The sequence below is a fragment of the Populus trichocarpa genome, chromosome 1 (assembly GCF_000002775.5).
Source record: "Populus trichocarpa isolate Nisqually-1 chromosome 1, P.trichocarpa_v4.1, whole genome shotgun sequence".
In the NCBI taxonomy this organism is placed as follows: domain Eukaryota; kingdom Viridiplantae; phylum Streptophyta; class Magnoliopsida; order Malpighiales; family Salicaceae; genus Populus; species Populus trichocarpa.
The window spans coordinates 40,892,184-41,027,004 of record NC_037285.2 but is presented as its reverse complement, the minus strand read 5'-3'; the positions used below and the strand labels follow the sequence as shown (position 1 = coordinate 41,027,004).

At 34.3% G+C, this 134,821-nt stretch overlaps 3 protein-coding genes, 1 long non-coding RNA gene and 1 pseudogene across 4 annotated transcripts; 3 read left to right on the top strand and 2 right to left on the bottom strand.

The window, feature by feature from the left end:
• Nucleotides 1-37,033: 37,033 nt before the first annotated feature.
• On the bottom strand, nt 37,034-38,990 carry LOC18095465 (polyphenol oxidase, chloroplastic). The gene has a single exon (XM_006370063.3). The coding sequence runs from the start codon at nt 38,954-38,956 to the stop codon at nt 37,211-37,213; it is 1,746 nt and encodes a 581-aa protein (XP_006370125.3). The 5' UTR covers nt 38,957-38,990; the 3' UTR covers nt 37,034-37,210.
• Nucleotides 38,991-57,223: 18,233 nt separating this feature from the next.
• On the top strand, nt 57,224-59,286 carry LOC112325659 (uncharacterized). The gene is made up of 2 exons (XR_008059704.1): nt 57,224-57,434; nt 58,981-59,286. It is a non-coding gene; the product is annotated as an uncharacterized LOC112325659 (long non-coding RNA).
• A 5,968-nt stretch (nt 59,287-65,254) lies between these two features.
• Nucleotides 65,255-69,325, top strand: LOC127904340 (uncharacterized). The gene is made up of 3 exons (XM_052447366.1): nt 65,255-67,569; nt 67,661-67,846; nt 69,304-69,325. The coding sequence occupies exons 1-3, from the start codon at nt 66,134-66,136 to the stop codon at nt 69,323-69,325; spliced, it is 1,644 nt and encodes a 547-aa protein (XP_052303326.1). The 5' UTR covers nt 65,255-66,133.
• Nucleotides 69,326-70,392: 1,067 nt separating this feature from the next.
• Nucleotides 70,393-71,237, top strand: LOC127905555 (uncharacterized). Its single transcript, XM_052454521.1, has 2 exons — nt 70,393-71,011; nt 71,081-71,237. Exons 1-2 carry the CDS (start codon nt 70,779-70,781, stop codon nt 71,235-71,237), a joined length of 390 nt encoding a protein of 129 aa, XP_052310481.1. The 5' UTR covers nt 70,393-70,778.
• Nucleotides 71,238-100,712: 29,475 nt separating this feature from the next.
• Nucleotides 100,713-102,253, bottom strand: LOC18095463 (polyphenol oxidase, chloroplastic-like; annotated as a pseudogene).
• Between the last annotated feature and the right edge of the window lie 32,568 nt (nt 102,254-134,821).

Genomic DNA, 134,821 nt, shown 5'->3' with positions numbered 1-134,821 from the left:
CGATGAAATTTTTATTGAATTTTTATTATGTTAGAAATTACCAATGAAATATATTTCATCACTATTTTTGTAAAATGAATTATAATTAAATTATATTTTTAGACATGGGTTGACACATGTCATCATATATATAATTGGATAAACGTTATTATTTATAGGATTGGATCAATCTAACATAACTGGCAAACAGAGAGGCGAAACAGAATTAATAAAATTAGGAATGACAGAACAATGTTAATTGCTACAATAAATAATTAAGCATTAGTTAAACTTAAACATCACGGGATAGTATTATTTATTAAAAGAAGCTACCACATGGAGTCAGCTTTTTGATATTTCCAATATGAAGAATCATATAGAGGCAGATATATGCATGCATGCACACACACACGCACACACTCTGCATGATTGCCCAAAGACTGCTCTTTTAATGTTCTTGATCGGGTAGACCAATTAGAATTGTTGAAGGTCACACCAGCATCACCTGGTGAGTCCGAACCCTAGCTAGCTACACCATGATCAGAAGATCATAACCATTGGCGGGCAAGAATTAAATGTGGAAGAACACAGCGAACTGGTATGTGTATATATATATATAATTGTCTTTCACAAAAGCAATGTTTATTGTTCTTTTTATAAGAGATTTAAATGACAGTAATGATTTTTTGCTATTTTTGACAAACTGACATAGGGCTGCGTCCACCTGTTTTGCTCCTCTTAACATCTTCTCTACAGGACAATACCTTTTAGCTCCGACCAAGCCTGATGCAATCGGCTAAGTTTTCTCAGATCTTGATACGTGTTCGTGGGACCATGTGTATGATTCGGAGAGCTCTTTTCTCTGCCTTTTCAACTCCACGCATCTCCTTCTGTGTTTACACAGTGATGAAAGAGTGAGATTTTTTATAATATAAGTTAATAATTGAAATAAATACATGACATAAAAGTTTAAAAATTAAGAGTTAATCACACTTAAGTAGTTTGAAAGAAACTCACAACTTAAAAAAACTTTTATTTAAAGAAAAGTTTTTAAATTGCTACTACTTACTAAAAGAATTAGCTTAAAAAAACTATTATCAATACCATTATGAGAGATTAGTTTTGCACCGTTAAATAATGATGAAAATTAATTTATTTGTTAATTTTTTCAACTATTTCTTACCATTTGCCGACAAATTAATTTTCCTTGGTAATTATATAAAAAATAATTAAAAAAAATCTTTATTTTTTTTCAAAAATAATTATCCCATTGGTAAATGCAAAATTTGTCCACCCCTAACCATTCTAATGTTTCTCCCCTTTATCTTCTACTCTTTGTCCATTATGTGTTCCTTCCATCTCTCTCCTTCCAATCTATTATTTTGTTAGGATTTTTTTTATTGTTGTTGTGATATTAAAATTATTTTCTCATGTTAGATTTTCATGTCCCCCTTTTCTTCATAACTGAAGAGGTTATTGTTAAGGAAGAAGGTATGCTTGAAGCAACTATAAAAATCTTAGGATTAGGGTTAAGATTTAGAAATTGAGAGTGATGGCCCAATACAAATTCCTTCTTGGACACTCCCAGTACAAATTTGCTTTGATAAATGGATATTAATGGCCTATATATTGTTGCGACAAATAAGATTATTTTAATTATTTTTACACATAAGGTTATAATTCTTGGGTTTTGTTGGTAAGAGTTTGTGTTTTGTAATCTTAAATTCTTAATTAATTGTTTATTCTTTGAATTTAATATTTATAAGATTTTGTTTGGAGTCTTGGTTATTTTGATTGCCTTTTTAAGATTGTAAAATAAGGGAATGGATTTTTCCCTTTATTATTTTTATGAGACTTGTAAATTTGTAGTGGTTTGATGTGAATGGTGGTCAGGATGTGTTTTTTTGATACATTGATGGATGTCTGAAGGAAATACCTTTTTATCTTAATAAGAAGAGCTAAAAGCTCCATTATCTCTTACAATAAAGGTTGAACTAAGAGTGTTCAAGTGTGTGAGTGGTTTATCTTCTATTGATGGTGACAATAAAAATCAACTACTACTGTTTTGCATAATAAAATCAATTACATGTTGTCATCGTAATTTTATAGAGGTTCGATAAAAGTCATGGATGATTGTTCATGGATGTATCAGGATTCACCCCAGGATTGTGGATGATGGATTATTGTAACGGGGTTCAGGGTTTTATTAATTTTGCAACATCTATTCCCAGAAATTTTACTGGAGGCGGTATTAGGTGTCCATGCAGGAAGTGTGAAAATAAAAAGTATCTGCATCCAAATGTTGTAATGATGCATCTTCTACACAAAGGGTTCATGGAAAATTACCTATGTTGGTATGCACACAGAGAAGTATTTGTTCGTAATAAGAGAATAGGAGAAAGGGTGGTTGGGTCAACTTCTAGTGCTAGCAACGTGTATGGAGTTGTAAATGACACAGTAATCCTTACAGGAATATGGTTATGGATGCAATGAGAATGAATCAAGGTAATGTCAGTCAATGTCCAATTGTAAAAGAAAAACCTAATGCAGATGCAGCTAGATTTTATTACACATACACCCCTTCCTTTAGAAAGGATCGATTAAGAGTTGATTGGTTATCCGTTTTAAAAACGAAACCCAGGGGTCGTGTCGAGGTTGTTCAGGATGAGAACAAAGACACAAGTGTGCGAGATGAAGTCTTTCAGTTAGTGATTTGGTTGAACCATATCGAGTTGCTCCTTCGTTTGACTTGGAAGAAAATTCAAATTTTCGTGTTTTCGATGATAGTTTTGTTGATGTTGACACAGAGGAGTTGAATGTTGTTTTGAGCTCTAGCGGACAAGCAAATGTCAATGAAGATGATGATGATGATATCATATTGAAGATTGCAATGGAGCTGATGACTATTCGATTGACAACGTCCAAATTTCTGACTAACTATCAGAATTAAAGAAAGTGTAAAGTATTTTTTTATAATATAAATATGTTATGGATGATATATGGAATTCGAGATATTTATTTTATAAGTGTTAACTGTTGTTATTGTTTTGTGCGACGGACAGTTTTGTAATTTAAGTGTTTGCAGGAAGGTAAATAGGCAATACAAATATAATCTTTCATGCACAGTGCACGATCACCGACGTCCATACCGATGGATTACAGTTCGTCGGCATTTCACAGTAGCTTCACTGGAAATGCCACCATCATCACCGACGACTTTGCAGACGGATTACCGTCCGTCGGCATTTCACAATAGCTTCACTGGAAATGCCACCATCATCGCCGATGCCTTTGCAAACGAATTATAGGCCATCGACATTTCACAGTAGCTTCACTGGAAATGCCACCATCATCACCATGACTTTGCGGACGGATTATAGTCCGTCGGCATTGCAAAGTAGCAAATGCCACAATCACTGATGACTTTGTAGATGGATTACAGTCCGTCAGCCTTTGTCGGTAGTTAACCATTACCGATAAATTCACTGACGGACGGAGCGAATTTCAAAGGACGGGTATTAAATGCATCTCTGACTGCGTGCCGTTGCTGACGAAATTACCGACGGACTGCGAAAAATCCTGGTGCGAAATTCAAAATTTACCACGGATTTCAAACATCACCGACGAAATAAAAAATAATATTATTTAAATTGGCCGTCGTTAAAGCTGTGGTATAAATCCCAGCGACTGCCTCTTTAGTTCATTTCATCTCCGTCATCTCATTTTTGCTTTTTTCCCTCTCATTTCTTCAAATCTCCTCTTCTTGATTCTAATATCTAGCTATATCTTCAACAAATTAAAAGGTATGTATATCCTCTACTTCATTTCTTCAAGATTTTTTTTTGTTATTTGTTTTAGCTATTGCTATTTTTGTTATGTTTTTTGTTTTGGTGTATTTTATAACGTAGATAAAGTATTGAAATAAACACATTATTAAGGTAAGCATTTTCATTCCTAAAGTCTATAGTTTTTTTTTGTTCAATATATTTTGTTGTTTGTATTGCCATAATAATTGAACACTTTGTTGAATTTTATTTGTTGTTGTTGAATTTACCTTGTAATTAGTATTGAATATATAGGAATAAATGTAATTATTTTATCTCAATTTTACTCTATTATTGTATGATATGTGTTTAGGTATTTCCATTAATTTAATTTTATTGTTGAACTTACCTTGTAATTAGTAATTGAATATATAGGAATAAATGTAATTATTTTATCTCAATTTTAATCTATTATTGCATGATATGTGTTTAGGTATTTCCATTAATTTTAATTTTTATTGTTGAATTTACCTTGTAATTAGTAATTGAATATATAGGATTAAATTTAATTATTTTATCTCAATGTTACTCTATTATTTCATGATATGTGTTTAATTATTTTCATTAATTTTAATTGTTATTTGTATAGATGTTAGGTTATATACAGATTTTGAATGGGGTCAATTGGTTGTGGCTATTGTCAATATTTGCAGGTTTGAAAACTTTGGGTAGTCTCTCCAGTGTAGGGGAGGTGCTGTCGAATTTTTTTTTTAACAATCGAATTTAATTATGTAATTATTCGTATAAAATTGTGTAGATGCGTAGAACAAAATCAACAGCTCGTCGCTCACATAGGGTTGCAACTAGTTCTTCTAGCAGTGAGGATGACATGTCTTTAGGTGCCGATCAAGAAGAGGCACCTGCAGCGACTCGCGATGCTACCTCTTCAAGCACGGTTTCACAGTGTAGAGGCGGTGTGCCTTCACAGCGAAATGAATTCACCCGCAAGTACGAGGCACATTGGAAGGAAGACCTTTCTATGTAAGTTTGTTTCGGTTTTAGTTTTTTTTTTTAAATTATAACATAATTTTTGAACAACTAATCAATATTTCATTAATTAATTTATTTTCAGGTTCACAACATTGAGGCCGCCCGAGTAATATCATCAATGTTTAAATCATCGATGGAGATTCCATTATTTCAATGGAGTCAGGTATCTAGACATCCTGAATGGATACCGAATATCGATGCATGGTTTGACAAATTTGAGGTTGATGTTAATTTCTACTTCCCAGCTTATTTTTAATAAATTATTAATATAATTGTATATAAATTATTATATCATTTTAAATAAATTACTTATACACAACACAAATTTGAGTGGGACAGCACGCATGACAATGTTGTGAGGAGGGTGTGGGAAATCACGCGACAACTAGGTAACATAGAAAACAATAAGATATTTTTTTTTAAAAAATTATGTTTTTAAATCTATTTGTCACTATGGAAGTAGGTTGCGTGATTTTTGGTATGAAGCACAAAAAAAGGCCAAAACAAATGTGAGAGATAGAGGTCTCCAAAGCTGGAACGACATGGCGGTTTGGAGGGATTTCAAACCGCTACACATCTCGAAATATATTTGGCCGCAATATATTGAGCACGTGACGTCTGAGCGGTTCACACGACGCTCATGGTTTGTTGTTGGTAACCGGAACCGGCAAATTCATGGTTCGCTGACAACGCACACTGGCACACTGCGAAACGGATGGTAAGATTAATTTAAATGAAATATATCATTAAATAATTTGTTGTTACTTAATTAATTTTTTTTCTTAGCAGGCTACGTCTCTTGGACGTGAGCCGAGCCCAATGGAGTTGTTTGTAGAGACGCACGTGTGGAGTGAAGACCGCCAAAAGGGGGTGCAACAGTTCGTTGACAACCGCGCTCAACACTTTTGTGGTATGTTCGTTCAACCATTTTATTCGTAAGTATTATTTTTATTGAATTGAATATGATGATTTATTTTTTCATTTTTAGGAGACCTATAATAGCCGATTGAGGGAGAGATATGGGGACGATCCTTTCGACCCATCCGGATTTCGATCCGGATTTGTGGATGGAGGTAGGACGTCTGATGGACCCGATAAAAATCAGGTGTACGAGCTCTCCAACACTAAGGTCGAGAACTTGGCGGGCGGCCGGTAGTGTCTCATACCGTTGGGAGCTCCCAATCAGTATCGAGCCCCAATCTAAGGAGATTCGCGGCCTTGCAGCAATACACGGCTCATCTCCACCGAGAATACAAGCAACTATCGACGAATATGAACAACACATGGCACATCTCACCGAGAAATATGAGCAACTCTCGATGAATTATTAACAACTTTGCCAACTGGTCATGAACTGCACATCACAGAGTGGTGATACATGTGCGCCCCTTTTTGGCCGTATGGTCTTGGGAACAACTAGCCTCCTCCTCCTCCAGCTCCGCCATTGTGCTAATTTAATATTTTTTTGGAAACACATTCAATTTGTAATGAATATTATTGAACTTTATTTTTTGTTTTTGATGTTTAATAAAGTTTATTTGCATAATTGGTTTTTTATACTATTAATTTATATAATTTTATATTATTTAGTCTAGATAATATTTTTTAAAACAAATTTTAAAATACCCACTGAGGGATTTATAGATGGAATGTATCCGTCGGCATTTGACAGAGAGCGGGAAATGCCACCATCACTGACGCATTTATAGACGGATAACGTCCGTCGGCATTTCACAGTAGCTTGGTGCAAATGCCACAATCACTGACGACTTTACAAACGGATAAAGTCTGTCGGCATTTCACAGAGAGTGGTTGAAATGCCACACTCATCGACGACTTTACAGACATATATATTCCGTCGACATTTCACCAGGAGCTGAAAAATATTTACTAGATATGCCACTATCACCGACGGAATAAATCCGTCGGTATATTTCCAATGGGAATTGTTTTTTTTATGCGCGCATTTTTCGTCTGTGAAACCATTGATAATCTTTTTTTTTACCGACATCGTTAGCGATGAAATGTGGTATTACCAATGGAAGGGATGCCGACGGGTGCTATTTGTCGGAGAGTTAGTCGGTAAAACATTTGCTGATAGAGTGTGAATCTCACACCGACGAAAAGTTTCCGTCGGTAAAATTGTAAAATCTTGTAGTGATAGTTGGTGTAGTTGTGCTTGTTTAGAAGGATGTCAGGTGGGCAGTGCTATGCTACATTGAAAACAAGTCTTGAAATGGAGGAGACAAGGGAGATGATCGGTGTAAAGTGGTTGTGATGGCTAGAAGAAAAGGAAAGAAGAGGTGGCAGCTAGAGTAAGATTTTTAGTAGTGATTAGTACTTAAAAGTGCATTTTTATCAAGGTTTCATATCATCATTTTGCACTTGAAGTATTAATAACTCCTTAACTAGAGCATGTTTTATAATAATAGATCTGATAATATAAGATAGCTTTAATTTATGGTAAATGTTCATTTTAAATGCAGGCATATCTCACAATTCAAAGGATTGATTGATGTGATTAACTATTGAAAGTGAAAGGACAAAGAAACGGCTAAGATTAGAAAGGAGATACCGATTCAATTCAAATTGGAACACTGTTCAGTTATTGGGTCATATCTGGAGCTGTAGATCTTGGATTTCAGCTTAATTTATATGGATGGAAAGCTAAGAAATAGGCCTACAATGTTCATGAATAGTGTAAGACCCAAATCTGCCGTTTTCAAATTCAAAGTTTGGCCACAAAAGAGAAGTCAGAATCTGTCCTGTAATCCAGCCCAAACACTGCTTAGCATTTTACCCATATCTGGAGTTCTAGAAGGCCAAATGACGTGAAATTTGGTGGGTGGAAGGAAAAGACCATTTCCAACAACTTTCATGAAGAATGTTTTCTCAAATTCGGATGGTAACAATGACATTGCGTCCAGACAAGAGCTTGAGGTCTATCCACCACGTCCACCAACAGCACTACTCAGTATTTTAGCCATATCTCGAGCTCTATTGATCCAAATGATCTGAAATTTTATGGGTAAAACGATAAGATGATTGCCAACAACTTTCATGAGGAACACTTGCCAAATTCTGAATGGATCAATGTCATTTCATCCAGCCAAAGTGCTTGAGTGCTGCTGTCCACCAAGTCCACTAAATCAATAGTTGGCCACTACATCAATAATCAATTACCAAATGAATAGTTCTGAATTTTAGCCTATAAAAGGAGGCATTTGCCATTCATTTAAAAAGCTTGGTTCTAAGATCAAGATCATGTTCTTGCTCTCTCTTTATTGTTGTAATGCTTAAGTTTTATTTTCATTAATCTCTTGTTCATGCTTTTCATTTCCTTTACTATACTTAGTTAACTTATATCATGTTTATGTTCTTATATTGTTTATTTATGTTTTTCTTCTTCATAATGTCTAGCTAAGTTAATTATGTCAAGGTGACAAGGTTTCACTAATGGTGTTAGAATAAGTATAATATGAACTCAACATGGACTTCAATGCTTAAATCCTAAACAAGTTTGCTATTAACATGTCTTATCATTTTTATCTTATTAATCCTTAATACCTTGCTTGTTAAATGGTTAATCTAGATTTGTGTTGTATAACACTTGGTACATCAAATACTTGATCCTTCATAGTCTTCGGCCGACATCGTTATTATGAGAGGAACTTGATTTGTTGTCAACATAAGTTAGCATCATGAATACCTGATAAAATTTATAAGTATGGTGTTACGTAAATAAGATGATTAATATGATTATGTTGATAATTTATAAAGAGTTTATACTTTACTTATATCTAATACTATTAGTGGATCCTCTAACCTTGACATTTGTTTTTATCATTGTTTAATCTTTACATTAATCTTCCATCTCAAAGTTCTCATTAATTTCTTCCTCTTCTTCTTTATTATTATTAGTACTACTACTACTACTACTACTACTAATATTGCTATTATTATTATTATTATTATTATTATTATTATTATTATTGTTGTTGTTGTTGTTGTTTGTATTATTCGTGTTATATTTTATGTACTTTAAGTATGCTCTGTGTTTGATCAAGGATCCTGACATTGTTGGTCTTGCCTTGTTCATTCGCATCAGAAATCTGTTTATATTATATAATATATCTCTTTGATCTTTTCATAAACTCAGTATATAGGCTGGAAACCTGTGACCCGATCTTTGAGATCATTCTCAGGTATAACAACGCCACGTACTGAGTATTGTTATTATTACTATTACTATTAATTTTATTATTACTATTACTATTATTGTTGTTATTATTGTTGTTGTTTTATTAATTATAATTTATACAATTAACCTCTCTGTGGTTCGACCCCGGTCTTGCTGGGTTATTTATTACTGTGACACTCCTGCACTTGGGATAAGACATCAACTCTTTGATCGTGTCAAGTTTTTGGCGCCGTTGCCGGGGAGAGAGTTTGGTCACGTACATTAAGTGGTAGACTTTGTAGGGTATCCTCATTATTTCCAGAAAATATGGCTGAAGAAGATAACCAATCACTTCATAATGAGAATAATGAGAATAATCGAGTGAGAACACTAAGAGACCACATGAATCCAACAAGAACAAGTGCACCCTCATGTATAGTTTTTCCTCCTGATGCATCTCACTTTAATTTTAAGCCAGGCATTATTCAACTTTTACCTTCTTTTCATGGCTTAGATCTAGAAAATCCATACTTGCATTTGCGAGAATTTGAAGAAGTTTGTAATACCTATAATGACTTAAATTGTAGCATGAACACCATCAGATTAAAGCTTTTTTCCTTTTTCATTAAAAGATAAAGCTAAAACATGGCTACAGAATCTTAGGTCAGGATCCATTCGTGCTTGGGATGAAATGCAACAACAATTTTTAAAGAAGTTTTTTCCATCTCACAGAACAAACTCTTTCAAAAGACAAATTACCACTTTCACTCAAAACCAGGAGAAACATTTTATCAATGTTGGGATAGGTATCGAGATTTGCTTAATACTTGCCCTCATCATGGTTTTGAAACATGGAGATTGGTTTCACATTTTTATGAAGGATTAACACCTAAAGATAGGCAAATGGTGGAATTGATGTGTAATGGAACTTTTGAAAATAAAGACCCTGATGAAGCAATGGGAGTACCTAGACTTGCTAGCCGAAAATGCTCAAAATTGGGACACTACAGGCACTTATGAGGCACCAGGTAAAACTCAACCTCATACATCTAGTGGAGGTATGTACAACCTTAGGGAAGATCATGACCTCCAAGCTAAATTTGCATCTTTAGCTAGAAAGTTGAGGCACTTGAATTTAAAAAGAATGGTCAATTAAAATCTGTTCAAGACATTGTGTGTCAAATCTGTGAAACCAATGACCATGCAACCAATGACTGTCCAACTTTGCCTTCTTTCAAGGAATGCCTCCATGAACAAGCCCATGTTTTAAACAGTTTCCAAAGGCCCAGTCATAACCCATATTCGCAAACATACAACCCTGGTTGGAGAAATCACCCAAATTTCAGTTGGAAGAGTGGTAACAATAATGCACAAACTTCACAACCACCGTTTCAAGCACCCCATAATTTCCAAAATTCTCATGGATATGCACCTCCTTATGCTCCACCTCCTAGAAGAAATCTTGAGGAAACATTGCATGCATTCATTGAAAAGCAGGAGACAATCAACACTCAAAATGCTCAAACCATGGCAGATTTAAAAGATGCTCTTGCAAAATTCACATCTGCTCTGAGTTTTCAAGAAAAAGGTAAGTTTCCATCTCAACCACAGCAAAATCCCAAGGGGCAATACAATGCAAACGCAAGTAGTTCTGGAAGCCAACACATAGATCAAGTCAAATCAGTCATCACTCTTCGCAGTGGTAAGGTTATTGAAAAACCCACTCTTGAACCTTGTGAGAAAGATGAGTTAATCTCCAAGGGTAAGGAAGGGGTTGAATCTGAACATTGCAAAGAAAAGACTGATTTCCCGCCAGCACTTCCATTTCCTCATGCCATGACCAAACAAAGGAAAGTCAATCACAACTCTGAAATCTTTGAAACTTTCAAACAGGTAAGGATCAATATTCCTTTGTTAGATGCTATTAAACAGGTACCTTCTTATGCTAAATTTTTAAAAGATCTGTGCACTGTGAAGAGAAAACTGAATGTGAAAAAGAAAGCCTTTTTAGCTGAACAAGTAAGTGCCATTCTTCATAACAATAATGCTTTGAAGTATAAAGACCCTGGTTGTCCTACAATTTCTTGCTTTATTGGAGAACATAAAATTGAAAGAGCTTTACTTGATCTTGGAGCTAGTGTGAATTTACTTCCATATTCAGTCTTTCAGAGTCTCAATCTAGGTGAGTTAAAACCAACTTCTGTAACTCTTTTACTTGCCGATAGATCTGTAAAAGTACCTAGAGGAATAGTTGAAGATGTGTTAGTTCAAGTTGATAAATTCATTTATCCTGTGGATTTTATTGTCTTGGATACACAACCTGTTGAAACATGTAATTCAATTCCTGTTATTTTAGGACGTCCGTTTCTTGCAACTTCTAATGCATTGATTAATTGTAGGAATGGACTAATGAAGTTATCATTTGGAAACATGACATTGGAGATGAATATTTTCAACATTTGCAAGCTACCTGGAGATAATACTGATTTACAGGAAGTGGACTTTATTGAAAAATTAGTTCATGATCAATTTGAAACTATTTCCAATGAAATTGAGTTTAATGAATCTGAGAATTTGCAAATGATTTATTTTCAGGAAGAATCAAAGGCAAGTAATTGGAGACCACAAATTGAGGAATTGCCATCACAATCGATTGAGTCCATACCTTCCAGTGTTCAACCTCCAAAACCTGATTTGAAGCCGTTACCATTCAATCTCAAATACTCATTTTTGGGAGAAAATGAAACTTTTCCGGTAATAATTTCTTCCAAACTTAATGCACATCAAGAAGGTAAGTTATTACAAACTCTGAAAATGCACAAAAATGCATTAGGATGGACCATAGCTGACATAAAAGGAATTAGTCCTTTGATTTGCACACACAGGATTTATTTAGAGGAAAATGCTAAACCCTCTAGAGAAATGCAACGAAGGCTTAATCCTAATATGAAAGAAGTAGTGAGAAATGAAGTCATTAAGCTTCTTGATAATGGAATCATTTATCCTATTTCTGACAGCAAATGGGTAAGTCCTACCCAAGTTGTACCCAAGAAGTCTGGAGTCACTGTGATGACAAATGAGAAAAATGAGTTAATTCCAACTAGAACCATTACTGGTTGGCGGATGTGCATTGACTATAGAAAACTTAATTCAATGACTAGTAAAGATCATTTCCCTTTACCTTTCATGGATCAAATCCTAGAAAGAGTTGCAGGTCATGAATTTTATTGTTTCCTAGATGGCTATTCAGGTTATAATCAAATTGAAATTGCATTGGAAGATCAAGAGAAGACTACTTTCACATGTCCATTTGGTACTTTTGCATATAGAAGGATGCCTTTTGGTTTATGTAATGCACCAGCCACGTTTCAAAGATGCATGCTTAGCATATTCAGTGATATGGTTGAACGTTTTCTTGAAATTTTTATGGATGATTTTTCTGTTTTTGGCTATTCATTTGATGATTGTTTGACTAACCTAGAAAAGGTTTTGAGCAGGTGTGAAGAGAAGAATCTTGTGCTCAATTGGGAAAAATGTCATTTTATGGTAACAAACGGCATTGTACTTGGTCACATTGTTTCATCAAAAGGAATTGAGGTTGACAAATCTAAAATTGAGTTAATTGCCAACTTACCAACACCAAAATCTGTTAAAGATGTTAGATCATTCTTAGGACATGCTGGTTTTTATAGAAGGTTCATCAAAGATTTTAGTGTCATATCTAAGCCATTGTGTAACCTTCTAACAAAGGAGAATGTTTTTGAATGGACTGAACAATGCGAAAAAGCCTTTGTTAAACTTAAAAACTTGCTTACTTCTGCTCCTGTCATTCAACCTCCTGATTGGTCATTACCTTTTGAAATAATGTGTGATGCTAGTGATTATGTCGTAGGTGCTGTCTTAGGACAAAGAAAAGATAAGAAACCCTATGTGATTTACTATGCAAGTAAAACTTTAAATAGTGCTCAAATGAATTACACTACCACTGAAAAGGAATTACTTGCAGTAGTATTTGCATGTGACAAGTTCAGATCTTATCTTGTTGGCTCACCTGTTGTTGTTTTTAGTGATCATGCAGCTTTGAAATATCTTCTTTCAAAAAAGGATTCTAAGGCTAGATTAGTACGATGGATTTTGTTACTTCAAGAATTTGATATCACAATCAAAGACAAGAAAGGCACCGAAAATGTTGTCGCGGATCATTTGTCAAGATTAACAACAGATTCGAGATCCGACATCACACCAATCGATGACTACTTTCCTGACGAATCTTTATTTTCTGTCTCTACATTGCCTTGGTTTGCTAATATTGTTAATTTTCTTGTTTCAGGATATTTGCCAGCTCATTGGAGCACCCAAGACAAAAGAAAGTTCTTGAACGAAGTGAAGAACTTTTATTGGGATGACCCTTATTTATTCAAATATTGCCCTGATCAAATATTTCGAAGATGCATTCCTGACAATGAGGTAAGTAGTGTCATTAAGTTTTGTCATTCTGAGGCATGTGGGGGTCATTTCTCATCGAAGAAGACAACTGCAAAAATCTTACAAAGTGGATTTTACTGGCCCACCATGTTCAAAGACACGCATGCATTCTGCAAAACTTGTGAAAATTGTCAAAAGTTGGGGTCTATTTCAAAACGTCACATGATGCCTTTAAATCCTATCCTTGTCATTGAAATATTTGACTGATGGGGTATAGATTTCATGGGTCCATTTCCTCCTTCATTTGGTTTTATGTACATATTGGTCGCAGTAGATTATGTTTCAAAATGGATAGAGGCAATTCCAAGTCGAAATAATGATCACAAAACAGTGATCAAGTTTTTGAAAGAAAATATCTTGAGTCGATTTGGAATTCCTCGAGCCATGATAAGTGATGGTGGAACACATTTCTGCAACAAGTCATTTGAGTCTTTAATGAAGAAATATGGAATCACACACAAAGTTGCCACCCCTTATCACCCTCAGACAAGTGGACAAGTAGAACTTGCTAATAGGGAGATCAAACAGATCTTGGAGAAAACAGTGAACCCTAATAGGAAAGATTGGTCTTTAAGACTTAATGATGCACTTTGGGCTTATCGAACTGCTTATAAAACATCATTAGGTATGTCACCTTATAGACTAGTCTATGGAAAACCTTGTCACTTGCCTGTGGAACTTGAACATAAAGCTTATTGGGCTATTAAAGCTTTCAATTCAAATCTTGATGATGCTAGTCAGCTGCGAAAATTACAAATAAATGAGCTTGAGGAAATAAGAAATGATGCATATGAAAATTCAAGAATTCATAAAGCAAGAATCAAAGAGTTTCATGACAAGAAAATACTTAGAAAAACATTCAATGTTGGTCAAAAAGTCTTGCTTTATAATTCTCGACTCCATTTATTTCCTAGAAAACTAAGATCAAGATGGAGTGGTCCTTTTATTGTGAAACATGTGTATCCATATGGGGCCTGTGATATCGAGAATCCAAAAAATGGTAATGTTTTCAAGGTAAATGGACATCGTTTGAAAGTTTACTTTGACAATTTTTCAGTTGAAAATGACTCTATTGAATTGGGTGATCCTGTATATAAAGATTGATTCTTTTTCTCACATTGTTTTTGTGTTTCTTTTTGTGTGACTTTTGTTTTGCTAGTTTCTCTCACCCCGGTCAAATGGCGGATAACGGTACTCCGTGACTCTTAAAGTCGGTTCTTTCAGTTTCCCATGATAACTGATATCTGTGTATATATTTGTGCAATTCTTTGTTGTTTCTCCTTTCTTTGCATCTCTTTTCCACTTCTCATCTAGAAAAAAATGGACACCACTCTTGAAAAATTGAAAAAGTATTTTCCTGCTCTACCTCAGAATGCGATTACAAAAATTTACCATGCTAGATGTGCAAGATTGCGATTGTTAATGAACCATGGAATTCCTGAAGATATTCGTTGGCTAATTGAAGCAAAGGTCCGATTATCAGGTGAGTCCTCCAATTCTTTCATTTCATACATGCCTGGAACAGGTAAAAGCACTTTTGCAAAGAAACGTCGTGCAAAACGATTGCAAGTCTGTCACAGATGTGCCAGATGGACTTGTAATGCAAAATGTCGTTCTTTAGGAATGGTATCTGTAAATCGTGAAGATAAAATCCAGTTCATTAAGGATGGCCTGAGTAAGGAGTCTTTAGATAATCTTCTATTGACTCTTGAGACGTACCCTAGTGGAGATGTGCATCGTGCAATTCATGATTTATGGCCACAATTCCATAAAGAACATGCTCGACATAATCTTGGGAATCTGACTAAAAAAGACCCTGTTTGTCAGTTTTTAAGAAAATTGGATGGGAAGCATATCCCCGACCCATAGAGGGCGTTTAAGCCGTTCTTGGACGTAAAACCAAGGGAAGATGTGAGCCACAATCACAACTGCTTGTACATACATATTTTTAAAATATAAAAATCAAAAAATAAAAAAAAATAATAAAGAGAGAGAGGCTCCAGCTGGCCTACATATAGGTGGTATGATTGCATTTTCAATTTCTCATCTATAAATTCTTCTCTTCCTTCCCTTTATTTCTACTCAACCCACACATTCAACAGATATCGAAGTGTGTAGAAATGGCAGGTTCCTCGAGTCATCAAATAAGAAATATTTGTGTTTTCGGTGGATCTAGTCCTGGGAAAGAAATAGAGTTTTTAGAATCAGCAAATCATCTTGGTCAGGTATTAGCTGAGAGAAAGATTCATTTAGTGTATGGCGGAGGCAGCCTTGGGTTAATGGGAGGTGTGTCAATAGCTGCATTTTTAGGAGGCAGTCAAGTTTTGGGGGTCGTCCCCAAAGTTTTAGCAAAAAAGGACCTCCTTGGAAAAACAATTGGAGAGGAACTACATGTCTCCACAATGTCTGAACGATTGAATACAATGTTTAAACATGCTGATGCCTTCATTGCCTTACCAGGTGGTCTGGGCACATTGGAAGAGATCTTTCATATTTCTTCTTGGGCCCAACTGCACATTCACCATAAACCTATAGGTTTGTTAAATGTTAATGGTTTTTACGATAAATTGTTGTCTTTTCTTGATCAAGCTGTGGAACAGGAATTTCTAACATCTTCGGCACGACGAATCATAATCTTTGCTGCTACTGCTGAACAATTGATTGACCAACTACAATCTTTCATCCCTATCATTGATCCCTCTATGAGTCGCATACATTGGTCAACTGAGAAAAGCCGTAAAAAGCTTAGATTGGATTTGAGCCTTCGTTTGTGAAACCTTGTGTCTTTTGGTTTTATTAATATCTTATTATTTTGTTTTGTTATTTCTTATATTTGTTTAAGTGTGTTTCAGGTTTGTCAGTTTCGTTGTTTCAGGTGATGTCTTCTATACTCTATCTTTCTACCTTAGGACATTAAGGACAATGTCTCATTTTGGTTGGGGGGAAAGGGTAGTAGTTGATATTAAAAAAAAAAAAAAAACTTAATGTGTTTTCTTTTTCATAAACTATTTGCAAAACTGTTATTAAGATGGCAGAGTAATGAGTATTGACTCTTGAGACGCATCTTAGTAAATATTCATAACAAGGTCTATTATTACACTCCTTGAAATATTCAGGTTTACAAACTCTCGCATTGTTATCACTTGACTCTGCTTATGTACTTATTTAACAAGTATTCGTAAACCTTCATTTTCACACACACACTTTAACATATGATTGTGGGTTGCATATTGGATTATTACATTATTTATGTTCTTTTGTTAAAGGTAACAACTAAGGAAAAGGGATAGTATATAAAAAAAAACAAAAAAAAAGTATATATAATAAAAAAAAAAAACGTAGATAAGTTTGGTTTCGTAGCCTCCATAATCTAAGCAATTAAGCCCGAAGGGGTGTTTTAATACCTAATACCCTAAAGTCAACTGACTTGGGAGCTATTGGCCCAAAGCTTGTTACATGGGTTAAGGAGAAAAGCTTAAGGGAATCAAACATTGCACTATCTACGTATCAGTATCTACAACCCGAGTTATTAAGCTCGAAGGGGTGTCTCAACACCTAATGCCCTAAGACCAACTGGTCTGGGAGTCATTAGCCGAAAGCTCGTTACATGGGTTAAAGCAGCATTCTGTTTTAAGTCATATGTGTATAAATATAAAAAAATAATAATCTCAACCCAAGGAAGTTAACCTGAAACATTAGAACAAAAATCTTGTTTTCTTCCAATAAAAGCCCCATCATCTATGTTTTCATATATTGAGCACATAAAAAGGAAGGTTTATTAATATTTTGTTTAAAAGGTATTGAGCAGATATATAAATTTAATGAGAGTTTGTTTACTTGGATAGATTAATGGAAGTTAAATGATGAATGCCTTGCTTTGTGGAACTTGCAAATTGTTTTTCTATTTTAACGCTTTGATTACTAGGGACTAGTAATAAGCTGGTTGGGGGGTGTGATTAGTACTTAAAAGTGCATTTTTATCAAGGTTTCATATCATCATTTTGCACTTGAAGTATTAATAACTCCTTAACTAGAGCATGTTTTATAATAATAGATCTGATAATATAAGATAGCTTTAATTTATGGTAAATGTTCATTTTAAATGCAGGCATATCTCACAATTCAAAGGATTGATTGATGTGATTAACTATTGAAAGTGAAAGGACAAAGAAACGGCTAAGATTAGAAAGGAGATACCGATTCAATTCAAATTGGAACACTGTTCAGTTATTGGGTCATATCTGGAGCTGTAGATCTTGGATTTCAGCTTAATTTATATGGATGGAAAGCTAAGAAATAGGCCTACAATGTTCATGAATAGTGTAAGACCCAAATCTGCCGTTTTCAAATTCAAAGTTTGGCCACAAAAGAGAAGTCAGAATCTGTCCTGTAATCCAGCCCAAACACTGCTTAGCATTTTACCCATATCTGGAGTTCTAGAAGGCCAAATGACGTGAAATTTGGTGGGTGGAAGGAAAAGACCATTTCCAACAACTTTCATGAAGAATGTTTTCTCAAATTCGGATGGTAACAATGACATTGCGTCCAGACAAGAGCTTGAGGTCTATCCACCACGTCCACCAACAGCACTACTCAGTATTTTAGCCATATCTCGAGCTCTATTGATCCAAATGATCTGAAATTTTATGGGTAAAACGATAAGATGATTGCCAACAACTTTCATGAGGAACACTTTGCCAAATTCTGAATGGATCAATGTCATTTCATCCAGCCAAAGTGCTTGAGTGCTGCTGTCCACCAAGTCCACTAAATCAATAGTTGGCCACTACATCAATAATCAATTACCAAATGAATAGTTCTGAATTTTAGCCTATAAAAGGAGGCATTTGCCATTCATTTAAAAAGCTTGGTTCTAAGATCAAGATCATGTTCTTGCTCTCTCTTTATTGTTGTAATGCTTAAGTTTTATTTTCATTAATCTCTTGTTCATGCTTTTCATTTCCTTTACTATACTTAGTTAACTTATATCATGTTTATGTTCTTATATTGTTTATTTATGTTTTTCTTCTTCATAATGTCTAGCTAAGTTAATTATGTCAAGGTGACAAGGTTTCACTAATGGTGTTAGAATAAGTATAATATGAACTCAACATGGACTTCAATGCTTAAATCCTAAACAAGTTTGCTATTAACATGTCTTATCATTTTTATCTTATTAATCCTTAATACCTTGCTTGTTAAATGGTTAATCTAGATTTGTGTTGTATAACACTTGGTACATCAAATACTTGATCCTTCATAGTCTTCGGCCGACATCGTTATTATGAGAGGAACTTGATTTGTTGTCAACATAAGTTAGCATCATGAATACCTGATAAAATTTATAAGTATGGTGTTACGTAAATAAGATGATTAATATGATTATGTTGATAATTTATAAAGAGTTTATACTTTACTTATATCTAATACTATTAGTGGATCCTCTAACCTTGACATTTGTTTTTATCATTGTTTAATCTTTACATTAATCTTCCATCTCAAAGTTCTCATTAATTTCTTCCTCTTCTTCTTTATTATTATTAGTACTACTACTACTACTACTACTACTAATATTGCTATTATTATTATTATTATTATTATTATTATTATTATTATTATTATTATTATTGTTGTTGTTGTTGTTTGTATTATTCGTGTTATATTTTATGTACTTTAAGTATGCTCTGTGTTTGATCAAGGATCCTGACATTGTTGGTCTTGCCTTGTTCATTCGCATCAGAAATCTGTTTATATTATATAATATATCTCTTTGATCTTTTCATAAACTCAGTATATAGGCTGGAAACCTGTGACCCGATCTTTGAGATCATTCTCAGGTATAACAACGCCACGTACTGAGTATTGTTATTATTACTATTACTATTAATTTTATTATTACTATTACTATTATTGTTGTTATTATTGTTGTTGTTTTATTAATTATAATTTATACAATTAACCTCTCTGTGGTTCGACCCCGGTCTTGCTGGGTTATTTATTACTGTGACACTCCTGCACTTGGGATAAGACATCAACTCTTTGATCGTGTCAAGTAGCTATTTTTTTTTAGAAAAAACATTATGGCAACTTATTAATTTTAACACTACAAGAGTTTTTTTTGTCCTTAAATGAAATATAGTGATAATCTCGTAAATATTTTATAATTTTTGTTGATTTTTTAGCGTGCTATAAAGTGTTATGAACTCATAAATTTAAAATGTAAATTATAATTTCCAAAAGAATGAAGGTAAACAAAAAAATAACTATTAGTTTTCCCAAAAATTTTTGACCAATTAATATTTTCAATAACCGTTTGGTTGCTAGAAAATTATGATACTATAGTTTTGGTTATACAGATCCAAATCTTTCATTTTCCCCTCTACACACCAAAACATTATGCTAACAACCTCTATAAACTCATTTTCAATCTCAAAATACATCTTAATTGGCAAAAAAACTTTTAAAATCCAACCAAATAAAAAAAAACCTCAATATATTATTGAAGTCTTGATCTTTTTTCTTCAGTCATGTTAAGGATTGTCAATTGAACACATGAAAACAAAGTTTAACAATTTCATGATTGGAAAATACCTTAATTGGAGTATTTTCCTCTCCTTTCGTTTCTCTTACAGCTATTTAGAGATAAAAACAAGAATATAATGAAATATTGTTACTTAAATGCAAAGATTATTAAAACTAGGAACTCAATCGCAAATATTAACCAGAGATACATAGAAAACTTAAAAAAAATGCGTAGTGAATGGATAGTATTTTAATTATGGATGAGAAAAAAAAACAAAAAAACTTATTAAACTAAAAAAACAAAAAATAAAACCAAAAAAACCAAACAAAAATACACCTATTAGAAAACAAAAAAAAATCAATTCTGTTTAGTTTTGGTTTAAAAAACCTAAAACTGATTAAACTAGACCAAACCAGAATTGTTGAACCCAAAACTTAAAAATATTATTAACTTAACAGAAGTATAAATAGAAAAGTGTCTAAAAACTCAAATCCAAAAATTCACTCTCACAACCTACACCCCCTTCCTCCTCTCAACCCTTTCTCTCTCGATGTCCCCCAAAGCCCTTTTCATAGTCAACCCCGCTTCTGCCTCTCTGGCTGTCTCCCATTTTTCTTCTCTCGCAAGTCTCTATTTTGAAAGCACGATTCTTCAAGTTTTTGGTTCTAGGATAATATAGAGTTATGGAAGGCATGTGTAGTTCCACTTGTGGATGTTCCCAAGCATGGAGAAAGAGTGTTTTATCTACCTGAGGGTCATAATGGACAAGTAAAGATTGGAATTTGAATATTTTTCTGTTTAGTGAGTGATGAAGTAAATGGGTATGGTTTAATTGGAATCTTTGAGTCTTGGATTGGTTTTTTATCTTTTATTTTTTCAATGACCGAAGTGTAAAAAAAGGGAGAAACTTTCTAATTTCTTGTACTATGTTACCTTCTCTTTTCTTATTGGTTTTTTATCTTTAAACCAAAGTGCATGAATAAAAAATAAACTGTAACCCTCACACCATGACTCTTGAGCCATGTGTTTTGAATATATGCATAGTGGTATGTAGTGGACTCGTTGTTCATAGTCTCATGAAATGCATCCCTTTGCAAAGATCAAATCATCACACTACACGAGGTCAAAGTTTATTGATCTTAACTGCTTGAGCTTGAAATGAGAATAGATCATCTTTGTTATTCATTTTACGTTCTAAAATAAATATATCCCTTGTGGTTCCTTTTTAGCCTGAATAAATTTTTGTTTCATGAAAATCTTGACTATGATCACACCTCATACTAGGAGCAAGCGAAAATTTCAATGATAAAAAAGAGGAAAAAGCTGTGAGAAAGCCGAAAAGGCAAAAGAGCCTAAGAAACTCAAATGCTAGGGGGCATGCCCAAATCACAAGAAAAACTAATAGCCTAAACAAAGTGAGTATGCCTGACCATAACAATGAAAAGGGGCATATCAAAGAAGAGTAGAAAAAAAGAGAGAGATAAAAGACACAAAAAGTCAAACTGTTGATATTGATCCTTAGTTTTTGAAACCTTGAAACACTCTTTGAGTCTTATGAATTATTTTCTTTCATAGTAAAAAATCACAGCTTACGTTACGTACCTGTAGAAGTCTTTTCTAATCAAGCAAGCAAGCAACTTAGAACAATACATAATGCTCTCAAAATGTAACGAGTACTTTTTCATAAGAGTTATGGCATCGAGAACAAGCTACTCATTATTATTCATGCTGATAAAATAAGTGTTCAAAAAGAGACAAATTTTTCTCAAACAAAACTTTGAGCTTTTTCTTGAGCCCTTCACTTTGAAAACCCATAAAAAAAGGTCACCTCATCACGTACTTTCACCAATGACAATATCGCCAACACAAGAGCAAGTCATCTCTTTTCCAGGAAATATAACCAAGGAGTTACAAGATTTCAAAAGCAAATTGTTTTAACTCACATCGAAACAATTTTTGTTTTCAAAATGCAAGATCAAGATTTCAAGATTCATTCTAGACAAATATTCCTTCACCAAACTGAAAATAAGAGAAATGAGAGAATTGTTACTCAAAACTATTATTTGTTTAAGTCGTTGATAGAGCACACTTAGAGGCAATGACTAGTACAATGGGGAAACATTTTGTTTAGAAGAAAACCGATCCCTTCAAGAAAAAAAGAAGAAGAGAGGAAAATTTCCTACAACAAGACTAGTGGACATTTTGGTTTACAAAAGGCAGCTTGATCCTTTCAACAACTGACACCGAATGTTTTTAACAGTTAGACAGGGAGTAATGAATGATCCTCTCAAATTATTCGACGAGACAATAAATCTCTAGCATGCAAGTGGGTCACGATGGGCACCATGAAGGCTGAGTTGTGTGATAAGAAGAGAATTTGGGACAAGAGATAAGGAAGGAACAGAGGAGAGAAAGGAAAGATTGTTTTATTAATTCAATGGTATCCTTCCATACAGAGTTTGTGAGCCTAAATAGGCCACCCAAAATAACAATAATTCGAAATAACAGGGATTCCCGAAGTGGAGCTGAAGACCAGGATTGCGATTAGCATTCCTACTTCCACCACTTTGATTATTTGACTAATTCAACTTGGCGATAAAAACAATGATAAAACCCAAAACAATAGCAGTCCACGAACTCAGCTGCTTCCACGTATTCAGCTCCTTGAGCCATGCAACACTTCCTCCACGTACTCTGCTACTTCTTATCATTGTGTAAACAAATCTGGAAATAGACTTACATGGGCCAACTCGAGTGGGCTAGAAGCCAAACAACGAAGATGATCATAATCAGAGATAGCAAGTCCTCACTAATCAAGCAACAAGAAGATTGAGAAGAAATGTGGACCTATATTTCAAATCAGGTAAGGATACATGCATGTTATCTAAACTTTGAGACATTAAACAATGTGTTTTGCAAAGATTCATAAGAGAAATCCTTGATGGGATCCCTCAAAAGGAAGGCCACCTTAAAATGGCAAAAAACAGAAAATGCTTGTGAAAATTGCTCACTTTATGAGAATTGTTTTTGACTTGGGCAGGCCGCCCATGAGAATTAGGCCACATAAAAAATCTTCGTATTTTTTAGGAAAGTCACCCATCACAATGAGACTTTTTGAGTTTTGATCTGGAAAGGCTGCCCATGAGAATTAGGCCACCCAAAAAATCTATATATTATTTCACCAAGGTAGGTGATTAGTACTTAAAAGTGCATTTTTATCAAGGTTTTATATCATCATTTTGCACTTGAAGTATCAATATCTCTTTAACATTTTATATCATCATTTTATATCATCATGTCTAATAATATAAGATACCTTTAATTTATGGTAAATGTTCATCTTAAATGCAAGCCTATCACATAAATCAAAGGATTGATTGATGAGTTTAACTACTAAAATTGAGAAGACAAAGAGAGGGCTAAGCTTAGAAAATAGATGCTGGTTTAGTCCAAACTGGAACATCATTCGGTTATTGGATCATAACTGTAGCTGTAGAACTTGGATTTAGGTCTGGTTTATATGTATGGAAAGCTAAGACATAGGCCTAAAACTTTCATGAAGAGTCCAAGATTCAAAATGAGCGTTTTCAATTTCAAATTGTAGCAACAACAGAGAAGTCAGAATCTGTCCTGCAGCCCAGACACTATTCAGTGTTCAGCCCATATCTCGAGTTCTAGAAGTCCAAATGCATCGATTCTTGTTTTGTTGGAAAGCTGAGACAATTTCCAAGAACTTTCATGAGACTATCTACTCAAATTCTGATGTTAGCAATGACATTTTCTACAGATAAGAAGATAAGGATTGTTACCAAGTCAAGAGGTGGCCACCCACTCAACAATTAGTCATCAAATCAATAGTTCCGAATTTTTATCTATAAAAGGAGGCATTTGCCATGCATTTAGGCATCTTGGTTTTCAGATCAAGATCAAGATCAAGATCATGTTCTTGCTCTTTTTCTTTATATTTTTGTAATACTTAAGTTTTGCTTTCATTAATCTCTTGTTTATGCTTTTCATTTCCTTCGCTATACTTATATAATTATGTTTTTATCTTGTTTATCTATGTTTCTCTTATTCATAATGTTCAGCTAAGTTTATTATGTCAAGGTGAAAATGTTACACTAATGATGTAAGAATAAGTATAGTATAAACTCAACATGGACTTTAATGTTTGATACTAACATGTTTTGTATTTATTATCTTACTCACTCTTAATACCTTGCTTGTTAAATGGTAATCTAGATTTGTGTTGAACAACCCTTGGTACAACAAATACTTGGCACTTTCATAGCCCAACTGTATGGTATAACCGACACCTGTGCTATGAAAGGAACTTGATTTGTTGTTAACATAAGTTATCACCATGAATACCTGATAATATTTACAAGTATTGGTATTGCTCGAATAAGATAATTAATGTAATCATGTTAACAATTTATAATCCGATTGGAACCTCCTTTGTGTGTGGTTTCTAGTCAAGTAATAAAAAGGGTTTATACTATACTTGTTTAAAATACCATTAGTGGATCCTCTAACCTTGACAATTATTTTATCATTGTTTAATCTTTACATCAATATCACATCTTAAAAGTTCTCTTCAACTCCTTTTCATTTATTGTTTATAATTTTATATAGTTCACCTCCCTGTTGTTCGACCCCGGTCTTGCCGGGTTATTTATTACTTCAACACTCCTACACTTGGGAGAAGAAATCAATCTTTTGATCGTGTCAGTAGGTCACCCATTAAAATGAGACCCCTTCTGAAAAATCCTCGTTTTTTTTCCATCCGGGTAGATTACCCATTACAATGAGATCATTTCTGAAAAATCTTTGTATTTTTTAAAAAAAACAATCTCTCTCTACATTCTTCGCCATTAGGCAGATCGGCTGGAACAAGTAGACCACTTGCGAGATTCCTTGCATTTAATCATCGGGTAGGTCACTTGGAATAATTATACCACATGCAAAATTCTTCGCATTCTTCACCATCAAGCAGGTCGCCTGGAACAATTAGACCACTTACGAGATCCCTCGCATTTTATCATCTGGAAGGTCACATGGAACAATTAAACCTCTTTCTTTTATTTTTTCTCTCCTGGGTAGTTTCCTAGGCTCTTGCCTTGGATGTTTTCTAGGATCAGAGGGAACCGCTATAATGAGCACTCAAAAGTGGATGTTGTTTTTCTTTGTTCTTTTTGTCGGTTTCTCTTTAATTTATCGAATTCTGCTTTCAAAAAAAAGAAAGGGAAGTAGAATTCTTTTTTTCTTCATTTTGCTTTTTCTGACTAGTTTATGTTCCCTCTTTCGCTTCTTCATCTTGGACTAGATTGTCGCCGGTCTGACAACAGCCGTATCCACTTTTATCTGGAATGTATCTTCTGAAAGTACTCACAAAATTCTTCGCATTTCTTCTTTACCATCAGGCAGATCGCCTGGAATAATTAGACCACTTGCGAGATCCCTCACATTTTAGCATCGGGCAGGTCGCCTGGAACAATTAGACAACTTGCGAAATTCTTCGCGTTTCTTCTTCACCATCGAGTAGGTCTCCTAGAACAATTAGACCATTCACGAGATCCCTCGCATTTTATCATCGGGTAGGTCACTTAGAACAATTAGACCACTTGTGAAATTCTTCGTGTTTTTTCTTCACCATCGGGCAAGTCACTTAGAACAATTAGACCACTTGCGAGATCCCTCACATTTTATCATCGGGCATGTTGTTACTTATTTTTAGGCCCCACGTGCTGGAGACAGTGTATACCTCTTTTGAACCAAATGCAGGAGTTTAGTTCATGATTGGTGAGGAATTGACAAAAGTAGAGAAGAAAGAAATGTTTTTTCAAACAATGTTTGAGCTGTTTTCTACCCTCTTTATCCTCCCCCTTTGCTGCCAAAATCATCAGTTTTCTTAGACTGATTAGGAGTCTTCATAATTCTAAATTCATTCCTTTTTTATCTGGTCTTTAAAGTTGGATAAATCCTTTAGAATTTGCACTAAAAAAATTGATTTTGTTATTGCCACAATTTGTTATTCCAACTTAGGCTTTGATTCTGACTTGGTTTCGTACGATATCTGACCATCCTAGCAATATTCTGTCACTCATGACATGTTGAAGAATTGACCTACACCTTTATTGGGTCCTAGGGCTCACTGTTCTTATGGCAGACTCTCAGTCAGATTGGGATGCGCGGCATTATCAGTTTCCTGAATCAGATCAAGAAATCCTTTTGACCAACCAGGTTGCGGCCAGATTCTGTTCTTCAAAACAAATTTATCTCACTTTGAACCCTTCATAAAAGTTGTAGACTTGTACGCGTAGATGAATTTAGGTTTTTGAATCTCCTAATTTCGATATCAGACGCTCAAGATATTCATATGAGAATATCTAATGAGAAAGTAGAGAATTCTGCCGCGAGAAGGATTCTGACCCGAGTTTTGCACTAAAGACTCTGCTTTCATCATAATTTTATTGGTTGTTATTGTTAGCTCATACTCTCAGTCATATCGGGATGCTCGGCATTGTCAGTTTCTGAATTAGATTAGGAGACCCTTGTTGACCAACTAGATTGCTGCCAGATTCTGTTCTTTAAAATGATTTTATCTCACTTTGAATCCTTCATCAAAGTTGTAGTCCTGGACGCGTAGATGAATTTGGGCTTTTGAATCACTTGATTTCAACATCAGAAGCTCAAGATATTCCCGTTTGAATATCTAGTGTGAAAGCAAAGAATCCTGCCGCGAGAAGGGTTCCAACCCGAGTTTGTTTGCAATTCTGTTCTTCAAAACAATTTTATCTCACTTTGGATCTTTCATGAAAGTTGTAGTCCTATATGTGTAGATGAATTTGGGTTTTTCAATCACTTGATTTTGATATCATAAGCTCAAGATATTCCTGTTTGAACATTTAGTAGAAAAGCAGAGAATCCTGCCGCAAGAAGGATTCCAGCCCGAGTTTTTTTTTCAGGTCTTGATTCGAGGGACCCGATTTAATGTTTTAAGGATTTATCAGATTAATTAAAGACAAATTTCAAACCTTGGAAAGTAAATAGGTTTCGTTCGAGGAATAAACAAAACAGGGACTAGATCAAGAAACATCAATAATGTCTGTTACTTGGCATCGTAAAACAGCCCCATGGGATTTAATTAGCAGGTTCATGGTCATTTTGAACATAACTATCCCATCTAATTTCTTTCCTTTTCTCCGCAACATGCTGCTATTTGCCATTTTGGAGCTGCAAATCACGTTTGTGCAGTTTTAATTCATAGGAGACAACAACTTTTGACATCTGCAAAATGCCATGAAGAGAAGAACCTCACTATCATCTAATGGCTGGGATTTTATCCCTAACATAGATGGCTGGGATGATGTGTTAATGTTGGAAAGAAATCACTAGAATCAGCACATAATCAATGAGAATATTGTAGTTTCCTCATATGTATTATTTGGCTGCAAATCAGCTGGGATTTGCATCCTAGATTAATGCATTGAATCTTTCCTAAATAGAGATATATTAGGCTATATATAAGCCCCCTCTACTGACCTAGCGAGGAGGGAGAAAAAAAAGAAACGGAGGAAAGACAAGAAAAAAAACGAGAGAGAGGCAGGCAATAGGAGAGAAAAATCGCAGAGAACAGAGGGAGTTTCTTTCCTTCATCTTATTTTTGGGGGAATTCATCTATTATTCACTGTTAATGTTTGGATAAAGAAATCCCAAAGGGATGAATATCCAAAATATTATTGGGAATAACTTGTTATTATTCGCTGTTAATGTTTGGATAAAGAAACCCCAAGTGGTTAATATCCAAAATATCTTTTTAGGAATAATAAGTCATCATACATCGTTGAAAGAAGCCTCGATTATAATTGGGGACATTTTAATATTTGACTCCACGGTTTACGAGCCGTGAAAGTATGAAATACTAAGGAAAAAATGGGCTTCTAAAGCACCTTGAATTTCCTTAGATTTCTATCTTAGTTTTTTTTGTTTCTCTTCCCTGCGATTTACGAGTCACAAACACTTGAAGTACTAAGGGAAAAATGAGCTTTTAAGCACATTGAATCTCCTTAGATTTCTATTTTACCTATCTCACAAATCATAGGTTATAAATTTAGTCTGAATCAAACACAGATTTCAAGAGATCTGCATTGGTTCTCCTTGGTACTTTGTAGACATATCTAAGGGTGTGATCCACATTGACCAATGGTTCTTTCTTTTTAGACTATGAGTCCAAGTTTGTTCATCATAGCAAACTTATCCTAGGAAAACTGATGGGATTAGAAAACACCAACACCATAGCAATTATAAGGCAAACCAAACACCAAGCAGCTTACCTTAGGTAGGGTGTACTAGAGGTGCTAATACCTTCCCTTTACGCAACCAGTCCCTTGCCTTAGAATCTCTGAAAGATCAGTTAGGTTTCCTAGTGACCATAATACTAGGTGGCGACTCCCTTATTCACAAAAACAAAAACCACAAAATCAATTCCCTGCTCCTGGGGAGGGTCGCAGCTCCGCCGCGCTTCATCACGAGGAGGCGACAGTGCAAGTCGACTGGAACAATTAGATCACTTGCGAAATGCCTCACATTTTATTATCGGGTAGGTCGACTGTAACAATTAGACCATTTAAAAAAAATAATCAAAAGAAAAGAAGAGGAAGGGTTTTCACGCTTATTTTTCTTTACAAAACTTACTATACAAAGTAAAAAAAAGAAGAAGAATTTTCCAATGCCTTTGCACCGTAAGCATTGTAAAAAGGGGTAACTATTATAACTCAATTTTGGCCCATAAGCTTTTAATTTAGTTTTACGGGGTTAAAATGTAAAATTGAAAGATAAAATATTTATTTTGATGAAAAGTGTGATTTGTTAACTTGCGCGAAAACTAGGGACTACAATGTACTTTTGGCATTCTATCCTTATCATTAAGAGAATGATAGTTATTCACATTCGAATTTGATTCTTAATCAAATTCAAATTTCAAAAAAGAAAATGAGTTTGTTTGAGATTTTGTTTTTATATGCGATGAGACTCTTACACTATAAATACAGATCCGAACAAGCACATAGGAGCGAGACATTACAAGAAAAAAGAAACATAAAAAAAGGGGCGGCGAACCCTAAAGAATCACCTTATATAAGACCAACCACGACCCACTGCCTTTTTTTCTCTCTCCAAGAAGCAACCAATACCAATACTAGCCAGCACCCTCTCTCTGTCCATATCTCCGCCACCAACACCAAGAAAAGAGAAATCAGCTCCATCTTTTTGTCCCGGTAACCCCTTCTTCGGTTGAACTCTGCTGCATGCTGTTAACTTATCATGCCTGGTCCTCGTCAAGGTAGGATATCACTAAACCACCAGGCCAGAAAGGTTGCATCGTGGACAACTCTTCTTACCAGCAGCAATAACAGCAAAGTCGCCAAGACAGCAGTGGGGTCGCTCCTCCTTTCCTCCTCACCGAAAAAACCAGCTCTCCTCATCTAGATTGCTGCCATGATTTCCTCTCCTCTGATATAGCAGCAACACTGGTTCCAGCCATTTGATTTCCAGTCACACCATCAGCAACAAACGCCAGCCGCTCCTCAAAACAAGCTGCCACTGTGAGCAGGAGAAATCCTCTTCTCAGCAAGATGCCATCGTGAGCAGCAGAAGGTTTCCTCTCAGACATGCAATCTTTGGTTTTACAATGAACAAACATTAGAATTCTCTTCTTTAAGTTGTGCAACAGCAGCATCAACCATCCTATCTTCGACTGAGAGCAGAATCCATCAGAGGTTCTCATTGCCAGCTGAAGGTAAGTTTCAGTCCAACCCCAAGCAACATCCAGTAACTCTTCACAACACCGACTCTCCTGCTCTAGATTGCTGCCGCGATCTCCTCTCCTCTGCACCAGCTATGAATAGCAGCACACTACAAGCTCCAACAGGCGCTCCTCTCCCTACCGTGCTCCTCCGACCAACAGCTACATTCCCTTTCCATAATAGCGAGGAGCAACAGAAACCAAAAAGGAAAAGGGAGAGAAATTAAAAAAAAAAAAGGAGACCAGGGAGAAAGGAGAAACACAGAAGAATGAAGAGAAAGTCAAGATGTTTGCCCAGCCACCGGTCTCCAGCGTCATTCGGCTGTCTCCCTCAACTTCGCCTTCAGTAGAAGCACGTACAGGTTGTTGGAAAAAATAATGACAGAACAAAGGAGGGATCACCACTCACACAATTTGGTGGAATACAGTACAATAAATAATGATATTCTCACACTTTTCATTATCAAATCCAGACAATATATATAGACATTATAAAATATCTTTTACAATCTCCAAAGAACTTAATTAATATTAGACTCTTCAATACTTACTCTAGATTCATAGTACTACTAGATTCATACTACTACTAAATTCATAGTATTTATAATGTAAATGATTATTCATTGAACTAACTTCAATACACTTAATCTTGATAAACATGTTTAATAACTAACATTCTCCCCTCTTAAACTTGTCCCGTCTATCTTCATGATTCCAAGCTTCTTTTGCAAATAACAGAACACATCAGTCTTCAATGGCTTTGTAAAAATGTCTGCAATTTGTTCATGAGTTTTGACATGAACTAACCCCACATCGCCTTCTTTTATGTGCTCTCTGATTAAGTGAAATCGAGTATCAATATGTTTTGAACGTTCATGATGAACTGGATTCTTTGCAAGTGCTATGCAGACTTGTTATCAACAAAGATTCGTGTAGCCTTGCTATGTTTCTGCTGCAAATCTTCCTTCAGTTTCCTTAGCCATATTGCATGACACACACACGATACAGCAGCAATGTATTCTGCTTCACATGTGGATAATGCGACAATAGATTGTTTCTTTGATGTCCACGTGAAAGTTGTTTCTCCCATAAAGAATACAAATCCAGTTGTGCTTTTTATGTCTTCCAAGCTTCCTGCCCAGTCACTATCACTGTAACCTGTAATTTCAAGATTCTGCGAAAATAAATAAAACAATCCATAGCTTGAAGTTCCTTTAACAAAACGAAGGATCCTCTTTGTTGTCTTCAAATGTGAACTTCTTGGCTTCTCTATATATATGTTAATCAAGCTAACTCTAAACATAATGTCTGTTCTGGTACATGTTAAATAACGCAAGCAACCCACAATACTTTTGTAGTATGTAGGATTAACTAAATATCTTTCTCCTTCTTTAGTTATTTTGGTTCCATATTCAATTGGATTGTCTGCTAGACAACAATCTTCCATGGCAAATTTCTACAAAACTTATGTTGTATACTTGGTTTGTGAAATGAAGATTCCATCACTGCACTGCTTCACCTATAATCCCAGAAAATAGGCCATGAGACCTAAGTCTGTCATTTCAAATTCATTCACCATGGATTGCTTGAAGTCTTGAATCATAGTTGGATCATCCTCTGTGAAAAGTATATCATCAACATATAAACAAACAAACATTACTCTGCCTTGTAAACTTTTCTTCACATATAATGCATGCTCATAAGGGCATCTTGTGAATCCTTTCTGGGAAAGATAGCCATCAATCCTGGAGTTCCATGCTCTTGGTGCTTGTTTAAGCCTATAAAGAGCTTTCTTCAATCTGCAAACCTTCTCTTCTTCTCCTTTTACCACAAAGCCAGCTGGTTGTTCTACATACACTACCTGTTCAAGGTTGTCGATGCTGACTTTACATCCATCTGAAATATCTTCCATCATGTTGGAGATTTCTGCCTTAAAACATTTTGACAGATATATACTCAGATCTAGAGGGAACATCCTATTTCTAGTCATTTTAACTGAAGCAATTGCAGCTCCAGACTCATAAAAAATCTTCAGATTCTTATCTTTCATCTGCACTTCAAAGCCTTTCTCCAGAAACTGCCACAAACTCAGAATGTTGTTCTTCATGTCTGGAATATAAGAAACTTCTGATATGAACTTTTGCTCACCATTCTTAAGTTCAATAAGAATTCTGCCTCTTCCTTTAACTGGTATTTGAGAAAGATCTCCAAAGGTAATGTTACCTTTATAACTTTCATCGATATCAACAAATGCTTCCTTCATACCACACATATGATTTGATGCTCCTGTATCTAGATACCAGGTGCTGGAGTTGCTACCATCAAATTTTCCACAGGCCAACAATAATGCAGGCTCTTCATAGTCAATTTCTTTCTCGGCAAAGTTGACATTCTTGTCTTCAAATTTGTGTTGTGAACTGAAGCAAAATGACAATACTCTTTACAATTATAACATTATACGTTTGCATTATTATTCCTCCAATTTAAATATCCTCCATGACTTCTTCCTCTGCTTCTGCCATGGCCTCTGAAATTAAAATTTTGATTTCGTGCTCCATGAGATTCTTGATTTCTGAATGATCTTCCTCCTCTTCCTCATCTATGAATAAACTTCCTCTATGAAATGCTCCTCTGCCAGATTCATTAACATTCTTCACAATTAACTTTGTCTGCAATGCTTGTTCAAGAGATCTTCATTTTCCTCTTCTATCAATTTTCTGCTCATGGGCTTGCAGAGATCCCATTAATTCTTCTACTGTCAGATCTTTCAAATTCTTTGATTCTTCAATTGCTACAACCACATGATCAAACTTTGAATCCAGAGACCTCAGAATTTTCTCCATCACACGAACATCATCAATATTTTCACCATTCCTTCTCATCTGGTGAACCACAGAGATTACTTTTGTGAAGTAATTTGAAACTGTCTCATTACTTTCTTTACTCAACTTCTCAAAGTCTCCTCTCAATGATTGCAACCGTACCCTTTTTGTCTTTTCAACTCTATTATAAGTCTTGTTAAGCATTTCCCATGCCTCCTTTGACATCTTTGCTGGTGCCACCATCTTAAGAGTTGCTTCATCAAGTCCTTGATAAATGGTGAATAACGCCTTATTATCCTTCTTCCTTGATTCTCTCAATGTTTGTCTTTCTGCATTACTCATTGATGTCTCTTCTCTTATTGATTCTGGTTCAGTGTAACCATCTTCAACTAACTCCCATAACTCTTGTGATCTTAGTAGTGCCTTGTATTGAATACACCACATATCATAGTTTTGTTTGGTAATACGGGGAATATGAAATTGAGAATTGTTGTTGCTGGAAGCCATATCTGCTCTCAAGCTCTGATACCACTTTGTTGGAAAAAACAATGACAGAATAGAGGAGGGCTCACCACTCACACAATATGATGGAATACAATACACTAAATAATGGTACTCTCACACTTTTCATTATCAAATCTAGACAATATATATAGACATTATAAAATGTCTTTTACAATCTCCAAAGAACTTAATTAATATTGACTCTTCAATACTTACTCTAGATTCATAGTACTACTAGATTCATAGTACTACTAAATTCATAGTATTTATAATGTAGATGATTATTCATTGAACTAACTTCAATACACTTAACTTGATAAACAAGTTTAATAACTAACACAGGTAAGTTTCCTTCCTTCCTTTCTAAAATAATTAACCATTTATTGTTGCATGCATGCGTGAACCATTCACGCATGTGTGCAATAGTGGTCAGCCGGGTCACTGGCTTGGGCCAGTGACTAGGTCGGGCCATTGGGTCTAGCCCAATCCATATAGCAGGGCTAGATCTAGCCATAAAAAAAACAAATAAAAATAGCTTCCTTTTTTTAAAACTCAAATTTTACGGGTTTATTCACTAGTGCCAAAGTCATGAGTTCTATATTTTTAGGTTGTGCAATATTTACCAACACCAAAGTTGATAATATTTGTAAATAATTGTTCACTGACGCTAGAGTCAGGAACATCGTAGAAACAAAAAAAAAAGGAAAACAAATTCTTAGCAATTTTAGACAAAACAAGCAATGCAGTCTGCCTTATATAAGACGCTTAAGAGATAATAACATCTTTTCTTTCGTGTAACCAGTCTCATACCATAGAATCTCTTTTGACTAGTTAGGGTTCATAGTGATCATAATATTAGGTGGCGACTCTTTAAACTAGACATTTTCCTGCAAAAAACAAGATGTTAGATATCTGTTCTTTTATCAAATATTTTTAATTAGTCGCCGCCATGTCCTGATGTGATAGTTGTAATTATTTTTACACATAAGGTTGTAATTCTCGGGTTTTGTTGGTAAGGGCTTGTGTTTTGCCATCTTAAATTTTTAATTACTTATTTCTTCTTTGAATTTACCATCTATTAGAATTGATTTGGAGTCTTAAAGAATTGGTGTTTTTTATTTCCTTTTTTAAGATTGTAAACTAAGGGAATGAATTTTTCCCTTTTATCACTTGTCCGAGACATGTAAATTTGTAGTGTTTTCATGTGAATTGGTGATGTGCTTTTTTGATAGATTGAATATTTGAAAAAAGTATTTTTCCCTTCTTAATGAGAAGAGCCAAAAGCTCTACTATGTTTTACAACAGATATTGAAATGAGAGTGATCAAATGTGGAAGTGGTTTATCTTCTAGTGAGGGTGACAACACAAGTTCCACTGCTACTTGCTCTGCATAGTAGAAGGATGTGAGATGGTTGGTATAGTTATGCGTATTGTTACAGAAGGATGTATATAAGGTGGCTTCTGTATTGGGCTACGTTGAAATCTATGAAGGTGTAGATAATAGAGATGATAGATGTAAGGTGATTGTGGTGGCTAGAAGAAAACAAGAGAAGAGATGGAGCTAGGGTAAGATTTTCAGCACCTAGTTTTTTTATAAAAAAAAAATTGTGGTGATTTTTTAATTTTAACATTCCAAGAGCTTTTTAATCATTAAATAAAATATAATGACAATCTTGTAAACAATTCAATGTTTTTTGTTGGTTTGTTTTGGCGCGCGGTGAAGTGTTATAAACTCATGAACTTCAAAATATAAATCATAATTTTTTAAAGAATAGAGACAAAGAGAAAAGATGACTAAACTACAAAAGGGTCAGGTTAATTTTTCCAAAATGTTTTGACCAATTAATATTTTCAACAATCATTTGGTTGCTAGAAAATTACAAGACTGATAATTTGGTACGTAGTTTTGTTCGTGCAAATCTAAATCTTTCATTTTCCCCTCCAAACACCAAAACATCATGCTAACAACCTCTATAAACTCATTTTCAATCTCAAAATACATCTAAATTAACCAAAAACAACCTTCAAAACCCAACTAAATAAAAAAAATCTTTATATTATTGAATTCTTGATCTTCTTGCTTCTGCTATGTTAAGGCTTTTTATCACCATCAAATAAATATCCTTGTCAATCGAATACATAAAAACCAAGTTTAACAATTTCGAGGTTGGAAAATACCTTAATTGGAGTATTTTCCTCTTCTTCCTTTTCTCTTACAACTGCTTAGAGTTAAAAACAGAATTAGAATGAAATATTGTTACTTAATTGCAAATATTATTAAAATTCAGAACTTAATTGCAAATATAAACTAGAGCTACATAGAAAACTTAAAGAATATCAATGCATAGTGAATGGATAATGTTTTAATTAGGAATGAGGAAAAAAAACAAAAAAACTAGGGAAACAAAAAAAAAGCAACAAAAAAAAACAAAATCAAGAACAACCCTGAAAAAAATGATTAGAAGAATTAAAAATACTATTAACATAACATGGGTGACATAACCCAATTTTTTAATTTTCAAAAAAAATAATAATAAATAATAAATAAATAACAAAAAATGAATGAAAAAAATAATTTGAAAATTGGGTTAAGACAACACAAATTGAAAGTTTGAGGACTAATAAGGATGAAATTATAAATTTGGGAGTCAATTTGGTAAAAAATTAAAAGAATTGATAAGTATGGGGACTTAATTAAACTTTGATTTAATTAATTAATGCAATCAAAGGCTTAATTGAAGAAATATCAAAGTTTGGGGTTGATTTGGGTTAAAATTGCAAGAAATTAAAGTTCAAGGACTAAAATAAATAGGTGGTGATACTATAAAGGGTTAATTGATATTTCATAGAGGTAATTTTGAAAGAATTTAAAGTTGAAGGGTTAATTAAAGGTTAAATTGAATAATTCAGAAATCAATAACTGTTTTGTAAATGATGCTGAAATTCAAGGATACAATTCTAATTGATCGAGGAGCAAAATTAAAAATAGTCATTTTAATCAAGAAAACGACTCGCCTTCTTCCTCAGGAATCGTTTCAGCAGTAAATGCACCAAAACAGTTTCAATTATGGACCACGTCTCCCAGCTGCTATCCCTCGCCCTCACGATGCACGAATGCTTGGCATTCTCTGGCTTTATAAAAGCCAGAGAAAGGCCACGAATGAGGGGGGAGGGGAGAGGATAGGAAAAAAAACCAGTAGAGAGAGAAGGGGATGAACGAGCAAATACAGGAAGGAAACGAACGTAAGAACAGAAAAACCAAGGGAGGAGAGGACAGGGAAAAACCAGTAGAGAGAGAAGGTGACGAAGGAGCAAATACAGGAAGGACGAACCAGAGAAAAAAAAACAGAGGCAGAGTGAAACAGAGGAAAGGAACTGTAGAATCTCCTTCAAAACTCCAGCAACCGGGAGCAAGCTCAAGCCAACATAGAACAACACAGGAACAAAAAAACACAGAGGAACAGACGACACCTACACTGAAGAGAAAGGAAGAAAACCTGAGAACACGATGAGCACCACAAGAATACCAGGCAGACACTAAGGGAGACAGGGAGAACAAGATAAGAAAAAAGAAGCCAAGCAAAGAAAAGCAAGACCATAGGAGAAGCGCACAAAGAACAGAGGCAGAGGAGAAGAAAGTAGCTTTGGCCAGTCCTCCATCACGTCTTTTTTTTTTTTTTTTTACCGACTAAGTCTAGTTATTTTTGTCAATCCAGACCTAGTTATATAAGATCTAGGGTCAACTTGGTAATTCATTAATTTGAGATCTGATAGGGGTTTGTTTATGATAAAATTTAGTTTTTTTCTTTCAAAACCATATTGTTTTTGGTTTATGTATCATTTAAAAAAAGTCTAAAATGACAATGATTTTTTACCATATGGGTCTAGTTGTTTTTGTTCATCTACTTCTGGCAACAAATCTAAGAAACCATTGTAGTATTCAAATTGAAATACGGTCCATTAGTTGAGCATCTTGAAAGAAAAAAGAGAAAACTCACTGAATACTGACATTGAAAGAGAAAAAACAAGAAAAGGCAAAAGGAAAAAAAGAAAAGAAAAGAAAAGAAAATGGTAGCATATGTCCTCTCATCACCATGATCAGTCAGCGACAAACTCAATCTTGACATTAGCAACGGTAACAGAATCACCACCAGTCCGAGGCACGAAAGTCACCACAAGGGTATCATCTCCTTCAGCTTCCAGATCTTCCAACAATCCTGTAATCCCCAATACCATAGTTGTCTTTGATTTTTTTGCATGCTTGTGAGGCACATTGACGAAACTTCCTGCAAACTCGGACATGTCTGGTCCACCAGGTGAATCAGGTTCATCGTTGACGAGGACATCGAACTTAATTAATTGATTTTCTTCATACTCAATCCCTTCAATAACTAAAACTTCATCTTCATCTTCTTTCTCCGTCGCGCTTCTTGATTTCTTTGGCCTGGAAACCTCCACACTTATGACTTTATCCAAGACAACAGGGAATGCACTAATTGGTGTTAATACAACGCTTTTTTCAGCTGCACGACGTGATTTTTCCTGCCTTGTTAATTTTGGTGTTGCTCTAGTTGTCAGCCAAGGAATAGGAACATCTTGAAAGCCATATCCTAGCTTCTTGGTGTCAAGAGTATCTTTAACCTTTACTCGAACCAGCTCTTTATTCTCATCCCAGAAAAGAAACTCTGAATTAAGCCAATCAGGATCCTCGATATCCTTTCGCTTCCCTCCAGGTATTTTCTTCCACAAGTCCCACATTCGGTCGACGTTCGAGTGATGACAATAAAATATGGGATCTCTCCCTGCTGAGTAGAAATTGCCCATATTTTCCCCTTTAGTTTGATTGGGGTCGCCGGTCCAGATGTGAATCTGAGTGTGTGGGGTGGTCTCAATTGTACCCATTCCAGGACTTGGATCATCACCAGCACGATATGGTTTTCCAAAAAAGAGAGTAGGCTTCGTGGCACCGGACACCATTTGCCTGTACATTACGTTAAGATTGCTTGCATACAATTCCTCTGCTTTTGCAGGGTCTGGATTCGCATCTCCTGTGGCGTAATTAAGATCAAACAATGTCGGAGGTTGGTGATTCGCATCGCGAAGGGGGTCATAAAGTGGTGATTTGGGGTCAGTAAAAATGGCTGGTATTTGCATGCCGGCAGGGGCATCCCAATTCCAGAAAGGCAAAGCGAAAGTTGGATCATCAATCAGTTTACCCAAGATTCTTTCGAAGTAGTATAAATAGGCTCTATGCCAGGGAAAGAAGAGCCACGAGAAGTGAATTTGAAGTTGTAAATCAGGAAAGCCTGCTTGGTGATAAGCACCATCACAATAAGCACAATGAACGTTGGCTTGGCTCTTGAAGCTACGTGGATCATCGTCAGGAAGACTTTTCATCAGTGCAATGGCTTTGGCGTATTTAGCTAAGGAGGCTTTATCAACTAAATGAGCAGCAGGCCTAATGCGCATTGGGGAGGACGCAGAAGGGAATTCGAAGTTTTTGATCTTTGTGGATGTTTGAGGGCAACAGTTCGTGGGATTACTTTCGGATGGCAGGGTAACTAGCTCACATTGGGTTATGTCTGGGGGTGCAATGGGGTTAGCATAGGCAAATGGATCACTAAGACTAGTTGCTCCATAGAGTCCACCGAGACCAATGAGCAGATCTCTTCTGGTGGCAGGGTTTTGTTCATGATCATTCTTGCCTGATTTGCAAGAAACAATCGGGATATTGGGACGGTTTGGCTTTTTAACTCTGGAAACTTGGTGTGTTTTCGGGAAGGAAGGCAAGAAAGAGGAGGCAGCTAAAGGGATGCTACTGGAAAGAGAGATACAGGACGCCATAGTTTGGTTTGGTGTGGGGGTGAAGGATTCTTGGATACCTTATATAAGAAATGTCTATGGTGAAGCGAATACTGTGGCTTCCATTAAAATAATCTCAATCCGAGTGAATGTGATCGGTAAATCTTTTTTTTGAAATTTTTTTTTTATCCTAATAATTACGTGTTAGAGTTTTTTCAAGTTCATTGAAGATTTACATGATCATTGACTTCAGGATCATGTGATTAAGCAAGATGCGTGCAAGTTGACACAAAACCCTTGTTAATAAAAAAATTTATACTTTGACGCGAAAACTTTTATTAATAAAAAATATATATATTTGAATTGAAAGAAGCTAATAGATGCAACCAGTTAATACAAATTTGAGATTATAATAGTTTTTATTTTAAAAAAAATGTATTTATATAAAAAAATTAATATTTTATAGTTTTCTATAATTTTAATATCAAAAATTTTATTTAATATATTTTCAAATAAAATCCCTTTTACAAAGTACATGACACAGCCTCAGAGGAACGGACGTGAAATTATGCATGCTCTATATTCTGTCCCCGTTGTCCTTTTACAGCCAACTTATTGCATTTATGTGGTGAGATTCAAAAATCTATTGAGCCTTCTGAGCATGTGGACAATGTGCATTAATCTTCGAAGGCTTTTCCACAGCTATAGCCGTCTGAGCATGTGGGACAGGAGAAAAGGCACTCGAATCTCAAGTGATGACCCCTGAGTGTACACTAGTATCAGATAAACCTTGTTTATCAAAAGTTGCCGCATGTCTATTTCATTTTAATAATGGAGCTAACCTCTATAATCATTAAACCAATGTCTTAACATTAATAATTATAAAACATGATTAGAAAGAGGTCGACACTATGATAAAGGCCATAAGAGTAAAAAATGAAAAGAAAAACAAATAGATAAACATGTTAAATCGAATCTTGCTATATAATGGATGAAGCAATATATATATTTTTTTTGAACAAGTTGGTATACATTTTGTCGGCACTAAGCATGTCACGAATCGAATCTTCTCCAAAGTTCAAAAAAGATGCTGTAACTTGAACACCGTGTAATAGGGTTGAATAGTTGGAACTATAATACAAAAGTTACATTTTAGCTCTAAGATTTTAAAATTTTGTAATTGAACCCTCCAACTCAAAGTTTATTTTATAAAAAATACATGTTTTCACCTAAAAATCATAGATTATCCAATTGGAACCCCAAATACTATTTTTCTGGTTTGTCTCTAAGTGTAAATTAACAAGATCAATTGCAAAAGCATGCTTAGATTGGAAGTTGTATATCCGATAACTTTCTCCATAATAAGATTCATGTTTTTTATATGAAACTCAAATTCACATATTAAACTTAATATGATAATGGAGTTATTAAAACTTGAAAAACAATAAAGATCCTGGAGCCATATATTGTTGCGACAAACATAAGATTTAGAAATTGAGAGTAATGGCCCAAATACAAGATTTAGAAAAAAAATTTATTTGGTTACTAGAAAATTAGGAGACTATAGTTTTGGTCATACAAATCCAAATCTTTCATTTTCCACTCTACACATCAAAACATTATGTTAACAACCTTTATAAATTTATTTTCAGTCTCAAAATACATTTTAATTGGCAAAAAAACCCTTTAAACTTTTTTTAGAATAATTTTAAAAACACATCCTTTATGGTAGCATGCTAATAATGGAGCTAACCTCTATAATCATTAAACCAATGTCTTAACATTAATAATTATAAAACATGATTAGAAAGAGGTCGACACTATGATAATGGCCATAAGAGTACAAAATGAAAAGAAAAACAAATAGATAAACATGTTAAATCGAATCTTGCTATATAATGGATGAAGCAATATATATATATATTTTTTTTGAACAAGTTGGTATACATTTTGTCGGCACTAAGCATGTCACGAATCGAATCTTCTCCAAAATTTGACTAATTAATATTTTCAATAACCATTTGGTTACTAGAAAATTAGGAGACTAAGCATGTCACGAATCGAATCTTCTCCAAAGTTCAAAAAAGATGTTGTAACTTGAACACCGTGTAATAGGGTGTAATAGGGTTGAATATAAATTGTTAACTCTAAACACTAAAGTTGGTATACTTTATAATTTTTGTTAACTCTTTTTAAGCGTGCTAATAAATTTTAAAATATAAATTGTACTTTCTAAAAAAATTAAGGAAAAAAATAAACTATCACTACCAGAAAACTACAGAAAAACAACGGAATTACCGACGGAATTTTTCCGTCGGTAATATATACCGACGGAAATAATTCCGTCTCCAAATCTGTCGGTATATACCGACGGATTTATTCCGTCGGTATTTCCGTCGGTATATACCGATGGAAATATTCCGTCGGTATATACCAACGGTTTTGCCGACGGAGTATACAGTTCGTCTGGAAATACGCAACGGCATGGTGACGTCAGGCGATTTTACCGACGGAAATTACCGAGGGATTCAAACTGAGATGGCCGTACAGTGACGTGGCGCTGTCACCGACAGCATCACCGACGGAATCACCGACGGGAATATTCCGTCGGAAAAAACCATTATATGCCCCCATCTGCCGACACTCTCTTCCTCTGTTTCTCCTTCTTCTTCTTTCTCATCCCACCTCTCCCCTCCCAAACTGCAGCCAAACACCCATCCCAAACTCTCCACTATTCTCAACACGAGCACTCAAGTTTCTTATATCTTGTACGTGGTCACAATATCCGTTTCTTGTAGATTTTATCATTTTTTTGTAAGTAAATCTATCCTTTTTAGTTTTAATATTTAATTGTGAATTTTATTGTTTTAGTATATGTATTTTGTTAACGTTTGTACTTGTTTAATTGTTATTTGTCAAAGAAGCTTGTAGTATGAATGTATAATTTTGTAGTTGTTATAGTTTGTTTTAGATTTTGTCAAATTATATTTGTTTGTAAATTGTTGAAATTTTGTTTGAATTACACCGAATTAAATGTGTCGTTGTGATGAAATAAATAATTAATAGCTTGTTTAAGTGTCTTGTTTAATTGTTATCAATTATATTTCGAAGTTGTGATTAATTCTGTAAATTTATATATGTATAAATTTGTATGTATGAACGTTGATAGTTGATAGTTGATAATTGATAATTGATAATGAATATTTAACATAAGTGTTGTTTTAGTTTGTTGGATAATGTCGGGGAAAACCAATATTTTTATTATGTTTTATAGAGGTTCAATAGAAGTCATGGATGATCGTTCATGGATGTATCGAGACTCACCTCAAGGATTGCGGAGGATGGATTATTGTAACGGTGTCCAGGGTTTTATTAATTTCGCAACATCTATTCCGAGGAATTTTACTGATGGCGGTATTAGGTGTCCATGCAGGAAGTGTAAAAATTTAAAGTTTCTGCATCAAGATGTTGTAACGATGCATCTTCTAACCAAATGGTTCATGGAAGATTACATGTGTTGGTATGCTCACGGAGAACTATTTGTTCCTGATGAGAGCATGGAAGAACAGGTGGTTGGGTCAACTTCTAGTGCTAGTAACATGCATGAAGTTGGAAATGAGAACAATAATCCTTACAGGAATATGGTTATGGATGCAATGAGAATGAGTGAAGCTAATGTCAGGGAATGTCCAATCGTAGAAGAAGAACCTAATGCAGATGCAGCAAGGTTTTTTGATCTGTTGAGAGATTCTGACGAACCATTATGAGATGGCTGCACGAACCACAGTAAATTATCAGCCGTAGCACAGGTGTTCACCATCAAGTCAGATCACGGGTTGAGTGAGGCCGGTTATGACAAGATTATTGAATGGGCGAGAAGCATTTTACCTGAAGGGAACAGGCTGAAAGAGAACTTCTATGCTGCCAAGTCCATGATGAAACCCCTCGGTTTAGGATACCAGAAAATTGATATATGCCCTAACTTCTGCATGTTATACTACCTTGAAAATGCTGAGATGACCGAGTGCATGACATGCGGGCATTCCCGTTACAAACCCAGAACTGGTAGAGGGAAGACTCTCGTGGCATATAAAAAACTTAGATACTTCCCAATCACACCTAGACTGCAGAGGTTATTCATGTCACCAAGGACTGCTGAGCACATGATATGGCACCAATCACACCATGCGGTTGATGGAGTGATGGTTCATCCTTCTGACGGTGAAGCCTGGAAACACTTTAACAGTATGCATCCTCCCTTTTCAGCTGAATCAAGGAACGTGCGTCTTGGGTTGTGTACAGACGGATTCAACCCAATGCTGCTCCTTATTCTTGTTGGCCGGTCATACTGACGGTTTATAACTTGCCACCGGGGATGTGTATGAGGCCGGAGTTCATGTTTTTATCTATGGTCATACCAGGTCCGAGCAGTCCGGGGCGGAATATAGATGTTTGTCTTCGTCCGTTGATTGATGAGTTGACGCAGTTGTGGTCCTCTGGAGCTTTGACTTATGACATCTCGAGGAAACACAATTTTGTTATGAGAGCGGCTTTGATGTGGACTATCAATGATTTCCCAGCTTATGGAATGGTTTCTAGTTGGAGCACGCATGAAAAGCTAGCATGTCCATATTGTATGGAGAACAACAAGGCATTCACGCTAACAAACGGGGGTAAAGCTTCTTTTTTTAACTGTCACCGTCGTTTCTTGCCACATAACCACAGGTACAGAAAGAACAGAAAGGATTTCTTTGTTGGCAGAGTTGAAAATGATGTTGCACCCCCGCGTCTTTCCGGTGAAGAATTGTTTGATGTTGTGTCAGAGTACGGTGAAATTGTGTTTGGTCTCCAATCAGGTAAGCAGAAGTTTCCTGGTTTTGGTTTGACCCATAATTGGGTGAAGCGAAGTATATTTTGGGAGCTTCCTTATTGGAAGACCAATCTTCTCCGCCATAACCTTGACGTCATGCACATTGAAAAGAACGTGTTTGAGAACATTTTCAACACCATCATGGATGTGAAGGGGAAGACAAAGGACAACATCAAGGCTAGATTGGATGTAGCGCTGTTCTGTAACCGTAAAAATTTGGAGTTGGTTTGTGATGGGTCACGGGTCGCAAAACCAAGAGCAAGCTTCGTGCTAGAGAAAAACGCACAACTACTAGTCTACAAATGGCTTAAGAGTCTGCGTTTCCCCGATGGACATGCCTCGAACATATCAAGGTTGGTTAATACGGAGGAATGTAGATTATATGGAATGAAGAGTCATGACTGCCATGTGTTTATGCAAACACTCATCCCATTAGCTTTTCGTGATTTGTTGCCAAAGGGGATATGGGATGCACTAACGGAGATTAGTCATTTCTTCAGAGACATATGCTCCAGCAAGTTGAATGTTGATCACATTGAAAGGCTTGAAAAGAATATCGTCAAGATAATATGCAAACTTGAGATGATATTCCCTCCATCATTTTTTGACTCAATGGAGCATCTACCCGTACATTTACCGTTTGAGGTAAAAGTTGGAGGACCGGTCCAGTACAGATGGATGTATCCATTCGAGAGGTTAGATATTACAGTTGCTATGACATTTATAATTAAATGTTTTTATTTTTATTTTAATGTTTTTAATTGATAATTTTTTATTAATATATATATATATATATATATATGCAGGTACTTGTTCAATCTTAAAAAAAAGGTTAAGAACAAGGCGCATGTTGAGGCGTCAATATGTGAGGCGTATATTGTTGAGGAGATCTCAACATTTATCTCATACTATTTCGAACCTCATTTGAGAACGAGGATAAACCGTGTTCCACGGCATGATGATGGTGGTGAAGTGCATTCAAGTGGGAACTTGTCAATATTCTCCAATCCTGGACGACCCACACCTAAAAATGCCGTGAAGGGAAGATATTTGTCTGAAATAGAGTTCAGACAAGCACACAATTATGTCCTATTTAACTGTGATGAGCTGAGACCTTTTATTAAGTAAGTAGATGTTCGACTTAAACTTTGTCAAGAGTGTACTATTTATGTTTTGTGATACCATACACTCATATACTTTGGAACAACCTTGCAGGCAACATCGACGATACTTACTGTCCAATAACTCACAGCTGACCGAATCCCAGATATTTCAATTACAAGATGAACAATTTGCCACATGGTTTAGAACACATGTAAGTCCTAGCACAAACTCATTATCTCTTGCAATGTAATTAATTGTAGTCAATGTTACATAATATCCGTTTATTGATTATTGTTGTATTTAATTTACAAGCTAGGTTTATCAAATGGGAGGTAGTGCTGCTATTTCACTGTCTTTACTATGTTTGGGCCCTGAAAGAAAAGTCAAGTGCTATAATGAATATTTTGTCAATGGATATGTCTTTCATACTGAAGAATACGGGCATGGAAGAAAGACATACAACAGCGGTGTTTGTATTAAGGGATCGACTTCTAGTGAGTTTGAAGTTGACTACTACGGTAGATTGGAAGAGGTCATCGAACTGCAATATCATAGCGAGCAAAATAGAGTGTTTTTATTCAAATGCTATTGGTATGACACAACTGACAGAGGAATCAGAGTAGATCCTCACTATGGTCTCGTTGAAATCAATTCAAAAGCTAGACACCGCAACGTAAACGACGTCTTTGTTTTCGTAAAGCAATGCCAACAAGTTTATTACACATACACCCCTTCCTTTAGAAAGGACCGATCAAGAGTTGATTGGTTATTCGTTTTAAAAACAAAACCCAAGGGTCGTGTCGAGGTTGTTCAGGATGAGAACGAAGACACAAGTGTGATAGATGAAGTCTTTCAAGCTAGTGAGTTGGTTGAACCATACCGAGTTGCTCCGTCGATTGACTTAGAAGAAAATTCGAATTTTCGTGTTTTCAACGATAGTCTTGTTGATGTTGACGCAGAGGAGTTGAATGTTGTTCTGAGCTCTACTAATGGAAAAAAGAATGTTGTTGAAGAAGATGATAACGAAATTGAAGAGTGCGATGAAGCTGATGATAACAATTCAATAGAGGACGAAGATGAAAATTCCGACTAACTAAACATGTTATAAAGCCTTATTTTTATAATGTAATAATTTGAAACATGAAATATTTATTCTTCTTTAAGGGTCAGCCTTTGTTATTGTGTTGTGTGTGTTTTTTAATTTGCAATTCAAGATTTTTTGAGAGGGTTACATACAAAACATAAGAAAAATTTACCTTTTCACCGACGGATATACCGACGGACTATAACCCGTCGGTATTTCACAGAGAGTTGCAAAAAAATTACGGGATTTTGCCACATTCACTGACGGCTTTTCGACGGCTTTTCCGACGCTAAAACCGACGGCATCACCGACGGGTTGTCCGCACGCATGTCTGACACGTGTCCGTGTGCACGATTACCGACGTCAGATACCGACGGCCTACGCATGTCTGACATGTGTCCGTCTGCACGCGTACCGACCGACGTCACATACCGACGGCATTACCGACGGACCACGCATGGCTGACACGTGTCCGTCTGCACGCGTACCGACGGAATGGCCGACAGAACAAAAAGTTTGGCGGGATTTTTGAACTTTTTTGGTGCGCATTTCAATTAATTTCCGACGGAATTACCGACGGAAATTAATTGCACCGACAGCAATTAATTTCCGTCGGTAATTCCGTCGGAAATTATGCTATATATACCGCCCCTCCCCCCCTCCCCGCACCTTCTCCTCTTCTCCCTTTCACTTTCACTTCTCCTCTCCTCTTCTCCCTTTCTCTTCTCCCTTTCACTTCTCTTCTCCTCTTCTCCCTTTCTCTTCTCCCTTTCTCTTCTCCTCTCATTTATATTTAGCTTTTAGAAGGATTTTATTGTTTTGGTGGTAGTTTTAAAAGGTATGTATTTATTTTTCTTTATCTTTGTATTTTTTTTATTTTAATTATGATTATTTTTTTTGGTGTTCTTTGTGTTGTATATTGTTTGTAGATAAAATCTTAAATTCAACACATTATTAAGGTAAGCATTTTTTATTCCCAAATTTATTTTGAATTGATATAATGTTTTTTAGTTTTGTGTATTGTTTGTTAATTTTGTGTTTATGTTGTGTGTTGTGTAGTGTTTTTTAGTTTTTTAATTTTATTTATTAATTTTAGTTTTTTAGTTTTTTAATTTTATTTATTAATTTTAGTTTTTTAGTTTTTATATTATTGTTTGTATTGCTATAATTGTTATTGTTGAATTTATGTTAAAAATGTTAGGTTATAAATATAATTGTTATTGTTGATTTATTTTAAAAATGTTAATTTATATATATAGAATTGCATTTAATTAGTTTATCTTAATTTAGGATATTATTGTTTGTATTGCTATAATTGTTATTGTTGAATTTATGTTAAAAATGTTAGGTTATAAATATAATTGTTATTGTTGATTTATTTTAAAAATGTTAATTTATATATATAGAATTGCATTTAATTAGTTTATCTTAATTTAGGATATTATTGTTTGTATTGCTATAATTGTTATTGTTGAATTTATGTTAAAAATGTTAGGTTATAAATATAATTGTTATTGTTGATTTATTTTAAAAATGTTAATTTATATATATAGAATTGCATTTAATTAGTTTATCTTAATTTAGGATATTATTGTTTGTATTGCTATAATTGTTATTGTTGAATTTATGTTAAAAATGTTAGGTTATAAATATAATTGTTATTGTTGATTTATTTTAAAAATGTTAATTTATATATATAGAATTGCATTTAATTAGTTTATCTTAATTTAGGATATTATTGTTTGTATTGCTATAATTGTTATTGTTGAATTTATGTTAAAAATGTTAGGTTATAAATATAATTGTTATTGTTGATTTATTTTAAAAATGTTAATTTATATATATAGAATTGCATTTAATTAGTTTATCTTAATTTAGGATATTATTGTTTGTATTGCTATAATTGTTATTGTTGAATTTATGTTAAAAATGTTAGGTTATAAATATAATTGTTATTGTTGATTTATTTTAAAAATGTTAATTTATATATATAGAATTGCATTTAATTAGTTTATCTTAATTTAGGATATTATTGTTTGTATTGCTATAATTGTTATTGTTGAATTTATGTTAAAAATGTTAGTTTATATCCGTAAATTTGAATGTATGACTTTAATCTAATGTTTGTAACTCTAAGTACCAATTTAACAATGAATGTTCATAGTTGTAATTATATATGATGTTATTGAATAAAATATTGTGTTGATGATGATGAGTTGGGTTGAGATCCAGGATGATTGGATCGGGATGTGAAATAAAATTGGAAGTGTAATATGATTTTGTCGACAACTTGGGACCCCCCAGTACAGGGGAGACTCTGTCGAATTTTTTTTTAAATAATCGAAGTTAATTATGTAATTATTCGTATACTTTTTTGTAGATGCGTAGAATGAAATCTACAGCACGTCGTCAGAAGACGGTTGCAGCTAGTTCTTCTAGCAGCGAGGAGGACGTATCCTTAGGTGCTGATCACGGCGAGGAATCTACGCCAACTTGTGATGCTGCCTCTTCTAGCGCGGTTTCACAGCGCAGAAGCGGTGTGCCTTCACAGCGGGGTCAATTCACCCGCAAGTACCAGGCACAATGGAAGGATGACCTCTCAATGTAAGTTTGTTTAGATTTTAGTTTTTTTATATATATACTTATAACATAATTTATGAACAACTAATTAATATTAATTACTATTATTTAATTTCAGGTTCACAAACATTGAGGCTGCAAGGACTATAACATTGGCGTTTAAATCGTCGATGGAGATTCCATTGTTTCAATGGAGCCAGGTTTCCAAACATCCTGAGTGGAAACCTAATATCGATGCATGGTTTAAGCGATTTCACGTCGGTGTTAATTTTTAATTTACAGCTTATTTTTAATAAATGATTTTTATAATTTTATATCTTGTACTATTTTTATTTTATATGAATTATTTATATACACAGAACAAATTTGAGTGGGATAGGGCGGACAACAATGTTGTGAGGAGGGTATGGGAGAATCACGCGGCAACTAGGTAACATCGAAAATAATATTTATTTTTGTTTTATAATTTTATGTTTTAAATTCTAATTTGTTACTATGGAAGTAGGTTGCGTGATTTTTGGTATGACACCCAAAAAAAATCAAAAAGACATGCGAGGGATAACAGTCTTGAAGGATGGAATGAGGTGGCGGTTTGGCAGGAATTCAAACCGCCATTCATCTCGGGGGAAATATGGACGGCATATATTGAGCACGTGACCTCAGAGCGGTTCTCACGGCGCTCACAGTCTGGCGCCGACAACCGGAACCGGCAAATTTATGGTTCGGTGACCACGCACACTGGCGGATCCGTCCCATTCAGCGCACATGCAAAGCGGATGGTAAGATTAATTTTATTGAAATATATCGTTAATTAATTTGTCGTTCCTTATAATATATTTAACTTTCAACCTATTTTTTCCTTACAGGCTGCGTCTCTTGGACGAGAACCGAGTCCAATGGAGCTGTTTCTAGAGACGCATGTGCGGAGTCAAGACCGCCAAAAGGGGGTGCAGCAGTTCGTGGACAACCGTGCTCAGCACTTCGTGGTATGTTCGTTCATTCATTTTATTTTGTAAGTTATTATTTTCTTGAATTGCATCTTGAATTGCATTTGATGATTTTTTTACCGATGGAATTTTCAGGAGACCTATAATAGCCGGTTGAGGGAGAGATATGGGGACAATCCGTCGACCCATCCAGATTTCGATCCAGATTTGTGGATGGAGGCGGGATCGTCTGGTGGACCCGATAAAAACAGGGTCTACGGGCTCTCCAACACTACGGCTGACAACTTGCGTTCGACTCGTAGTGTCTCAACTGTTGGAAGCTCTCCATCAGTATCGAACACCCAGTCTGAGGAGTTCATTGCGTTGAAACGACAATATCAACAACTCTCGACGAATTATGATGAGCTCCGTCAAATAGTCATGGAGATGAGATCAAAGATGGGTGACGATACTTGTGCAGCTTCTTTTTGGCCGTATGGTCCCGGGAACAACCAGCCTCCTCCTCCTCCGCCTCCTCCTCCAGCTCCGCCGCTATTCTAGTTTAATTTTGTTTTTTAAACACATTAAATTTGTAATGAATATTATTACTTTTACATTTTTAATGTTTAATGCATTTTATTTGTTTATTAAGGTTTTTTACAATTAATAAATTATTTATATATATATATATATTTTAAATAAGTACCGACGGATATACCGACGGATAATATCCGTCGGTATTTAACAGAGAGTTGCCGAACAATTACCATCCATGCCATATTTACCGACGGCATCACCGACGGATATTATCCGTCGGTGATTATATACCGACGGACTTACCGACGGATAATATCTGTCGGTATTACACAGAGAGTTGCAACAAAATTACAAGCCATGCCATAATTACCGACGGATTGTCCGTCGGTAATGCCGTCGGTAATTACCCTTGACATTACCGACGGATTTATTCCGTCGGTAATGTTCCCGCGGGAAACTTTTTTTTGGCGCGCGCGTATCCGTCTGTAATTCTGTCGGTGTTTCCGTCGGTGGGTGGTTTTTTTTATTTGCGACAGAATTAGCGACGAAAATGGGATTTACCGACGACTGTTATACCGACGGACGTTATCCGTCGGTATTATTTTTACCGACGGATTTCATTGCTGTTACCGACGGAATTAGTCCGTCGGTAAAACTGGATAATGTTGTAGTGTATTAGTTTTCATAAAAAAATTTGACTAATTAATATTTTCAATAACCATTTGGTTACTAGAACATTACGAGACTATAGTTTTGGTCATACAAATCCAAATCTTTCATTTTCCACTCTACACACCAAAACATTATACTAACAACCTCTATAAATTTATTTTCAGTCTTAAAAAACATTTTAATTGGCAAAAAAACCTTCAAAACCCAACTAAATAAAAAATAACTCAATATATTATTGAAGTCTTGATCTTTTTTCTTCAGCCATGTTAAGGATTGTCAATTGAACACATAAAAACCTTAATTGGAGTATTTTCCTCTCCTTTCGTTTCTCTTGCAGCTATATAGAGATAAAAACAAGAATATAATGAAATATTGTTACTTAAATGCAAAGATTATTAAAACTAGGAACTCAATTGCAAATATTAACTAGAGCTACGTAGAAAACTTAAAAAAATGCGTAGTGAATGGATAGTATTTTAATTAGGGATGAGAAAACTAAAACCAAAAAACTTATTAAACTAAAAAAACAAAAAAAAAAACAACCAAAAAAACCTAAAAAAAAAATATAACCTACTAAAAAACAAAAAAAAAATCAATTCTATTTAGTTTTGATTTCAAAAACATGAAACCGATTCCAATTGAACTAGATCGGGCCAGAATTGTTGAATAAAAAATTAAAAATATTATTAACTTAACAGAAGTATAAATAGAAAAGTGTCTTAAAAAAATCAAATTCAAAAATTAACTCTCACACCCTACACCCCCTTCCTCCTCTAAACACTTTCTCTCTCGATGTCCACCAAAGCCCTTTTCATAGCCAACCCCGCTTCTGCCTCTCTTGCTGTCTCGCATTTTTCTTCCCTCGCAAGTCTCTATTTTAAAAGCACGATTCTTCAAGTTTTTGTTGACTTTGGATGCTGCTTTTGTTGCTTGGTGGGTTTTAAAAAGTGATGGCCACGAATCGAGGAAAAGGAAGAGGAGGATGGTAAATTCCACTGGGGAACAATGAATGTGAAGTGTGAAATTACTTTATTTATTTATTTATTTATTTTGTTTGTTTTCTAAGAAAACTGACTTTTTGGTTCTAGGATAATATAGAGTTATGGAAGGCATGTGTAGTTCCACTTGTGATGTTCCCAAGCATGGAGAAAGAGTGTTTTGTTTACCTGAGGGTCATAATGGACAAGTAAAGATTGGATTTTTAATACTTTTCTGTTTAGTGAGTGATGAAGTAAATGGGTATGGTTTAATTGGGATCTTTGAGTCTGCATTGGTTTTTTATCTTTTATTTTTTCAATGTCCGAAGTGTAAAAAAGGGGAGAAACTTTCTAATTTCTCGTATCATGATACCTTCTCTCTTTTTTTTTTTTTTTAACACGGGTGTCTGGAGCAGCTTGTGCGCATCTCGACTAATCTCATAGGTCATGAAGTTAACGACCATCTAAGCCTCCAATAACTCTAAAATTTATAAGACTTGAATTAATAATTTTTAAAGAACAAACCTAAAATCTGATTCATTTCAAAACATGGTAACGTGTGAACCTTGTTTCAAAATCTTTGCAATTATATGATATTGCTGCCCCACTGAATAATAAAAAAATCTTGCATTCTTGTTTCTCTTTTCTTGCTTTTATTTATTGTTTTTCTCTCTCTCTCACACATGGCTTTGATGGGTTTTTAATTAAAGTAATGGATCAATGAAATGTAATGTATTATTTTTGCTTTCTAAAGGTTACCGGTTCGAGTCCCACAAATCTCAGAGCTACTGGAAACTTACATAGTCATTAACTTCAGGGCTCGTGGAATTAGTCGAGTTGCGCGTAAGCTGATCCCAGACACCCATATTAATCTAAAAAAAATAAAAAAAAATTAATAACATCATATTGTATATTTGAATCCATTAATTTCTTAAAAATATTTGATGTGCAACGTTTTATTTTTGTTCTATAACATTTCCTTAGTGTCAATATTAGCATTTGAAAAGGTTAATACTTCCTCTCTTTGTTTTCCTTTTACTATTCTTTTTTATTCCTATAGAATATTAAAAAAAGTTAAAATGGATAATATATATATATATATATATATATATATATATATATATATATATATATATATATATATATATGATATTCTTCTCTGTTCTCCTTTTCTTTTGCACCCCACATCTTTTGTCCTCTTCCTTTCCTTCGTCGGATAAGATTAAAAGGAGAGGTACTTTTAATTATTATTTTATTGAATAGAGAAAGCATGTAAAAAAAACAAACAAACATTGATGGTATGTCTACTAATGTCTTTAAAGAAAACAGTGGGATACGGTCCAATAATTGAACATTTTCAAGTAGAAAAGCCGCCTCTAGGACACTGAAAATAAAAAAGAGAGAAAAAAAAAGTAGCATAGGCCCATCAGCCAGCAACAAAGTTATGCCTGCTACTTCTTTTTTTTTTTTTTTTTTTTAGCATCAACGGTAACAAGTTCATCTCTGGATCAATTATTTTTAAATTTATGATTATAAATATTCAATAAATATAAGATTTCTACTTTGTAATTCTTTATTATAAATTAATAAAAAAATTAGATTAATCTTTTTCTTATTTTTTTTTGAGATATAATTTTCAAATTTTTTTTTTGTTAAAACTCTCTTTCAAGATTGTGATTAGTTTTGTTTTAATTTAAGAAACAATACTTATAACAAAATAATTTATTTTTCTTAAATAAAATTCAATAATAAATAAATATAGTTTAGATTTAATAAATATAGTTTTTCCTGCTTATTTTAAATCATTCAAACTCTTACAAGAACTTATTTTAATTACCTTTATTTTTAATTAAAAAAACATCTTACTAATAAAAAATATTTTGTTTAAAAACATGAGTAAAAAAATGATAATTATAAATTTAATGGAGAAGATATGCTATGATATATTTTCCTTTCCTTTTCTTTTTCATCCCACAACTTTTGTTATAATAACTTGGGTTGAATTGGACTGATTTTTTTGATTTGTTTTTTACCTAATTTTGTCCATTGGTATTTAATAAGTTGAGAATTAAGTTATATTATTTGTTTTATTTTTTTAAAATATTTTTTTAGGTTATTGTGATCATGTTTTTTGTTTTTGTTAATTTGATGCATTATTGTTGTTTATTTTTTCTATTTTCTAATTAAAATAAAATTAACTTATTTGATCTAATCAAGTCCATGACTTGAGTCGTGAAATTTTTATCATGCTTTAAAACATGTTTTCACCACCTAGACATTATTTATTACACAAAATAAACTTTAAGCATGCAGTGTTGCATTAAACCTTCATATTTTTTCAATACAAGAAATGTTATTTTGAATGCTTCAAGAAATGATTATAAAAAATAAAAAATTCACAAACTTAAAAAGACTAATAACATTTTGATCAAACCACCACCATATTAACACGATATCTTTATTACGATAACATTTTGGTCTTGGTCTTGAGTTGCTTAGTTCTTGCCGTTGTTTTATCAATATTGTTTTTTAATTTTTAATTCTTTTGTAAACTTTAATGCATAGTTTCGACTCGTGATAAGTTTCAGGATATAGAAAAGATACGTTAATCAAATAATTCTAGTTAACCCAATTTTTTATTTATTATAAAAAAATATATATATATATATTATTTTAAAAAAAAAATTTAACTAAGTTTACTTGAGTTTTTTACCACATCAATGTTTTTTTTTTTTTTTAAATACTGGATATGATCTAGAATCTGAATCACTCAAATTATTGAATCAACTCAGGATCCTGTTTAAAACAGTGATGTAATGAGTTTTTTTTTTAAAAAAATAAAAATTATTAGCAATCATCCTATTAACTAATATAAGGAAACATTTCTGTCAGATTCTGAAAATTTTGGACTCGGTACAAGAAAGGTCTTTTGAGCATTCAAAATACAGAGAGACAGCAAAGAAATTGGGATATCCAAGCTACGAGTACACGTGTTGCTCATGCAAGCCAGTTTTAAAGATCCATCCAAAAACAGAGGAGACAAAACTTTTACGAAGATTTTCTTTATCTATCTCTAACTTTATATGACCTCTGCTTGCACGTGCGCACATTAATCATGTAATTTTCAAACTTGTTTTAAATTTATCAAAAATCACTCAAGTCTCTAAAGTTTAGGCATATGTTCGTCGTAAACTCTTGAAACTAATTACTACGGCCTTCCAAATTTATAAAATATTTCATGATGTTTTTTCAAGTCTTGTGATATTCTTGACTTTGTCCCCAAATAAGTTAATCCATCCTCTATCCTTGCATAAAAAATATTAATTACACATATTAATAGATATGAACACAAGTTAACTAAAATTATAGATAAAGTGTATCTAACAAGAACTTTAAATAATTATAGATATCAGCACAAGTTAAATAAGATTTCAAATCAAGCATGCGGTTGATGGTTAGATTATCATAGCTAACTTTTTATCATACCTAACAAAGTTGGAAAAACTTCTATTGAATCTGGTCTTTTCTTTGATTGATTTTGAAGGATATTTTTTTAAAGTTGTGATAGGGACAACTTAGGACTTTTACAAAACAAGTTCTACTTGGAATAAGAAACCAGCACCAGCATGTGCTTAACTTAGTAAATTGTATGACAAAAATAATTATAATAAAAAATAACAATGTAGAAAAGTATATAATGTTATTGATTTTGAAGGATATTTTTTTAAAGTTGTGATAGGGACAACTTAGGACTTTTACAAAACAAGTTCTACTTGGAATAAAAAACCAGCACCAGCATGTGCTTAACTTAGTAAATTGTACGACAAAAATAATTATAATAAAAAATAACAATGTAGAAAAGTATATAATGTGATTGTTGTGTGTGGTTATGTATCATGACTTTGCGTGTTGTTCCCTATTAAATTAAGATATTTATATATCTTAATCACATAAGATTATTTTATAGATAATAAGGTTGTAGATACATTCACACATGAGTAATTATAAAAAATAATTATTTTTATTGAACGGGTAACTTGTAAAATGAGTTGTTATGAGTTGTCGGTTGTTATGTTATGTTAATTGGTGAGACATGGTAGCATTGTACTAGCCATTGATGAGACATGTAAATGCTCATGCACTCGCACAAATAGCTCTACAACAAAGAAGTGGGTGTCAATCGGGTAATACTAGTAGGTGGTTGCATGATGTCATATTAATAAAGAAAATGTGCCCATAAATTCTACAATAAGGAATTAGGTGTGAGCAGTGTAATATTAGTAAATGGTTGTGTAGTGTCATACTAATAAGGAATTAGGTGTGAGCAGTGTAATACTAGTAAATGGTTGTGTAGTGTCATACTAATAAGGTGTGCGCCAATAAATTCTGTAAATTAGGTATGCAAGGTGTTACTGATTCTCAACCGAGGTTTATATCAATATTTTTTCATACCATTCTTTTTTTTTTCTAACCTATTGACCATATATTTAAACTCATTTTTATTTTTATTTATTTGCTATTTATTTTATTTTTAAATTTTTATGGATTTAATGTTTGGACTAATTTTTAGTTCGGTCTGATTATGAAATCTAAAAAATAAAATTCAGTAGTAAATAGCAGGTAATCTACCAAATTTTCAAGTTCTTTATGATAATAGATCTTAACAAATGAGCATACATTTTATTTTTTTATCAAATTGTCGACATTCTTGGACAACTTTTTTATACTCTGATTACTCTAAAATTTTAACATAATATAGAAAACTATGTTAGGAGACTTCTTGTAAGATTTCAACATAATCCGATGGTCGTATTGAGAATTATACTCGATAGTGTAAAACTGGTCGGTCGGTGATTTTACATTAAAATCTGAATTTTCTTGTGCCATCTTTACATGGATCGTATCGGTTATTGCAATAAATTCTTGGGACCATTTTCTTATTTCAAAATATATTTATTTTATCTTTTTATCATAGTTCATATATAGATTTAATATCGTTTCATGGTAATATTATTGATTTCAACCAAGGTTTACAAGAACATTTTTCATGCCATTATTTCCTTTTCTTACTTATTGATCACATATTTAACATCATTTTAATTTTTATTTATTTTATTTTTAAAATTGTAGAGGTTTATCATTTAGACTGATTTTCACTTGGGTCGATTATGAAATCTAAAATATAAAATGGTTTGACTGTTCTTTTACCCAAAATTCGAACGAAATAAAAATAATCACACCTAGTTTTAATGATTTATGTTATGTATCTAGGTATCTATTTGATTTTCATAAACACACGTGATTGAATTTTAACCTTTTTTTTTGGTAATATTTGCTCTATGGAAATAGCAGTAAAACTAAATAGAAGTAAAACTACGTTGCCTTTTCAAAAACGATTTTACGAAAAGAAAAAAGCAGATTTTTTTGGGAATAAGACATATAGTTCACTTTTGAAAGAAAAAGAAAAAAAAACAAAAAAACCTCTAATATAGTACTGCCTTGCGTTTTTGTACTAATTATACTGTATATCATGTTGTAGTACAGGCAAGAGGTGTAGAAAATTGGCTATTTATCTGTCCATTGCAATGAGAATTTTATAAAATTTGCCTTTTTTTTCTCTCTATTAAAAATAGAAGGAAAAACCTCCTCTTTTTCAATCGAAACACTCCTCGTCCACCGCCGCATTAGTAAACCCACCTGCGATGATCAAGCGCGGTGTCAGTGTAAAAAAGGGAGAGATCTTCCAATTTCTCATAAGATCATTCACGAGGTAGGAAGTACCTTTCGGGGTCTTGCTTCTTCTTGCTTTTATTATTATTTTTTCTTCACGGTGTTGCTGGGTTTTTAAATATTAAAGTAACGATGGAACCATGAAATGTAATGTATTATGTATGCTCAAAGGCAAAGTATAAATTAATAACATCATATTTTTATATTTGCATTTGAAAATATAAAAATATAAATTTGAAAATGATATATATATATATATATATATATATATATATATATATTTATTTATTTATTTATTTATTGTTCTCTTTTCTCCTTTTCTTTTCCACCCCATATCTTTTGTCCTTTTCCTTCGTGGATAAGAATGAGAGATGTTTTATTTTATTTTATTGAATAGAAAAGGCATGTTATTTCTTCCGACCTTTAACTAGGCGTCACAAATCTACTAAAGTCTTTAAAGAAAACAATGGGATAGGGCCCATTAATTGAACTTATGATAGAAGAGAAAAATTGAAACTCACCAAAGAGAAGAAAAACAAGAAAAAGCATGAACATGGATTTCAAGCCGCCTCTAGGATACTGAAAAGAAAAAAGAGAGAGAGAAAAATTATTTTAATTACCTATAGTTTTAATTAAACAAACACGCTACTAATAAATATTATTTTGGTAAAAAACATGAGTTAAAAAAAATAACTAACTTACTTAATATATATATATATATATATATATATATATATACAAATATATATTTTTTTTTTAAAGAAAGAAAGAAGATAGTATTAAGGAAGATGCATGAAATCTGCAAGTAATTGCAGCAATAGCTTGAAAGAAATCTGCTAATGATTTGCAGCAGTAACTAAGCCTACAATCATGCTTGTAAATTAATATAAATATTCTGTCTGTAAATATTTTGATTGTTGTAATCTTTTCTTAGAAGAATGTGTAATTCAGTACAAAACTATAGACTAAGCCTCAATGAAATTATGTTGAAAATTACATTGTAAGCTTCTGAATACTTGACCTTCTATAGATGGATGTTCAATTGAGTTCTTATATTTCTATAGAGGCTCGCCTACAGAAAAGTTTAGAGAAAGATGGATTTTTATTTTTTTATAAAGAAAAGAAACCACAACTGATTTCTTCTGAACAATTTTTTTTTTCTGGGGGGAACAAATCTAAGAAATCATTATCGTGTCTAAATTGAAAGAAGAGCGAGAAAACTCACTGAATACTAACATAGAAATAAAAAAGGATTAAGAAAAAAAAAGAAAAGAAAATGGGAGCATAGCCCCCCTCATCAGCAGCATGATCAATCAGCAACAAACTCAATCTTGACACTATCAATGGTAACAAGATCACCACCGGACTTGTCTGGTCCACCAGGTGAATCAGGTTCATCGTTGCCGAGGACATCGAACTTAATTGATTTTCTTCATACTCAATCCCTTCAATAACTAAAACTTCATCTTCATCTTCTTTCTCCGTCGCGCTTCTTGATTTCCTTGGCCTGGAAACCTCCACACTTATGACTTTATCCAAGACAACAGGGAATGCACTAATTGGTGTTAATACAACGCTTTTTTCAGCTGCACGACGTGATTTTTCCTGCCTTGTTAATTTTGGTGGTGGTCTAATTTTCAGCCAAGGAACAGGAGCATCTTGAAAGCCATATCCTAGCTTCTTGCTGTCAAGAGTATCTTTAACCTTTACTCGAACCAGCTCTTTATTCTCATTCCAGAATATTAATTTTGATTTATCTTTAACCTTTCGCGTAATTAAGATCAAGCGATGTTGATTTATCTTTTTCTTTCTTTCTTTTCACACTACAACTTCTGGATCATGTTGTTAGGATTTTCTTTATTGTTGTTATGATATTAATTTTTTTTTTCTTATGTTGCTATATTTTCTTTTAAAATTTTCATGTACCTCTTCTCTTCTAAAATTAATTGATGATTGTTATTATTTATTTCCTCCATAATACGGTGTTTATGATATAATCGGTGATTTAATATATTTTTTGGATAGTGAGAGATGATTTTTTTAATGCAAAAAATAATGTTTAGCTATTGCTAGATTTAAAAAAAAAATATGTGATTTAATTCATAAACTTAACTAGGTAAAATAAACTGATTTTAATTTAATTAATAAAAAAGAAAAAAACAATAAATGGATCCACAACTCATATAAAAGAACAAAACAAGTTAAAAAATAACATATAAAAAATTATTTTCGTCAATTCAAGTTAGTATGTCAAATCTATAACCCCGATAATTAGGGTCGAACTAATTCGGGATATCCTACCAAACCTGCGGATCAGATAATGAGACTTGAATAACCCAATAAAAAATATAAAGAGGATTATAAAGCTTTTTTTTTTAAAAAAAAACTATGTTAACTTTTAAAACTCGTGACTTAGGTTATTAAATTTAAAACATCCAATTTAAAAAAATCATGAAGTTTAATTATCAATTAATTAAATATTAAAGGATAAAATTAAAAAAAATAATAATTTAATTATACAAAATAATTTAAAAAAATTAATTAAGATAATAAAGATCAAAATTAAAAAACAAAATAAATTTTTTTATTGGATTGAAGGGTGAAATTGAAAGGAAAAATCAATTTAGTAAAAGAAAAAAAATACAACGAAAATCAAAATTGACATCAAAAAAATAATATTTCAATTAAAAAGTGAAACTGAAAAGAATAATAATTTTCACAAAAAGTTCATATTAAAAAACATAATATCATCAATTTGAATTGAAGGATAGAGTCATTGCACCACACATGTTGACAACTCTTATATATATATCAAAATACCATATTTTCCCTAGGATCAAATAATTATTATGAAAAATTATGAATGAGCCCTTGAAGTCAAGATTTGAGAATTTTGATTTTAAAGATAATAGAGTCATTATACTATTCTTAAAAAAAATGAAATATAAAAAAAGTTCCTAAACCATAGTTAAGTATTGTTTTGCTTTTAAGGCTAATCAAATAAATTAATTGTGCAAAACAATTGTGAAAAGACAATGTTGTTTCCTTAAAAAAACTTAAGAATGACAAATAAATCATGTGAAAAGATCCATTTACCCTTCAAGGTCAGTTTATTTATTTTTTTGTGAAGGGAAAAGGTATAATTTCACTATTTTAAACCATAATAAATCATGGTATATGGAGAGTACTTTTTCCACATGACTTATGTTATGTTAATATATCAAAATTGAACCAAATAATATTATGATCATGTTAAATATATTATTATTAAACTTGATTTAATAGATTAACCTTTAAATTTCTTGACCTACTCCTTGCTCTGATACGAACTTGTAACACCACCCTCTAATTTCTTGGGTATACAGCATTAATACTTAAAACTAAACCACACAATATTAATACCATTGAGTCAACATTTACATATCATGTACAATTAACACTTCATACTAAGTTATATTTTTAAGGCAACCAAACATTTTTATAATTAACCTACAATGATTACAACATTAATTTTGTTTTTGTATCATTTTATTCTTCTTCAGGATATAAACATTACATTTAAAATTTCGTTCAATTCTCCTAACCATTTCTCTTTAATAGCTCCGGCTATTTCTTATGGATACCTAAAATATTTGACTACCTTACAAATAATCAATTTAATCCAACAATTCTAAAGAATGCTAATAATTGCGGTAATCTCATCTGATTACCAATTAATTCTAGCAACCCTAACGGAGTGCCCATGAATCCAACATTCTTATATGGAAGTCCATAATTTTGGTATTAATTCTCACTAAATACTAATTACTATCAACATGTTTATTTTATTCTCCTATGCCAAAAATTCAATTTAAAATAGTAATGATTTCTTGTTCAATTCTTCATTTATTTTGAATCTTTTTAAATTCACCCCCTCATATTTTCCTTCCTTTCATGTTAAATTTATCTAATTTAATCCATATGCTTAATAGAATTCATCCTCCTTTTTATTATTTCTCTGGTCAACAATAAAGATTAAGGAAAATGGATTTTTTTTTCAAATTCCCAAACTTTTTATGTCTTTTGACCATTTTTCATCTGAGTTAGTTTAATTCTACATAATTCATACAACAATTCAAACAAATGTCCTCAAACCCAAAATCTCTACTTTGGCCGAGTAGTTTAGTAGTAATCAAGGCAACGCTTTCTAAATTTCTCCTCAATTCTCCCTTCATTCTATCAATTTACATTCCAACTAACATAATTCTATTCATGAATGACTAAAATTCAATCAAACAATTCCATTAGGGTGTGTTTGGTATTGCGGTTGCTGTTGTGGATGTGGTTTGAAAAAAGTTATTTTATAAAAAGTACTTTTAGTTGAGGTTGGTTTGGAAAAATATATGTTTAGTTAAAAATGTGGTTGAAATTGAGGTTGAACAAAAAGTAGTTTAACGTGTTTGGTTAAAAAAATACTTTTCAAATTGAGGTTATAAAATAATTAAAAAATATTTTTAATTTAAATATTGAAGATTTAACTACTATTATTACATCATGAAATAAATAATATTGATATCAAATATTTTTTATTATTCCATTAAACTATATGCAATGTCATCACATACAAAATCTATCCAACAATGACTATATTTTTCATGGTTTCTTAAGCATGCAACAACAAAAACTGAATTTTTTGTTACGTCATTAAGCGATATCCTTCTAATTTTTTGAATAAAACACAATTAAAATAAAAATAAAAACTGAATTTTTTTTACTGGGTCGGACACGGCAAGAACATAATTGAAATTGCGATCAAATTGAGATTACAGTACGAGTAAATTTAATTCACCTTAAACTATTTTTTTAACAAACAAAAAAAAATATTGTTCACGTTCACGTGAATAGTGCGAGTGAAATCAATTAATTGTACTGGTTTTTTAGAAAAATAAATAAATAAATAAACTTTTCATGTGAACAGTACTGCGAGTGAATTAATTCACTAGCACTGTTTTTCGAAATTAAAAAAAAACTACTATTCACGTTAGTGAACAGTGCTACAGTGGAGCCATGCTCTTAGCCGACCATCAAATGGCTTCTAGAGGAAGCCATTCATGTATTTATATTCGTGATTTTGGCTTATTTGCAACTTTTTCTAGAATTTCTTTTTATTCTCATGTGGTCCTATTTTCTCTTTTATCTTTCTTATTTATCAAAATGCTCTTTTTAATTTCAGTTTTAGGTCCTCGTTAGCTAATCAAAATATTACTTTTGATTCAATTTCTTCTTATTCTTATTATTCCTAAAATATATTTTCTCTTATTTATTATTTTATCTTATCTTATTTGATTTTATTTTATTTTCCACCAACTCAAAACTTCTAATTGGTAGTTTACAAACCCAATCCATTTAACTAGATAAAAACAACCTGGATCACCTGTACAATTTAGCTATACAAATAAATGCAAGATAACAATTTTTCAAATATTAAGATGGTGATACGTTGAATTGATTCGGGTTTCATAACTTAACTCATTAAACCTACAACTCAGGTTATAGACCCTACTAAATTTAATAACTTTATGTTTTTGTAGGTCAAACATTGATGAGCCAGAAGTAAAAGGCCAGAAGTAAAAGGCTAGGTGAGTCTGGGCTTAGAAGCCCAAGCCCATGCCTTTTTTATTTTTTCATTAGGCGCAGGTAACACATTGCGTTTTCAGCTCATAAGGTTTTTTTAAGTAGGCAACATCTCAAAATCCAGTCATCATTACTGAAAAATGAAGAGGAGGGGTTTTTTGTCCTCAATATTTATTTTCTAGCTATTTTCACATAAAAAACCTCAAAATACAATAAAAATATCAATAAACCACTTGCGAACCTACAACATCCTAAAATCACTCAAATAAAAAAAATCAATTGAATAAAAAAAATCCAAACCAAGCTTAATCTATTTTTTCAGGCATGTTTAGGAAAAATCCACCATCATTGAACTTGCCTTATTGAATGGAACAATTGTCACCAAGAAAGACAAGTTTCATTACTAAAAAGTGATTATTTACCAACTTTGTCCTTCCTTCATTATTTTCAGGAAACTTTCTCTCTCACTTTTCTAACTGAGGAACTAATATGTTAAGAAAATAAATTTTTAGACCAAAATTAAAATGAAAAAAAACTAAAGGGGTTGTAAAGTAAGAAAAAGAGAAGTAGGTGGACTAAAAAGAACTTTTTTTTATTGAATTTAAGATTGGCCATCAAGTTTCTCTTTATTTTCCATTTTGGTCCTCTATTGCTGGATTTTTTTTCTTAATGAAAATTGACAAATTTGTCATGAAATTGAGTATAAAAGACTGCATTCAAAAAGAAAGTGAGGATGAAAATAAAAATAAAAATTTGGATACTATGAATTGCTACAATGATTTACCTAAACCTTTTATTATACTATATAGAAAGCATAATTAGCCATATTTCAATTATATGATCGTCAATTTAAATTTTACATTACAATTTTTGTTTTTGTAAATGATCATGTTAAGCACATGAAAACAATTGTTGGTCTGTGCACTTTTTCTCAATGACAAAGCATATAAAAATTTTGGGAAATTTTTTTCTAATTTCTCGCTAAATAAGGTAACAAGCACCTTCCAGGGTGAAGGAGTGTTATGTGTAGTTTTGTTTTAAGAAGTTATACTTATTGAAAAAGTTTTGGAAAAATTACCTTAACTATCCTATAGTTTAGTTCTTTTTGTTTTACTTTGTTTATGCTTTTTTAAAAATCATAATTTACATCATAGGTCAAACAATTTCTCAAATAAAATAAAAAAACTAAATTACCCTTATATGTTACATATCAAAAACATATAAAAAATTCTTTCTTTTCAAACACAATCTCTCTCTCTCTCTCTCTTTTCCGTAATTCAAACCGACTGAATTACGGACGGAAAAGTTTCCGAATTTTAAAAAAGGCGGGTCGCTGACGTGGAGGTTTTGACGGGTTTTTTTTCCGACGGAATCACCGACGGATTCAAAAACGACTGCCCGTACAGTGCCCGTAAAGTGATGTGACCGGTTCGCCGTTTAAATTGCCGACGGACTCACCGAGGGATTTGAAATGGCAGATCAGTACGGTGACATGTCTATGTTTCCGTCAGAATCACCAGCGTAATTACCGACGGATTTTCCGTCGGTAAAACCGTCGGAAAAAGTTAATATATGACAGCTCTGCCGACCCTCTCATCCCCTATTTCTCCTTCTTCTTCCTCATCCCAACTCTCCCCATCTGCAAACAACCAGCCCCTCCCCCCCAAAAAAACAAATCTTCCTCATAGCAGCACAACAAGTTATATTTCATGAAGTTTTGTGGTCACAGCATCCGCGCGTGTTCTGATTTACCGACATCGGATTTTATCAATTTTTGTAAGTAATTATATCTTTTTAAATGTTAACATTTAATTAAATGTGAATTTTATTGTGTTTTTAGTATATGTATTTTGTTAGTAGATGTACATGTTTTATTGTTATTTCTCAAACAAACTTGTAGTATATGAATGTATAATTTTGTACCTGTTATGGTTTGTTTTAGATTTTGTAAGATTGTATTTGTTTGTAAATTGTTATTTCTTTATGGAATTACCGAATTACATGTGCTATTTTGAAATAATTAATAGCTTGCTTAATGGACCCGTTTAAAGTTTTATCAATGGTATTGCGGAGTGGTAATTTCTGTAAATTTATATTTTTTAATTCTTATGGACGTTGATAAATGATAATGAATATTTAATATTTATGAGAAGTTGTGATTGGTTTGTTGGATAATCTCGAGTTAAAGTAATATTTGTACAAGTTTATTTACCTAACTTAGTTAATTAATACATGATGTCATCATAATTTTATAGAGGTTCGATATAAGTCATGGATGATCGTTCATGGATGTATCGAGATTCACCCCAAGGATTGCGGAGGATGGATTATTGTAATGGGGTTCAGGGTTTTATTAATTTCGTAACATCTATTCCCAGAAATTTTACTGGAGGCGGTATTAGGTGTCCATGCAGGAAGTGTGAAAATAAAAAGTATCTGCATCCAGATGTTGTAATGATGCATCTTCTACACAAAGGGTTTATGAAGAATTACCAGTGTTGGTATGCACATGGAGAAGTATTTGTTAGCGAGAGTGAGAGGAGAATGGAAGAAACGGTGGTTGGGTCTACTTCTAGTGCTAGTAACGTGCATGAAACGGCAAATGACAACACTAATCCTTACAGAAATGTGGTTATGGATGCAATGAGAATGAATCAAGGTAATGGCAGTCAATGTCCAATCGTAGAAGAAGAACCTAATGTAGATGCAGCTAGGTTTTTTGATTTGTTGAAAGATTCTGACGAACCATTATGGGATGGCTGCACGAACCACAGTAAATTATCGGTCGTAGCACAGGTGTTCACCATTAAGTCAGATCACGGGTTGAGTGAGGCCGGGTATGACAAGATTATTGAATGGGCAAGAAGCATTTTACCTGAAGGGAACAGGCTGAAAGAGAACTTCTATGCTGCGAAGTCCATGATGAAACCCCTCGGTTTAGGATACCAGAAATTTGACATGTGCCCTAACTTCTGCATGTTATACTACCTTGAAAATGCTGAGATGACCGAGTGCATGACATGCGGGCATTCCCGTTACAAACCTAGAACTGGCAGGGGAAAGACTCTAGTGGCATATAAAAAACTTAGATACTTCCCAATCACACCTAGACTGTAGAGGTTATTCATGTCACCAAGGACTGCTGAGCACATGACATGGCACCAAGCACACCATGTGGTTGATGGAGTGATGGTTCATCCTTCTGACGGCGAAGCGTGGAAACGCTTTAACAGTGTTCATCCTCACTTTTCAGCTGAATCAAGGAATGTGCGTCTTGGGTTGTGTACAGACGGATTCAACCCATTTGGGTCATTTGCTGCTCCTTATTCTTGTTGGCCGGTTATACTCACAGTTTATAACTTGCCACCGGGAATGTGTATGAGGCCAGAGTTCATGTTTTTATCTACTGTCATACCCGGTCCAAGAAGCCCGGGGCGGAATATAGATGTTTGTCTTCGACCGTTGATTGATGAGTTGGCGCAGTTGTGGTCCTCCGGAGCTCTGACTTATGATATATCGAGGAAACAAAATTTCCTTATGAGGGCGGCATTGATGTGGACTATCAATGATTTTCCAGCTTATGGAATGCTTTTTGGTTGGAGCACGCATGGGAAACTCGCATGTCCATACTGCATGGAAAACAACAAGGCATTCACGCTAGCAAATGGAGGTAAAGCTTCTTTTTTTTACTGTCACCGTCGCTTCTTGCCACTTCATCACAGGTACAGAAAGAACAGAAAAGATTTCTTTGTTGGCAGAGTTGAAAAAGATGTTGCATCCCCGCGTCTTTCTGGTGAAGAATTGCATGATGTTGTCTCAGAGTACGGTGACATTGTGTTTGGCCTTCAATCAGGAAAGCAAAAGTTTCCTGGTTTTGGTTTGACCCATAATTGGGTAAAGCGAAGTATCTTTTTTGAGCTTCCTTATTGGAAGACCAATCTGCTTCGCCATAACCTTGACGTCATGCACATCGAAAAGAACATGTTTGAGAATATTTTCAACACCGTCATGGATGTGAAGGGGAAGACAAAGGACAACATCAAGGCTAGATTGGATATAGCTTTATACTGTAACCGAAAAAATATGGAGTTGGTTTATGATGTGTCACGGGTCGCAAAACCAAGAGCAAGCTTCGTGTTAGAGAAAAACGCACAACTGCTAGTCTACAAATGGCTTAAGAGTCTGCGTTTTCCGGATGGACATGCATCGAACATATCAAGGCTGGTTAATATAGAGGACTGCAGATTGTATGGAATGAAGAGTCATGACTGCCATGTGTTTATGCAAACACTCATCCCATTAGCTTTTCGTGATTTGTTGCCAAAGGGAATATGGGATGCACTCACGGAGATCAGTCATTTCTTCAGAGATATATGCTCCAGTAAGTTGAATGTTGATCACATTGAGAGGTTTCAAACGAATATCGTCGAGACACTATGCAAACTTGAGATGATATTCCCTCCATCATTTTTTGACTCAATGGAGCATCTCCCTATACATCTACCGTTCGAGGCAAAAGCTGGAGGACCGGTCCAATATAGATGGATGTACCCATTCGAACGGTTAGATATTACAGTTGCAATGTAATTCATATATAAAAGTATTTTATATGTTTTTCTTAATTGAAAATACTTGATTAATATTTCAATGCAGGTACTTGTTTAATCTCAAGAAAAAGGTTAAGAACAAGGCGCATGTTGAGGCTTCGATATGTGAGGCCTATATTGTTGAGGAGATCTCAACATTTATCTCGTACTATTTCGAACCTCATATGAGAACGAGAATCAATCGCGTTCCACGGCATGATGATGGCGGTGAAGTGCCTTCTAGTGGGAACTTGTTAATATTCTCCAATACTGGACGACCCACACCTAAAAATGCCGTAAGAGGAAGATATTTGTCGGAAATAGAGTTCAAACAAGCACACAACTATGTTCTATTTAATTGTGATGAGCTAAGACCTTTTATTCAGTAAGTTTATACTAATTAAACTTTGTTAGTAATATACTGTTAATTATATATTGTAATATCATACACTCATTATCACTTGCAGGCAACATCGTCAATATTTGCTCTCCAATAACTCACAGCTGACTGAATCCCAGATCTTTCAATTACAAGATGAGCAGTTTGCCACGTGGTTCAGAACACATGTAAGCACTATCACAAACTCATTCTAACTTGCAAAATTACTGTACGTATGCATGTCATTACGAGATTCTCGTTCATTTACTGTTTATTGATGTACATTACATACAAGGTTTATCAAATGGGAAGGAGTGCACCTAAGTCATTGTCTTTACTAAGCCTGGGGCCTGAAAGAAAATGTAAGTGCTACAACAGGTATTTTGTCAATGGATATGTTTTCCATACTGAAGAATACGGGCAAGGAAGAAAGACATACAACAGCGGTGTTTGTGTTAAGGGATCCACTAGTAGTGAGTTAGAAGTTGACTACTATGGTAGATTAGAAGAGGTCGTCGAACTGCAATATCATAACGAGCAGAATATAGTGTTTTTATTCAAATGCTATTGGTATGACACGACTGACAGAGGAATCAGAGTTGATCCGCACTATGGTCTGGTCGAAATCAACTCAAAAGCTAGACTCCGCAACATAAACGATGTCTTTGTTTTCGCAAAGCAATGTCAACAAGTTTATTACACATACACCCCTTCATTTAGAAAGGATCGATCAAGAGTGGATTGGTTGTCCGTTTTAAAAACGAAACCCCGGGGTCGTGTCGAGGTTGTTCAGGATGAGAACGAAGACACAAGTGTGCGAAATGAAGTCTTTCAAGTTAGTGAGGTGGTTGAACCATATCGAGTTGCTCCTTCGATTGAATTGGAAGAAAATTCAAATTTTCGTGTTTTCGATGAAAGTCTTGTTGATGTTGACGCAGATGAGTTAAATTTTGTTTTGAGCTCTAGCGGACAACCGAATATCGATGAAGAAGATGATATTCATATTGAAGATTGCGATGAAGGTGATGACAATTCAATTGATGACGAAGAAGAAGAAAATTCTGACTAACTACCAAAATGAAGCCCTATGTAAAACCCTTTTTTACATATAATTTAGATTATGAATGATATATATATTTTGAAACACAAAATATTTATTACTTGAAATAATTAGTTGAAATGCCACAATTATGATGGATGATATATTTTGTGACATGAAATAATTACTTCAAATGCCACCCTATCACCGACGGCCACACCAACGGACTTAAGTCCGTCGGCATTTCACAGAGAATTCGAAAATAATTACTTGAAATGCCACCCAATTACAGACGGACACACCGACGGAATTAGTCCGTCGGCATTTCACAGAGAGTTCGAAAATAATTACTTGAAATGCCACCCAATTACAGACGGCCACACCGACGGACGTAAGTCCGTCGGCATTTCACAGAGAGTTCAAAAATAATTACTTGAAATGCCACCCAATTACAGACGGCCACACCGACGGACGTAAGTCCGTCGGTGTTTCACAGAGAGTTCGAAAATAATTACTTGAAATGCCACCAAATCACCGACGGCTACACCGACGAATTTAAATACGTCGGTAAGTTGTCGGCGGTTCAATTTTACCGACAATATCACTGACGGACTGCGCGAATTTCAAAGGGTTGCGCATTTAATGCGCCTCTGACCGCGTAATATTGCCGACGGAATCACCGACGGACCGCGAAAAATATGGAGGGTCATTAAAAATTTTGGTGCGAAATTCAAACTTTACCGACGGATTTTTAACACATCACCGACGGAATAAATTAAAATAATAATTAATTTTATGTCCGTCGGTGAATCCGTCGGTAAAACTGCCATATAAGTTCAAGCGACCGCCCGTTCAGTTCATTTTTTCTTCTCCTTCGTTTCTCACCTTAAGCTTTTGATTTTTTTCCTCTCCATTCTTCAAAGCTTTCACCTCCAATCTCTAGCAAGTTTTCTTCATCATCTTCATCAGTTTAAAAGGTTAGTGTTTTCTCTATTTCATTTTACTTTAATAGTTTTTTTTTGCTATTTTTTTGGTTATTTTTTTTGTTTTGGTGTATTTTTTGTAATGTAGATAAAGTCTATAGTTTTTTTTGCATAATTCATTGCTAAAGTATATAGTTTTTTTTTTGAATTTTTTGAATATTTTTTATTGTTGTATTGGCATAATTATTATTAGTTAATTTGTTGAATTTTTATTGTTAATGTTGAATTTACCATAGAATTAGTAATTGAATATGTTTGAATAATTATTAATTTTACTTTATTATTGCATGATTTGTGTTTAATTTGTTCCATTTATTTTGATTGTTATTCTAGAGTTTTTTTTTTTAATTTATTGTTTTGTTGTATTGGCATAATTATTGAATAATTACTTGAATTGTAATTGTTAATGTTGAATTTACCGTAGAATTAGTAATTGAATATGTTGGAATAATTATTAGTTTTACTCTATTATTGCATGCTTTGTGTTTAATTTTTTCCATTTATTTTGATTGTTATTATAGAGTTTTTTTTTATTTATTGTTTTGTTGTATTGGCATAATTATTGAATAATTACTTGAATTGTAATTCTTAATGTTGAATTTACCTTAGAATTAGTAATTGAATATGTTGGAATAATTAGTATAGATTGGGTAAATTGGTTGTGGCTATTGTTAATATGTGCAGGTTTGTGGATTTGGGTAGTATCCGGTATAAGGGAGGTGCTGTCGAATTTTTTTTTTACATTTGAATTTAATTATATAATTATTTGTATCAAATTGTGTAGATGCGTAGAACGAAAACCAGAGCTGGTCGCTCAGGTGTGGTCGCAGCTAGTTCGTCTAGCAGCGATGATGATATTTCCTTAGGTGCCTCTCAAGAAGAGGCACCTACACCACCTGCGCCGTCAACCGATGCTGCCTCTTCCAGCGGTACTTCACAGCGCAGAGGCGGCGTGCCTTCGCAGCGGAATCAATTTACCCGCAAGTACGAGGCACAGTGGAAGGACGACCTTTCAATGTAAGTTTGTTAAGGTTTAAGTTTTTTTTATCAAGTAATCATTATTGAATTTATTTCTTTCATTTTCAGGTTCACAAACATTGAAGCCGCCCGAGTAATATCATCGGCGTTTAAATCGTCGATGGAGATTCCATTGTTTCAATGGAGTCAGATATCCAAACATCCTGAATGGATGCCTCAAATCAATGCATGGTTTAACAGGTTTGAGGTTGGTATTAATTTATAATTTTCAGCTTATTAATATAATTGTATTATTTTTATTTAAACTTGTTTATTTATACAAAGCACAAATTCTGCTGGGACATTGAGCATAAAGCTGTTGTGAGGAGGGTGTGGGAAAATCACGCGGCAACTAGGTAAGATCGAAAACAATACAGGATTTTTTTTAGACAAAAATTTATGTTTCGAAATGTAATTTTTGGTTGCGTGAAGCAGGTTGCGTGATTTTTGGTATGAAGCACAGAAAAAGGCAAAAAAAAACCGCGAGGGATAGGGGTTTCCAAGGCTGGAACGATGTTGCGGTTTGGAGGGATTTCAAACCGATATACATCCCGGAAGATATATGGCCGCACTATCTTGAGCACGTGACGTCTGAGCGGTTCACACGACGCTCACAGTCCGGCGGCCAATTCATGGCGGGGTGACAACTCACACTGGCGGCTCCGTTCCGTTTGCTGCACATGCGAAACGGATGGTAAGATTAATTTAAATGAAATATATCGTTAAATTTAGTTGTTGTTAATATATCTTTTTTCATTATAGGCTGCGTCTCTTGGACGTGAGCCGAGCCCGATGGAGCTGTTTGTGGAGACGCACATGCGGAGTCAAGACCGCTAGAAGGGGGCGCAACAGTTCGTTGATAACCGTGCTCAACATTTCGTGGTATGTTTGTTCAACCATTTTATTTTGTAAGTTATTATGTTTATTGTATTGAATATGATGATTACTTTTTTATTTTTATTTTCAGGAGACCTATAATAATCGGTTGAGGGAGAGATACGGGGACGATACTTTGACCCATCCGGAATTCGATCCGGATTTGTGGATGGAGGTTGGCTCGTCAGGTGGACCAGATAAAAATCGGGTTTACGGGCTCTCCAACACTACGGCAGACAACTTGCGGTCGACCCGTAGTGTTTCAACCGTTGGGAGCTCCCAATCAATAGCGAGCTCCCAATCTAAGGAGTTTGTGGCTTTGCAGCAACTCAACGAGAAATACGACAACCTACAAGTGGAGTACGCACAACTCAAAGCGTCTCATGCACAACAAAGAGCGGAGTCTGAGCAATTCAAAGCGTCTCAAGCACAACAAAAAGCGGAGTATGAAGCGGCTCAGGAACAGCAAAAAGCGGCTTATGACCAGCTTTACGAAATGATTTTGAAATTGTCAAATAGCGGAACATGTGCGCCTAATCCTTTTTGGCCGTATAACCACCAGCCTCCGCCAGGATCTCCTCCTCCTCCTCAAGCTCCATCATCTTTATATTAATTTGTAATCAACATTATTTACCTTTAAAACTTCATTTATTATTTTTCTTGAAACATATTCAATTTGTAATGAATATTATTTAACTTTGTTTTTTTTTATGTTTAATAAAAATTTTATTTGCATAATTGGTTTGTATAACAATCAATTTATATAGTTTTATATTATATATCCTAAATAATTTTTTAAAAACAAATTAAGAAAAAAACTATTACCAAGGATTTTACCAACGGATGAATTCAGTCGGTATTTTAAACTTTCACCGACAGACTTACCGACGGACTTAATGCGTCGCCATTTAACAGTAGCTTCCACCAGTACCGACGAATTTACAGACGGACATATTCTGTCGGTATTTTCAGTTTCACCGACCGATGTAACGACGGATATTTTCCGTATGTAAATTGAATTTCACCGACGGAATGAAAATCCGTCGGTATATTTCAAGCGGGAATCTTTTTTTTTTTGGCGCGCACTTTCCGTCTATAAACCCGTCGGTAAATGGTTTTTTTGTTTTTCCGACTGATATACCGACGGAATGGGGAATCACCGACAAAGGTAAAACCGACGGACGTATTCCGTCGGGGATGACGTCGGTAAAAAAATCACCGACGAACTTCTAATCATACACCGACGGAATTTTTCCGTCGGTAAAACTGTGAAATCTTGTAGTGGAACTTTATGGCAGGTTTAAATTATTTGTGTTGTAATTTTATCTATATATTGAGTCACGATTCTACTTCCTAATAGAACTTTTATTGTTGTAACACAATTTTGAAGTATTAGTTTTAAATTTAATTTTACGGGGGTTAAAATATAAAATTAAAATATCAGAGATTTATTTCGATGAAAAGTGTAATTTGTCAACTTATGTGAAAATTAGGAACTATAATGTGCTTTTTCCATTCTATCCTTTATCATCAAGATGATAATTATCCGCTTTCGAATTTGAATTTTAATCAAATTCAATTTTTTAAAAAGACAATAAATTTGTTTGAGACTTTGTGGCAGGTTTAAATAGAACTGTTATTGTTATAACCCAATTTTGAATTATTAGTTTTTAATTTAATTTTATAGGGGTTAAAATATAAAATTAAAAGATCAGAGATTTATTTCGATGAAAAATGTGATTTGTGAACTTGCGTGAAAACTAGAAACTATAATGTACTTTTACCATTTTATCCTTATCATCAAGATGATAGTTATCCGCTTTTAAATTTGAATTTTAATCAAATTCAAATTTCAAAAAAGAGAATAAATTTGTTTGAGACTTTGTTTTTCATACGAGATGGAACTCTTGTACTATAAATACCGATCTCAGTGCATCCAGACAAGAGGGAGACATTACAAGAAAAAAACATCAAAAAAAAAAGATTCATAAAAAAAAGGGACTGCCAACCCTAAAGAATCACCTTCTTTAAGACTAGCCGTCGCCCCCTGCCTTTTTTTTCTCTCCGATAACCAACCAATACCAATACCAACCAACATTCTCTCTCTATCAATATCTCCACCACCAACACCAAGAAAAGAGAAATCAGCTCCATCTTTTTGTCCTGGTAACCCCCTTCTTCGGTTGAACTTTGTTACATGCTGTTAACTTATCAAGCTGATCCTCATCTCATCAAGGTAGGATATCACAAAACCACCAGGCCAAAAAGGTTGCACCATGGACACCTTTTCTTCCTAGCAGCAGTAGTATTAGAGTCACCAAGACATTGTGTGTCAAATCTGTGAAACCAATGAACACTCAACCAATGACTGTCCAACTTTGCCTTCTTTCAAGGAATGCCTTCATGAACAAGCCCATGCTCTAAACAGTTTTCAAAGGCCCAATCATAACCCATATTCTCAAACATAAATCCTGGTTAGAGAAATCACTCAAATTTTAGTTGGAAGAGTGATAACAATAATGCACAAACTTCACAGCCACCGTTTCAAGCACGCTATAATTTCCAAAATTCTCATGGATATGCACCTCCTTATGCTCCACCTCATAGAAGAAATCTTGAGGAAACATTGCATTCATTCATTGAAAAGCAAGAGACAATCAACACTCAACTTGCTAAAAGCATGACAGATTTTAAAGATACTCTTGCAAAATTCACATCTGCTCTCAGTTTTCAAGAGAAAGGTAAGTTTCCATCTCAACCACAACAAAATCCAAAGGGGTAATACAATGCAAATGCAAGTAGCTCTGGAAGCTAACACATGGATCAAGTCAAATCAGTCATCACTCTTCGCAATGGTAAGGCTATTGAAAAACCCACTTTTGAACCTTGTGAGAAAGATGATAAGTCAATTTCTAAGGGCAAGGAAGGGGTTGAATCTGAACATTGCAAACAAAAGATTGATTCCCCGCCAGTATTTCCATTTCCTCATGTCATGACCAAACAAAGGAAAGTCAATCACAACTTTGAAACTTTCAAACAAGTAAGGATCAATATACTTTTGCTGGATGCTATTACACAGGTACCTTCCTATGCTAAATTTTTGAAAGATCTGTGCACTGTGAAGAGAAAACAGAATTTGAAAAAGAAAGCTTTTTTAGCTGAACAAGTGCCATTCTTCAAAACAATAATGCTTTGAAATATAAAGACCCTGGTTGTCCTACAATTTCTTGCTTTATTGGAGAACATAAAATCGAAAAAGCTTTACTTGATCTTAGAGCTAGTGTGAATTTACTTCCATATTCAGTCTATCAGAGTCTCAATCTAGGTGAGTTAAAACCAACTTTTATAACTCTCTTACCTGCTGATAGATCTATAAAAGTGCCTAGAGGAATAGTTAAAGATGTGTTAGTACAAGTTGATAAATTCATTTATCTCGTGGATTTTATTGTCTTGGATACACAACCTATTGAAGCATGTAATTCATTTCCTGTTATTTTAGGATGTCTATTTTTTGCAACTTCTAATGCATTAATTAATTGTAGGAATGGACTCGTGAAGCTATCATTTCGAAATTTGACATTGGAGATGAATATTTTTAACATTTGCAAGCAACCTGGAAATGATAATGATTCACAGGAAGTAGATGTTATTGAAGAATTAGTTTATGATCAATTTGAATCTACCGTGAGTAAAAATGAGTTTGATGAATCTGAAGAATTGCAAATGATTTATTCTCAAGAAGAAATCGAGGATAAGAAAGGCATCGAAAATGTTGATACGGATATTTTGTCAAGATTGATAATAGATTCGACATCCGACATCACACCAATCGATGATTACTTTCCTGATGAATCTTTACTTTCTCTTAGTTCAATGCCTTGGTTTGCTAAAAATATCAATTTTTTTACAACAGGAGATTTGCCAGCTCATTGGAGTACCCAAGACAAAAGAAAGTTTTTGAACGAAGTGAAGAATTTTTATGGGGATGACCCTTATTCAAATATTGTCCTGATCAAATATTTCGAAGATGCATTTCAGACAATGAGTTAAGTAGTGTCATTAAACTTTGTCATTCTGAAGCATGTGGGAGTCATTTCTTGTCAAAAAAGACGACTATAATAATCTTACAATATGGATTCTATTGGCCCACCATGTTCAAAGACACACATGTGTTCTGCAAAGCTTATGAAAATTGTCAAAAGTTAGGATTTATTTCAAAACATAAAGAGTCTTTAGATAATCTTCTATTGACTTTTAGGACATATTCTAGTGGCAATGTGCATTGTGCATTTCATGACTGATGACCCCATTTTCATAAAGAACATGATCGACTTAGTTTTAGGAATCTGACTAAAAAAGACCCTGTTTGCCAGTTTTTAAGAAAACTGGATGAAAGCCTATCCCTGATCCATAGAGGGCGTTTAAGCCATTCTTGGACGTAAAACCAAGAGAAGATACGAGCCACAATCACAACTACTTGTATCTACATATGTTTTCAAAAAAAAGAAAAAAAAAGAAAAAAGAGAGAGAGAGACTCCAGCTGGCCTACATATAGGTGGTATGATTGCATTTTCAATTTCTCATCTATAAAATCTTCTCTTCTTTCCCTTCATTTCTACTAAACCCATATATTCAACATATATAAAAGTGTGTAGAAATGCCAGGTTCCTCAAGTCATCATATAAGAAATATTTGTGTTTTCGGTGGATCCAGTCCTGGGAGAAAAAGAGTTTTTAGAATCAGCAAATCATCTTGGTCAGGTACTAGCTGAGAGAAAGATTCATTTAGTGTATGGGGGAGGCAGCCTTGGGTTAATGTGGGGTGTTTCAATAGCTGCATTTTTAGGAGGCAGTCAAGTTTTAGGGGTTGTACCCAAAGCTTTAACAAAAGGGACATCATTGGAAAAACAATTGGAGAGGAACTACAGGTCTCCACAATGTCTGATAGAATGAATGCGATGTTTAACCATGTTGATGCCTTCATTGCTTTACTAGGTGGTTTGGGCACATTGAAAGAGATCTTTCATATTTCCTCTTGGGCCTAACTGCACATTCACCATAAACCTATAGGTTTGTTAGATGTTAATGGTTTTTATGATAATTTGTTGTCTTTTCTTGATCAAGCTGTGGAACAGGAATTTGTAACATCTTTGGTACGACAAATCATAATCTCTGCTGCTATTGCTGAACAATTGATTGACCAACTACAATTTTTCATCCCTGTACTTGATCCCTCTATGAGTCGTATAAATTGGTCAACTATGGAAAGTCGTAAAAAGCTTAGATTGGATTTGAGCCTTCGTTTGTGAAACCTTGTGTCCTTTGGTTTTATTAATAGCATTTTATTTTGTTATGTTATTTCTTATATTTGTTTAAGTGTGTTTCAGGTTTGTCAGTGTTCGCTGTTTCAGGTGATGTTTTCTATACTCTATCTTTCTACCTTAGGACATTGATGACAATGTCTCGTTTTGGTTGGGAGGAGAGGGTAGTAGTTGACATAAAAAAAACTAACGTACTAACTATTTTTGCTATTATTAAAATCATTTGACAAAACTGTTATTAGGATGGTAGAGTAAGGAGGAATTTTATTGACTCTTGAGACACATCTTAGTAAATATTCTTATCAAGGTCTATCAGAATACTTCTTGAAATATTCAGGCTTACAAACTCTCGCATTGTTATCACTTGATTCTGTTTATATACTCATCTAACAAGTATTCTTAAACCTTCATTTTCACACACACACTTTAACATATGATTGGGGGTTGCACATTGGATTATTACATTATTTATGTTCTTTTGTTAAATGTAACAACTAAGGGAAATGGATAGTATATAATTTGCAAAAAAAAAAAAACAAATTGATAATATTGATGATAATAAAAATGTAGATAAGTTTGGTTTCGTAACCTCCCTAACCCAAGCAATTAAGCCCGAAGGGGTGTTTTAACACCTAATACCCTAAAGTCAATTGACTTGGGAGCTATTGGCCCAAAGCTTGTTACATGAGTTAAGGAGAAAAGCTTAAGGGAATCAAACATTGCACTATCTACATATCAGTATCTGCAACCCGAGTTACTAAGCTCGTAGGGGTGTCTCAACACCTAATGCCGTAAGACCAACTGGTCTAAGAGTCATTAGCCGAAAGCTCGTTACATGGGTTAAAGATGCATTGTGTTTTAAGTTATATGTATATATATTAAAAAAAAGAAAAAAAAAGATAATAACCCAACCCAAGAAAGTTAACCTTAGAAAAACATTAGAATAGAATATTGTTTTCTTCCAATAAAAGCCACATCATTTATGTTTTTCATACATTGAGCACATTGTTACTACCCAATTTTTTACCCATGTTTTGATAAATTTTCATTAAAAAAATCCAAAAATAGCGAAAAACAACGAAAATCCAAAAAATATGTTTTTAAATATATTTGCATCATTTTTAGCATCGTCTCAAAAGAATTTAAATTTTTAAAGGTTTTTAGAACGCGTTCAAATTTTAATGCGTTATTTTTAAAATCAACGATCTTCCTCATTCGAGTCGATGTTGATAAGAAAAAATCCTAAAAAAATAAGAAAAATCAAATTTATATATAAAAAAAGAAGTTGAGGGACCAAGTTTGGGGACCTAGCAACATTTTTGCCTATAAATAGGAGTTTCCAACACATACAAAAGGGTGGGGGCAATTTTGAAACATTAGAAAAAAACACAAAAAAAAACCCTAACCCTAAACCCATCTCTTTCAAAGGAGCACCCCCCCTTTTCCTCTCATCTTCTCCAAGCTGCCGCTCCCTCCCTTGGAAAAGAAAACCCTCACCGCAACAACCATCCACAGGTCGTTCTCCCTCTTCAAGCCCCAGTCCCCACTCCAACCTCTGCTCCCGATTCCTTCTTCCACAGCCATCCCCACCTTCACCACAGCAACCAGTCACTTTCCTCTCTCTGTTGCACACAGACCACCCTCTCCCTCAATAGTAACGACCAGAACAACAGCCCGAAGCCAGCCCCGTTCGCTTCCATCGTGACCCGACACCACTACATCTACCCGCCTTCTTCATCCCGCATCGACGGCCCACTCCCCGTGCAGCAGTGCGTTCTTTATCCAGCAGCGACGACCCACTCCCCGTGCAGCAGCGCCTTCTTCCTTCAGCAGTAAGCCCAACCGCCACGACAACCAACAGGAGCGGAGATCATCAACGCCGCCACCCCTTCTACAACCGCCAGACCTACCACCCGAAGCAGAGGAGAAGAAGACGAAACCCATGTCAAACTGACCCGCAGTGAAGTAGATCCGAAGAAGGAGAAGGGAAAGAAGATTGTGAACCGATCTAGACCAAAAAGAAAGAAAAATTAAAATCAACTGCCTGTTGTGTTTTCGGTTGTTTTGCAGGTCACCGTCGGCATAAGGAGACAGAGAAGAGGAAGACGTTCCCGATCCACCGGTTTTGTAACCTTCATCGGCGGCGGCGCGTGGAACAAAGCGCCGCCACTGTTCCAACACTGTTCCTGACGATTTATTTATGTTTTTTGTAATTTTCAGACATTGCTGTGTGTATTTAGATTACTGTTTGATTTTATTTTGAAATTTTAATATTTTGTAACATGCAAATGTGGGTGAATGAGAAAAACATTGTAAAAAAAGGGATGTGTGTGTGTTTGTATTTTTTTTTATGTATGTTATTGAATTAAAAAAAAAGAAAAATAAGGAAAAAAGAAAAAATATAGTGAAAGTAAATGTGTTGTTTGTTTTTGTTATGGATGTTTTTTTATGATAAAATTGCAAAGAATAAAGAAGAATTTAATATTTTGATTTGCTCACGGTCAAGAATTATGAACTTACATGCAAGTCGTATTTTTAATAATCGATGAAAAGATAAAATTTTTAAAACTTCTTTATCATATTAAAGCTGTCGCACCCTCCCGAGAGCTCGACGTCGCGGCGACCCATCCTTCGTAGCGGGGATTGATGTTGGGGTCTTTCTGTTGTGAAAAAAGGAGTCGCCACCTAGTATTATGGTCACTAGAAAACCTAACTGGTCTTTCAGAGATTCTAAGGCAAGGGACTGGTTGCGTAAAGGGAAGGTTTTAGCACCCCTAGTACGCCCTACCTAAGGTAAGCTGCTTGGTGTTTGATTTGCCTTATAATTGTTAATGGTGTTGATGTTCTCTAATCCCATCAGTTTCCTAGGATAAGTCTGCTCTGATGAACGAAATCTAGGGTGCTTTAAAACCTATTTTTTTGTCTTAGTATTTTATACTTTCACAACTGGTGAACCGTGGAGTAAAAAAATATTGAAATGTCCTCGATTATAATCAAGGCTTCTTTCAAGGATGTGTGCGGATTTATTATTCCTAGAAAATTATTTTGGATATTTACCACTCCGGGTTTCTTTATCCAAATATTGACAGTGAATAATAACAAATTACTCCCAATAATATTTTGGATATTCGTCCTTTAAGGATTTCTTTATCCAAACATTAGTGGTGAATAATAGATGAATTCCCCCCAAAATAAGATTTTTATATTTTTTGGAATATTGGCCAATACCCTTTGGAGTTTTACAAACATGTTGTAAAATCCAGAAATGCAAGAAAAATGATTTTTGTTGTGTTTAAGAAATCCATGCGAAAACACATTTTTGAAACTTAAAATATTTGTTTTCTAGATAAAAAAACGTAAAAACAATGTTAGGGTATTGGCCGTATGCATGAAAACAAAACATTTTTTTTTTTGAAAACTTAACAAAAACCGGGTGTTTTAATACTGGATTTGTATCTTTACGGTATAAAAATACAAACCAATATTAAGCCTTTTTGACAAAAATATGTAGGAAAATCAACAATATTTTTCAAGGATTTTTCAGAATTTTTTTATTTTTTGATAGATATCTATATATAAATAATATGAAAAAAACATTATAATAAATAATATATAATATTAGGTGGGCCGGCCTGGGCCCAAAAAGGGTTGGGCCGATCTCGGCCCAGAAGGGATTGGGCTGATCTCGGCCCAACAAAGTCTCCTAATTTCTTCTGGGCCGGACCTGGCCCAGACAGCAGGGATGGGCCAGAATCAGTCTGGCCCAAAAACACATGGCTGGCCAGAAACAGTCTGGCCCAAAAAAAAAAACCAACAAGGGCCAGAATCCCAGGGGGGGTTGGAGCTGGCGGCCGGCGGAGAGAAAAGGGAAAGAGAAAGCTGGTTGCAGGAAAAACCGGGCAGGAAAAACTTATTTTGTGCCAATTTTGAGCTCCCAAAAAAATCCCCTCTGAGCATGAAAATTGCTCCTATTTATAGGCCTGGAAAGAGGGTAATCTTGTCTTCAATGGGGAAAACGTCTCAGCCTTTGATTCGACTCGAGTAATCCAAACCGTTGGTTCAAAGTGTGCACCTCGAACTGCCAAATTTGCAGACTGCCCGAGGTGCACGATTTGGGCCAATAAACGGAACCGTTCCCAACCTTTTTAACCCGACCGGACCACTCCCCGGGATAAAGGGGTTCCAGGTGGACATGTTGGTGCATGCTTTGTCGGATTTGGGGGCCAAACGAGGCAGAAAACACGCCTGGAAGTCGGCCACCCGGGCAGCTCGGTGGGGAAGAAAGTGAACAGTACCGGGCGCTTTTTTTTTTAAATGCAAAACGGCGCCGTTTTGATAAAAATAGGGATTTCTTTGCCAATTTTCAATTTAGTCCTCCGAATTTCGGTTTCGTTCAATCTCATCCCTACTTGACCATTAAACTTTCAATTTCTTCAATTTGGCCCCCGGATTTTGTTAATTGCAGCCCCTATACTTACGCGTCTTTTCCAATTTGGTCCTTGGTTTCGGATTTCTTCAATTAAGTCCCTAATTGGCTCTTAAACTTTAATATTTATGCAATTAAGCCCTTGATTTAACCAAATCAGCTCTCAAAAATTATAATGACCCCAGAACTTTAATTTCTTCCAATTAAAGCCTAAATTGACTTAAAACTCAATTTTCCTTGCAATCAAATCCCCCTATAAATTCAATTAAACCTTCGATAAAATCCAATTGAGTCCATAAACATCCAATTTCGGACTTTTCTCTTCAAATTAAATTTTCTTTTCTAACAAGACTCTCATCATTCAAGTATATACTGTAAAAAAAAAAATCACTCTTTGTATTTTGAACCTCCTTAATCAATTTCCTGATCCTTTTCTGAGTGCTCCCAAACTCCTTATTATTTTTCTAATTTCTTCCGGCTATATATTTTTATATTTTTTTCTTTCATTTCTATTTGGGGGGGGGGGGACCCAAAATGGGTTACAACAAAAGCCACGAAGCAGCTTACCTCAGGTAGGGTGCGTTAGAGGTGCTAATACCTTCCCTAACCACAACCAATCCCTTACCCGTGAATCTCTGACAAGACCAGTACATTCGGGTTTCCTAGTAACCCTCAATTAAATACTAGGTGGTGACTCCCAATGAATCAAAGCAAGCAAACGAAAATCGCCAAACGATGCCGCGCGGGTGACGTGCAACACACATAAAAAAGAAGGTTTACTAATATCTTGTTTAAGAAGTATGAAGTAGATATATAAATTTAACGAGAGTTTGTTTATTTGGATAGATTAATGGAAGTTGAATGATGATTGCCTTACTTTGTGGAACTTGCAAATTATTTTTCTATTTTAACGCTTTGATTACTAGGGACTAGTAATAAGCAGGTTGGAGATGTGTGATTAGTATTTAAATGTGCATTTTTATCAAGGTTTTATATCATCATTTTTTACTTGAAGTATCAATAACTCCTTAACTAAAGCATCTTTTATAATGACAAGTCTGATACTATAAGATACCTTTAATTTATGGTAAATGTTCATCTTAAATGCAGGCCTATTACAGAAATCAAAGAATTGATTGATGAGTTTAACTACTGAAATTGAGAAGACAAAGAGAGGGGCAAGCTTAGAAAAGAGATGCTGGTTCAGTCCATACTGGAACACTATTCAGTTATTAGATCATACATGGAGCTGTAGAACTTGGATTTAGGTCTGGTCTTTATGGATGGAAAGCTAAGACATAGGCCTAAAACTTTCATGAAGAGTGCAAGATTCAAAAAGGTCGTTTTCAAGTTCAAACTGTAGCAACAACTGAGAAGTCGGAATCTGTCCTGCAGTCCAGACACTGTTCAGTGTTCAGCCCATATCTTGAGTTCTAGAAGTCCAAATGCACCGATTCTATTTATGTTGGAAAGCTTAGACAATTTCCTAGAACTTTCATGAAGACTATCTTTTCAAATTCTAACGTTAGCAATGACATTTTGTTCAGACAAGAATATAAGGATTTTCACTAAGTCAAGATGTGGCCACCCACTCAACAATTAGTCATCAAATCAATACTGTCGCACCATCGCGGCGGAGCGCGGTGTCGCAGCGACCTCAATTGATTTCAGGTTGTTTTTGTTTTTTTGAGTAAGGGAGTCACCACCTAGTATTATGGTTACTAGAAACCTTAACTAGTCTTTCAGAGATTTTAAGGCAGGGGACTGGTTGCGTAAAGGGAAGGTATTAGCACCCCTAGTACGCCCTACCTAAGGTAAGTTGCTTGGTGTTTGGTTTGCCTTATAATTACTATGGTGTTGGTGTCTCTTAATTAGTTTTCCTAGGATAGGTTTGCTATGATGAATGGATTTGGGTTCAAAGTCTAAAAGCAAGAACCCTTGGCCAACATGGATCATACCTTTAGATATGTCTACAAAGTGCCAAGGAGAACCAATGCAGATCTCTTGAAATCTATGTTTGATTCAAACTAAATTTATTAAGATAGAAATCCAAGGAGAATCCATGTGCTTTAAAAACTCATTTTTCCCTTAGTATTTCAAGAGTTTGCAACTCGTAAATCACGAGGAAGGACAAAAATTTAGAAATCTAAGGAAATTCAGGGCCCTTTAAAAGCCTATTTTTGTCTTAGTGTTTCATACTCTCACGGCTCGTAAACCATGGAGTCAAAAATTGAAATGTCCTCGATTATAATCAAGGCTGCATGATGACTTATTATTCCTAGAAAATTATTTTGGATATTTACCACTGAGGGTTTCTTTATCCAAATATTAACAGTGAATAATAACAAGTTATTCTCAATAATATTTTGGATATTCATCCCTTTGGGATTTCATTATCCAAATATTAACGGTGAATAATAGATGAATTCCCCTCCAAAATAAGATTTTTATATTTTTTGGAATATTGGCCAATACCCTTTGGAGTTTTACAAACATGTTATAAAATCTAGAAATGCAAGAAAATAACTTTTGTTGTGTTTAAGAAATCCATGCGAAAACACATTTTCAAAACATTCAATATTTTTTATATAAAAAAAAACATTCACAATATATTAGGGTATTGGTTGTATGCAACACACAAGTAAACATTTTTTTTTTGGCAAAACGCAAACATCACAATTAGATGTAAACATCAAAATGGAAAGTAGCAAGCCATCATACATATTATAAGATTTACAAGAAGCTTGAAACAACTCGTAAAAAACCGTTCAAAGCCAAATCAACTTAAAATTCTGTAACTGGAAAAGAATAAACCCATATGCATGAGGGAGCCAAAGTTCTAAAACTGAAATTTTGAACTAAAAACCATATGTCCGTGCCTCACAACCCCACTCATTCCTCATCTTAAAAACAAACTGCCTTATTCGTTTCACCACGCCAACAGAGAGAAAAAAAAGAAACTGGAAAAGCATGCTTTTTTATAAACAAAAAGACAAAGTCATGGCCGGCTAACCTTTCCTCCAGCAGGCGTAAGAAGAGAAAAGAACGTGAGGGTCCCTAAAGTTCTTGCAGTTGGAGCACTAGGGAAGAAACACCTGCAGATCCTTTCTTCCAGCAGGCGTAAGAAGAGAAAAGAACGTGAGGGTCCCTAAAGTTCTCGCAGCTGGAACACTATGGAAGAAACCTGCAGATCCTGTTTTGCAGGAAATGAAACAAAAGACCAAGAAACAGCTCACGCGTGCCTCCTGGCGGACAAAAACAATGACGTTGAAGCTGTGATATGCTAGTGGAGTTTGTGTTCTCTTGCTCTTTCTTGTTTTTCCTGCCGCTTGCCTCTCTTTTTCTCCTTTTTTTTTCTTCCCCCACTTTTCTTCTTCTCTGCTCTGTATCCTTTTTTTTCTTTCTTTCACGTTCCAGTGAAGGTTTTTTAGTATCAACGAAAAGCCTCCTTTCTTTCTCCTTGTTTTGCCTCCGTCTCTTTTTTTTTTCCTTCTCCTTCTCACAGTATCGCAAGAATGCAAGAAAGAAAACTCCCTCTGTTTTCTGAGTTTTTTTTTCTCCTACTACCGGCCTCTCTTGCGTTTTTTCTTGTCTTTTTTTTCTGTTTTTCTCTGCTCTTTCTTTTTTTTTCTCCCCCTTTCGCTAGGTCGTTAGAGGGGCTTATATATAGTCTAATATATCTCTATTTAGGAAAGATTCAATGCATTAATTCTAGGATGCAAATCTCTGCTAATTTGCAGTAAAAAAAACGTAAAAAGGAAACTAAAATATTCTGATTCATATTCTGATTTTCAGCATTTAGTTTCCATTGATCAAAGGATGGTACAACTCCTTTCTTTCCTTCCATAGTTGGGACCATGAGGCACCAGCTGTTTCCTTTGAAATGAGGCAATAAAAACATGGTCTGCAGCTCTCCAATCCAGCAAGAGAAACCTAGAAACCAAATAGGAAATTGCAGATAAAAAGAAAGAAAAACCGGGATAGTTGTGCATAAAAAAAAAACGTGGTTCTTCAATTTCTTCCTTCTAATTTTATCTTCAATCAATTTTCTTATTTTAGCGCCTTTTCCATTTGGTCCTCGATCCAAAAAAGAGCTTCAAATTGGCCTGCAATTGGTCTTCAAACTTTAAGCATCTTAAAATTATATCCCTGCAAACTCGGGCAAAAATCCTTCTCACGACAGGAATCCCTACTTTCACACTAGATATTCAAACGGGAATATCTTGAGCTTTTGATATCGAAATCAAGTGATTCAAAGCCCAAATTTATCTACACGTCCAGGACTACAACTTTGATGAAGGATTCGAAGTGAGATAAAATCGTTTTAGAGAACAGAATCTGGTAGTAATCTGGTTGGTAAAAAAGGGTCTCCTGATCTAATTTAGAAACTGACAATGTCGAGCATCCCGATATGACTGAGAGTATGACCTAAGAACAAATCAACAAAATTTGTGATGGAAATAGAGTCTTTAGTGCAAAACTCGGGTCAGGATCCTTCTCGCGGCAGAATTCTCTGCTTTCACGTTAGATATTCAAACAGGAATATTATGAACTTTTGATATCGAAATCAAGCGATTCAAAAGTTCCAAATTCATCTACACTTATAGAGCTACAACTTTCATGAAAGATAAATTCGTTTTGAATAACAGAATTGCAACCAAACTCGGCTGGAAATCTTCTCGCGACAGGATTCTATGTTTTCATGCTAGATTTCAAACAGGAATATCTTGAGCTTCTGATATCGAAATCAAGCAATTCAAAAGCCCAAATTCATCTACGTGTCCTGGACTACAACTTTAATGAAGGATTCAAAGTCAGATAAAATATTTTTAGATAACAGAATCTGGCAGGAATCTGATTGGTCAAAAAGGTTCTTGATCTAACAATGTCGAGCATCCAAATCTGACTGAGAGTCTGCCTTAAGAACAGTGATCCCTAGGACCCAATAAAGGTGTAGGTCAATTTTTCAACATGTCATGAGTGATAAAATATAGCTAGGATGGTCAGATATCATACGAAACCAAGTCAAAATCAGAGCCTAAGTTGGAACAAAAAATTGCGACAGCAGCATAATCAGTTTTTTTTTTAAATGCAAATTCTAAGGGATTTATATGATGACTCCTTATCAGCCTAAAAAACCCTGATGCTTTTGGCAGCAAAGGGAGGGATAAAAAGAGTAGAAAATAACTCAAATAGGGTTCGAAAAAATATTTCTTTCTCCTCCGCTTTTGTCAATTTTCCATCAAACATGAGCTACACTCTTGCACTTGGTTCAAAAGGGGTACACACCATCTTCAGCACGTGGGGTCCAAAAATAAGTAACAACAAATAGATCCAAATTTTGGCCTATAAAAGGAGGTATTTTCCATGCATTTAGGCATCTTGGTTTTCAGATCAAGATCATGTTCTTGCTCTCTCTCTTTATATTTTTGTAATGCTTAAGTTTTGTTTATATTAATCTCTTGTTTGTGCTTTTCATTTCATTTCCTTTACTTAGTTAACTTATATCTTATTTATGTTCTTATCTTGTTTATTTATGTTTCTCTCTTTCATTATGTTTAGCTAAGTTTTTTATGTCAAGGTGGAAAGGTTACACTAATGGTGTAAGAATAAGTATAGTATAAACTCAACATGGACTTTAATGTTTGATACTAACATGTTTTGTATTTGTTATCTTGTTCACTTTTAATACTTTGCTTGTTAAATGGTTAATCTAGATTTATGTTATATAACCCTTGGTACAACAAATACTTGGCACTTTCATAACCCAACCGTATGGTATAACTGACACCTGTGCTATGAAAGGAACTTGATTTGTTGTTAACATAAGTTATAATCATGAACACCTGACAACATTTACAAGTATTAGCATTATTCGAAAAAGATAACTAATGTAATCATGTTAACAATTTATAATTCGATTGGAACCTCTTTTGTGTGTGGTTTCCAGTTGAGTAATAAAAAGAGTTTATACTATACTTGTTTGAAATATCATTAGTGGATCCTCTAACCTTGACAATTATTTTATCCTTGTTTAATCCTTATATCAATATCACATCTCAAAGCTCTCTTCAACTCCTTTTCTGTTATTATGTATTTCTTTATTGGTAGTTTATACAGTTAACCTCCCTGTGTTTCGACCCTAGTCTTGCCAGGTTATTTATTACTTCGACACTCCTGCACTTGGGATAAGACATCAACTCTTTGGTCGTATCAACAGGCGCTCTTCTCTCCCCACCATGATTCTCCGACCAACAACTCCATTCCCATTTCATAATATCGAGGAGTAACAGAAACCAGAAAGGAAAAGGGAGAGAAAAAAAAAAGACTTGGGAGAAAGGAGAAACACAGAAGAATGAAAGGATAGTCGAGATGTTTCCCCTACCATCGGTCTCTAGCGTCATCCGATCATCTCTCTCGACTTTGCCTCCAGCATCGACACATCCAGGTAAGTTTCCTTCCTTGCTTGCTAAAATAATTAACCGGTTATTGTTGCATGCATGCGTGAACCATTCAAGCATGCGTGCAACAGTGGCTAGCTGGGTCACTGGCTTAGGCCATTCACCAGGCTGGGCCACTAGGTCTAGCCCACCCCGTATGGCTGGGCTAGATCGAGAAAAAAAAAAAATAAATAAAAATAAAAATAGCTTCCTTTTCTTAAAACTCAAATTTTGCGGGTTTATTCACTAGCATAAGAGTCAGCAGTATCACACGTTTTGGGTTGTGTAATATTTACCAATGCCAGAGTTGAAAATATTTGTAAATAAATGTTCATTGACGTCAGAGTCAGGAACATTATAGGAAGACTAGAAAAAGAGGGAAAAAAATTCTTAGCAATTTTAGACAAAACAAGCAATGCAGTCTGTCTCATGTAGGATGCTTAAGGGGTGATAACATCTTCCCTTTCACGTAACTAGTCTCATACCATAGAATCTCTGTTTACCAGGTAGGATGCTTAAGGGGTGATAACATCTTCCCTTTCACGTAACTAGTCTCATACCATAGAATAAATGTTCATTGACGTCAGAGTCAGGAACATTATAGGAAGACTAGAAAAAGAGGGAAAAAAATTCTTTGCAATTTTAGACAAAACAAGCAATGCAGTCTGTCTCATGTAGGATGCTTAAGGGGTGATAACATCTTCCCTTTCACGTAACTAGTCTCATACCATAGAATCTCTGTTTACCAGTTAGGGTTCCTAGTGACCATAATATTAGGTGACGACTCCTTGAACTAGACATTTCCCCCCAAAAAACAAGATGCCAGATATCTGTTTTTTTTCCAAATATTTTTTATTGGTCGCTGCGATGTCCAGGTGTGATAGAATGACAACTCCACTGGGGAATTATAGGACTAAGCTTTGCTTTTTATTTGTTAATTGCTATAATGTTTGTTGTGTTGTGTTTATATGGTTATCATTTTTTACTGCTTTAGCACGCATCCATATTGTCATACATCACTTCAAGAGCACACACGTTGAAATTTATGATAGGTGGGGAAGTAACGGTACCCCAATGGCTTTAACCTGGGCAAGACTCGTGAAACCATCCAACTTTCGCTTGATTGTTTACTCGATAGTAATTGATACGCCGATCTGATATTATTCAGGACCTCTATCTTCACACCACTGGTAAGCCTCATATCGACCTTTCAAGGATGATTACTGAGCATGTGAGAGACCCTTTGAGACTAGATAATGACATATCCTTTGATGCACTTAAACGACTAGAACTCTCCTACTAGGTTGTACCCTGTATAGTCTCACTATGGCTAGCCCGACATGCAGCATCTTGAATTCCAAGACCATTGGTGGATGATAAATGACCATCATATATGATACAAGAGTTTGAGTTGTTACAGTTGACAAAAGAGGATAAACTTAAATTGAAAGCTGAAAGCTCAAACTTAAGCAAGACTGGACAAGGATCCCCTCGTTGGCATGATAATGACATCAGGTTCCTAAAATCCATGAATAGCGACCATTACCACCCCATGAAGGGCGAGACCACATTGCATCTGCATTTTCCTTGTTGATAGGGTCCTCACTTGCGCATGATTGCATAACTTTCATTTAGTGGGTTGAAATATAGGTTCGCTATTGAAACACACCTATAACACTTGACTGTGAAAAAGACAAATGGATAATGAAGAAAGAACTTAGTTGGAAGTTCAACACCAAAAAGAGTTGGGAAGTCTTAGAGAAGTCACAAGGCTTACTAGTCTACTCGAATAGGCCTTAGGATCTAAATTCAGAAAAGCAAAGTTTACAGCTCAACTTGAACTTTTGCTCACAAATCCGCAGAATCTAGGGGGAAAATAGGTGTCATTTGAATCTTAACAGACTACGTATTCTCAAATTGCTCAACCAGCATATCCCATAAAAGGGTTGTCTACCATTGATTTTACAATGAAGGAATCTCAAAAGGACAAGATGGTGAGAGAAGATGGCCTAGATAAATTGGTTGCCCCAGAACAAAGGACAAGGGCATTCGAGGGAATTAGCCTACATGACCATATAAAGGTTGTTAAGATTTGTTTAGTGCCCAATGTGATCATCCCAAAAATTTTAGAGTGCCTAAATTCATCAAATCAATGTCCTGTAACTCATCTCAATGTATACTGCAACAAAATAGTTGAGGTGGTCTGTAACGACAAACTGCTGCTTCACTTCTTTCAAGACAACTTGAGTGATGCTGCCCTTACTTGGTATATGCGGTTGGGCAATACTAAGGTAAAAAAATGAAAGGACTTAGTTGATGCCTTCATTAGACAATATAAGTTCAATATAGATGTGGGCCCTAATAGGTCAAGCTTGCAAGCTATAGAGGAGGACAATAATGAGTCCATAAGGGAATACGCCTAAAGATGGCGTGAGGCAACTTCACAAGTTAATCTTCCTTTGTTGGAAAACAAAAGATGATCAATTTGTTTGCCAAACTTTCAAGGCCCCATACTTTGAATACTTGGTTGAAAGCTCTGCACAATATTTTTCTGGCCCGGTTGCTATAGCCGAGAGGATTGAACAAGTCATCCGGTTAGGAAGGATTGCTAACTTGACTGAGGAGAAAAGTTTCATTGGAAAAAGGAAAGAAACTGACATTCATAATATCAAAAGTGGTTACAAAGACGAGAGAAAGAACTACCAAAATAAAGACATCTAGAGATCACTCGTCATGAAGACGAAGCTACAGTGTCATTAGGCCAAGACTGGTCTATATGTGACCTCAAATGACTATTGGAAAGGTGCCTGCTTGACCGCTATTTATGATCAGCTTGTTTTAACTCGCAAGTGCACTAGTATGCGATGTAGCAATTAACTCGGTAAGATCAAGGTCATATCCACAGAGAGCTAGATCTAGAAATTAGCTAGGTAACAAAAAAACTCAAGAGAAATTAAATTAACAATAACTTGGTTGAAAATAATTGATGGATTTGTCTTAAAAGATGAAAACGTGTAAATGGATTTTAAATGACAAGAAAAAGTAAGTCTTGGTCCAAATCAATTTTAATGGTGATGTATTGGTGATTCCTTCAACATATATAAGATAACTCAACCTAATATCAACGATGGTGATATTAGATCGAAAGATATTACAATGAAGTTTAAAAAGATGAATCAAGATTGATTATTGTTTAAGAATAAACAAGTACTTTCATATTAAGTAAGACATTGAATCAAGCAATCTCTATACCAAAACTAAGGTTTGTGCATAAAAATTCAAGATTATAACATTACCTAAATTATTTCTAAAATTTCTTTGCAATAATAAAAAATTCATGAAGAAAATGAAAAGATAAACATTAAGATTCATTCATATCTTAAAGAACTCACCTCAACACCATCATCCTTGATTTGGATCCAAGAAAGAAATTAGCCAACTATGATTATATATAAGAACACTTTAATAAACATGAAATAACTTGAATCAAACTGAAATAATAAGTTTTACAAACTAAAGAACTAAAATCTACAAAGAAAAACACAACTCAATTTCGGTAACAATTCTAACACAAATATGACGCTAACTTTGTACAGCAATTCGACCCTCTTAGAAGCCTCTTCTGGAAATGGCTATTAGAGACATATTTAAAGGCAATTCTGTTAGATTTCCAGATCATTAAAGAGCAGCTCATTTGGATCTTTGCGTCAAAAGTTATGGCTACAACACTTAAAGGTATTCTAGAAAGTCAACTTAGGTAGCTTGGAGAACACTTTGGTGCACGATTTTCTTCCTCCCTTTTGAGTTGACTCTTTCTTCCTTTTGACCCAAAATAATGTAACAATTTCCCCTCCAGCTTTCCATACATGTGCTTGCCTTCTTGGATTAATAGATTGCTTAAAATAAATTAAATGTTATTGTTGTGTGGACTTGTAAGATCATGGATTATGCTTGGGCTGATTTGGAGGCTGATTTGGGGCTGAATTTAAGCATCAAATAAGGATACAAATGTACCTATTATTTGGGCTAAGATTGACATTGAAACCTTGAGTGTTTGATGGTTGAAGTTTGCACACAACATAAGGCAAGTTTGGGCTTGAAATGGATCATATGATAATCTTTTCTACGATTGGAATAGAATTGATTTTTGGGGCAAATTTGGAGCACTTATTTGAACCAAGATTTGCTTCAATCTTCAATTAAATTTCTCTTCAATTCTTTGTTCCGAATTCCGATGTTAAATTCTCTGAAATAATTCATTTAAGCTCCAAAAACCTATCGAAACATTAAAAGAAACTTCATTACTAAAAAGCACATCAATTATTATAAAAAACCCAAATAAAAACAATAAATACATATGTAAAATAAGAGACTTAATGATACTTTTGATGCACAATCAGTGCCTCTGTCGGGGAATTCATAGGAGAGGGACTGTTGGAAGATTCTAGAAACTCCAATCAATGATTGCTAAGTGTTTAGCCCTTTTATGTGTTACCTTGCTAGTAATCATAGCTTAAGATGTTAGTATAAAGTATTTGTTGTTGAGCCACCCTTCTAAAATTTCAATGAAATAATGAGATTGTCTTCCAATTACGTTTTTTTTCCTTTGATTTACAACCAAATATCTTGAAAGGGGTTCCCCCTAAAGAAATCACAAATACACCTTTGAAGCCTTGCATGATCTCATAAACTCAATTCATTTCTTTTACCAAAATCTTTTCCCCCGGTGGAATTTTGGAAAATTGAACTTGCCTTTTGATTTAAAAAATGATTTTATGTTTATTTAAAATGATATTTTTAACATTTTACTTGTAGAATGACATATGAATCAAGCAACTCCTTCATTGAGGTGACTAGACTCTAAACCAAAGTGCACGAATAAAAAAAAAATTGTCACCCTCACACCATGACTCTTGAGCCATGTGTTTTAAATATATGCATAATGGTATGTAGTGGACTCGTTGTTCATAGACTCATGAAATGCATCCCTTTGCAAAGACCAAATCATCACACTGGACGAGGTCAAAGTTTATTGATCTTAACTGATTGCGCTTAAAATGAGAACAAATCATATTTGTTATTCCTTTCATGTTCTTAAATAAATATATCCCTTGTGGTTCCTTTTTTAGCCTGAATAAATTTTTCTTTCATGAAAATCCTGACTATGATTACACCCTATACTGGGGGCAAGTGAAAATTTCAATGATCAAAAAAGAGGAAAAAGCCGTGAGAAAGCCAAAAAGATAAAAGAGCCCAAGAAACTCAAATGATAGGGGGCATTCCCAAATCACAAGAAAAACTAATAGCCTAAACAAAGTGAGCATGCCCTGGCTAAAACAATGAAAGGGGGCAAATCAAAGAAGAGCAGAAAAAAAGAGAGATAAAAGACACAAAGAGTCGAACTGTTGATATTGATCCTTAGCCTTATGAATTCTTTTCTTTCATAGCAAAAAATCACAGCCTACATTACGCACCTGTAGAAGTCTTTTCTAATCAAGCAAGCAAGCAACTTGGAACAGTAAACAATGTTCTCAAAATGCAAAGAGTACTTTTTCATAAGAGTCATAACATTGAGAACAAGTTACTCATTATTATTCATGATGATAAAATGAATGTTCAAAAAAAGGCAAATTTTTCTCAAACAAAACCTCAAGCTTTTTCTCGAGCCCTTCACTTTGAAAACCCATAAAAAAAGGTCACCTCATCACGTACTTTCACCAATGACAATATCGCCAACATAAGAGCAAGTCATCTCTTTTCCAAGAAATATAACCAGGGAGTTACAAGATTTCAAAAGGCAAATTGCTTTAACTCACATCAAAACAATTTTTGTTTTCAAAATTCAAGATCAAGATTTCAAGATTCATTCTAGACAAATATTCCCTCACCAAACTGAATATGAGAGAAATGAGAGAATTGTTACTCGAAATCATTATTTGTTTAAGTCGTTGACATAGCACACTTAGAGGCAATGACTAGTACAAGGGGGAAACATTGTGTTTAGAAGGAAAATCGATCCCTTCTAGAAAAAAAAGAGAGAGAGGAACATTTCCTGCAACAAGACCAAGGGGCATTTTGGTTTACAAAAGGTTGTTTGATCCTTTCAACAAGTGACACCGAATGTTTTTAGCAGCTAGACGGGGAGTAATGAATGATCCTCTCAAATTATTCAACGAGACAGAAAATCTCTTGCATGCAAGTTGGTCATGATGGGCACCATGAAGGCTGAGTTGTGTAAACAAATCTAGAAAAAGACTTATATTGGCCAACTCGAGTGGGCTAGAAGCCAAACGACAAATATGATCCAAATCAGAGATATCAAGTCCTCACTAATCAAGCAACAAGAAGATTGAGAAGAAATGTTAGGATGCATGCATGTCATCTAAACTTTGAGACATTGAACAATGTGTTTTGCAAAGATTCATAAGAGAAATCCGCGATGAGATCCCTCAAAAGGAAGACCACCTTAAAATGGCCAAAAACTAAAAATGTTTGTGAAAATTGCTCACTTTTGAGAATTGTTTTTTGACCTGGGCAGGCCACCCACGAGAATTAGACCACCCGAAAAATCTTCGTATTTTTTGGGAAAGTCACCCATCACAATGAGACTTTTTAAATTTTGATCTAGAAAGGCTGCTCACGAGAATTAGGCCACCCAAAAAATCTTCATATTTTTTCACCCGGGTAGGTCACCCATTAAAATGAGACTCCTTCTGAAAAATCCTTGTATTTTTCCATCTGAGTAGGTTACCCATAACAATAAGACCATTTCTGAAAAATCTTTGTATTTTTCACAAAAAAAATCTCTATGTACATTCTTCACCATTGGGCAGGTCGGTTGGAACAATTCGACCACTTGCGAGATTCCTCGCATTTAATCATCAGGCAAGTCACCTGGAATAACTAGACCACACGTGAAATTCTTTGCATTCTTCACCATCAGGCAGGTCATCTGGAACAATTAGACCACCTGCGAGATCCCTCGCATTTTATCATCTGGAAGGTCACATGGAACAATTAGGCCTCTTGCAAAATTCTTCGCATTTCTTCTTTGTCATCGGGCAGGTCGCCTAGAACAATTGGACCACTTGCGAGATCCCTCGTATTTTATCATCAGGCAGGTCTCCTGGAACAATTAGACAACTCGCAAAATTCTTTGCATTTCTTCTTCACCATCGAGCAGGTCTCCTGGAACAATTAGACCACTCACGAGATCTCTCGCATTTTATCATCGGGCAGGTCACTAGGAACAATTAGACCACTCGTGAAATTCTTCGCGTTTCTTCTTCACCATCGGGAAGGTTGCTTGGAATAATTAGACCACTCATGAAATTCTTCGTATTCTTCATTGTCGGGCAGGTCGCTTGGAACAATTAGACCACTTACGAGATCCCTCACATTTTATTATCGAGTAGGTCGACTATAATAATTAGACCATTTCAAAAAAAAAAAAGAAATAATCAAAAGAAAAGAAGAGGAAGGGTTTTCACGCTTAGTTTTCTTTACAAAACTTACCATACAAAGTCAAAAGAAAATGAATTTTTTAATGCCTTTGCACTGTAAGCGTTGTAAAAATGGGGCAATTATTATGACTCAATTTTGGCCTGTGAGCTTTTAATTTAGTTTTACGGGGGTTAAAATGTAAAATTAAAAGATAAAAGATTTATTTCGATGAAAAGTGTGATTTATCAATTTGCTCGAAAACCAGGGCCTACAATGTGTTTTTGTCATTCTATCATTATCATCAAGATAATGATAGTTATTCACATTCGAATTTGATTCTTAATCAAATTTAAATTTTAAAAAAAGAGGTTTATTTGAGATTTTATTTCTTATACGTGATGGGACTTTTATATTATAAATACAGATCTAAGTGAATCCACACAAGACATTAAAAGAAAAAAGAAACAAATTAAAAAAAAGAAACATAAAAAAAGGGGCGGCGAACCTTAAAGAATCACCTTCTTTAAGACCAACCACCGCCCGCTTTTTTTTTTCTCTCTCCGAGAATCAACCAATACCAATACCAGCCAGCACCCTCTCTCTATCGATATCTCCGCCACCAACACCAAGAAAAGAGAAATCAGCTCCATCTTTTTGTCCCGGTAACCCCTTCTCCGGTTGAACTCTGCTGCATGCTGTTAAGTTATCATGCCTGGTCCTCAACAAGGTAGGATATCACTAAACCACCAGGCCAGAAAGGTTGCATCATGGACAACTCTTCTTACCAGCAGCAATAACAGCAAGTCGCCAAGACAGCAGTGGGGTCGCTCCTCCTTTCCTCCTCACCGAAAACACCGGCTCTCCTCATCTAGATTTCTGCCATGATTTCCACTCCTCTGATATAGCAGCAACACTGGTTTCAGCAACTTGATTTCCAGTCACACCATCAGCAACAAACGCCAGCCACTCCTCAAAACAAGCTGCCACTGTGAGCAGGAGAATCCTCTTCTCAGCAAGATGCCATCGTGAGCAGCAGAAGATTTCCTTTCAGACATGCAATCTTTGGTTTTACAATGACAAAACAATAGAAGTCTCTTCTTTAAGTAGTGCAACAGCAGCATCAACCGTCCTATCTTCGACTAAGAGCAGAATCCATCATAGGTTCATTGCCAGCTGAAGGTAAGTTTCAGTCCAACCCCTAGCAACATCCAGTAACTCTTCACAACACCGACTCTCGTCCTCTAGATTGGTGCCGCGATCTCCTCTCCTCTGCACCAGCTGTGAATAGCAGCACGCTACAAGCTCCAACAGGCGCTCCTCTCTCCCTATCATGCTGCTCCGACCAACAGCTCCATTCCCTTTCCATAATAGCGAGGAGCAACAGAAAACAGAAAGGAAAAGGGAGAGAAATAAAAAAAGAAGACCTGGGAGAAAGGAGAAACACAGAAGAATGAAGGGAAAGTCGAGATGTTTGCCCAGCAACCGGTCTCCAGCGTCATCCGGCCGTCTCCCTCGACTTCGCCTCCAGCAGAAACACGTCCAGGTAAGTTTCTTTCCTTGCTTGCTAAAATAATTAACCAGTTACTGTTGTATGCATGCGTGAACCATTCAAGCATGCATGCAACAGTGACCAGTCGGGTCATTGGGTCCAGCCCAATCTATATGGCTGAGCTAGATCCAGCCTAAAAAAACAAATTATCAAAAAAAAAAATAGCTTTTTAAAAAAATACTCAAATTTTCCGGGTTTATTCATAGGCTCCAAAGTCAGAAGTTCCATATTTTTTGGGCTGTGCAATATTTACCAACACCAAAATTAGAAATATTCATAAATAATTGTTCACCGACGCTAGAGTCAGGAACATCATAGGAAGACAAAAAAAAAAAAACAAATTCTTAGCAATTTTAGACAAAATAAGCAATTGAGTCTGCCTCATGTATGATGCTTAAGAGGTGATAACACCTTTCCTTTCGTGTAACCAGTCCCGTACCATAGAATTTCTGTTGACCAGTTAGAGTTCCTAGTAATCATAATACTAGATGACGACTCCTTGAAGTAGACATTTTCCCCTCAAAAACAAGATTTCAGATATCTGTTATTTTTCCAAATATTTTTTTTAATTGGTCGTCGCGATGTCCTGATGTGATAGTTATAATTATTTTTACACATAAGGTTGTAATTCTTGGGTTTTGTTGGTAAGGGATTGTGTTTTTTCATCTTATATTCTTAATTAATTGTTTATTCTTTGAATTTAGTATCTATGAGAATTGATTTGGAGTCCTGAAGAATGGGTGTTTTTATTTCCTTTCTTAAGATTGTAAACTAAGGGAATGAATTTTTCCCTTTTATCACTTGTCCAAGACTTGTAAATTTGTAGTGTTTTGATGTGAATTGGTGATGTGCTTTTTTGATAGATTGAATATATATTTGAAAAAAATATTTTTCCCTTCTTAATAAGAAGAGCCAAAAGCTCTACTATCTTTTACAACAGATATTGAAATGAGAGTGTTCAAATGTGAAAGTGATTTATCTTCCAGTGAGGATGACAACACAAGTTCAACTGCAACTTGCTCTGCATAGTAGAAGGATGTGAAGTGGTCGGTGTAGTTATGCGTGTTATTACATAAGGATGTAAGGTGGCTTCTGTATTGGGCTACATTGAAATCTAAGAAGGTGTAGATAATATAGATGATAGATATAAGGTGATTGTGGTGGCTAGAAGAAAACAAGAGAAGAGATGGAGCTAGGGTAAGATTTTCAGCCGCTAGTTTTTTATTTAAAAAAAATTGTGGCAATTTTTTAATTTTTTAATTTTAACATTCTAAGAGGTTTTTAATCATTAAATAAAATATAATGACAATCTTATAAACAATTCAATGTTTTTTGTTGGTTTGTTTTGGCGTGCGGTGAAGTGTTATGAACTCAAGAACTTCAAAATGTAAATCATAATTTTTTAAAGAATAGAAACAAAGAAAAAAGATGACCAAACTACAAAAGGGTCAGGTTAATTTTTTCAAAATGTTTTGACCAATTAATATTTTCAACAATCATCTGGTTGCTAGAAAATTACAAGACTGATAGTTTGATAGTTTTGATTGTGCAAATTTAAATCTTTCATTTTCCCCTCCAAACACCAAAACATCATGCTAACTCAAAATACATCTAAATTAGCCAAAAAAAAACCTTCAAAACCCAACAAAATAAAAAAATTTGTATATTATTGTATTCTTGATCTTCTTTCTTCTGCTATGTTAAGGCTTTTTATCACCATCAAATAAATCTCCTTGTCAATCGAACACATAAAAACCAAGTTTAACAATTTCGAGGTTGGAAAATACCTTAATTAGAATGAAATATTATTAAAATTCAGAACTTAATTGCAAATATAAAATAGAGCTACATAGAAAACTTAAATAATATCAATGCATAGTGAATGGATAATGTTTTAATTAGGGATGAGAAAAAAACAAAAAAACTAAGGAAACAAAAAAAAAACCAACAAAAAAACAAAACCAAGAACAACCCTAAAAAAAAATGATTAGAAAAATTAAAAATACTATTAAAATAACATGAGTGTAATAACCCAATTTTTGAATTTTTTAAAAAAATTAATAAAATAATAATAATAAATTAAAAAATAAATAACAAAAAAATGAATGAAAAAAATAATTTGAGAATTGGGTTAAGACAAAACGTATTGAAAGTTTGAGGACTAATAAGGATGAAATTATAAATTTTGGAGTCAATTTGGTACAAAATTGAAAGAATTGATAAGTATGGAGACTTAATTAAACTTTGATTTAATTAATTAATGCAATTAAAGGCTTAATTGAAGAAATAGCAATGTTTGGGGTTGATTTGAGTCAAAATTGCAAGAAATTAAATTTAAGAATTAAAATAAATAGGTGGTGATACTATAAGAGGGTTAATTGATTTTTCCAGAAGTAATTTTGAAAGAAATAAAAGTTGAAGAGTTAATTAAGGGCTGAATTTAAATAATTTAGAAACCAAGGACTGTTTTGTAAATGATGCTGAAATCTAGGGGTCCAATTCCAATTGCTCCAGGGGCAAAATTGAAAATAGCCATTTTAATCAAGAAAACGACTCCGTTTCAAAAACTATTGATCGCCCTCTTCCTCATGAACCGTTTCAGCAGTAAATGCACCATTTCAATTATGGACCACGTCTCCCAGCTGCTATCCCTCGCCCCCACGATGCACGAACGCTTGGCATTCTCTGGCTTTATAAAAGCCAGAGAAAGGCCATGAATGAGGGGGAAGGGGGGAGGATAGGAAAAAAAAACCAGTAGAGAGAGAAGGGGATGAACGAGCAAATACAGGAAGGAAACGAACGAAAGAACATAAAAACCAAGGGAGGAGAGGACAGGAAAAAACCAGTAGAGAGAGAAGGTGACGAACGAGCAAATACAGGAAGGACGATCCAGAGAAAAAAAAACAGAGGCAGAGTGAAACAGAGGAAAGGGACTGTAGAATCTCCTTCAAAACTCCAGCAAGCGGGAGCAAGCTCAAGCCAACATAGAACAACACAGGAACAAAAAAACAGAGACGAACAGACGACACATACACTGAAGAGAAAGGAAGAAAACCAGAGAACAGGATGAGCAACACAAGAATACCATGCAGACACTAAGGGAGACATGGAGAACAAGATAAGAAAAAAGAGACCAAGCAAAGAAAAGCAAGACCAGAGGAGAAGCGCACAAAGAACAGAGGCAGAGGGGAAGAAAGTAGCTTTGCCAGTCCTCCATCACGTCTTTTGTTTTTTTTTTTGTTTTACCGAATGAGTCTAGTTATTTTTGTCACTCTAGACCTAGTTATATAAGATCTGGGGTCAACTTGGTAATTCATTAATTTGAGATCTGATACGGGTTTGTTTATGATAAAATTTAGTTTTTTTCTTTCAAAACCATATTGTTTTAGGTTTATGTATCATTTAAAAGAAGTCTAAAATGACAATGATTTTTTACCATATGGGTCTGGTTGTTTTTATTCATCTACTTCTGGCAACAAATCTAAGAAACCATTGTAGTATTCAAATTGAAATACGGTCCATTAGTTGAGCATCTTGAAAGAAAAAAGAGAACTCACTGAATACTAACATAGAAAGAGAAAAAACAAGAAAAGGCCAAAGGAAAAAAAGAAAAGAAAATGGTAGCATATGTCCTCTCATCACCATGATCAGTCAGCGACAAACTCAATCTTGACATTAGCAACGGTAACAAAATCACCACCAGACCGAGGCACGAAAGTCACCACAAGGGTATCATCTCCTTCAGCTTCCAGATCTTCCAACAATCCTGTAATCCCCAATACCATAGTTGTCTTTGATTTTTTTGCATGCTTGTGAGGCACATTGACGAAACTTCCTGCAAACTCGGAGTTGTCTGGTCCACCAGGTGAATCAGGTTCATCGTTGACGAGGACATCGAACTTAATTAAGCCAATCAGAATCCTCGATATCCTCTCGCTTAAAAGCCATATCCTAGCTTCTTGGTGTCAAGAGTATCTTTAACCTTTACTTGAACCAGCTCTTTATTCTCATCCCAGAAAAGAAACTCTGAATTAAGCCAATCAGAATCCTCGATATCCTCTCGCTTGCCTCCAGGTATTTTCTTCCACAAGTCCCACATTCGGTCGACGTTCGAGTGATGACAATAAAATATGGGATCTCTCCCTGGTGAGTAGAAATTGCCCATATTTTCCCCTTTAGTTTGATTGGGGTCGCCGGTCCAGATGTGAATCTGAGTGTGTGGGGTGGTCTCAATATATTATACCCATTCCAGGACTTGGATCATCACCAGCACGATATGGTTTTCCAAAAAAGAGAGTAGGCTTCGTGGCACCGGACACCATTTGCCTGTACATTACGTTAAGATTGCTTGCATACAATTCCTCTGCTTTTGCAGGGTCTGGATTCGCATCTCCTTTCGCGTAATTAAGATCAAGCAGTATCGGAGGTTGGTGATTCGCGTCGCGAAGGGGGTCATAAAGTGGTGATTTGGGGTCAGTAAAAATGGCTGGCATTTGCATGCCGGCAGGGGCATCCCAATTCCAGAAAGGCAAAGCGAAAGTTGGATCATCAATCAGTTTACCCAAGATTCTTTCGAAGTAGTATAAATAGAGTCTATGCCAGGGAAAGAAGAGCCACGAGAAGTGAATTTGAAGGTCTAAATCAGGAAAGCCTGCTTGGTGATAAGCACCATCACAATAAGCACAGTGAACGTCGGCTTGACTCTTGAAGCTACGTGGATCATCGTCAGGAAGACTTTTCATCAGTGATATGGCTTTGGCGTATTTAGCTACGTAGGCTTTATCAACTAAATGAGCAGCAGGCCTTATGCGCATTGGGGAGGACGCAGAAGGGAATTCGAAGTTTTTGATCTTTGTGGATATTGGAGGGCAACAGTTCGAGGGGTCACTTTCGGATGGCAGGGTAACTAGCTCACATTGGGTTATGTCTGGGGGTGCAATGGGGTTAGCATAGCAAATGGATCACTAAGACTAGATGCTCCATAGAGTCCACCGAGACCAATGAGCAGATCTCTTCTGGTGGCAGGGTTTTGTTCATGATCATTTTTGCCTGATTTGCAAGAAACAATCGGGATATTGTGACGGTTTGGCTTTTTAATTCTGGAAACTCGGTGTGTTTTTGGGAAGGAAGGCAAGAAAGAAGAGGCAGCTAAAGGGATACTACTGGAAAGAGAGATACAGGAAGCCATAGTTTGGTTCGGTGTGGGGGTAAAGGCCATAAGAGTAAAAAATAAAAAGAAAAACAAATAGATAAAAATGTTAAATCATGAAAGTACACATTTTGTTATATAATGGATGAAGCAATTTTTATTTTTTATTTTTTTTTGAACAAGTTGGTATACATTTTGTCGACACTGAGCATGTAATAGGGTTGAATAGTTGGAACTATAATACCTCAAACTTAAAAAAAAAAGTTACATTTTAGCTCTAAGATTTTAAAATTTTGTAATTGAACCCTCCAGCTTAAAGTTTATTTTATATAAAAATACATGTTTTCACCTAAAAATCTTAGATTATCCAATAGGAACCCCAAATACTATTTTTCTGGTTTGTCTCTAAGTGTAAATTAACAAGATCAATTGCAAAAGCATGTTTAGATTGGAAGTTGTATATCCGATAACTTCTCAAGGTTTGACTTTCCAATTAAAAACCTCAAAATATAAGTTAATAAATTGAAATAAATACATGAACATAAAAGTTTAAAAAATTAAGAGTTAATCACACTTAAGTAGTTTCAAAGAAACTCACAACTTAAAAAAACTTTTATTTAAAGAAAAAAAATTAAATTGCTACTACTTACTAAAAGAATTAGCTTTAAAAAAACTATTACCAATACCATTATTGAGAGATTAGTTTGCACCGTTAAATAATGATGAAAAATTAATTTATTTGTTAATTTTTTGAACTATTTCTTACCATTTTCCGACAAAATTAATTTCTCTTGGTAATTACATAAAAAATAATTAAAAAAAATCTTTATTTTTTTTCAAAAATAATTATTCCATTGGTAAATGCAAAGTGTTTGTCTCCACCCCCAACCATTCTAATGTTTCTCCCCTTTATCTTCTACTCTTTGTCCAATATGTGTTCCTTTCCATCTCTCTCCTTCCAATCTATTATTTTTGTTAGGATTTTTTTTATTGTTGTTGTGATATTAAAATTATTTTCTCATGTTAGATTTTTCATGTACCCCTTTTCTTCATAATTGAAGAGGTTATTGTTAAGGAAGAAGGTATGCTTGAAGCAACTATTAAAAATCTTAGGATTAGGGTTAAGATTTAGAAATTGAGAGTAATGGCCCAATACAAATTGCTTCTTGAACACTCCCAGTACAAATTTGCTTTGATATATGGATATTAATGGCCTATATACTGTTGCGACAAATAAGATCATTTTAATTATTTTTACACATAAGGTTATAATTCTTGGGTTTTGTTGGTAAGAGTTTGTGTTTTGTCATCTTAAATTCTTAATTAATTGTTTATTCTTTGAATTTAATATTTATAAGATTTGGTTTGGAGTCTTGGTTATTTTGATTGCCTTTTTTAAGATTGTAAAATAAGGGAATGGATTTTTCCCTTTTATTATTTTTATGAGACTTGTAAATTTGTAGTGGTTTGATGTGAATAGGTGGTCAGGATGTGTTTTTTTTTTTTATATTGATGGATGTATGAAGGACATACTTTTTTATTCTTAATAAGAAGAGCTAAAAGGTCCATTATCTCTTACAATAAAGGTTGAACTAAGAGTGTTCAAGTGTGTGAGTGGTTTATCTTCCAGTGACGGTGACAATAAAAAATCAACTACTACTTGCTTTGCATTATAGAAGGATATGAGATCCATTACTAGAAATTCGCTTAATACCAACGGAATACTTATCGACGATCACTATTTCGTCTGTAATTCAGTCGGTATATACCAACGGAATACTTCGGTCGGTATATATCGATGTAATTATAGATGGAATATTAAGATTTAAAGAAAAGGCGGTTCGCTGACGTGGAACTTTTTGCGTGCGATTTTCCTGATGGAATCACCGAGGGATTCAAACCCGGATCTTCGTACATTGACGTGACCAATTCACCGTTAGAATGGCCGACGGACTCACTGAGGGATTCAAACCCGGATCTACGTACATTGATGTGACCAATTCATCGACAGAATTGCCGACATAATGTGTCCATCGGTGAGCCCCTTGAAAAAAGTTAATATATCACTACTCTGCCAACCCTCTCCTCCCTTATTTCTCCTTCTTCTTCCCCATCCCAACTCTCCCCTCTCAAACTGCAAACAACCACACCCTTAGAAAAATCACCCTCTTCTCAACACAAGTTTTGTGGTCACAACATCCGTGTTTTGATTTATTATGGATTTTATCATTTTCTGTAAGTAAATTTATCTTTTTTAATTTTAACATTTAAGTGTTAATTTTAAATGTTAATTTTATTGTTTTTTTAGTATATGTATTTTGTTAGTGTATCTACATGTTTATTGTTTTTTCTCAACCAAACTTATAGTATGAATGTATAATTTTGTACTTGTTATGGTTTGTTTTAGATTTTGTAAAATTATATTTGTTTGTAAATTGTTGAAACTTTGTTGAATTACTGAATTACATGTGTTGTGGTGAAATAATTAATAACTTGTTTAATGGGTCTGTTTTAATTTTTATCAATGCTATTGCGGAGTTGTAATTTCTATAAATTTATATGTATAAATTTGTATGAACGTTGATAATTGATAATGAATATTTATGAGAAGTTGTAATTAGCTTGTTGGATAATCTCGAGGTAAACCAATATTTTTGCAAATTTATTTACCTAACATAGCTAATTAATACATGTTGTCATCGTAATTTTATAGAGGTTCGATAGAAGTCATGGATGATCATTCATGGATGTATCGGGATTCACCCCAAGGATTGTGGAGGATGGATTATTGTAACGGGGTTCAGGGTTTTATTAATTTTACAACATCTATTCCCAGAAATTTTACTGGAGTCGATATTAGGTGTCTATGCAGGAAGTTGCAAATGACAAAAGTAATCCTTACAGGAATATGTTTAGGGATGAATTGAGAATGAATGAAGGTAATGTCAGTCAATGTCCAATCATAGAAGAAGAACCTAATGCAGATGCAGCTAGGTTTATTACACATACACCCCTTCCTTTAGAAATGATCGATCAAGAGTTGATTGGTTATCCGTTTTAAAAACAAAACCCAGGGGTAGTGTCGAGGTTGTTCAGGATGAGAACGAAGACACAAGTGTGCGAAATGAAGTCTTTCAAGTTAGTGACTTGGTTGAACCATATCGAGTTGCTCCTTTGATTGACTTGGAAGAAAATTCAAATTTTCATGTTTTCGATGATAGTCTTGTTGATGTTGACGCAGAGGGTTGAATGTTGTTTTGAGCTCTAGCGGACAAGCAAATGTCGATGAAGATGATGATGATGATATCCATATTGAAGATTGCGATGAAGCTGATGACTATTCAGTTGACGACGAAGAAAATTTTGACTAACTATCAGAATAAAGGAAAGTGTAAAGCATTTTTTATAATGTAATATATATTATGGATAATATATTGGAATACGAGATATTTATTTTATAAGTGTTAACTGTTGTTATTATTTTGTATGACGAGCATTTTGTAATTTAAGTATTTGTGACACGATCAAAGAGTTGATGTCTTCTTCCAAGTGTAAGAGTGTTGAAGTAATAAATAACCTGGCAAGACTGGGGTCGAACCACAGGGATGTTAACTATATAAACTACAAATAAAGAAATAAATTGTAACAGAAAAGGAGTCGAAGAGAGCTTTGGGATGTGATATTGATGAAAAGATTTAAACAAATATAAAACAATTGTCAAGGTTAGAGGATCCACTAATGGTATTTCAAATAAGTATAATATAAACTCTTTTTATTATTGAACTGGAAACCACACACAAATGAGGTTCCACTTGGATTATAATTTATTAACATGATTATATTAATTATCTTATTTGAGTAATGCCAATACTTGTAAATGTTGTCAGGTATTCATGGTGATAACTTATATTAACAACAAATCAAGTTCCTTTCATAGCACAGGTGTTGGTTATACCATACAATTGGGCTATGAAAGTGACAAGTATTTGTTGTACCAAGGGTTATTCAACACAAATCTAGACTAACCATTTAACAAGCAAGGTGTTAAGAGTGAGTAAGATAATAAATACAAAACATGTTAGTATCAAACATTAAAGTCCATGTTGAGTTTATACAATACTTATCCTAACACCATTAGTGAAACCTTTTCACCTTGACATAATAAACTTAGCTAAACATAATGAAGAATAGAAACATAAATAAACAAGAGGAGAACATGATTATATAAGTATAGTAAAGGAAATGAAAGGCATAAACAAGATATTAATGAAAGCAAAACTTAAGCATTACAAAAATATAAAGAAAGAGAGCAAGAACATGATCTTGATATGAAAACCAAGATTCCTAAATGCATGGCAAATGCCTCCTTTGATAGGCCAAAATTCAGAACTATTGATTTGATGACTAATTGTTAAGTGGGTGGCCACATCTTGACTTGGTGACAATCCTTATCTTCTTGTCTGAACTGAAGGTTATTGCTAACATCAGAATTTTAACAGATAGTCCCCATGAAAGTTCTGGGAAATTGTCTCAGCTTTCCAACAAAACAAGAATTGGTGTATTTGGATTTCTAGAACTCGAGATATGGGCTGAACATTGAATAGTGTCTAGGCTACAAGATAGATTTTGACGTTTCCGTTGTTGCTTCCATTTGAACTCAAAAATTGCACTTTTAAATCTTGGACTCTTCATGAAAGTTTTAGGCCTATGTCTTAGCTTTCCATCCATATAAACCAAACCTAAATCCAAGATCTACAGCTCTAGTTATGATCCAATAACCAAATGGTGTTCCAGTTTGGACTGAACCAACATCTCTTTTTTAAGCTTAACCCTCTTTTTGTCTTCTCAATTTCAGTAGTTAAATTCATCAATCAATCCTTTGATTTATATGATAGGCCTATATTTAAAATGAACATTTACCATAAATTAAAGGTATCTTATTGTTGTTACTCATTTTTGAGCCCCACGTGCTGGAAATGGTGTGTACCTCTTTTGAACCGAGTGCAGGAGTTTAACTCATGTTTGCTAGAAGATTGACAAAAGTAGAGAAAGAAATGTTTTTCGAACCCTGTTTCAGCTCTTTTCTGCCCTCTTTATCCTCCCCCTTTGCTACTGATTATTACATAAAAGTGCATTCTCATTAAGGCTTTATATCATCATATTGCACTAAAGTATCGTTAAATTCCCTAACTAAAGCATGTTTTATAATAACAAGTCTAATAATATAATATATCTTTAATTTATGGTAAATGCTTGTTTTGAATGCAGGTATATCTCACAATTCAAAGGATTGATTGATGTGATTAACAATTGAAAGTGAAGAGACAAAAAGAGGACTAGGCTAAGAGAAGAGATGCTGGTTCAATTCCAAACTGGAACACCATTCGGTTATTTGATCATAACTGGAGTTGTAGAACTCAGATTTAGGTCCACTTTATATGGATGGAAAGATAAGACATAGACCTAAAACTTTCATGAAGGGTCCAAGACTCAATTCTACCGTTTTCAAGTTCAAATCTTAGCAACAACGGAGAAGTCGGAACCTGTCCTGCAGCTCAAACACTGTTCGGTTTTCAGCTCATATCTTGAGTTCTAAAAGTCCAAATGAGCTCTGGTTTTTTTTGTTGGAAAGCTGAGACAATTTCCCACAGCTTTCATGAAACAAAGGGCTCAAATTCTGATGTTAGCAATGACGTTTTGGCCAGCCAACAATATCAAAAATCTACCAACAATTTCAAGAACCAGCAGCCAACAATGTCAAAAACCAGCCACCAAATCAATGGTTGGCCACCAACTATTTTCTTAGTCCACCAATCAATAGTTCTGAATCTTAGCCTATAAAAGGAGGCATTTGCCATGTATTTAGATATATTATTTTTCAGATCAAAATCATGTTCTTGCTTTCTCTCTTTATATCTTTGTAATGTTCAAGTTTTCTTTCATGTTATATTAATCTCTTGTTTATGCCTTTTCATTTCCTTTCCTATAATTAGTTAACTTATATCATGTTTATGTTCTTATGTTGTTTATTTATGTTTTTCTTCTTCATTATGTTTAGCTAAGTTAATTATGTCAAGGTGAAAAGGTTTTACTAATGGTGTTAGAATAGGTATAATATAAACTCAACATGGACTTTAATGTTTATATCCCAGAAAAATTATTATTAGCATGTCTTATCTTTTTATCTTACTAATCTTTAATACCTTGCTTGTTAAATGGTTAATCTAGATTTGTGTTGTATAACACTTGGTACATCAAATGCTTGATCCTTCATAGTTTTCCGCCGACATCGTTGTTATGATAGGAACTTGATTTGTTGTTAACATAAGCTAGCAACATGAATGTCTGATGATATTTATAAGTATGGTGTTACTTAGACAAGATAATTAACATGATCATGTTAATACTTTATAATGAGCCATTAATGATAAATCATCCGATTAGAACCTCCTTTGTGTGTGGTTTCTAGTTGAGTAATAAAAAGAGTTTATATTATATTTATTTGAAATACCATTAGTGAATCCTCTAACCTTGACATTTGTTTTTATCATTGTTTAATCCTTACATTAATCTTCCATCTCAAAGTTCTCATTAATTTCTTCCTCTTCTTCTTTTTATTATTATTATTACTAATATTACTACTACTACTACTACTACTACTACTACTACTACTATTACTATTATTACTATTACTATTATTATTATTATTATTATTATTATTTACATTCTTGTTATATGTTATGTACGTTAAGTATGCTCTGTGTTTTATCAAGGATCCTGACATTGTTGGTCTTGCCTTGTTCATTCGCATCAGAAATCTGTTTATATTATATAATATATCTCTTTGATCTTTTCATAAAATCAGTATATAGGCTGGAAACCTGTGACCCGATCTTTTAGATCATTCTCAGGTATAACAACGCCACGTACTGAGTATTATTATTATTATTATTATTACTATTATTATTATTATTGTTATTATTGTTGTTGTTGTTGTTGTTGCATTGTTATTTATAATTTATACAATTAACCTCTCTGTGGTTCGACCCCGGTCTTGCCGGGTTATTTATTACTTTGACACTCCTGCACTTGGAAGAAGACATCAATCTTTTGGTCGTGTCAGCTACCAAAATCGTCACTTTACTTAGACTAGTTAGGAGTCTTCATAATGCTAAATTTGTTCCTTCTTTATCTGGTCTTTAAGGTTGGATAAATCCCTCAGAATATGCACTAAAAAAAACTGATTCTGCTGCTGTCGCAAGTTTTTGTTCCAACTAGAATTTGATTTTGACTTGGTTTCGTGCAATATCTGATCATCCCAACTCTATTCTGTCACTCATGCCATGTTAAAGAATTGACCTACACATTTATTGGGTCCCAGGGCTCGCTGTTCTTATGGCAGATTCTCAATTAGATTGGGATGCTTGGCATTGTCAGTTGATTGTGCATCAAAAGTATCATTAAGTCTCTTATTTTACATATGTATTTATTGTTTTTATTTGGGTTTTTTTATAATAATTGATGTGCTTTTTAGTAATGAAGTTTCTTTTAATGTTTCGATAGGTTTTTGGAGTTTAAATGAATTATTTCAGAAAATTCAACGTCGAAATTCGGAACAAAGAATTGAAGAGAAATTTAGTTGAAGATTGAAGAAAATCTTGGTTCAAATAAGTGCTCCAAATTTGCTCCAAAAATCAATTCTATTCCAATTCTAGAAAAGAATATCATATGATCTATTTCAAGCCCAAACTTGCCTTATGTTGTGTGCAAACTTCAACCATCAAACACTTAAGGTTTTAATGTCAATCTTAGTCCAAATAATAGGTACATTTGTATCCTTATTTGATGCTTAAATTCAGCCCCAAATCAGCCCCCAAATTAGCCTCCAAATCAGCCCAAGCACAATCCATGATCTTACATGTCCACACAACAAATAACATTTGATTTATTTTGGATAATTCATTGATCCAAGAGGGAAAGCACATGGATGGAAAGCTGGAGGGGACATTATCACATTATTTTGGGTCAAAAAGAAGAAAGAGACAGCTCACAAAGGAGGAAGAAAAACGTGCACCAAAGTGTTCTCCAAGCTGGTCTGATTTGTTTTTCCAGAACATGTTTTGGTGTTTTGCCCATAACTTTTGACTCAGATATCCAAATGAGCTGTTCTCTAATGATCTGGAAAGATAACAGAATGGCCTATAAATATGTCTCTAATAGCCATCTTCAAAAGAGGCTTCTAAGAGGGTCGAATTGCTGTCCAAAGTTAGAGTCAGATTTGTGTCCGAATATTTACTGAAATTGTGTTGTATTCTTCTTTATAGATTTCGGTTCTTTAGCTTGTAAAACTTATTATTTCAGTGTGATTCAAGTTATTTCATGTTTATTGAAGTGTTCTTATATATAATCATGGTTGGCTAATCTCCTTCTTGGATCCAAATCAAGGATGATGGTGATTGAGGTGAGTTCTTTAAGATATGAATGAATCTTAATGTTTATCTTCTTATTTTCTTCATGAATGTTTTATTATTGCAAAGAAATTTTAGAAATCATTTAGGTAATGTTATAATCTTGAATTTTTATGCACAAACCTTAGTTTTGGTATAGAGATTGCTTGATTCAATGTCTTACTTAATATGAAAGTACTTGTTCATTCTTAAACAATAATCAATCTTCATCTTTTTAAATTTCATTGTAATATCTTCCGATCTAATATCACCATCGTTGATATTAGGTTGAGTTATCTTATATATGTTGAAGGAATCACCAATACATCACCATTAGAATTGATTTGGACCAAGACTTACTTTTTCTTGTCATTTAAAATCTATTTACACTTTTTCATCTTTGAAAACAAATCCATCAATCATTTTCAACCAAGTTATTGTTAATTTAATTTCTCTTGAGTTTTTTTGTTACCTAGCTTAATTTCCAGATCTAGCTCTCTGTGGATATGACCTCGATCTTACCGAGTTAATTGCTACATCGCACACTCGTGCACTTGCGAGTTAAAACAAGTCGAACATAAAAAGCGGTCAAGCATCAGTTTTCCAAAATCAGATCAGGAGATCCCTTTTGACCAACCAGGTTGCGGCCAGATTCTGTTCTTTTTTAAAAAATTATCTCACTTTGAATCCTTCATGAAAGCTGTAGACCAGTATGCGTAGATGAATTTAGGTTTTTGAATCTCCTGATTTCGATATCAGAAGCTCAAGATATTCTCATGTGAATAGCTAATGAGAAACCAGAGAATCCTGGCGCGAGAAGGTTTCCAGTCGAGTTTTGTTGCAATTCTATTCTTCAAAACAATTTTATCCCATTTTGAATCCCTCGTCAAATTTGTAGTCCTGAACGTGTTGATGAATTTGGACTTTTGAATCGCTTGATTTCAATATCAGAAGCTCAAGATATTCCCGTTTGAATATCTAATGTGAAAGTAGGGAATCCTGCCGTGAGAAGGATTTTTGCCCGAGTTTGCAGGGACACAATTGCAAGATGCTTAAAGTTTGAAGACCAATTGCAGGCCAATTTGAAGCCCTTTTTTTGGACCAAGGACTAAATGGAAAAGGTGCTAAAATAAGGGAGGTGATTGAAGATAAAATTAGAAGAAATTCTTTTGGATGAAGAAATTAAAGAACAGGGATTAGATCAGAAAAGGAAAATAAGGGAGTTGATCACGTTTTGCTCTCATTTTTAAACAAGACGACGCCATACTACCCTTTGTTTTGACACAAACCGCACAACCCATTCATGAAAATATAATTAACATAACATTGTTCATTTGCATTGTGAAAACAGTGCCTCCCTGTCTGCAATTCTTTCCTTTTTCTCTGCATAGTTATCCCGTTTGTTTTCTTTCCTTTTATCTGCAATTTCCTGCTAGTTTCCATGTTTCTCTCGCTTGATTGGAGAGCTGTAGACCATGTTTTTTTTTTGCCTCAGTTCAAAGGAAACAGCTGGTGCCTCATGGTCCCAGCTATGGAAGGACAAAAAGGAGTCGCACCATCCTCTAATTACTGGAAAGAAATCACTGATGATCACAAAATCATAATCAAAATATTTTAGTTTCCTATTTTTGCTTTATTTGATCACTCGAGATTACACCCTAGAATTAATGTAATATTTGTTTCCTAAATAGAGCTGCATGTTAGGCTATATAAACCACTTTTGCTTGGAAAAAAAGGAGAGAGACCAGAAAAAATGCAAGAGAGGTAGGCAGTAGGAGAGAAAAAAAATGCAGAGAACAGAGGGAGTTTCTTTTCTTCATTATTGCGTTACTTTGAGATCGGGAAGTCAGGCAGTAGAAGAGAAAGAAGAGAAAAAAGACAAAAATAGAGAAGAGAAACAAGAAGAAGCAGGGATTGCCTTTCAGTCTTTGCTCCATTTTCTGCACATAAAATCTACAGAACAGGGGAGAAGAAAATGCAGGAACTAGTAAAGAGAGAAGGGACGAAGATGCAGAGGAAAGAAAAAAAACAAGAAACGGATGCAAATATAGAATAGAAGGAAAAGGGTTGAAACAGATGAACACGAACCGATTAGCCATCACACTTTCTACGTCGCTGCAGCTTCTTTGTTTTCGCCTCCAGGTTTGTCATTCCTAGTATCTGCATGAATCTTTAGTGCATTTGTTACTGTTGAAGTGAAATTTACTTCACTTGAACAGTGAGCAGCTAAGGCACGCGTTGGGCAAGTGACCCGGCTAGGGTTGCTGGGTTCATCCCAGCCACATGGTCTGAGCTGGACCCAGCCCCTAAAAAAATAAGTAATATCGTTGTTTTTTTTCGTGTATATATATATATATATATATATGAAAGAAAACAAAAAAAACTATTTTCTTGTGTGTTACATACAGTCAATACCCTAACATGTCTTGAATGTTTTTATATAGAAACAAATATTTGAAGTTTTGAAAAGAATTCATCTATTATTCACCATTAATGTTTGGATAAAGAAATACCACAGGGATAAATAACCAAAATATTATTGGGAATAACTTATTATTATTTGTTGTTAATATTTGGATAAAGAAACCTCGAGTGGTTCATATCCAAAATATTTTTCTAAGAATAGTAAGTCATCATACATCCTTGAAAGAAGCCTCAATTATAATAGAGGATATTTCAATTTTTTACTCCACGGTTTACGAGCCATGAGAGTATGAAACACTAAGGCAAAAATAGGTTGTTAAAGCGCTCTGAATTTCCTTAGATTTCTAAAATTTTGTCCCTCTTCCTTGCGATTTACGAGAAACTCTTGAAATACTAAGGGAAAAATGAGCTTTTAAAGCATATTGAATCTCCTTGGATTTCTATCTTAATAAATTTAGCTTGAATCAAACACAGATTTCAAGAGATCTGTATTGGTTCTCTTTGGCACTTTGTATCTAAAGGTATGATCCATATTGACCAAGGGTTCTTGCTTTAAGACTTTGAACCCAAATCCATTCATTATAGCAAACCTATCCTAGGAAAACTAATTAAGAGAACACCAGCACCATAGCAATTATAAGGCAAACCAAACACCAAGCAGCTTACCTTAGGCAGGGCATACTAGGGGTGCCAATACCTTCCCTTTACGCAACCAGTCCCTTGCCTTAGAATCTCTGAAAGACCAGTTAGGGTTCTTAGTAACCATAATACTAGGTGACGACTCCCTCATTCACAAAACAAAAAAACCAAAATCAATCGAGGGTCGCTGTGACATCGCGCTCCGCCGCAAGGGTGCGACACTTATATTTTCAGACTTGTTATTATAAAACATGCTCTAGTTAAGGAGTTATTGGTACTTCAAGTGCAAAATGATGATATAAAACATTGACAAAAATGCACTTTTAAGTACTAATCACCCCCCAACCAGCTTATTACTAGTCCCTAGTAATCAAAGCGTTAAAATAGAAAAACAATTTGCAAGTTCCACAAAACAAGACATTCATCATTCAACTTCCATTAATCTATCCAAATAAACAAACTCTCATTAAATTTATATATCTGCTTCATATTGTTGAAACAAGATATTAATAAACCTTCCTTTTATGTGCTCAATGTATGAAAACATAGATGATGGGGCTTTTATTAGATGAAAACAATATTCTGTTCTAATTTTTTCTAAGGTTAACTTCCTTGGGATGAGATTATTATCTTTTATTTTTCTTTTTTTTTTAATATATATACATATAACTTAAAACACAATGCATCTTTAACCCATGAAACGAGCTTTCGGCTAATGACTCCCAGACCAGTTGGTCTTAGGGCATTAGGTGTTGAGACATCCCTACGAGCTTAGTAACTCGGGTTACAGAAATTGATACGTAGATAGTGCAATGTTTGATTCCCTTAAGCTTTTCTCCTTAACCCATGTAATAAGCACTAAGCCAATAGCACCCAAGTCAGTTGACTTTAGGGTATTAGGTGTTAAAACACCCCTTTGGGCTTAATTGCTTAGGTTAGGGAGGCTTAATAATAGAAAACACAATTAGTTAATTTTTTTATATATCAACTACTGCCCTCTCCCTCCAACCAAAACGAGACATTGTCTTCAATGTCGTAAGGTAGAAAGATAGAGTATAGAAGACATCACCTGAAACAACGAATACTGACAAACCTGAAACACACTTAAACAAATATAAGAAATAACAAAACAAAATAATATGCTATTAATAAAACCAAAAGACACAAGGTTTCACAAACGAAGGCTCAAATCCAATCTAAGCTTTTTACGATTTTCCATAGTTGACCAATTTATGCGACTCATGAAGGGATCAATTACAGGGATGAAAGACTGTAGTTGATCAAGCAATTGTTCAGCAGTAGTAGCAGGGATTATGATTTGTCGTGCCAAAGATGTTAGAAATTTTTGTTCCACAACTTGTTCAAGAAAAGACAACAAATTATCATAAAAACCATTAACATTTAACACACCTATAGGTTTATGGTGAATGTGCAGTTGGGCCCAAGAGGAAACATGAAAGATCTCCTCCAATATGCCCAGACCACCTGGTAAGGCAATGAAGGCGTTAGCATGGTTAAACATTGTATTCATTTGATCAGACATTGTGGAGACATGTAGTTCCTCTCCAATTGTTTTTCCAATGATGTCCCTTTTTGTTAAAGCTTTGGGGACGACCCCCAAAACTTGACTGCCTCCTAAAAATACAGCTCTTGACACCCCCATTAACCCAAGGCTGCCTTCCCCATACACTAAATGAATCTTTCTCTTAGCTAGTACCTGACCAAGATGATTTGCTGATTCTAAAAACTCCTTTTCTTTCCCAAGACTGGATCCACCAAAAACACAAATATTTCTTATTTGATGACTTTAGGAACCTGCCATTTCTACACACTTCCATATCTATTGAATGTATGGGTTGAGTAGAATTGAAGGGAAGGAAGAGAAGATTTTATAGATGAGAAATTGAAAATGCAATCATACCACCTATATGTAGGCCAACTGGAGTCTCACTCTCTCTCTCTCTCTCCCCTTTTATTTTTGGTCAAAACATGTGTATATACAGGTAGTTGTGATTGTGGCTCACATCTTCCCTTGGTTTTACGTCAAAGAATGGTTAAAACTCTCTCTATTGGTCGAGGATAGGCTTCCCATCCAGTTTTCTTAAAAACTGGCAAACAAGGTCTTTTATAGTAAGATTCCCAAGACCATGCCGAGCATGTTCATTATGAAAATAGGGTCATAAGTCATGAAATGCATAATGCACATTGCCACTAGGATATGTCCCAAAAGTCAATAGAAGATTATCTAAAGACAAAATTTAATGACACTACTTACCTCATTATCGGGAATGCATCTTCGAAATATTTGATCAGGACAATATTTGAATAAGTAAGGGTCATCCCAATAAAAATTCTTCACTTTGTTCAAAAACTTTCTTTTGTCTTAGGTACCCCAATGAGCTGGCAAATATCCTAAAGCAAGAAAATTGACAAAAATAGCAAACCAAGGCATTGGACTAAGAGAAAGTAAGGATTTGTCAGGAAAGTAATCATCGATTGGTGGGATGTCAGATGTCGAATCTATTGTGAATTTTGACAAATGATCTGCGACAACATTGTCGGTGCCTTTTTTGTCCTTGATTTCTTTCTAAGAATAAATCATTTGCAATTCTTCAGATTCATCAAACTCAGTTTTACTCACGGTAGATTCAAATTGATCATAAACTAATTCTTTAATAACATCTACTTCTTGTGAATCATTATCATCTCTAGGTTGCTTGTAAATGTTAAAAATATTAATCTTCAATGTCATGTTTCCAAATGATAGCTTCATCAGTCCATTCCTACAATTAATCAATGCATTAGAAGTTGCAAGAAACGGACGTCCTAGAATAACAGGAAATGAATTACATGCTTTAACAGGTTGTGTGTCCCAGACAATAAAATCCACAGGACAAATGAATTTATCAACTTGTTCTAACACATCCTCAACTATTTCTCTAGGCATTTTTACAAATTTATCAGCATGTAAGAGAGTTACAGTGCACAAATCTTTCAAAAATTTAGCATAAGAAGGTACCTATTTAATAGCATCCAACAAAGGTATATTGATCCTTACCTGTTTGAATGTTTTGAAGATTTTAGAGTTATGATTGACTTTTCTTTGTTTGGTCATGGCATGAGGAAATGGAAGTGCTGGCGGGGAATCAGTCTTTTCTTTGCAATGTTAAGATTCAACCCTTTCCTTACCCTTAGAGATTAACTCATCATCTTTCTCACAAGGTTCAAGAATGAGTTTTTCAATAACCTTACCACTGTGGAGAGGAATGACTGATTTAACTTGATTCACGTGTTGGCTTCCGGAGCTACTTGCATTTGCATTGTATTGCCCCTTGGGATTTTTTTGTGGTTGAGATGAAAACTTACCTTTCTCTTGAAAACTGAGAGCAGATGTGAACTTTGCAAGAGTAGCTTTAAAATCTGTCATAGTTTGAGCAAGTAGAGTGTTGATTGTCTCTTGCTTTTCAATGAATACATGTAATGTTTCCTCAAGATTTCTTTTAGGAGTGGGGACATAACCAGGTGCATATCCATGAGAATTTTGAAAATTATGGCATGCTTGAAATGGTGGCTGTGAAGTTTGTGCATTATTGTTATCACTCTTTCAAGTGAAATTTGGGTGATTTCTCCAACCAGGGTTGTATGTTTGCGAGTATGGGTTATGATTGGGCCTTTGAAAACTGTTTAAAGCATAGGCTTGTTCATGGAGGCATTCCTTGAAAGAAGGCAAAGTTGGACAGTCATTGGTTGCATATTCATTCGTTTCACAGATTTGACACACAATGTCTTGAACAGATTTTAATTGACCATTCTTTTTAAATTCTAGTGCCTCGACTTTTCTAGCTAAAGATGCAAACTTGGCTTGAAGGTCATGATCTTCCCTAAGGTTGTACATACCTCCACTAGATGTATGAGGTTGAGTTTCACCCGATGCCCTATAAGTGCCCGTGGTGTCCCAATTTTGAGCATTTTCTGCTAGCAAATCTAGGTACTCCATTGCTTCATTAAGGTCTTTATTTTCTAAAGTTCCATTGCACATCAATTCCACCATTTATCTATCTTTAGGTGTTAACCCTTCATAAAATTATGAAACCAATCTCCATGTTTCAAAACCATGATGAGGGCAAGTATTAAGTAAGTCTATACCTATCCCAACATTGGTAAAATGTTTCACCTGGTTTTTGAGTGAAAGTGATGATTTGTCTTTTGAAAGAGTTTGTTCTGTGAGATGGAAAAAACTTCTTTAAAAATTGTTGTTGCATTTCATCCCAAACACGAATGAATCCTGACCTAAGATTTTGTAGTCATGTTTTAGCTTTATCTTTTAATGAAAAAGGAAAAAGCTTTAATCTAATGGTATTCATGCTACAATTTAAGTCATTATAGGTGTTACAAACTTCTTCAAATTCTCTCAAATGCAAGTATGGATTTTCTAGATCTAAGCCATGAAAAGAAGGTAAAAGTTGAATAATGTCTGGCTTAAAATTAAAATGAGATGCATCAGGAGGAAAAACTATGCATAAGGGTGCACTTGTTCTTGTGAGATTCATGTGGTCTCTAAGTGTTCTAACACGGTTATTCTCATTATGAAGTGACTGGTTATCTTCTTCGATTATATTTTCTAAAAATGACGAGGATACCCTACAAAGTCTACCACTTAATGTACGTGACCAAACTCTCATGCACGTGTAGGAAGAGAATAAAAGGAAGAAGAAAGCAAAAGCAAAAGAAACAAAACAAAAGAAACAAAGTTAGATACACCAAAAGTGAAAAGAGAAAATAAAATAGATATTATAATTTATACAAGAATTTACCTCCCCGGCAACAGCGCCAAAAACTTGACACAACCCAAAGATTGATGTCTTCTCCCAAGTGCAGGAGTGTCGAAATAATAAATAACCCGGGAAGAGCGGGGTCGCACCATAGGGAGGTTAATTATATAAATTATAAATAACAACAACAACAACAATAAGCTAAAGAGAGCTTTGAGGTGTGATATTGATGTAAGGATTAAACAAGGATAAAATAATTGTCAAGGTTAAATCCACTAATGATATTTCAAACAAGTATAGTATAAAGTTTTTTTATTAATCAAGTGGAAGCCACACACAAAGGAGGTTCCAATCGGATTATAAATTGTTAACATGATTACATTAGTTATCTTATTCGAATAATGATAATACTTGTAAATGTTGTTAGGCATTTATGATTATAACTTATATTAACAACAAATCAAGTTCCTTTCATAGCACAGGTGTCGGTTATACCATACGGTTGGGCTATGAAAGTGCCAAGTATTTGTTGTACCAAGGGTTATACAACATAAATTTAGATTAACCATTTAACAAGCAAAGTATTAAAAGTGAACAAGATAACAATATAAAACATGTTAGTATCAAACATTAAGGTCCATGTTGAGTTTATATTATACTTATTCTTACACCATTAGTGTAACCTTTTCACCTTGACATGATAATCTTAGCTAAACATAATGAAAGAGAGAAACATAAATAAACAAGGAAAGGAAATGAAAAACATAAGAAAGAGATTAATATAAGCAAAATTTAAGCATTACAAAAATATAAAGAGAGAGAGAGAGAGAGCAAGAGCAAGATCTTGATCTGAACCACCCAAGCTCCTAAATGCATGGCAAATGCCTCCTTTTATAGGCCAAAATTCAGAACTATTGATTTGTTGACTAATTGTTGAGTGGGTGGCCATATCTTGACTTGGTGACAATCCTTATCTTCTTGTCTGCCAAAAACGTCATTGATAACGTCATAATTTGAACAGGCTTAAATCATGAAAGTTCTAGGAAATTGTCTCAGCTTTCTAGGAAAAAATAGTTGAGGTCATTTAGACTTCTAGAACTCGAGATATGGGTTGAACACTAAACAGTGTCTAGGCTACAGGACAGATTCAGACTTCTCTGTTGTTGCTACAATTTGGACTTGAAAACGGCCTTTTTAAATCTTGGACTTCCATGAAAGTTTTAGGCCTATGTCTTAGCTTTCCATCCATATAAAGCAGACCTAAATCCAAGATCTACAGCTCCAGATATGACCCGATGACCGAACAGTGTTCCAGTTTGGACTGAACCAGCATCTGTTTTCTAAGCTTAGCCCTACTCTTTGTCTTCTAAATTTCAGTAGTTAAACTCATCAATCAATCTTTTGATTTATGTGATAGGCTTGCATTTAAAATGAATATTTACCATAAATTAAAGGTATCTTATATTATCAGACTTGTTATTATAAAATATGCTCTAGTTAAGGAGTTATTGATGCTTCAAGTGCAAAATGATGATATAAAACCTTGATAAAAATGCACTTTTAAGTACTAATCAGTTTGCAGGAAGGTAAATAGGCAATACAAACATAATCTTTCATGCACAATGCATGATCACCGACGTCCATACCGACAGATTACAGTCCGTCGGCATTTCACAGTAGCTTCACTGAAAATGCCACCATCACCTACGACTTTGTAGACGGATTACCGTCCGTCAACATTTCACAGTAGCTTCACTAGAAATGCCACCATCATCGTCGATGCCTTTGCAAACGGATTATAGGCCGTCAGCATTTCACAGTAGCTTCACTGGAAATGCCACCATCATCATCGACGACTTTGCGGACGGATTATAGTCCGTTGGCATTGCATAATAGCTTGGCAAATGCCACAATCACCGATAACTTTGTGGATAGATGACAGTCTGTCGACCTTTGTGGGCAGTTAACCATTACCGACAAATTCACTGACAGACGATGCGAATTTCAAAGGACGGGTATTAAATGCGTCTCTGACCGCGTGCCGTTGCCGACGAAATTACCAACGGACTGCGAAAAATCTAGAGGGTACTTAAAAATCCTGGTGCGAAATTCAAAATTTACCGACAGATTTTCGAAACATCCCTGACGGAATCATTAAAAATAATATTATCTAAATTGGTCGTCAGCAAGTCCGTCGGTAAAACTGTGGTATAAATCCCAGCGACCGCCTTTTCAGTTCATTTCTTCATCTCCGTCATCTCATTTTCGCTTTTTTTCCTCTCATTTCTTCAAATCCCCTCTTCTTGATTATAATCTCTAGCTATATCTTCAATAAATTAAAAGGTATATATATCCTCTACTTCATTTCTTCAAGATTTTATTTTTTTATTTGTTCTTTGTTTTAGCTATTGCTATTTTTGTTATGTTTTTTGTTTTGGTGTATTTTTATAATGTAGATAAAGTATTGAAATAAACACATTATTAAGGTAAGCATTTTTCATTCCTAAAGTCTATAGTTTGTTTTTTAATTTGTTCAATATATTTTGTTGTTTGTATTGCCATAATAATTGAACACTTTGTTGAATTTTAATTGTTATTGTTGAATTTACCTTGTAATTAGTAATTGAATATATAGGAATAAATGTAATTATTTTATCTCAATTTTATTCTATTATTGCATGATATGTGTTTAGGTATTTCCATTAATTTTAATTTTTATTGTTGAATGTACCTTGTAATTAGAAATTTAATATATAGGAATAAATTTAATTATTTTATGTCAATTTTACTCTATTATTGCAAGATATGTGTTTAATTATTTCCATTAATTTTAATTGTTATTTGTATAGATATTAGGTTATATACAAGATTTTTGAATGGGGTCCATTGGTTGTGGCTATTGTCAATATTTGCAGGTTTGAAAACTTTGGGTAGTCTCTCCAATGTAGGGGAGGTGTTGCCAAATTTTTTTTAACAATCGAATTTAATTATGTAATTATTCGTATAAAATTGTGTAGATGCATAGAACAAAATCAACAGCTCGTCGCTCACATAGGGTCACAACTAGTTCTTCTAGTAGTGAGGATGACATGTCTTTAGGTGCCGATCAAGAAGAGGCACCTGCGGTGACTCGCGATGCTACCTCTTCAAGCGCGATTTCACAGCGTAGAGGCGGTGTGTCTTCACAGCGGAATGAATTCACCCACAAGTACGAGGCATATTAGAAGGAAGACCTTTCAATGTAAGTTTGTTTCGGTTTTCCTTTTTTTTAATTATAACATAATTTATGAACAACTAATCAATATTTCATTAATTTAATTTATTTTCAGGTTCACAAACATTGAGGCCGCCCGAGTAATATCATCGGCGTTTAAATCGTCGATGGAAATTCTATTATTTCAATGAAGTCAGGTATCTAGACATCCTAAATGGATACTGAATATCGATACATGGTTTGACAAATTTGAGGTTGGTGTTAATTTCTAATTTCCAGCTTATTTTTAATAAATTATTAATATAATTGTAAATAAATTATTATTTTTATTTTAAATAAATTACTTATACATAGCACAAATTCGAGTGGGACAACGTGCATGACAATGTTGTGAGGAGGGTGTGGGAAAATCATGCGGCAACTAGGTAACATAGAAAAACAATAAGATATTTATTTTTAAATTATGTTTTTAAATCTAATTTGTCACTATGGAAGTAGGTTGCGTGATTTTTGGTATGAAGCACAAAAAAAGACCCAAAAAAACACGAGAGATAGAGGTCTCCAAGGCTGAAACTACATGGCAGTTTGGAGGGATTTCAAACCGCTACACATCCCGGAAGATATTTGGCCATAATATATTGAGCATGTGACGTCTTTGCGGTTCACATGATGCTCACGGTCCGGTGTTGGCAACCGTAACCGGCAAATTCATGGTTCGCTGACAACGCACACCGGCGGCTCCATTCCGTTTATTGCACATGCGAAATGGATGGTAAGATTAATTGAAATGAAATATATCATTAAATAATTTGTTCTTACTTGATTTTTTTTCTTACAGGCAACGTCTCTTGGACGTGAGTCGAGCCCAATGGAGCTGTTTGTAGAGACGCACGTGTGGAGTCAAGATCGCCAAAAAGGGGTGCAACAGTTCGTTGACAACCGCACTCAACACTTTGTGGTATGTTCGTTCAACAATTTTATTTCATAAGTTTTATTTTTATTGAATTGAATATGATGATTTCTTTTTTCATTTTCAGGAGACCTATAATAGCCGGTTGAGGGAGAGATATGGGGAAGATCCTTTGACCCATCCGAATTTCGATCCAGATTTGTGGATGAAGGTAGGAACGTCTGGTGGACTCGATAAAAATCGGGTGTACGGGCTCTCCAACACTACGGCCTAGAACTTGCGGGCGGCCCGTAGTGTCTCAACCATTGGGAGCTCCCAATCAATATCGAGCACCCAATCTAAGGAGTTCATGGCCTTACAGCAACACACGACTCATCTCACCAAGAAATACGAGTAACTATCGGCGAATTATGAACAACACACAGCTCATCTCATCGAGAAATATGAGCAACTCTCGACAAATTATGAACAAATTCGCCAAATGGTAATGAACTTCACATCACATAGTGGTAATACATGTGCGCCCCTTTTTTGGTCGTATGGTCCTAGGAACAGCCAGCCTCTTCCTCCTCCTCCAGCTCTGCCATTGTGCTAATTTAATATTTTTTTGGAAACACATTCAATTTGTGAAGAATATTATTGAACTTTATTTTTTTGTTTTTGATGTTTAATAAAATGTTTTTTGCATAATTGGTTTTTTTACTATTAATTTATATAATTTTATATTATTTATTCTAGATAAATTTTTTAAAAAGCAAATTTAAAAATACCCACTGAGGGATTTACAAACGGAATGTATTCGTCAGCATTTGACAAAGAGCGGGAAATGCCACCATCACTGACGCATTTACAGACGAATAATGTCCGTCGGCATTTAACAGTAGCTTGGTGCAAATGCCACAATCACCGATGACTTTACAGACAGATAAAGTATGTCGGCATTTCACAGAGAGTGGTTGAAAAGCCACACTCTCTAACGAATTTACAGACGGATATATTCTGTCGGCATTTCACCGGGAGTTGAAACTATTTACTGGATATGCCACTATCACCGACAACATAAATCCGTCGGTATATTTCCAGTGGGAATTGTTTTTTTTGTGCGCATTTTCCGTCTGTGAAACCATCAGCAATCTTTTTTTTTTACCGACATCGTTAGCGACAGAATCTGGTATTACCGACGAAAGGGATGCCGATGCACGTTATTTGTCGGGGAGTTAGTCGGTAAAACATTTACCGACGAAGTCTAAATCTCACACCGACGGAAAGTTTCCATCGGTAAAACTGTAAAATCTTGTAGTGATAGTTGGTGTAGTTGTGCTTTTTTAGAAGGATGTCAGGTGGTATTGCTATGCTACATTGAAAACAAGTCTTGAAATGGAGGAGATAAAGGAGATGATGGGTGTAAAGTGGTTGTGATGGCTAGAAGAAAAGGAAAGAAGAGGTGGCAGCTAGAGTAAGATTTTTGACACGATCAAAAGATTGATGTCTTATACTAAGTAAAGGAGTGTCGAAGTAATAAATAACCCGACAAGACCGGGGTTGAACCTTAGGGAGGTGAACTATATAAAATTATAAATAACAAATGAAAAGGAGTTAAAGAGATCTTTTGAAATGTGATATTGATATAAGGATTAAACAAGGATAAAACAATTATCAAGGTTAGAGAATCCACTAATGGTATTTTAAATAAGTATAGTATAAAACTTTTTTTATTACTCAATTGGAAACCACACACAAAGGAGGTTCGAATCGAATTCTAAATTATTAACATGGTTATATTAATTATCTTATTTGAGTAATGTCAATACTTGTAAATGTAGTCAGGTATTCATAGTGCTAACTTATGTTAACAACAAATCAAGTTCCTTTCATAGCACAAGTGTCGGTTATACCATATAATAGGCTATGAAAGTGTCAAGTATTTGTTGTACCAAGGGTTGTACAACACAAATCTAGATTAATCATTTAACAAGCAAGGTATTAAGAGTGAGTAAGATAACAAATACAAAACATGTTAGTATCAAACATTAAACTCCATGTTGAGTTTATATTATCCTTATTTTTACACCATTAGTGTATCCTTTTCACATTGAACATGATAAACTTAGCAAAACATGATTAAGAAGAGAAACATAAACAAACTAGATAAGAACATAGTTATGATGAAACGCATAAACAAGAGATTAATGAGAGCAAAACTTAAACATTATATAAAAAAAAAAAAAAGCAAGCATATGATCTAGATATGAAAACCAATATGCCTAAATGCATGGCAAATGCCTCCTTTTATAGGTCAAAATTCAGAACTATTGATTTGATGACTAATTGTTGAGTGGGTGGCCACCTCTTGGTAACAATCTTTATCTTCTTGTCTGCAGAAAACGTCATTGCTAACATCAGAATTTGAATAGATAGTCCCCATGAAAGTTCTGAGAAATTGTCTCAGCTTTCCAACAAAACAAGAATGAGGTCATTTGGACTTTTAGAACTCGAGATATGGGCTGAACACTAAATAGTGTCTAGGCTGCAGGACAAATTCCGACTTCTCTATTGTTGCAACAATTTGAACTTGAAATGGTCATTTTAAATCTTGGACTCTTCATAAAAGTTTTAGGCTTATGTTTTAGCTTTCTATACATATAAAATAGACCTAAATCCAAGTTCTACAGCTCCAGTTATGATCTAATAGCTGAATGGTGTTCCACTTTGAATTCAACCAACATCTTTTTTCTAAGCTTAGCCCTCTCTTTGTCTTCTCAATTTTAGTAGTTAAACTCATCAATCAATCCTTTGATTTATGTGATAGGCTTGAATTTAAAATGAACATTTACTATAAATTAAAGGTATCTTATATTTTCAGACTTGTTATTATAAAACATGCTCTAGTTAAGGAGTTATTGAAACTTCAAGTGCAAAATAATGATATAAAACCTTGATAAAAATGCACTTTTAAGTACTAATCACATCCCCCAACGAACTTATTACTAGTCCATAGTAATCAAAGTGTTAAAATATAAAAACAATTTGGAAGTTCCATAAAGCAGGACATTCATCATTCAACTTCCATTAATCTATCTAAATAAACAAACTCTCATTAAATTTATATATCTATTTCATACTGTTGAAACAAGCTATTAATAAACCTTCTTTTTATGTGCTCAATGTATGAAAAAATAGATGATGGGGCTTTTATTGGAAAAAAATAATATTATGTTCTAATGTTTTTCTAAGGTTAACTCTTTTGGTTGGGATTATTATTATCTTTTTTTATTATTATTTTTCTTTTTTTAAATAAAACATAATGCATCCTTAACCCATATAGCGAGCTTTAGGCTAATGACTCCCAGACCAGTTGGTCTTAGGACATTGGGTGTTGAGACACCCCTTCGAGCTTAGTAACTCGGGTTGCAGATACTAATATGTAGATAGTGCAATGTTTGATTTCCTTAAGCTTTCTCCTCAACCCATGTAACAAGCACTAGGCCAATAGCTCCCAAATCAGTTGACTTTCGGGTAATAGGTGTTAAAACACCCCTTCGGGCTTAATTGCTTAAGTCAAGGAGGCTACGAAAGCAAACTTATCTACTTTTTTTATTTATTCAATTTGTTATTATTATTATTATTATTATTATTTGTTTTTTTTTCAAATTATATACTATCACTTTCCCTTAATTCTTACCTTTAACAAAAGAACATAAATAATGTAATAATCCAATATGCAACCCAGAATCATATGTTAAAGTGTCTGTGAAAATGAAGGTTTATGAATACTTGTTAGCTAGGTATATGAGCAGAATCAATTAATAATAATGCGAGAGTTTGTAAACCTAAATATTTCGAGAAGTATTTTGATAGACCTTGTTAAGAATGTTTACTAAGATGCGTCTCAAGAGTCAATGAAATTCCTCCTTTACTCTGTCATCCTAGTAACAATAATTTTGTAAATGGTTTTAATAATAGAAAACACAATTAGTTATTATTATTTTTTAAATATCAACTACTACCCTCTCCCTCCAACCTAAATGAGACATTGTCCTCAATGTTCTAAGGTAGAAAGATAGAGTATAGAAGACATCACTTGAAACAGCAAACACTGACAAACCTGAAACACACTTAAACAAATATAAGAAATAACAAAACAAAATAATATGCTATTAATAAAATCAAAAGACACAAGGTTTCACAAACGAAGGCTCAAATCCAATCTAAGCTTTTTACGGCTTTCCATAGTTGACCAATTTATGCGAGTCATGGAGGGATCAATTACAGGAATGAAAGATTGTAGTTGGTCAATCAATTGTTCAGCAGCAGAGATTATGATTTGTCGTGTCAAAGATGTTAGAAATTTCTGTTCCACAGCTTGATCAAGAAAAGATAACAAATTATCATAAAAACCATTAACATTTAACAAACCTATAGGTTTATGGTGAATGTGCAGTTGGGCCCTAGAGGAAATATGAAAGATCTCTTTCAATGTGCCCAAACCATTTGGTAAGGCAATGAAGGCTTCAGTATAGCTAAACATTGTATTCATTCAATCAAACATTGTGGAGAATTGTAGTTCCTCTCTAAATGTTTTTCCAATGATGTCCCCTTTTGCTAAAACTTTGGAGACAACCCCCATAAACTTGACTGCCTCCTAAAAATACAATTGTTGACACACTCCCAATTAACCCAAGGCTGCCTCCCTCGTACACTAAATGAATCTTTCTCTCAGCTAGTACCTGACCAAGATGATTTGCTGATTCTAAAAACTCCTTTTCTTTTCCAGGACTGGTTCCACCAAAAAAACACAAATATTTTTTATTTGATGAATTGAGGAACCTGCCATTTCTACATACTTCTATGTCTATTGAATGTATGGGTTGAGTAGAAATGAAGGGAAAGAAGAGAAGATTTTATAGAAGAGAAATTGAAAATGCAATCATACCACCTATATGTAGGCCGACTAGAGTCTCTCTCTTTATTTATTTATTTATTAACATGTGTATGTACAGGTAGTTGTGATTGTTTCTCACATTTTCCTTTGGTTTTACAAGAAGGAATTAAACGCCCTATATGGGTCGGGAATAAACTTCCCATCCAGTTTTCTTAAAAAGTGACAAACAGGGTCTTTTTTAGTCAGATTCCCAAGACTAAGTCGATCATGTTCTTTATGAAAATGGAGCCATAAATCATGAATTGAACGATGCACATCTCCACTAGGATGCGTCTCAAGAGTTAATAGAATTTTATCTAAAGACTTCTTACTCAGTCCATCCTTAATGAATTGTATTTTATCTTCACGGTTTATAGATACAATTCCTAAAGAACAATGTTGTGCATTATAAGTCCATCTGGTACATCAATGACAGACTTTCAATCGTTTTGCAGGACGTTTCTTTGCAAAAGTACTTTTACCTGTCCCAGGCATGTATGAAATAAAAGAATTGGAAAACTCACCTAATAATCAGACCTTTGCTTCAATCATTGAGCGAATATCTTCAGGAATTCCATGGTTCATTAACAACTCAATCTTTCACACCTAGCTCGGTAAATTTTTGTAATCGCATTTTGAAGCAAAGCGGGAAAATACTTTTTCAATTTTTCAAGAGTGGTGTCCATTTTTTTAGATGAGAAGTGGAAAAGAGATGCAAAGAAAAGAGAAGGAACAAGGAATTGAAGAAATATATACACAGATATCAGTTATCATGGGAAACAGAAAGAACCGACTTAAGAGTCACGGAGTACCATTATCTACCATTTGACCGGGATTGGAGAAAGACTGGCAAAACAAGAGTCACACAAAAAAGAAACACAAAAACAATGTGAGAAAAACAAAATAATCAACCTTTATATACAGGATCATTCAAACCAATGGATTTATTTTCACTAGGAAAATTATCAAAGTAAGCTTTCAAACGATGTCCATTTACCTTAAAAACATTATCATTATTTGGATTCTTAATATCAAAGGCTCCATAAGAATATACATGTTTCACAATAAATGGACTGCTCCATCTTGATCTTAGCTTTTCAGAAAATAAATGGAGTCGAGAATTATAAAGCAAAACGTTTTGACCAATATCAACTTTTTGATAATTTTCAAAAGTTTTGCAGAATGCATGCGTGTCCTTGAACATGGTGAGCCAATAAAATGCAAATTGTAAGATTTTTGCAGTTGTCTTCTTTGATGATAAATGACTCCCACATGCCTCATAATAACAAAATTTAATGACACTACTTACCTCATTGTCGGGAATGCATCTTTAAAATATTTGATCAGGACAATATTTGAATAAGTAAGGGTCATCCCAATAAAAGTTCTTCAGTTTGTTAAAAAACTTTCTTTTATCTTGGGTACTCCAATGAGTTGGCAAATCTCCTGTTGCAAGAAAATTTACAAAATTAGCAAACCAAGGCATTGAGCTAAGAGAAAGTAAGGATTCGTCAGGAAAGTAATCATCAATTGGTGTGATGTCATATGTCGAATCTATTGTCAACTGATCCATGATAACATTTTTGGTGCCTTTCTTGTCCTTGATTTCTTTCTGAGAATAAATCATTTGTAAATTTTCAGATTCATTGAAGTCAGTTTTACTCAAAGTAGTTTTAAATTGATCATAAACTAATTCTACAATAAGATCTACTTCCTGAAAATCATTATCATCACCAGGTTACTTGTAAATGTTGAAAATATTCATTTCTAGTGTCATGTTTCCAAATGATAACTTCATCAGTCCATTCTATAATTAATCAATGCATTAGAAGTTGCAAGAAATAGACATCCTAAAATAACTAGAATTGAATTACATTCTTCAACAGGTTGTGTCTCTAAAACAATAAAATCCACAATATAAATGAATTTACCTACTTGTACTAACATATCTTCAACTATTCCTCTAGGCACTTTTACAGATCTATCAGCAAGTAAGAGAGTTACAGAAGTTGGATTTAACTCACCTAGATTGAGACTCTGAAAGACTGAATATGGAAGTAAATTCACACTAGCTCCAAGATCATGTAAAGCTCTTTCAATTTTATGTTCTCTAATAAAGCAAGAAATTATAGGCCAACCAGGGTCTTTATATTTCAAAGCATTATTGTTTTGAAGAATGGCATATGTTCGGCTAAAAAGGCTTTATTTTTCACATTCAGTTTTCTCTTCACGGTGCACAAGTCTTTCAAAAAATTAGCATAAGAAGGTACCTGTTTAATAGCATCCAACAAAGATATATTGATCCTTACCTGCTTGAAAGTTTCAAAGATTGTAGAATTGTGATTGACTTTCATTTGTTTGGTCATGACATGAGGAAATGGAAGTACTGGTGGGGAATCAGTCTTTTCTTTGCAATGTTCAGGTCCAAACCCTTCCTTACCCTCAGAGATTAACTTATCATCTTTCTCACAAAGTTCAAGAATGGTTTTTTCAATAACCTTACCACTGCAGAGAGTAATGACTGATTTGACTTGATCCATGTGTTGGCTTCTTGAGCTACTTGCACTTGAATTGTATTGCCCTTTGGGATTTTGCTGTGGTTTAGATGGAAACTTACCTTTTTCCTAAAAACTGAGAGCAAATGTGAAATTTGCAAGAGTATCTTTAAAATCTACCATGGTTTGAGCATTTTGAGTGTTGATTGTCTCTTGCTTTTCAATGAATGCATGCAATGTTTCCTCAAGATTTCTTCTAGAAGGTGGAGCATAAGGAGGTGCATATCCATAAGAATTTTGAAAATTATAGTGTGCTTGAAAAGGTGGTTGTGAAGTTTGTGCATTATTGTTATCACTCTTCCAACTGAAATTTGGGTGATTTCTCCAACCAGGGTTGTATGTTTGCGAGTATGGGTTATGATTGGGCCTTTGAAAACTGTTTAAAACATGGGCTTGTTCATGGAGGCATTCCTTGAAAGAAGGCAAAGTTGGACTGTCATTGGTTGCATATTCATTCGTTTCACAGATTTGACACACAATGTCTTGAATAGATTTTAATTGACCATTCTTTTTAAATTCTAGTGCCTCAACTTTTCTAGCTAAAGATGCAAACTTGGCTTGGAGGTCATGATCTTCCCTAAGGTTGTGCATACCTCCACTAGATGTATAAGGTTGAGTTTCACCCGATGCCTCATAAGTGCCCGTGGTGTCCCAATTTTGAGCATTTTCAGCTAGCAAATCTAGGTACTCCATTGCTTCATCAAGGTCTTTATTTTCAAAAGTTCCATTGCACATCAATTCCACCATTTGTCTATCTTTAGGTGTTAACCCTTCATAAAATTGTGAAACCAATCTCCATGTTTCAAAACCATGATGAGGGCAAGTATTAAGCAAGTCTCGATACCTATCCCAACATTGGTAAAATGTTTCACCTGGTTTTTGAGTGAAAGTGGTGATTTGTCTTTTGAAAGAGTTTGTTATGTGAGATGGAAAAAACTTCTTTAAAAATTGTTGTTGCATTTCATCCCAAGCACGAATGGATTCTGACCTAAGATTTTGTAGTCATGTTTTAGCTTTATCTTTTAATGAAAAAGGAAAAAGCTTTAATCTAATGGTGTTCATGCTACAATTTAAGTCATTATAAGTGTTACAAACTTCTTCAAATTCTCTCAAATACAAGTATGGATTTTCTAGATCTAAGCCATGAAAAGAAGGTAAAAGTTGAATAATGTCTGGCTTAAAATTGAAGTGAGATGCATCAGGAGGGAAAATTATAAATGAGGGTGCACTTGTTCTTGTAGGATTCATGTGGTCTCTAAGTTTTCTAACTCGATTATTCTCATTATTCTCATTATAAAGCGACTAATTATCTTCCTTGGCCATATTTTCTGAAAATGATGAGGATACCCTACAAAGTCTACCACTTAATGTACGTGACCAAACTCTCATGCACGTGTAGGAAGAGAATAAAATGGAAGAAAAGAAAAGAAACAAAGAAACAAAACAAAACAGAACAAAAGAAACAAAAGTTAGATAAAATGAAAAGTGAAAAGAGAAAATAAAATAAATATTATAATTTATACAAGAATTTACCTCCCGGCAACGGCGCCAAAAACTTGATACAATCAAAGAGTTGATGTCTTCTCCCAAGTGTAAGAGTGTCGAAGTAATAAATAACCCGGCAAGACCGGGGTCGAACCATAGGGAATTATAAACAACAAATGAAAAGGAGTTAAAGAGAACTTTCGAGATGTGATATTGATGTAAGGATTAAACAATTATAAAAACGATTGTCAAGGTTAGAGAATCTACTAATGGTATTTCAAATAAGTATAGTATAAACTCTTTTTATTTCTCAACTGGAAACCACACATAAAAGAGGTTCCAATCGGATTCTAAATTATTAACATGATTATATTAATTATCTTATTAGAGTAATGTCAATACTTGTAAATGTAGTCAGGTATTCATGGTGCTAACTTATGTTAACAACAAATGAAGTTCCTTTCATAGCACAAGTGTCGGTTATACCATATAGTAGGCTATGAAAGTGTCAAGTATTTGTTGTACCAAGAGTTATACAACACAAATATATATTAACCATTTACCAAGTAAGGTATTAAGAGTGTACCCTTTTCATCATTAGTGTATCCTTTTCACATTGACATGATAAGCTTAACTAAACATGATTAAGAAGAGAAACATAAACAAACTAGATAAGAACATAGTTATGATGAAAAGCATAAACAAGAGATTAATAAGAGCAAAACTTAAACATTAAAAAAAAAATGCAAGAATATAATCTTAATCTGAAAATCAAGATGCCTAAATGCATGGCAAATGCCTCCTTTTATAGGTCAAAATTCGAAACTAGTGATTTGATGACTAATTGTTGAGTGGGTGGCCACCTCTTGACTTGGTAATAATTCTTATCTTCTTGTCTGCAGAAAACGTCATTGCTAACATCAGAATTTTAACATATAGTCTTCATGAAAGTTCTGTGAAATTGTCTCAGCTTTCCAAAAAAATAAGAATGAGATCATTTGGACTTGTAGAACTCGAGATATGGACTGAACACTGAACAGTGTCTGGGTTGCAGGACAGATTCCGACTTCTCTGTTGTTGCTACAATTTGAACTTGAAACGGTCATTTTGAATCTTGGACTCTTCATAAAAGTTTTAGGCTTATGTCTTAGCTTTCTATACATATAAAATAGACCTAAATCTAAGTTCTACAGCTCCAATTATAATCCAATAACCGAATGGTGTTCCAATTTGAATTCAACCAGCATCTCTTTTCTAAGCTTAGCCCTCTCTTTGTCTTCTCAATTTCAGTAGTTAAACTCATCAATCAATCCTTTGATTTATATGATAAGGCCTGCATTTAAAATGAACATTTACCGTAAATTAAAGGTATTTTATATTATCAGACTTGTTATAATAAAACATACTCTAGTTAAGGAGTTATTGATACTTCAAGTGCAAAATAATGATATAAAACCTTGATAAAAATGCACTTTTAAGTACTAATCAATTTTTAGTAGCTATTTTTTTTATAAAAAACTTTATGGCAACTTATTAATTTTAACACTACAAGAGTTTTTTTAGTCCTTAAATGAAATATAGTGATAATCTCGTAAATATTTTATAATTTTTGTTGATTTTTTTAGCGTGCTATAAAGTGTTATGAATTCATAAATTTTAAAATGTAAATTGTAATTTTCAAAAGAGTAGAGATAAAGGAAAAAAAAATAAGTATTAGTTTTCCCAAAAATATTTGACCAATTAATATTTTCAATAACCGTTTGGTTGCTAGAAAATTACGATACTATAGTTTTGGTTATACAAATCAAATTCTTTCATTTTCCCCTCTACACACCAAAACATTATGCTAACAACTTCTATAAACTCATTTTCAGTCTCAAAATACATCTTAAATGGCAAAAAAATTTCAAAACCCAACCAAATAAAAAAAAAAAACTCAATTCATTATTGAAGTCTCGATCTTTTTTCTTCAGTTATGTTAAGGATTGTCAATTGAAGACATAAAAACCAAGTTCAACAATTTCATGATTGGAAAATACCTTAATTGGAGTATTTTCCTCTCCTTTCATTTCTCTTACAACTATTTAAAGATAAAAACAAGAATATAATGAAATATTGTTACTTAAATGCAAAGATTATTAAAACTAGGAACTCAATTGCAAATATTAACCAAAGCTACATAGAAAACTTAAAAAAAAGGCGTAGTGAATGGATAGTATTTTAATTAGGGACGAGAAAAAAAAACCAAAAAACTTATTAAACTAAAAAGACAAAAAAAAAATAAAACCAAACAAACCAAACAAAAAAAAACTTATTAGAAAACAAAAAAAATCAATTCTGTTTAGTTTTGGTTTAAAAAACTTGAAATCAATTGAACTAGACCGAACCAGAATTTTCGAACCAAAAACTTAAAAATATTATTAACTTAACAAAAGCATAAATAGAAAAGTGTCTTAAAAAACTCAAATCCAAAAATTCACTCACAACCTACACCCCCTTCCTCCTCTCAACCCTTTCTCTCTCGATGTCCACCAAAGCCCTTTTCATAGCCAACCCCGCTTCTGCCTCTCTGGTTGTCTCCCATTTTTCTTCTCTCGCAAGTCTCTATTTTGGAAGCACGATTCTTCAAGTTTTTGGTTCTAGGATAATATAGAGTTATGGAAGGCATGTGTAGTTCCACTTGTAGATATTCCCAAGCATGGAGAAAGAGCGTTTTATCTAGCTGAGGGTCCAAATGGACAAGTAAAGATTGGATTTTGAATATTTTTCTGTTTAGTGAGTGATGAAGTAAATGGGTATGGTTTAAGTGGAATCTTTCAGTCTTGGAGTGGTTTTTTATCTTTTATTTTTTCAATGACCGAAGTGTAAAAAAAGGGAGAAACTTTCTAATTTCTCATACTATGTTACCTTCTCTTTTCTTAATGGTTTTTTATCTTTAAACCAAAGTGGACGAATAATAATTTAACTGTCACCCTCACACCATGACTCTTCAGTTTGAATATATGCATAATGGTATGTAGTGGACTCGTTGTTCATAGACTCATGAAATGCATTCCTTTACAAAGATCAAATCATCACACTGGACGAGGTCAAAGTTTATTCATCTTAACTACTTGCGCTTCAAATGAGAATAGACCATCTTTGTTATTCATTTCACGTTCTAAAATAAATATATCCCTAGTGGTTCCTTTTTTAGTCTAAATAAATTTTTCTTTCATGAAAATCTTGACTATGATCACA

Bases quoted from the DNA above. Each gene is read 5' to 3' on its own strand.
- LOC18095465 (XM_006370063.3), bottom strand. From the start codon at position 38,956: ATGGCGTCCTGTATCTCTCTTTCCAGTAGCATCCCTTTAGCTGCCTCC.
- LOC127904340 (XM_052447366.1), top strand. From the start codon at position 66,134: ATGTCACCAAGGACTGCTGAGCACATGACATGGCACCAAGCACACCAT. The intron at 67,570-67,660 runs GTTAGATATTAC...ATTTCAATGCAG, and splicing joins TGGATGTACCCATTCGAACG to GTACTTGTTTAATCTCAAGA. The intron at 67,847-69,303 runs GTTAATATTCTC...ACCCAATTACAG, and splicing joins GTGCCTTCTAGTGGGAACTT to ACGGACACACCGACGGAATT.
- LOC127905555 (XM_052454521.1), top strand. From the start codon at position 70,779: ATGCGTAGAACGAAAACCAGAGCTGGTCGCTCAGGTGTGGTCGCAGCT. The intron at 71,012-71,080 runs GTAAGTTTGTTA...TTTCATTTTCAG, and splicing joins TGGAAGGACGACCTTTCAAT to GTTCACAAACATTGAAGCCG.